Raw genomic sequence first — 104248 nt, forward strand, 5'->3', positions numbered from 1 at the left:
GCTCTGGTTTCCTCCCACAGTCCAAAGATGTGCAGGTCAGGTGAATTGGCCATGCTAAATTGCCCGTAGTGTTAGGTAAGGGGTAGATGTAGGGGTATGGGTGGGTTGCGCTTCGGCGGGGCGGTATGGACTTGTTGGGCCGAAGAGCCTGTTTCCACACTGTAAGTAATCTAATCTAATCTAATTAACAGAGAATGTCCAGGACTTGGTAAGGTGCAATGGCGATTGACCAGAATTATACCAGTGATGAGTGACTTCAACACTATAGACAAAATACAGAAGCAATTGCTATATTTAGATCAGAGGCTGAAGCAAGATTTGTGTTTAAAATTATGAATGTAAATACCAAGAATTGCTTCCGTTGACAGGTGGTGGAGCTCATACCAAATAAATTATAAAATGATTTCGATGAGAATATTGGCATGGTTAGTACATTTGCAGAAAACATCAAAATTGAAGATTTAGTGGACAGTGCAGAAGGTTATCTAAGAGTACGGTGGGATCTTGATCAATTGTGCTAGTGGGATGAGGAATGGCAGATGGAACTTAATGCACATAAATACAAGCTGTTACATTTTGGCAAGACAAACCAGAGCAGGACTTGCAGAAATAATCGTAGAGTCCTTGACAGTGTTGTCGAACTGAGAGACCTAGGGATGCAGGTACATAATTCCTTGAAAAAACATCACAGGAACACTGGATGGTGAAGGCTTTTGGCACACTTGCCTTTATTCATCAGGGCATTGAGTAAGGAGTTGCGATGTCATGATATAGCTGTTCAAGTCATTGGTAAGGCCACATTTGGATTACTGTGTATAATTCTGTCCTGCTATAGGAAGAATATTATTAAACTGGAAAGGTTGCAACAAAAGAATTGCAACGGTATTACTGAGACAGGTACGGTTTGAATTATAAGGAAGGCTGGATAGGCTGGGACCTTTTCCCCCTGAAGCATAGGAGGTTGAGGGGGTCATCTTAAAGATATTTATAAAATCATGAGGGGCATAGATAAGGTGAATAGCAAAAGTCTTTTCCAAAGGGTAAGGGACCCCAAAACTAGAGACCACAGGTTTAAGATGAGAGGGGAAAGATTTAAAAGGAACCTGAGGAGAAGTAAGTTGTTCACACATAGGGTAACGTGTAGATGGAACAAACTGCCAGAAGACGTGGTAGAGGTGGGTACAATTACAACATTTCACAAGACATTTGGACAGATATGTGCATAGGATAGGTTTAAAGGCAAACGGGATGAGTTCAGTTTAGGAAATCTGGTCAGAATGGAGGAGTTGGGCCAAAAGACCTGTTTCTGTACTGTAAATCTCTGACTCTTAACCCCATTAAAATTGTATCATTTCATTTACCTTGCCTCATTTCCCCCCAAATTGCATCACTTCATACTTTTATTGTATTGCTTTAAAGTCTGCTACTATCTGCTACAAATGGTTAGCATTGCCTCACTACATTAGAGACTCTGGTTTGATCTCAGCCTTGGGTGACTGTGCAAACTGTGCACAGACATTCTCCCTGTGTCCTGTGTGGGTTTCCTCTAGGTGCTCTGGTTTCCTCCCACAGTCCAAAGATGTGCAGGCTAAGTGGATTAACCTTGGGAAATGCGTGATTACAGGAATGGGGGTGGGTCTGAGTGGGATGCTCTCAGGGGGTTGCTTCCACACTCTGTAGGGATACTGTGATCTTCCATTACTATGTGTCAAGGGGAGTTCCAGTCCTAATGCTTTTGGGTATTTCATTGTATTTGTTTGCTTTTTATCAGATAAATGCGAGGTGCTGCATTTTGGGAAAGCAAATCTTAGCAGGACTTATACACTTAATGGAGACCTTGGAGTGCAGCTTCATAGCTCCTTGAAAGTGGAGTCACAGGTAGATAGGATAGTGAAGAAGGCATTTGGTATGCTTTCCTTTATGGGTCAGAGTATTGAGTACAGCAGTTGGGATATTGGTTAGGCCACTGTTGGAATATTGTGTGCAGTTCTAGTCTCCTTCCTATCGGAAAGATGTTGTGAAACTTGAAAGGGTTCAGAAAAGATTTACAAGGATGTTGCCAGGGTTGGAGGATCTGAGCTACAGGGAGAGGCTGAACAGGCTGGGGCTGTTTTCCCTGGAGCGTCGGAGGCTGAGGGGTGGCCTTTATAGAGGTTTACAAAATTATAAGGGGCATGGATAGGACAAATAGACAAAGTATTTTCCCTGGGGTCGGGGCGTCCAGAACTAGAGAGCATAGGTTTAGGGTGAGAGGGGAAAGATATAAAAGAGACCTAAGGCACAACTTTTTCATGCAGAGGGTGGTACGTGTATGGAATGAGCTGCCAGAGGATGTGGTGGAGGCTGGTACATTTGCAACATATATGAGGCATTTGGATAGGTATATGAATAGGAAGGGTTTGGAGGGATATGGGTCGGGTGCTGGCAGGTGGGACTAGATTGGGTTGTTTCCATGCTGTACCTCTCTATTACTCTATCTATTGGTTATTTTTGTATCCATGCTGCTATTTTACCTCTTTTAATCAACCCCATTCACTTCAAGTTTCCAAGCAAATCTGTTCACTAACACTTGATTTAATCCTTTTGAAATTCCATATCCTCAAACTGCAAATTCAGTAGTTGTTTTAACCCTTGCTGGTTATTAAACTCCAATTTCATTGGATATCAGTTTCCTTTAACAATCCTGGCTATGATTAACTCATCCATTTCTGAGTGAAAAGTAATTGTACTTTGGATCATAGTCTCTAGGAGTTTTCTCAATATGAAAGCTGGGCTGACCTACCTGCAATTACTGTGTGTTATCCCCCTCTCTTTTGAGGGGAGTCCAATCTTCAGGCCCCCATCTTTCACCTCCATGAATATTTAAAAGATTCAAACTAGAATCTCAAATACTTGTTCCCTCCTTCTCTTTGCATCTTGGGATACGGCCTATCTGGACTTGTAGGTTTTCTATTTTGACATTTAAGTGCTCTTCCCTCTTTCATTTTTATCTCACTCAATTTCTTTAGATTCTTGGCAGCAACCTACATTCAGTGAGGGTAGATGCCTTGTAATCATTCAGTACCTCATTCCATGTTCTAAGCCACCATAGATTCCTTGTTGGTCTGTGTTCAGCCCAATATTCTTTCTTCAGAATAATTCCATTATTATTTATAGACAAATTGTTTTGATCTTAACGTTTGTGGATATTTTCTCATGTACTCTTTGCTCTTATTTCCTTGGTTCTTTATTTCAGTTTCATCCTTTCTGTATTTTCTGTAATTTTGATTCTCTGCTGCATTTAGGTGTGTGTATAGATATACAGAGATAGATATAGATAGCTGTAACAGCTCCTTTAGTTAGCCAGGCTGTTCTAGCTTTGTATGCCCTTCTCCATCTCAGGGGAGTCTCGGGTAGTTGATGAATGCAACACCATGGATTAGCTGATTAAGGAAGCGCTAAATATGGTGATTAATCTCTGGGAATTTGTCAGGCAATGAAGTCAGAGATGTTAGAGAAGTATCCTATTATGCTAATATGCTTGAACATTAGATAAATCTGAAATTTTGATTTTTTTTTATGACCTAAGGTCTTAAGAAAGAAAGTATAAATTGTTATAAAGGTAAAGTTGCCATAGGCATACTAGACCATAGGACTGCTCTCTCATTAGGGATAGCTGGTGGTGATTTAACCAGAGGGTCACCATGCCTCAGGTGAGGGGAGAGATTGAGAAGAGCAGCTCTTCATGGTAACCTGGATTAGTGTGGGAATTGAACATTTTCTGTTGGCATTGTGCTACACCACAAACCAACCATCCATCCACCTGAGCTAACCATTGTCATAAATTATTATACAGGATATAGAAACAAAGTGAATTTCTGTATTCTGCCAAGTTGTGGCAGTCTTTACCTTGACCTAATGCAATTTAATGTGTGCATAGCCACACAGTGGGGTGGGACTGATCTGTTCATACATTTTCTTCATCTTTCTCTTTATTAAAGACATTGCATTACTTTTTTTTAAAACATCTTAAGTTTATTCTCCAGCTTAAAAATACACAGCTTTAAAAATATTACATTTCATCTAGTTCACTTAGTTATTCCCAACATTATTGAGGTACTTGTACAGACTTCTGCCAGATTACACACTGTGATATGGAGATACCTGTGTTGGACTAGATTGGATGAGTTCAAAAATCTCAACAGGTTATAGTCAACAGGTTTATTTGAAAACACAAGCTTTTGAAGCATCGCTCCTCCTCCAGCTGCTAGTACCTGACCAAGGAGCAAGGCTCCAAAAGCAAAAGTTTTCAAGTAAACCTGTTGGACAATAACTTTATGTTGAGTGATTTTTTGACCTAGATTACATGCTGAAATCTTTAGTATGTTTGTACTCATGATATTCTTACTGTCTCAGTAGTAGTAACACTTACATTTATTTGATTAATTAGTATCAGATTTCTACGGTTCTGTGTAACAGTCTGCTAGAGAACGTTTATTTACAGTTACTATATACTTTTAGTTAAATTGATATGTATTGAAAGGAAATTTATGATTTGAAATTATTGGGCTGTTTTTTTTTAAAACCTCTGGCTTGGAGAAACATAGACCTTGAATTTTTACTTCTGGGAGATTGGCTGGTAAGTTGAGCTGTCATGTCACGGCGTATCCTGGATTTTCTGTGGTCCCCTTACGTAATATTGTCAGCCTTGGATCAGTGATCATACTGATCCAAAGACTTGAGTACGTACACTCAAGTGCAGTCCTGGTGCTGCTGTATTTCTGATGACACATTAAACTAAGACCATAAGACACCGGAGGAGAAATTAGGCCATTCAGCCCATCGAGTCTGCTTTACCATTCAATCATGGCTGATAAGGTTCTCATCCCCATTCTCCCGCTTTCTTGACCCCCTTGCTATTCAACCTATCCATCTCAGTCTTAAATATACCCTTGTCAGTCTTCTTGGGTGGATGTTATTGATCCTATAGCACTTCTTTTGATGAAGAACTGAAATTGCCCATTAGTAAATATTAAATATAACTCATTTTGTTCCACACAGTTCCACAACAGGGTATTTGAGTGATCCAAATACAGCACTGCTATTTCATTATCTCTAATGTGTATTGTCATGTGCAGAGGCGTTGGATTCAAAATAGTTTATCCTGTGGTAGTTTAATCTTTTCTGGTTCTTGTATCCAAAAGGTACTATTAACTGACTTTTTAACTGTTGTATATTTGATCATCACCCTAAAAAATGACACACATGATTTAGCTTGCAACAATTTCAAACAACTAAAATATATGCAGTTTATAATAGAAGAAAGGCATGGTTTCCTTAACTTTTCTATGGATAGGCTGTTGAATATTCTCTGAGTTCACCAACTATCATAACTGTGCCTGCATCCTATTTCCTACACCTCTGCTGTCAACCCTTCCTCTTGAAGAACCATTATGGTGTTTCCTTTTTTCTTATCTTCCATCCCACTAGCTCCCATATTTAAAAGATATTAAATGATCTCTGCCATCACCACCAAACAAATCTTTCCACTCCCCTCCTCTTTTAGCATTCTGAATGCATTATTCCCTTTGTGACAACAATTATCCTCAGCAGTCCTTCCTCTTCCCATAGCACCTACCTCACAAGTACAGGAGATGCAACATATGTCCTTTTCTACCTCCTCACTCCCAATTTTGGAAACCTTGGGCAATTTGTTTTTCCAAGTGCAAGTGATTTATGTAAACTTCTTTCAGTTATATTCATTACTGTACTTGGAGAAACTAGAAGCAGATAGATGTTCTGCAAAACAATCACCCAAACTCTGATTTCTTGTTTTATTTCAGCATCCACAACATTTGCTTTTATACTGGGCATTTTTAACACTGTTCAGAGCAGAAGATCTTTAAGATTAGGAAAAGGCTTTTTGGTCCAGTGTTAATTATATATTTTTTTAAAAACTTGTCCATCTCTTCCGAATTTTCCCTTTTCAAAATTTCTCTATTATAATTATCAAGGATCATCTCTGAATTTTACTTAATGCCATTTTGAGTGTAGAATTTTTTTTCTGTACTTATGAACTTTTTGGCTTCTGAACCAATGAGTAAAGCCCCTCTATAGTTTGTTTCTTTTTGAACTATCCTGCAGATTGCACGATGGAACAATAGTGAAACTATCGACTAATCTTTGAGCAATGTAACTCATCTGTTAATTCCAGCCATGATGTGGTGAGAAGTTTGAGAATTGTAGGTCCAAAGTAACCTGGTTATTTCAAACATGCTAAACGTACAATTTAGGTTTCAAATTACTTGTACGGTTTCCCAAAATATTTTCTGAAATATGTTTCTTTTTGCATTTGAAGCAATTGATAAGAACTACTCCCACCCTCACTCTAAGCCTGGTCTATAAATTCATCACTTACTCGCTGAAATTTCTTTTTCAGATTAGTTTTGAATTTACTCCCTTTCCTGACAGGTTCTGGATAGGATGAAATGACTTTGTGTCATAGTCTATATTACCTGTTATTTTCAAAAAATTTTAAGGTAGCAATTTTATCACCTCTAACCCCTTTTCCCCACTAGGAACATGGTCAATTTACATACTCATTTCTTAATCTAATTCTTCCATTCCTTATTGTTTACTCTTGTATGTCTACCTTGTATTCTTTCAGTATCTACCCTATAAAAAAGATGTTGCAATGACCAGAATACACACTAAGTGTGATTTCACCAATGATTTCCAAATGGTAGGCTTGCACACCAGTTTTATTTTGGCTTCCCATGAATTGCTCTCCATAGTCATACAGCATGCAAACAGACCCTTCGGTCCAACCCATCCATGCTGAACATAATCCCAAACAAAACTAGTCCCACCTGCCCCATATCCCTCCAAACCTTTCCTATTCATGTATCTATCCAAATGTCTTTTAAGTGTGATAACTACCTGCATCCACCACTTTCTCAGGAAGTTCATTCCTTACGCGGACCACCCTCTTTTTTTTAGAAAAGTTGCCTCATGTATTTTTAAAATTTTCTCATCTTAAAAATGTGCTCTCTAGTCTTGAAATCCCTCATCCTAGGGAAAGACAACTACCTATACCTCTCATTTTGCTATCTGTACCTCTCATTTTCTAAAGTTCTATCAGATTGCCTCTCAACCTCCTATGCTCCACTGGAAAAAGTACCAGCCAATCAAGCCTTTCTTTATAACTCAAACCTTCCATACCCTGCAACATCCTGGTAAATCTCTTCTGAACCCTCTCCAGGTTTAATAATATCTTTTCTATAACTGGGGGACCAGAACTGGGCACAGAACTCTAGAAGAGGCCTCACCAATGACATGTACAATCTCAACTTGACTTTCCAACTCCTCTACTCCAAATGACTAAGCAATAAAAGCAAGAGTGCCAAATGCTTTTTTTAACCACCCTGAATATATGCGATGCAAATTTCAAAGAATTTATGTACTTGCTCTCCTTGGTCCTTCTGTTCTACATCACTCCCTAAGGCCCTACCATTAATTGTATGAACATTACCCTTGTTTGTTGTACCAAAATGCAATACCTCGCATTTATCCAAATTGAACTCCATTTGACATTTTTCAGCCCAGTTCTCTCTTTTGAACTCCATCTGCCAAATGTCTGTCAAATCTCAATGGCATATTCATAACTTTCTGTAGCTTATCTTATTTAACTTTATGCATTACCTTCAATGGCTAATTTGCAGATGCTATGATGTTATTATGTTTTGTCTTCTAACTCCAAGTAATTTATAAACATTATCATTAAACGAAACAGAACTCTGAGACCTCAGCATTCACCTAGGAGGATGATAACTACACTCAATATTGTCCTTGTTTCTGCTTTCACTGCTCTCTCCTTTTCTTTCTCTCTTGTTCTCTCTTCCCTCTCCTCTCCTCCTCCTCCTTTCACCTGCATCCTATCCCCAGTTCAATTTCCCTGGCATGTGAGCCATTTCTGATTGAACACGTGACTAATCTTATTTCCCACCACTATATTTGGCTTTATCATGTAAAGTAATGCAATAGCTATAGTAGTTTGTCCTCCCTGTACTCCAGAAATATCACAGAGATCGTAGGATAACCACAAACACTTTAGGAAATGGCTGCAGCAGTGCAGAGCAACTGAAAGATGGATTTTTATATTCAAGTAAATTTCACAATATCCTGAGCTGATTGAACACCCGCCTCCCCAATCAAAGGCAACAATTCCTTCTAGTTGATTTAGCAATAGTAATCACTCAATGGGCAGCATTTATTATATTCAGTATTACTACATTTATTATTACTAGAAATAAGTTTTAAGACATAATTCTGTTGAATTAAACCAAGGCCAATGTTCAGCTCTAATGACAAAGGAGAAAGTCAGGGAGCCAATGAAATTATAATGTAGTGACAGCCAGCAATGCTGCTTAATATCTAGTTTTGATTTTTTAGATCTCTCAGTCTGACTGGGGCAACATAGTGTGAAATTGGAAGATAGAGAGCATTCTCACGAGAGGAAAAAAAAAGATGCCTCCATAAGAGCTGTGCAATGTTTCCCTCACTGCTACTCCTCAAACCATATAGCATGAGATTTTCCCTGAACAAATATGGGAGCCAACTTAGACAGACAAGTCCATATTAAAGAATAGAAATAAATATGACACACCAATCTTTGAGGATAGTATTTGGCCTAGAACATTTGGAGAACACTGCTGCTCATCAAACCATACCCTGGGATCTTTCGTGGGCTCATGTCTCATTAGGCCAGGTGCCACCTCAAACTAGGCACTGCTGTATTTTAGACATGATTAGAGTGGTGATGGAAAAGCACAGCAGGTCTGGCAACATCGGAGGAGCAGGAAAATCGACATTTCGGGCAAAAGCCCTTCATCAGGGCCCAAAACGCCAGAAACATTGATTCTCCTGCTCCTCGGATACTGCCTGACCTGATGTGCTTTTCCAACACCCCGCTCTTATCTTGACTCGAATCTCGAGCATCTGCAGTATCCACTAACGCCACTGCTGTATTTCATTATATTCCCCTCAAAGTCATTCACCGTAAGCATATGCATTACAGCAGTGATAGATTGAACTTTCTGACCTGCTAACTCGGGTGCGCATCTGCTCTGACAGGTTTTTTGTTCTGCTTTTCTTCCCCCTACCCCCACCACCAGGCCTTTTTTTTTGAAAAATGGCCAGCATCCGCGGTCAGGAAATCTCGACGCCCGGTCTCAATGCCACCACCCGCATTGGTGGGCAAGGGGCTCGTTGATTTGGCGTGTATGTTGTGCGTGAGGTGGGGGTACGAACGGTGGAATTCTGAGCAGCTTCTGTCGGTCGGCGAGTTGAACGGATTGAGCAAGTTGGTGTGGGGTGGAGGGGGAGGGGCGAGGGGGGGTTTTAAAAAGCCCGCGTGCGCGCGCGCGCTGCGGCGGTTGGCCGTTGGCAGCTCGAGGGCGGCTGGCGCGTGCGGAGGACAAAAGGAGGCGTCCGTTTGAAGGGAGCGGGGCGGTTGGGAACGGCACAGCTCAGCAGGGCGGGCTGAGCGCGGGGAGGTAAAGGGCACAACCGCAAAGCGAAGGAAGGAGCTTTCAGAGGACTACGGCCGGGCGGGGGAAAGCAGACCGGAGTACCTGGTGGGTGACGGACGGGCGGGCAATCGGATAATGGAGGTTCAGAGGAAGAGGCCGAGGGAGAAATGGGGACGGAGCTGGAGAATCCGTCGGAGGAAGAGGAACCGGGAGAAAGGCTGCAAAATCCGGGGCAAGAAGAGGCAGCTCGGCGCGCACCTGGGCAGCCGAAGGGACAAGGAGAAGCACGTTAGGGTGGAGCTGGAAGAAAGGAAGGAGAAAGAAATGAGCTGCAGCAAGGCGCCCGGCGACCCCGAGGAGCACAGAGCCGGTGATGCACGAAGCGAGCCGGGTACTGTGTGTGGCAAGGAGACAGACCCACAAACAGGAGAATTGAAGACTCTACAAGAGGGCGACAGACCGAACCAAAACCCGGCAGAACTGGGTGGCTTGGCTGGCCAAGAGAGAGTACCACCGAGGGATAATGACTTAGATATACAGAAACACAGAGACACAGAACTAGACACCCCCGCTGACCAAGAGATAGAAAAACTCACAGGGATGAGCCTAAGAATTTTGAAGGAGCAGCAGAAAGAAAATCCAACCGCACCCGAGGTAGAGAAGAGTCAAGAGGACGAGATGCGGAGGAGAACTGAACTGGAGATTTCGCAGGATCAGGAAAGAACAAGTCGAGAAGAGGACACTTTACAGGAGGAGGAGAAAGAGAAGCAAAGGGAAGAGGCGGAGAATCCGAAAGAGAAAGGAATAGAAGATCGAATAGGGGTAGAGCTAGAGAATATGAAGGACAAAGATGCAGGAAAACATACCGCAACTTGTCGTGAGATTTTGAAGGACCAAGAGAACGATGAACAGAGAGGAGCGGAGCTGGAGTTTCTTCTGGTGGACCAAAAGACCGAGAAAGAAAACAGAGAAAAGACAGGGAATCTGAAGGATCAAGAGGAGGAGAAGCAAAGACCAGTCGAATTGGAGCTTCAGAAGGACCAAGAAGAAGTGAGCCAAGGAGAGAAGTTGAAGAATTACGACTCTGAGAAGAAGGGAGATGAGATAGAAATTTCTAAGGAACAGGATGAGGAGAAAGAAACACTAATGGGAGAAGAGCCTGAAATACTAAGAAAAATACAGTTAAATGAAAACAGAGCTGAAGAACCTGAGAGCAAGATATTGATAAATTAGACAGATTTAAAATTAGCCTGAAATAGACTTGTAGCAAAATACTAAAAGGGAAGAATATATATAACCGATAGGTTATTCTGTGTTCAAATTGCTTAAATGTATGATTTGTTCCAAGAATGCCACAATTAACCTTTTTTTTAAATAACTGTTCTATACATAGTAATTTATTTTAGTCCCAGTTGTAATTAATCTTTTGTTTCATTGGCTTGTATTTTAATATGAGCTCTTGGGGATAATTATTAATAAAGTTAATTTGTTTTGACATCTTGTATAGTTGGATTTTATCGTGGCAGCCTTAAGTAACTGCTTAAGAACTGAACAATTTTTACTATGATGGAAGTTATTACTAAGATATTTTACAGTTAGTCATGAAACAGCCATTGTCTAAAATAGTTGTACACCATGCAAGGTTAAGACACTGACAGTGACAATCTGCAAATGTACAGCTTATTAGCTTTTGGTAAACCATGAAAGAATGTGGGAAAAGATCCAACATCAGTAAATATTCACATTACGAAATCTTGAGTCTTTGAAATATTCAGCGAATAAGAAATTCTCATTTCAAGATCTTTAGCAGCATTTTTATGTTGAACTTAATTAAAACATTTCACAATTTGTCTTTTTTGGTTGATTTTTGGTAAACATCTTTTTTTTCTCAGCTGCTTCTTTAAATATTAATGATATTATTGATGAGTAGTTGAGAGTATCACCTACTTAAAACATAGGAAATTCAAGAATATAAAAATAATCTAAAGTCTAAACTTGTCTTTGCATTCCACGATAGCACCACAATGAAAATATTCAGATTATTTTTCTATTCATTTTGAAATATGACCTTTTTTGAAAAAGACATGCTTTCACTACTTGTATTTGCCCTTGAAAATGATGGCACACCCTTTACTGAACTCTACAGTTTATGCTGTGAAAGTGTTCCCATAATGCTGTTTTGATAGGGACTTCCAGGATTTTAGTCCAGTAATGAAGAAATGTTGACATCAGTCCAATTTGGGTTGCTGTGGGAGTTGAAGTTAAATTTGTGGATGACAGTGTTCCCATGCTTTTGTCCACTTTATTCTGCAAAGGTGTGGAGGCTATGAGTTTCAGAGGTAAAGATAAATTTGCGAATAAATACAAATCTATATGTCAATGTTTAGTCAGGATTTTTACAATATTATTACTATAGAGTCTAGGTGACATCAGATGCAGTTTCAGTAATAATTCTAAGGGAGAAAGGTGAGTCAGAGAAATTGAGAACCTTGGGGAAGGGAAGTTGGTATACAGATGGAGAAGAAGCTGAGGAGACGAAATGGTGGAGCTCTAACATGTAAATTGTTATTTAATTATTTCCTCAATGTGCTTAGAACATGGTAAATCTATGATAAATGTATTATTCTATCCCTTGCTTGCTTTCCATACTTCTGTCAGTCTAAGTTGCCAGATCCTTTCTGAAGCTTTTGCTAATACAAAATATAAAAAATTAATTTGACTAGAATACATGCTGCTGCATGGATAAGTGGGGATGATAATTGTCAATTCTATTTCGAATTAAGTAGTTCAACCTCAAATTACTTTGTAAATTAACTGGATTGTGGTATTTGAGTGGAGGGTCTGGAATAAATAATAAATATTTTCTGAAAAGTATTTGTAAGAGGAGAATGGTCCCAACTGTGAAGACTGACATCATCTATTTTATGAGGAGATAAATAAATGTGAAGAATTATATCAATTTTTCACAAATCATACATTATTATCAATGCCATTTTAAACATAGATTTAGCAAACCCACACACGTTTGACGAAAAAGCCAAAGAACATAAAAATTGAAATTTTTCGGGAAACAGCTTGAGATATTTCTCCTTGGCATATTGATATATAACATATGAGTTAGGAGCTTGATCAAGTCATTGAGTGTAATACCTATGCTGCCATTATGGATGAACATGGCTGACTCCACATTTCCATTATCACCAATAACCTTTTGTGTGCCTTGGTTAGTTGAGAATCTATCCATCTCTGCCTTACAAATATTTAACAATTCTGCCTCCACCACAGAGTAAATTAAAAAAAAACATAGCTGCAGAATATAATCCAAGTGACAACCCACACTTGCAATTCTAGCTATCTGAATGCCGCAGTAAATGTATTTACGCATGGACAATTTTGCTCTAATTGGTAATGCATTTCCTTAAATGGATAGTAAGCCATCTCAAAAGGAACTATTATAGCATTAATTGCTTCTATTGTAAGTTTATTCCACTCATCCACTATTCATAGGAGGGAAAAATTATTCTAAGCTTCAGTCTTACATGTCTGTAGTTTCGGCACTTGTTAGTCTTTATGCCTCTCATTATTCCAAGGACTACTGAATATTTTTCCTGGCATTAAATTAATCCAAATGTCATTTCAAAATTCTTTGGCAATCAAATCATTTTCACTATTATGTTGAAGACTACGTTCTGATATAAATATTGTAACATTATAACATAAAATTACAAGTTAAAGAAATTACGTATGTCCTTAACAGCATCTTCAAGATACTTACAATGTTCACATTAAATGAATGCCTCTCAAAAGAAGCCCCATAAAGTCATAAGATGATGCAGCACAGAAGGAAACCTTTTGGTTCAATGTGCCTGCAGTGGTATCCAAATAGCTATCCACTGAATGCACTAGGGATCTTTTCTAATGCCCTTGCTTGCAAACTCCACTTCCTGTATCGGCCTCAATATAGCAGAGGGGAGGGAGTAGGTGGTAATCATCTGACCCTGCACTATCAAAAATCTACCTAATTCAGCCTTGAATAAAATTAAAGAACCACTCTTTCCTTTCCAGCAAGAGAATTCCAGACTAATGAACCTCAAGAGAGAACTATTCTCCTTGCCTCTCTCAAAAAGGAGATGTCTTATTCTTAAACAATGCTCCTTAGCTTTTATCTCCGCACATGAGGAAACAACCTCCTGATGTGCTTCCAACACAATACCATTGAGATCTTGTGTTTCAATAAGATTTTAAGCCATTGATCTCAGGAATGAGCCAAGTAAATATTTTCTCAACTGTTTCAGAAGAAATTTTAATCTTTTTAAAATGAGGTGATCAAAACTTTACATGGGACTCCAGCTGAGACCTCTCCAACCCCTGTACAACAGTAATAAAACCTCAAATAAAACAAAGAACTGTAGGTGCTGAAGATTGGAAATAGATCTCCCTACTTGCGTAGCCCCTTATTGTATCTGCATATTAGATTTGTGATTTGTGCGGATTCATCTGTACCACTGAGCTCTGCTACCTCTCTCCATTTAAATAGCACATTGCTTGATGGACAAACTCCATCTCAGAAATTTTATCCCAGCATACATGGTAGGGAGGCAGTTTCTGGATTAGAAACCCATTTTCTGCATTTCTCAACCAACCCGAGAGACTGATAAAGTAATGTTCCAAATCTTTCAAAGGAAGGGTTTCTAACTAAAGCTTTTATAGAGTCATAGAGATGTACAGCATGGAAACAGACCCTTCAGTCCAACCCCTCCATGCCGACCAAGTATCCCAACCCAATCTAGTCTCACCTGCCAGCACCCGGCCCATATCCTTCCAAAACCTTCCTATTCATGTGCCCATCCAAATGCCTTTTAAATGTTGCAATTGTACCAGCCTCCACCACATCCTCTGGCAGCTCATTCCATACATGTACCACCCTCTGTGTGAAAACGTTGCCCCTTAGGTCCCGTTTATATCTTTCCCGTCTCACCCTAAACCTATACCCTCTAGTTCTGGACTCCCCTACCCCATGGAAAATACTTTGTCTATTTATCCTATCCATACCCCTTATAATTTTGTAAACCTCTATAAAGGTCACCCGTCAGCCTCTGACGCTCTAGGGAAAACAGCCCCAGCTTGTTCAGCCTTTCCCCATAGCTCAAATCCTCCAACCTTGGCAACATCCTTGTAAATCTTTTCTGAACCCTTTCAAGTTTCACAACATCTTTCCGATAGGAAGGAGACCAGGATTGCATGCAATATTCCAACAGTGGCCTAACCAATATCCTGTACAGCCGCAACATGACCTCCCAATTCCTGTACTCAATACTCTGACCAATAAAAGAAAGCATACCAAATGCCTTTTTCACTATCCTATTTCCCTGCGACTCCACTTTCAAGGAGCTGTGAACTTGCACTCCAAGGTCTCTTTGTTCAGCAACACTCCCTCGGAACTTACCATTAAGTGTATAAGTCCTGCTAAGATTTGCTTTCCCAAAATGCCGCACCTCGCATTTAACTGAATTAAACTCCATCTGCCACTTGGCCCATTGGCCCATCTGATCAAGATCCTGTTGTAATCTAAGGTAACCTTCTTCGCTGTCCACTACACCTCCAATCTTGGTGTCATCTGCAAACTTACTAACTATACCTCTTATGCTCGCATCCAACTCATTTATATAAATGACAAAAAGGAGAGCACCTAACACCAATCCTTGTGGCACTCCACTGGTCACAGGCCTCCAGTGTGAAAAACAACCCTCTATCACCACCCTCTGTCTTCTACCTTTGAGCCAATTCTGTATCCAAATGGCGAGATCTCCCTGTATTCCGTGAGATCTAACCTTGTTGTTGAGTTGTGTCTGACAATGGGGCTGCTGAAGATTTAACATTTACTACATTGAGTAAAGGGTAATATTAATCATGGTATAGGACAAGACTGCCCATGCTGCTTCTGGGATAACCATTTCCCAGTCATTGGTGCAGATTTGTATTTACATAAGCACATTACTTTACAGTATAAAAGTAACCCTGTTAAAATTGATGTCCATAGTTTCAACAGCAGAAGAAAGGTGACTGAGGAAGGCTGCACTCTGGTTGTGGACGATTACCTGTAGGTGCTACAGTGTAATTTGAAGGATTGAAGTGGGGTGATGTTTGTTAATGATGCAGAGAGTAAAAGAGAAGAGGTCATTCTCTCAAGCCAAGTCAGAATGCATGAAAGTTTCTGATGAAGTGAGCAGCAGAAGGGTGGTCCCTTGAACCTGGATACAGTGTCCAAGAAGTTTAATACACCGACTCCCCATATTCTGACCTTCTCAATATTCTGCAAAGCCTCCCCAGTCTAATGTAACCTGCAACTCGACTCATAACCTTGCCTGTAGGAACCTCCACACGTCACCATCTGAAGAACCAACATTCACACACTTGTATGTATATACTCTTTGCTTTCTCTCCTTATGGAGGTGCAACTGCCAGATTTTGGGAGGTGATCATATTCCTAGAGGCTGCAGATGACAGTTTTGATGTACAATGCCTGAATTTCCTAAAGTGCTGCTATTTACATGTTGAGATACTGAGTTGCTACCTTTTAAGCTTAACTTCAGAGTCTTCTCCTTCTGTCTAGTGGATTAGCATATGGCTGAAAGGGCTTAGCTTCTTCTACTCTTCTTGTTCCTCAGTTGTAGTTCAAGGTAGAGCTACTAAAATGGTACCCATGCAAAGAAGTACTGATCAAGTTAAATGAATTGAAAATGGCTTAAGATATTTTCTAAACAACCTGTTTAGAGATGATATTGCACAGTTCTGGATCAGGTGGGACTTCAACCCAGGCCTCCTGGCCCAGATATAGGGACTCTACCACTGCACCACAAGAGTCCTGGAAATCAGTTTAACTGATCACTAAGATGTTTTACTCACTGATTAAACAGGTGATTCTATTTCTTAAGTGCTGTGATCACAAGGCTCTAAGAAGTATTTAAAAGTCAAAGAGTTATTAGCATGGAAACTGTGCTTTCAATCCAACCAGTTCATGCCAACCATAATTCTAAACTAAACAAGTCTCACCTGGCTGTGTTTGGCTCATATCCCTCCAAACATTTCTTATCCATGTACTTATCTAAATATCTTTTAAACAGTTTAACTGTTCCCACATCCATTACTTCCTCTGGAAGTTTATACCACGCATGAACCACTCTCTGTGTAAAACAAATTGCCCCTCATTTAAATCTTTCTCGTCTCATCTTAAAAATGTGTCCCCTAGTCTTGAACTTCCCCAGCCGAGGGAAAAGACACCTTCCATTCTCATTATCTATACCCCTTGTATAAATTTTATAAATTCATACTGGCTTTTGTATATTTAACTTCTCTTCTTCCAATTTTTTTTTCTTGTTTAATTTCTTTAAAGGTTTGTCAACTATCAAAGTCATGCCAACTGGCCCGAACTCAACAGGTCTATACCTCTTCCCCTGCCCTGCAACCCCATCCCCTTTTCCTTGAACAAAGAAGTACCATTTACCACCCTACACTCTCTTTGTACCACTCAAGACCCCCTATTTGCAGGTGCACAATAACATCTCTGAACAGGTTGTTTAGAAAATATCCATACAAACTTTCAGAAGGCATTTAATGAAATACTATATAATAAACATGTTAGCAATGGATGCCTGAGCATGAAGTTGGAAAAGGATAAAAACATAGAGTAATGGAAAAACAGTTGTTTCTCACAGTGCAGGTAAATGCACAGTTGTGTAATGTCCTGATGTATCTAAAGAGGTTTGGAAAATTGGGCCTCCACCTTTTCACTTTACTTCCCTTAACAACTTAGAATACTTCTCATCTAGATTGGAAGGCTTTTCTATTTTGAGTGTTGTCAAACTTTCAAGTGGATGCTGTTTATCTATTTTTATCTTATACAATTCTTCTGCATTCTTCTTTACTGCAACATTTACAGCTGTCTCTTAAGACTGATGTCAGGATGAAGTGAATGAGACTTGAGGAAGAATGTGCCAGTATAAAATTAAAGGGACTGGGCAGACTACCACCCTGAACCTAATCAGTGGACTAAGGAATACAATATGCTGAAAGCTTGGGGGTAGAGAGAAAAGTGAATTGAAATTGAGAAAGCCAGAAAGACTATTAATAATATGAGTTATGAATGTCATCTTGAATGGTTGGGGCACAAAAGACTGGAGGAAAAAAAAGGATCAAAAACATGTGTGAAGAATTAGAACCTGGACTATTCTATGTGTGTTTAAGTGGTTACAGCACAACAATAATATCTTTCATTAATGTAGCCCGTTTTAACACTCAAGAAGCATCATGAGTGGAGAGGGCGTTTCCTCTGAAGACAAAATGTAGAACTAGTGGTCACTGTTTAAAAGTCAAGGGTCATTCATTAAAAACAGATGAGACAAAATATTTTCTGAGATTTGAAAGCATTTGGAACTCTTGCTGAAAAGATGGTGGAAACACAGCCTTTGAATATTTTTAATGAAGAGATAGATTCGACAAGCAAAGGGGGGGGGGGGGGGGAGAAAGGCTATTGGGTTAAGTAGAAATGCGGATTTGAGATTACAGTAAGGTTATCCATTATCTCATTGGAGGAGCTAAATGATTAATTTTGCTCCTATTTTGCATTTTCGTGTACATTTATGCAAGGTTTATAAGTTAGTGTTCATAGAATCCCTATTGTGTGGAAGCAGGCCATTCGATCCATCGAGTCTGCATCGACTTTCCAAAGAGCATCCCACCAACATTCAGACAGAGAACCTTATCCCATCTCTGCAATTCTACTGCATTAGTCACTCCGCCCAAACTGCACATCTTTGGACTGTGGGAGGAAACTGGAACACACGGCAGGAAACCCACACGGACATAGGATGAATGTGTAAACTCCGTACAGACAGTCAAGGGTGGGATCGAACCTGGGTCCCTGGTGCAGTTAGGCAGCAGTGCGAACCATTGAGCGAGCCCTAGTGTTCCGGTGTATAAAATGACATTGATTTTAGGAGGCATTATTGAATCGTTACGCGGAGAAAGTAATTGTGCAGGAGGCGATAAAGAAACATTGTAGCTGAGAACAAAATATCAGAAAATGCATGATTTATATTGTTCCCCACAACAATATAATGCGATATGAAGCATTGCGAGAAAACTAAGAGATATACTGGCAGTTCTAGGGAACCCCTCAGGATCCACCGAAGATTTGTACGAACCGGGAAAGTATAGACGCCGTTCTGATGTAGAAAAAAAGTTTTAAATTGATTGTGAACATTATTTAAGGAAAACTTATTAAATAATAAATAATTTATATGTGTTTTAAATAGCGGTCCTGGTGACCTGCGCCACAGAATACAATGGGATTTCTGCTTTTAAAAGCAGCAACTTAGAACGTCCTTGAGAAAGACAGTAGTCATGTTTATTATTTTCTGCTCACCGATCAGACACACCAGTTGTCCTGCTGATAACATTAAAAAAAACTGGTTGTTATAACATCACAAGTATCCAATTAATTTTGTTTAATATTGTTCTATGTCTTCCCTTTCTGTTGATTAACATTTGGAGGCTTTTTTTTGTTGAAAGCTACTTCCTCCTGACAGTACAGAGGCGTTTTGCTTGGGTGACATTTCATAATTGACAGCTCAAACGGCCTCTGCTAATCTCCCTGGGCCTGGCTCCGCCGTATGTACCAATCAGTTTGGTCCAGGCGGGTGAGCAAAACGTTTACAAATAAGCCAAACGATCGGAAAGACTCCAGCGAATTTGTGGAGAGCAGCCAGTGGGCACTGGGTTGAAATTCACTGCGATATCTCGTTCGAGAGCGTCAGACTGGGTCTCCTTGACAAAATAATTTGAAGATCAACGAGTACCTTGTCCAGGTAAACAAACTTGAGTTCAACCTGCTTCCTTCATAGGCGGTAAAGCCGTTCAGCATTTCTCCTTCTTTGCACAGCGTTATTCTTTCGAAGCGTCGTGAAAGAATCTTGCCTAGATTGTGATAATCTTATTCATTATTCTGGGAACGAAAGAAAATAAATCATAGGATATTAGAGTTGGGAGACAGTTTACTCTAGTCTGGCTTCTTGAATTAAAAATACCTTTTTTTGTAAACAATACGGATTTTATTTAAAGTTCCAATCTGATGGCTAGCTCCCCTGGCTCAGATTTATTTTGTTATACTGATAACAGAAAAAGTTTTTAAAAAAAGGCAACCGATGCCTTTCGCCCAGTGGAACAAAAGCGAATGGTCACAAGTGAACACACTAGACAAAGCCGGATTTGTTCCTGTTTTTGGAAGCCTGTGTATAGTCTGCAACGAAATGATAACGTGAAATATCATCAAAAGCTGCAACGTGCTAAAAGTAAACTTCCTTAAAACTATAAAAAGATGATTTCTCACGTCCTCATAAGTTTTTTGGATTTGAAACCCGTTCACCCAGGCCTTTCTCGTATTTTAGCATTTTCCTCTCTCCTGGAATCTTTTATTCCTTTCCTTGATGGGAATTGTTTGCTCAAGTGTCTATTTTAATAGGCGTAAGTTTTGAAAAGTTTTTTTTAAAAAAACATAGTATGAGAGATATTCAGAAACAAAGGTACAAAAGAGAGAATTTCAGAAAGAAACCCCAAAGCAGCCAAGGCATTGTTGCCAATGGTGAACCGAATAGGACAGAAAAGGGCTGCATCAGGAGAAGAGGATATAGGGCTGCAGCAGATAAAGAATGAGGTGGGAGTTGAATATTTTGGAAATTTGAGGTTTGTGTAGATGAGAAGGGAACAAGACAATAGTTGAGGAGGACTTACTGTGACTACCGATTAGTTTTGAAGAACATGAAGTAGTTAAGCTGAGGAGTGACAGACAAAGGTAAGGTTTCTGCAGTAAAGGAGCTGTGGTTGGGCCAGAAGCTAAGTTGCAGTGAGGAAGCAAATAGTTCTGCGCCATTGAAAAGTGTTCCATGTAATACTTAAAACTACAACTTTCCAAAATCTTTATTTACATAAAATGAAATCAGAAGTCACAAGCCATAGGTTATTAAGGTATTGTTTTATATCTCTTTTCATAAAAAAAACTATCTTTTGAGTTACTCAACATACAGAGTCCATCAAGAAAATAAGCATGAACATGAATGTATTCTTTTTTTCATGAGATCAAATTTTGTCTGTTCTTACACATGCATTGCAGAAAATCTTTAAAGCATTCAGGTCTGCTAATTGGTACATTTGAGTTGTGTTTGAGAATAGACTATTATCAGAATAATAATAGTCCACTTGTTGCTGAGTTCTCATTACCACGATGAGTGTTGTTGTCATTGTGTCTGGGTTAATGCATTTGTTGGTGAATGATTGACTGATAGTCATTTAGATCCAAGTTTAGTTGGAAAAATCTGCTTAAACAGTAGACCATAAGACCATAAGACATAGGAGTGGAAGGAAGGCCATTCGGCCCATCGAGTCCACTCCGCCATTCAATTATGGCTGATGGGCATTTCAACTCCACTTACCCGCATTCTCACCATAGCCCTTAATTCCTTGTGACGTCAAGAATTTATCAATCTCAGCCTTGATGACATTTAGCGTCCCGGCCTCCACTGCACGCCGCGGCAATGAATTCCACAGGCCGACCACTCTCTGGCTAAAGAAAGGTCTCCGCATTTCTGTTCTGAATTTACCCCCTCTAATTCTAAGGCTATGTCCACGGGTCTTAGTCTCCTCACCTAACGGAAACAATTTCCTAGCGTCCACCCTTTCCAAGCCATGTATTATCTTGTAAGTTTCTATTAGATCTCCCCTTAATCTTCTAAACTCCAATGAATATAATCCCAGGATCCTCAGCTGTTCCTCGTATGTTAGACCTACCATTCCAAGGATCCGTGTGAATCTCCGCTGGACATGCTCCAGTGCCAGCATGTCCTTCCTGAGGTGTGGGGACCAAAACTGGATGCAGTACTCCAAATGGGGCCTAACCAGAGCTTTATAAAGTCTCAGTAGCACAACGGTGCTTTTATATTCCAACCCCCTTGAGATAAATGACAACATTGCATTCGCTTTCTTAATCACAGACTCAACCTGCATGTTTACCTTTAGAGAATCCTCGACTAGCACTCCCAGATCCCTTTGTACTTTGGCTTTATGAATTTTCTCACCTTTTAGAAAGTAGTCCATGCCTGTATTCTTTTTTCCAAAGTGCAATACCTTGCATTTGCTCACATTGAGTTCCATCAGCCATTTCCTGGACCACTCTCCCAAACTGTCTAGATCCTTCTGCAGCCTCCCCACTTCCTCAGTACTACCTACCTGTCCACCTAACTTCGTATCATCGGCAAACTCCTCTAGAATGCCCCAGTCCCTTCATCCAAATCATTAATATGTAACGTGAACAGCTGCGGCCCCAACACTGAACCCTGTGGGACATCACTTGTCACCGGCTGCCATTCCGAAAAAGAACCTTTTATCCCAACTCTCTGCCTTCTGTCAGACAGCCAATCGTCAATCCATCCCAGTAGCTCACCTCGAACACCATGGGCCCTCACCTTGCTCAGCAGCCTCCTGTGTGGCTCCTTATCAAAGGCCTTTTGGAAGTCTAGATAGACCACATCCACTGGGTTTCCCTGGTCTAACCTACTTGTCACCTCTTCAAAGAATTCCAACAGGTTTGTCAGGCATGACCTCCCCTTACTAAATCCATGTTGACTTGTTCTAATCCGACCCTGCTCTTCCAAGAATTTAGAAACCTCATCCTTAATGATGGATTCTAGAATTTTACCAACAACCGTGGTTAGGCTAATTGGCCTATAATTTTCCATCCTTTGTCTTGATCCTTTCTTGAACAAGGGGGTTACAGCAGCGATCTTCCAATCATCTGGGACTTTCCCTAACTCCAGTGACTTTTGAAAGATCTCAACCAACGCCTCTGCTATTCCCTCAGCCACCTCCCTCAGAACTCTAGGATGTAGCCCATCGGGTCCAGGAGATTTAACAATTTTAAGACCTTATACCTTTTCTAGCACTTTCTCTTTTGTAATGGCAACCATACTCAACTCAGCCCTCTGACTCCCTTTAATTGTTCGGATATTACTCATGTCTTCCACTGTGAAGACTGACGCAAAGTACTTATTAAGTTCTCCAGCTATTTCCTTATCTCCCATCACTAGGCTTCCAGCATCAGTTTGTAGTGGCCCAATGTCTACTTTTGCCTGTCGTTTGTTTCTTATGTATTGAAAGAAACTTTTACTATCATTTCTAATATTACTGGCTAGCCTACCTTCATATTTGATCCTCTCCTTCATTATTTCTCTCTTTGTTATCCTCTGTTTGTTTTTGTAGCTTTCCCAATCTTCTGATTTCCCAGTGCTCTTGGCCACTTTATAGGATCTCTCTTTTTCTTTAATCCATTTCCTGACTTCCTTTGTCAGCCATGGCTGTCTAATCCCTCCCCGGATAATCTGTATTTTCTTGGGGATGAACCTCTGTACAGTGTCCTCAATTATACCCACAAACTCCTGCCATTTTTGCTCTACTGTCTTCTCCGCTAGGCTCTGCTTCCAGTCTATTTTTGTCAGTTCCTCTCTCATGCCCTCATAATTACCTTTATTTAAGTGTAACACCATTGCATCCGATTTTGCCTTCTCTCTTTCAAACTGCAGACTGAACTCTACCATATTATGATCGCTGCTTCCTAAGTGTTCCCTTACTTTAAGATTTTTTATTAAGTCTGGGTCATTACATAGCTCTAGGTCCAAAATAGCCTGCTCCCCTTGTGGGGTCCATGACAAGCTGTTCCAAAAAGCCATCCTGTAAGCATTCCATGAATTCCCTTTCTTTGGATCCACTGGCAACATTATTTACCCAGTCCACCTGCATATTGAAGTCTCCCATGATCACCGTGACCTTGCCTTTCTGACATGCCTTTTCTATTTCCTGGTACATGTTGCACCTCTGGTCCTGACCACTGTTAGGAGGTCTGTACCATAACTCCCATTATGGTTTTTTTGCCTTTGTGGTTCCTCAATTCCACCCACACAATCTCCACATCATCCGACGCTATGTCATTCAGTGCCATAGATTTAATTTTGTTCTTAACTAACAAGGCCACCCCGCCCCCTCTGCCCACCTCCCTGTCTCTTCAATAAGTTGAAAATCCTTGGATGTTTAACTGCCAGTCCTGACCCCCCTGCAACCACGTCTCTGTGATGCCTACCACAGCACAATCATTCACGATGATCTGTGCCATTAGTTCATCTGCTTTGTTACGAATGCTACGAGCATTCAGGTAAAGTGCCTTAATGCTGACTTTCTTATCATTAGAGATATTGGAAGTCATAAGATGTCCTAAGTTATGCTTCCTTTTTGCTGCATTCCCAGTCTGCCTCAAGGTTAAATCCGCCTGCATACATGCTATCCTCCTGCTTATCTTTCCATTTAACTCCATAATCCCTGTCGCTTTTACTTTCCCTTCCCCCCAACTCAGAAGTTTAAAGTCCTACTGACCACCCTATTTATCCTCTTCGCTCGAACATTGGTACCTGATCGGTTCAGGTGGAGACCATCCCAATGGTACAGATCCCCCCAGTTCCAAAACTGATGCCAATGCCCCATGAAGTGGAATCCCTCTTTCCCACACCAATCCCTTAGCCACGTGTTTACTTGCCTAATTTTCTTATCCCTGTGCCAATTGGCACGTGGCTCGGACAGTAATATGGAGATTATGACCCTTGAGGACCTGTACTTCAATTTCCTTCCTTCCAGTAACACTTTCCCCAGTTGAATGTGGAACATCTACAGATCTAACAATAGATCTGGTTGTTCACTTTCTCCTCGTATGATTTGACAACTGATCTACACAGGTTACAGATTGCCAAGTGGACTGCCATTTATTGATTGTTTTGAACGCCTGGCTCTCCAACTCTCAGCTCTAGCCATGATCTGGTAAGTTTATTTTTCAAAGTTATTTATCTTGGATCTGATCACTTACTCCTTCTGCTACTTCTGGCTTCATTTTTTTTGTACGCTGTTGAAAGAATAGTCTGATGTGGTGCAACATTGGTTCCTGGACTTGGACTACTTTCCATACTTTCAGGTGATGTATTTCTGAATTGTTTAGATTGAAGTGCACAAGTCAATCTTATCTTTGGATTAGATTGAAATGTACAAATTTGGATCTATTCTTTTGCATCTTTACTTTTGATTATCCCATTGGCAATTTTCACCACTGCCTCAACATTTTCATTTGGTTTGGAGATGATGGGAAATTCAGAAACATACACAATTATTTAGGAGTGTCTGAAGTATTCACCTGTGCATTAAGGGACTTGTAATTCATCATAACCTTAAGGATATCATGACAATTGGAGTGTGCTTTCAGGCACTCTGCAGTTGAATTGATAAAAGAGAGGTTGAAAAACATCCATGAGAATCATCAACGAATTAAGTCCAAACAAAGACAAGAGAAGTGATCTACTGGCCAAACATAACCAATGAGATTTAAGGACTACATCAGCCAATGCAGTGCTTATAATGAGCATCAAGCTAAGCAAGTTAAAGAGCCCATCATGACTTATCACATTCCAGATATAGCATGAATGAATCTTGGAGTAGAACTTTTTACTCTCTCTGGAACAGTACCGTTCACTGAATACATACCTTGTGAAAGATGGCAGGGCCAGCAAGATAGGTAGTGTTTGGACTCCTGGGCCCATCCACTCCAAACAGATCACTTGCTGTCTTCTCTCATTACACTTCCTGTCTTTTGTTTTCTTCATCTTCAGAATGTGACATTTTGGGGAGAGCAGCTGGTGAGTTGGCTCAGGGCTCAGGGCTCAGGACCTGTGGCAGAACGAAGATAGACCCTCTTTCAGCTATATGTTTTTATTCTTAAGCTATTAAAAATGGCACCAGATTGTGGCAACAGTTGAAGCTTTTCATTGTATTTTACTGTGCTGTCATTGTGGAGTACAAGCGAGAGTAAATCATCATCATTCATCAGCATCATTCACTACTGCTCAGACCACTGGAAGTCTCTTCTGGTAGTGCGGCACTACTAATCCAAGCTAGTTTCAGCTGAAATATTGGAATTTTTCTGTGTCCATTATCTGGAGTTGCATATCTTCTTTCTTTTTGTTGTATGAACTCTTAACTCAGTTTTCCTCGTGAGATAAGTGTCACTCCATTATTCAGCTTGACTTTCTCTTCAATGGTTTCATTGTCAGATTTCCATCTTGAGCATCTTCAGACAGGCCTGTAGGTGTTGAATGTTGCACGTAGCACTCGTGTTTCTCTAATGCTGCACATTCAGTTGAAGCTTTCATTGTGCAGTTATTATTCTAAAAGGTACAAACCATTTGTTTTGGTCTTGAAACTTTGTGGGGCACAATCATTGGCCAACGTCTCTGCAACAGCCATTGTTATAGTTTTGCTTTTCTTCTTTCTAGCAAAATACTCACGTGCAGAGTTGTTTCAGATTCTTGTAAAATATTATGCTCCCCATGTTGGACATGATTTTTCTTTTGGGTAGAGTCCTCCACAGTACTAACATCCATTGAATGCTGTGTGATGCAGAACTGCCATGGAGTTTCTGAATCTGTTAGATCATGAAGACACTGCTTCTCCAAACGCCTCAAGCATTATACAATCTGGAATTGATTTCCCAAGCAATCAGTGCTTATCTGTTTTGCTATGTGAACTTAGTTAAAAATCAAACAAAACTAGGTTATAGTCCAACAGGTTTATTTGGAAGTACTAACTTTTGGAGCGCTGCTCCTTTGTAAGGTAGCTAGTGAACTTAAACCAACCCCTGGGTCTTTCATTTCTGTGGATGTCTTTAAAGCCATTTTTATTTTCTTGCATTATTTTTGGTGAAACTTAAGTTTGGTGGTTAACTGCAAAATTCTCATAACGCTCAGATGTCCAACTGAGTTTAAAGTCTTTGAAATTCCAATACCAAGAGGACTTTTTACTTCACCTTATATTTACTTCTTTCATTCCAATTACTTCCCTTAAGATTATATATAATCTTTCAACATTATGGTCATGACTGTTGATGCTCAAAATTCTACAAAGATTGATTATCCTACCTTGGCATTACTCAGCAGACTTATGGATGCATAAAACTTGTTATCGGAAAGATTCAGATAAAATTATTACTGTACTGCATTATTGAATGGAACATTCTAAAACTACTCAACAATGCTTAATAGTTTTGCAAATATTCATTACATTGTAAGGGATGAAAACTTGCTGATGATATTAATGGATGCACACTTAACCCTAAAGCATTGGTGAGATCCTCAATCCATTACATAACATAAATATCTAATTAAATATCTATCAGGAAATAAAAGCACTTATTTTATAAACTACATTAGTACATAATTTAAAATTTAATGTTAATTTGAATCTTGGTCACCATTCACTGCACATGCTTAAAAAAACTTGAAATTAGCAGATAAGAAAATATCAGTTGACCAGTCAAACCTGCCCTATATTCAGGATGCCCAGACATAATGGCTACATGCTTCCTATCCTCTCCACCATGGCCTTGTGATCTAGTGGCATAAAACTTTATATAAGTATATAAATGCTGATAATGGAAAAGCTAGCATTAACTATTGTTCTCCAAACACCTCAAGCAATTGAAATCAGTCTAGGAATTACAGTAACCACATGCACATTATCTTCTGCTTTGTCTGATATCATCTCTGTTCCAGGGAGTATAGTTCCAGGGAGTGTATGTCCAGGTCCCAGATGAGGACATGCAGAGTCAGCATACATTGGACAAATCAACAATGCATTCCAGAGGTTTATCTCTTTTCAAAATGATTCATATGATCATTTATTAGGAAAAGAAGAACGGTGTATGATCTAACCTAGTGCAACAATAACTGCATTTATAATTGTTTGGTAGTACAGAACTTGAGTATTGCTGAAAAAGTCACACATTCTGTTGAAACTTTTTGCCTTGCATGTATTGGGACAGTTCATGAGAAATACCAAAATAAAGGGAAAATAAATTATGCTGTATGCGAGGAGAATGCTGATTGGCTGGCTAGTGGATTCAGATGAGAGAGGTGATGCCATGTAGAATGTATCAGTTAGTGATGACTGAAGGTCGACTGCCAATCTGTTTAAACTTAAATAAAGTGTGGCAGTTAGCTGCCAGTCATCATTGATTGGTGCATTCACAACGCACCACCATTATCCATAAAAGTACACTTTCTAGCCAATAAGCACTTTTCTTTTATTATCTGTAGTGTTTTTCTTTACTTTGATATATTTTGCAATTCACCCTGATGAATGCTTGACACACTGCATTAGTATGTGATCATGATACAATAGAATATTCCAATGTGTTTCACAAGTGTTAGCAAACAACATTCATGTAATTTTATATAACAACAAAGTTTGTTACTAGGCTTTTTAAAGAGAAATTAAGCCAAATGACCAAAATTTGATCAAATAAATGGGTTTTAAGGAGTATCATTTAGGAAGGAGGATAAGTAGAGAGGTGTACACACTTAGGGAGGGAATTTTGCAGCTTAGTGCATTGATGGCTGAAGGCACAATTCTGCTGTGTTTAAAATCAAGAATGTTTAAGAAATCATAATTTGCACAGAAAGTGATATCAGAGGGTTATAAGGTTGGATGAGGTTAGGGATGAGGACAAGGACGAGCAAATTCATGGAGGATTTTGGAAGGAAGGATACAAATTTTAAAATTGAGACATTTTAATTGGGAGTCAGTATAGATAGATGAATGGAACTTGATGTGAGTTAAGGTATGGGCTTGAGTTTAGAATGACTTAAAGTTTGCAAAGGTTCCAACTAGTGAGGTTAATCTGAACCATATTCCATATTCAAATATGGTATAGATGAATGTTTCCGTGACAGAAAAGCTGAGGTAAGGGCTGAGTTTGTCAAAGAATTGGAAATAGGTTGTCCAATGATGGTATGGCTGTATACAAATAATGATTAATTTAGATGCACGTCCTCTGATCTTCACATATTTGTCAAATTGAAATAATTTACAAAGGTGCGCAATATAAAGCCCTTCCATAATTTTATGTACCTTTATGACTTTGCCTCTAAATTTAAGCTGTTTTAAAACATATAAATCCAGGTCTTTAAGCTTATCTGAGTACTATGCATTCTTTGAGCTGAGAATAAATTTCATATCTCTCCTTTTGAACTTTTTCAAGGCCAACACATAATTACCTGGGAGGAATAAACTGGGTGGAGAACTGCAGAATGTTCACAACAGTGGCTGTTGTTCAATGGCGGGCTGCAATTATCCTTGCCAAACTAGTTTTGTGTTCAGCATTCAATAGTCACTAGTTGGTTAATAATTTTGTGACAAAGGTAACTCTACAACATGGTTTGCATAGGACACAGTAGATTCTTGTTTCAAAATGTTATTGAATACTTATGGCAAAAGTAGGGAACTAAAGGCACATTTGCTGCATAGTAAACTTAGTCTAAACTACTTTTCTCTTTGTAATTAGTGTATATGTTTTAGACTGTAATTTACTCATGCAGACTGAATGGCACCCTGCAGCCAATGGAAATTTAATTCCTATCTCTGTGGCAATTACTGTCTGAAACAGGAAGTCAACTCCAAACATATTTCTATTACACAACTTAACTGCAGTAATTAAAAAGCTACCAAGACTCTGTCATTTATTCTGTGGTCTGGAAAATATTGGACTAATTGTACCATTAAGTATTTTTTTCGAGAATTTCAGGGTGGCTCTTATTTTGCAATGTGAAATTGGGCTGAGATTGTCCTGGCTGAGAATTGGAGTAACTGAATGGTAACAGCAAAAGTAAAGAAAACGTGGAAAGAAAAAAATGACAACAAAACAACTTGTTTTTGCTTAAAACAGTATGATGTTTGATAAAGTCATTCTTTGTCTGCATACAGTGACTTTAAATATTTGGAAATAGGAGAAATCAGTCATGATCTAACATGAGGGAACAAATAGATAGACAAACTGAGATTTTCCTAATTTATCACTGATGATTGAACAATAATTAAAAAGGAGAATTCCAAAAAGAGATTGTATGTGATTATGAGAACAAGTGTGTTGATGGTCTAACACATCTCAGGACTTACAGAAACTAATGGAAGATGTGATGCCTGTGATAAGGAATAAAGTGGAGCTTGGAAAGGAGGTTTGATTATGAGAGGAAGGGAACAGTAGCTGAGGCAGCTGAACTGGACTCCATCTTAAACCCCAATGCTAACCTGGCTTACTTATTGGAAATAAGGCAGAGTTGAGTCTATTGCCAGTGTTAGACATTATCTAGTTTTATGTTCCAGTTAAGTCATTAGAGAATAAAATTGATGGGATCGACCCAAACCCCTCCCATTCACTGGATAGATCAGGTGAAAGTTCAGGCTTTCTTGACAATGTCTCTGAGCTGCTCAGACTTGTTGAAGGTAAGTTTTGTAGACAGGAGTGGAGGAAAGTGTTTTCAAGAAAAAGTGATCAGTAGGATAATTATTATAGGGGCAATCCTCATTCTCAGGATGATCCTGGAGTTTTGAGCAAATTTGGCAGAAGACATCAAGGCCCAATAGCACTGATGAGAATGACCAGGATAGGATAAAGAAAATAATCTATTGGACAAGGATATTTGTGCGACCTTGTCTGTAATTAAGCACAAAGAAGTGGAGAGATTGTATCACACAGTGCACGGATGGTTTGACAGAATATGAGCAGCAGAGTTTCTATGAAGGGAGAGATTTAGCATGAAAAGGTCAACCATAAGAGCAGAGTAGAATGGGCAAAGTGAGTTGAAATAATGATTAAAAGAGCAGATAAATGATATTTGCTCAACATAGAGGCTGAAGGAGCAATGGTAAGAGGTTGGCTTGGTAAGAGATTTGACTTAGGATTTTGCAGAAAATAAGGATTGGAAAGAGGACAGAAGAAGAAAAGGATAGCGAGGGGACATATGCTGAAAGGAGAAGGTGCTAAAAGAGTAGGGTGAGAGATCACAGGGTAGCTTTGGTAATGTAGACCTTATCACCACTATGATGGTTTCAGTGAGACAAATGATGGGTGTATACCCAAATGAAAGGATTGAGCCTGTTGTGAGATAATACTACCTATCAGCCATGAGATTATAGGGCCTTGTGGTATTATCGCTGGACTCCTAATCCAGAGACTGAGGTAATATTCTGGCGACCTGGGTTTGAATCTTCCAATGGCAGACGGTTGAATTTGAATTCAATAAAAATCTAGAATCAAGAGCCTGTGATAACCAGGAATCCATTGTCAATTGTTGGAAAAAAAACATCTGGTTCACTAATGTCCAGTATGGAAGGAAACTGCTGTCCTTACCTGGTCTGGCCTACATGCGACTCCGGACCCACAGCAATGTGGCTGACTGTTAGCTGCCCAGGCAATAAATGCTGGTTATCCAGCAACGCCCTCATCCTGTGAATGTGTAAAAAACATTTGATGCTACCAGTAACACAACAGTAAAGGATGGCAGGATCTGTACTCATCAATCAGTGACTATTCTGGAGGGTAATTTTGAGAAGGGCAGTGATAGCTGGAAGTGCCTGCATTATCAGTTGTGGATGGAGCATTTGAGGCAGGAAGGAGATTCAGAACATTAGTTCTGCCCCACAGTAGACAAACTGAATGGGGCAGCCGGCAAGAGATGTTAATGTAGCAAGCAGCTAAGAAGGTGATTGAAGTCAATCAATTAATTAATTGACTGGGTAGGTGGAAAGGGGGTCCATGGAAGTAGCTGCAAGACTGAGTACGTTTATTTAAAAAAACGCTTTCCACAAAGAAAGTTGTCTTGACTTTTATCTCACTGACAGGCCTGGATCAGATAAACATTTGTAGTGAAGATGGTTGGGCGAATGAAAAGATTGGAAATGAAAAACTCCTTTCAGACAGAAGATTGCATTTTGAGTTACCTTGGAGGCAAATGGCTGAAACCAAGTGCAAAGTGTTTGGATATAATTTCCCACCAATGTTTTGTGAAACTGAACGTTACAACCATTGAAAAATGAAGTTTACATGTGGACGTGGGTTAGGTATTTACTGAGGTAGAAGCAATGGATGTCCTTGGCACTGTCACTTTTTACTAAAAGCAAGATCAATTGTAAAGCACTTGCCAAGCTAATGGCTCAACGTGAGCAAAGTTTGGAAATTCTGTAAAATTCTAAGAAAAATGACGGATTAAACGTGGTCAGGTTTTGATAAATTTAGTAAGCAGAATGGATATTTTATAGACTTTAACAGTTTATATGCAAGATTGCAACAATTCTACTTGTAGATCACTGACATCTACTCTGAATTGTTGGACTGTGTTAAGGTGTCAAATATAAAAACATGCTTTTGGAACAGATGTCAAAGACCTTCAAAAATGTCCTGTGAAAACATTCATGGCTCAAATGGGGCATTCACTAGCAACACACAGAATGGAGGATTTGATGGGTGCAGCAATGAAAGACAATCCAGTTAGAGGCCTGTAGCATCAATACAAAAAGAGAATCATTGCTAAAACAGCTGAGGTTAGAGATACCTCTGGCAATTATGACCAAAAACAGAAAATGTAACAGAAGAATAATCCCCAGGAATACCCAGGGTCTGGTCAACTGTTTTTTTCAGCTGTGAAGAAAAATGCCATGATGCAATGAATGGTCTTAAATGGAATAAAATGGTTTTTGAAATTACACAAAACATGAAAGGTTTGAGAAGATAGTGAGACTGATCAGACATTGGGAATTGTACTTATCACAAGAATCTTCAACCTAGTGCTGAATGTTTTTGTTGCAGAATCATCTAATTGCACTACACTGGAGTATGGATATACGTGGAGTGAATTGGTTAAAATGTTTCCTAGCTTACATAAAAAATGAAAACTGAAGTAAGTTTAAGAAATTTGAGAGTTCCAATTGCTTCAGGTTTGGGGATGACAGTATGCCGACACCCTGAAAAAAAGAGTGGTGATTCCCTGAAACATAGCTGGGGATTAACCATTTTATCAGCGAGGCATGATGTCAAGTGAAATACCCTTATTGTTGAGCAGTCTGTCAATGAAAAAGGCTTTCACAAACTGGAGCTGGAATACAACTAGGCAATTGTCTTTGGGAAATCAGTGGATTTATTGTGTATACAATCCAGCCATTATTTCATTTCTTTAATAGGATCTAACTTGGCAAGTGAAAATATTAAGCAGGTGTTGTTAGCATTAGGAGATAGGAATTTAATGGGAAAAAAAAATTATTTTCAAACTCTGCTGCAGTTTGGCCATCGACCTCCTTACAAATTAAAAATCCTATTAAACACTGGTGGAGTAAGCAATGATGATTACAATGAATTTAAAGAAGAGATCAGCAATACATGTAACAGATTTTTTAAAAATAAATAGGAAAATATCGAATGGAATGGTTGGAGCGACAGTTAGAGACAATGAGGAATTCACAAGGGCAAGGGATGTGATGGATGGCAGGTATAGGAAGGGAGAAAAGTCGCAGATACAGTCACATAGATGGGTTAACTCCAGGAAAGGTAAGAGAGGTGGCAGGTAGTGCAGGAGTCTTCTGTGCCATCCCCATTTCAAACAAGTATGCTGTAATGGAAAATGTAGGGGGTGATGGATTCTCAGGGGAATGTAGCACAAGCAGCCAAGTTTCTGGTATTGAGACTGGCTCTAATGTAATCAGGGGTACGTCGGGTTCCAAGAGATCGATTGTGTTAGGGGACTCTCTAGTCCAATGTACATACAGATGTTTCTGTGGCCAGCAGCGAAAAATCAGAATGGTCTGTTGGCTTCCTGAAGAAGGACTTATGCCCGAAATGTCGATTCTCCTGCTCCTTGGATGCTGCCTGACCTGCTGCGCTTTTCCAGCAACACATTTTTCATCTCTGATCTCCAGCATCTGCAGTCCTCACTTTCTCCTCCCTGGTGCCAGGGTCAAGGATGTCTCAGAGAAGGTGCAGAATGTTCTTAAAGGGGAGAGGGCCCATCAGGATGTAATTGTACACATTTGAACCGACATAGGAAGAGAAAAGGTTGAGATTCTGAAGGGAGAATACACAGAGTTAGGCAGGAATTTAAAAAGGAGATCCTCGGAAGTAGTAATATCTGGATTACTCCCAGTGCTCTGAGCTAGTGAGGGCAGTAATAGGAGGATAGAGCGGATGAATACATGGCTGAGGAGCTGGTGTATGGGAGAAGGATTCACATTTTTGGATCATTGGAATCTCTTCTGGGGTAGAAGTGATTTGTACAAGAAGGACAGATTGCACCTAAATTGGAAGGGGACTAATATACTGGCAGGGAGATTTGCTGGAGCTGCTTGGGAGGATTTAAACTAGTAAGGTGGGGGCGCTGGGGAACGTTCAAGGGAATAGTGAAGAAAGAGATCAATCTGAGATTGGTACAGTTGATAAAAGAAGCAAGTTAAACAATCAGGGCAGGCAGAGACAAAGCAGAGAACAAGGTAGGAATGATAAAGTAAACTGCATTTATTTCAATGCAAGGGGCCCAACAGGGAAGGCAGATGAATTCAGGGCATGGTTAGGAACATGGGACTGGGATATCATAGCAATTACAGAAACATGGCTCAGGGATGGGCAGGACTGCCAGCTTAATGTTCCAGGATACAAATGCTACAGGAAGGATAGAAAGGGAGGAAACAGAGGAGGGGGAGTGGCCTTTTTGATAAGAGATAGCCTTACAAGCTGTGCTGGTGGAGGATATTCCCAGAAATACATCCAGGGATGTTATATGTGTGGAACTGGGAAATAAGAAAGGGATGATCACCTTATTAGGATTGTACTATAGACCCCTTAATAGTCAGAAGGAAATTGAGAAACAAATTTTTAAGGAGATCTCAGTTATCTGTAAGAATAATAGGGTGGTTATGGTAGGGGATTTTAACTTTCCAAACATAGACTGGGACTGCCATAGTGTTAAGGGTTTAGATGGAGAGGAATTTGTTAAGCATGCACAAGAAAACTTTCTGATTCAGTAAATGGATGTAACTACGAGAGAAGGTGCAAAACATGACCTACTCTTGGGAAATAACGCAGGGCAGGTGACTGAGGTGTCAGTGGGGGAGCACTTTGGGGCCAGTGACCATAATTCTATTCACTTTAAAATCATGATGGAAAAGGATAGACCAGATCTAAAAGTTAAAGTTTTAAATTGGAGAAATGCCAATTTTGATGATATTGGGTAAGAACTTTCAAAAACTGAGTGGGGGCAAATGTTCACAGGTAAAGGGACGGCTGGAAAATGGGAAGCCTTCAGGAATGAGATAACGAGAGTCCAGAGAAAGTATATTCCTGTCAGGGTGAAAGGAAAGGCTGGTAGGTATAGGGAATGCTGGATGACTAAAGAAATTGAAGGTTTGGTTAAGAGAAAGAAGAAAGCATATGTCAGGTATAGACAGGATAGATCAAGTGAATCCTTATAAGAACATAAAGGCAGTAGGGGTATATTTAAGAGGGAAATCAGGAGGGCAAAAAGGGAACATTTGCTTTGGCAAATAGAGTTAAGGAGAATCCAAAGGGTTTTAACAAATACATTAGGGACAAAAGGGTAACTAGGGAGAGAAGAGGGCCCCTCAAAGATCAGCAAGGCAGCCTTTGTGTGGAGCCGCGAAAGATGGGGGAGATACTAAACAAGTATTTTGCATCAGTGTTTACTGTGGAGAAGGACATGGAAGATATAGAATGTGGGGAAATAGATGGTGAAATCTTGAAAAATGTCCATATTACAGAGGAGGAAGTGCTGGATGTCTTGAAACACATGAAAGTGGATGACTGCCAGGGCCTGATCAGGTGTATTCTGTGGGAAGCTACGGAAGTGATTGCTGGTCCCCTTGCTGAGATATTTGTATCATCGATAGTCACAGATGAGGTGTCGGAAGACAGGAGGTTAACTAACATGGTGCCACTATTTAAGAAAGGTTGTAAGGACAAGCCAGGGAACTATGGACCAGTGAGTCTGATGTCAGTGGTGGGCAAGTTGTTGGAGGGAATCCTGACAGACAGGATATGTATGTATTTGAAAAGGCAAGGACTGATTAGGGATAGTCAACATGACTTTGTGCATGTGAAATCATGTCTCACAAGCTTGATTGACGAAGTAACAAAGAGGATTGATGAGGGCAGAATGGTAGACGTGATCTATATGGACTTCAGTAAGGTATTCGACAAGGTTGCCCATGGGAGATTGGTTAGCAAGGTTAGATTTCATGGAATACAGGGAGAACTAGCCATTTGGATACAGAACTGGCTCAAAGTTAGAAGACAGAGGGTGGTGGTGGAGGGTTGTTTTTCAGATTGGACGCGTGTGACCAATGGAGTGCCACAAGAATTGGTGCTGGGCCCAGCATTTTTCATCATTTATATAAATGATTTGGATGTGAGCTTAAGAGATATAGTTAGTAAGTTTGCAGATGACACCAAAATTGGAGGTGTAGTAGACAGCGACGAAAGTTACCTCATGTTACAAAGGGATCTTGATCAGATGGACCAATGGGCTGAGGACTGGCAAGTGGAGTTTAATTTAGATAAATGCGAGGTGCTGCGTTTTGAGAAAGCAAATCTTAGCAGGACTTATATACTTAATGGTAAGGTCCTAGAGAGTGTTGCTGAACAAAGAGACCTTGGATTGCAGGTTCATTGTTCCTTGAAAGTAGAGTCACAGATAGATAGGATAGTGAAGAAGACATTTGGTATGTTTTCCTGTATTGGTCAGAGTATTGAGTACAGAAGTTGGGAGATCATGGTGTGGCTTTATAGGACATTGGTTAGGCCACCTTTGGAATATTGCATGCAATTCTGGTCTCCTTCCTATTGGAAGGATGTTGTGAAACCTGAAAGGGTTCAGAAATGATTTACAAGGATGTTGCTAGGGTTGGAGGATTTGAGCTATAGGAAGTGATTGATTAGGCTGGGGCTGTTTTCCCTGGAGTGTCGGAGGCCAAGGGGTGACCTTATAGATGTTTATAAAATCATGAGGGGCATGGATAGGGTAAATAGACAAGGTCTTTTTCCTGGGGTGGGAGTGTCCAGAAGTAGACGGCATATGTTTAGTGTGAGACGGGAAAGATATAAAAGAGACATAGGGGCAACTGTTTCATGCCGAGGATGGTGTGCGTGTGGAATGAGCTGCCAGAGGAAGTGGTGGAGGATGGTATAATTGCAACATTTAAAAGGCATCTGGATGGATATATGAACAAGAAGGGTTTGAAGGGATATGGGCCAGGTGCTGGCTGGTGGGACTAGATTGGGTTGGGATATCTGGTCAGCATGGACGAATTGGACTGAAGGGTCTGTTTCCGTGCTGTACATCTCTATGACTCTATAACTCTGTACCATCATGGTCCATAGTTATTCTCCCGTTAGCTAAAGAACAGCCCGATGGTCTGATAAGACTATCGTGACTTCACCTTACGTTTATTACAAAGTAAGATAGAATACGTGCTATCCCTTTACCCCTCTAATCCCATCTCTCTCCTTGTCTTCTAAACATGTTTGAGGTATATAAAGTTAAGAGGAACATAGATAGGGAAATTGGAAGGAACCTTTCCCCGTGATGGAGGGATCACAGACCATGGGACCCAGATTTAAGATAAGGAGCAGGAGGTTTAGACGGGATGTGAGGGAAAATATTTTCATTCAGAGTGGTGTGAATCTAGAACTCACGTGACATCAAGGTATACAAAGGAAATAGACCACAAGTGTAGGAGAATGGGATTAGAACAGTTAGGTAATTGTTAATGACTGGTGTGAATTTGATTGGCCAATAGGTCTTTTTCTACACTGTCAACCTCTATGATCTCATGACATCCAAAAATATATTATTTTGTTTCACTTTTAGATTTTTTCAAACATTGTTTGCATATCTTTAGCACTTTTATTTAAAGGTATGGGGAGTCTGTAAATAGCAAATAGTTAACTAGGTTATTGGGGTTATTTGATTAAATAATTGACTGTAGATGTAAAGGGGAAGCAGGTGGGATTGGTGTATGTAAGAAGGTATAAGTCTGTATAGTGATGAGCTCTACCCAGAAAGAAAGTTGTCTTGATTTCTGTATCACTGACGAGTTTGGATCGAAATTGATGAGAGAAAATGGGATATTTGGGATTGCTATTTGTAGAGAGGCTGTGATGAGTGCTGAACTGGACCTTCTGAGGAAGGCTGAAATGCATAGTAGGAACTTTGTATTTATTCAAGTGGATTTCATGCCAATTGCATGGAAGACTAGGGAGGTGAGGATTAATAATAAGTTTAGACAGCAATCAGGATGAATAAATTGTTAGAAAAGAAAGGAATGAATGTTGACATTGCTTAATTTGTGAAGCGCTCCATATTTTTTGGGTGGCACTTTGGCTCAGTGGTTAGCACTGCTGCCTCACAGCACCAGGGACCCGGTTCGAATTCCAACCTTGGGTGACTGTCTGTGTGGAACTTGCACATTCTCCCTGTGTCTGCATGGGTTTCCTCCGAATGCTCCGGTTTACTCCCACAGTCCAAAGCTCTGCAGGTGAATTGGCCATGCAAAATTGCCCATAATGTTAGGTACTTTTTTCAAAGGGAAATGGGCCTGGGCGGGTTACTTTTCGGAGGTTCGGTGTGGACCTGTTGGGCTGAAGGGCCTGTTTCCACACTGTAGGGAATATAATCTAAGCTTAATGACAGGAAGTGGGAAGGGGGAGAGACTGGAGAGAATGTAAGTGGGAATAGAAGGTCAAAAAAAGAATGAGATGGGAGTGATGGATCTTGGATCCAGACTGGTGTGAATATGAGAGAATGCAGCTGACACAGAAATAGTACAAATTTGGAAAGACATTTCCTGGTAGTAATTATTGGATGTGGAAGAGACGCTGTGAGAGGATCAAAAGAAACAGATGGGAATGGGCAAAGATACCAGAAAGCCAACTCATCATAGAGTGAATATCTTCAGCACAATATGCAGGAAACTGAGCCTGTAGAAATAGACCAAGTATGGAATAGAGGTAGTCTCAGTAAACAGTAAGATTTTGCATGACAGAAACAGTTCAGTTTAGAGAATATACCTTGGTGGGATACTTCACTGGAACTGTTCTCCATGTGATGTTGCAACTTTGCTTTTAGGTTTCCAGTGGACTTGCATTGAATTACTGCAGCATATTTGCAGCTGCTTCACCAACGCCCCTCTCCATAGTCAATGTAAAATGCTACTTTAAGTTGTAAATGTAAATTGGCTCTTATTCAGAAAAAAATAAGTAAACGTTTGTTAGATGCTTCATTTGCTAGATTTTTTAAAAAATTGTTTAGCTGTGAATATAATCTGCAATGAAGTGCGTTGGAGTATAAGCTCCAGTCAAGGGAAATATGTCAATAAGTACTACCCACTTAGTTGGCAAGCATGTCTATAAATTAAGTTAATATGTATTCATGTTTAAATTAGTGTATCTACATCATTAAAAGGAATTTTAGCAACATCTTTTGAAGCTTGGATTATTTTAAGAATTGGTTTTAATAGTCAAAATGTTGGTGCACTGAAGTTATAAGAGGCCTGGTGGCTGAAAATTACATCAAAGATGCTGCTGTGAACAGCTTCACAATTGCAAACTTATACTTGCCTGATTGTTCCAGTTGAAGTAAACAGTGGCTCTAAAGATCAAGTTATTTCTAATTTGCTTACAACACAGGAATCTCAAATGGAAACAGTGACAGAAAGACAATTGCAATGAAGATTATAACAACATTTAGAGACTGATTAGGATTAGTCAACATAGCTTTGTGCATGGGAAATAGTGTCTCACGAACTTGACTGAGTTTTTTGAAGAAGTAATGAAGAGGATTGATGAGGGCAGAGCGATGGGCATGATCTATTTGGACATCAGTAAGGCATTTGACAGGTTCCTCATGGTAGACTGCTTAGCAAGGTTAGATCACATGGAATTCAGGGAGAACTAGCCATTTGGATATAGAACTGGCTGAAAGGGGGAAATAGAGGGTGGTGGTGGAGGGTTGCTTTTCAGACTGAAGGCCTGTGACCAGCGGTGTGCCACAAGGATCGGTGCTGGCTCAATTGCTTCTTGTCATTTACAAAATTGATTTGGATGTGGACAAAGGAGGTTTGATTAGTAAGTTTCTAGATGACATCCAAATTGGAGGTGTAATGGACAACAAAGAAGGTTACCTGAGTGTCTACCAGGATGTTGATCAGATAGGTCAATGGGCCAACGAGTGGCAGATGGAGTTTCGTTTCAATAAATGTGAAGTGCTGCATTTTGGAAAAGCAAATTAGGGCAGGACTTATACACTTAATGGTAAGGTCCTGAGAAGTGTTGCTGAACCAAGACACCTTGGAATACAGGTTCATAGTTCCTTGAAAATGGAATCTCAGGTAGGTAGGATTGTGAAGAAAGCATTTGGTACGCTTGCCTTTATTGGTCAGAGCATTGAGTGTAGGAGGTGGGAGGTCATATTGCAGCTGTACAACACATTGGGTAGACCATTTTTGGAATACTGTGAACAATTCTTGTCTCCCTGCTCTAGGAAAGATGTTGTCAAATTTGAACGGGTTCAGAAAAGATTTGCAAGGATGTCACCAGGGTTGAAGAGTTTGAACTATAAGGAGAGGTTGAATAGGCTGGGGCTATTTACCCTGGAGCATCGAAGGCTGAGGGGTGACCTTATAGAGGTTTATAAAACTATGAGGGGCATGGAAAGGATAAATAGACAAGGTCTTATCCCTGGTTTGAGGGAGTCCAAAAATAGAGGGTATAGGTTTAGTTAGGGTGAGAGGGGAATAATTTAAAATGGACCTAAGTATACATGCAGAGGGTGGTGCATGTATACAATGAGCCACCAGAGGAAGTGGTGGAGGCTAGTACAATGACAACATTTAAAGGCATCTAGATGAGAATATGAATAGGAAAGGTTTAGAGGAATATGGGCCAAATGCTGGCAAATGGAACTAGATTAGTTTAGGATATCTGGTTGGCATGGACATGTTGGACCAAAAGGTCTGTTCCTGTTCTGTACATCTCCATGACTCTATGACATTGCATAATGATCATCTTGCCCATGACTTTTGAAGTTTAAAACTTAGCATAATAATGAGTGGAATAATTTAAATTGGATTTTTTAAACTCGATTTGACTCTGGCATCACTCTGTTTTACTGATGCACTGTAGAGATGTACAGGGCCATTCCTAAAAGTTAACATTGAACATAGAACAATACAGCAGAGGACAGGCTCTTCGTCCCTCAAAGTTGTACCAACCTATGACACCAGTCTGAAGCCCATCTAACCTACACTATTCCATTATCATCGATATATTTATCCAATTATCATTTAAATGCCCTTAAAGTTGGCGAGTCTATTACTGTTGCAGGCAGGGCATTCCATGCCCTTACTACTCTCAGTAAAGAACCTACCTCTGACATCTGTCCTATATCTATCACCTCTCAGTTTAAAGCTATGTCCCCTCATGCGAGTCATCATCCTGTCTAATCCTCTGATCATCTTGCATGCCTCTATTAAGTCACCACTTAACCTTCTTCTCTCTAACAAAAACAACCTCAAATACCTCAGTCTTTCCTCATAACACCTTCCCTCCATACCAGGCAACATCCTGGTAAATCACCTCTGCACCCTTTCCAATGCTTCCACGTCCTTCCTATAATGTGGTGACCAGAACTATGCTCAATACTTCAAATGCGGCCACACCAGAGTTTTGTACAGTTGCAACATTACCTCATGGCTCCGAAACTCAATAAAAGCTAAAGCATGCAAGGTTTGTGAAGATTTGTAGCTCAGCTTGAGATTTAGGGTGTAGGTTTGCTCGCTGAGCTGTAGGTTTGATATCCAGACGTTTCATTACCTGGCTAGGTAACATCATCAGTGGCGAGACCTCCAAGTGAAGCGAAGCTGTTGTCTCCTGCTTTCTATTTATATCTTTCTCCTGGATGGGGTTCCTGGGGTTTGTGGTGATGTCATTTCCTGTTTGTTTTCTGAGGGGTTGATAGATGGCATCTAGATCTATGTATTTGTTTCTGGCGTTGTGGTTGGAGTGCCAGGCCTCTAGGAATTCTCTGGCATGTCTTTGCTTAGCCTGTCCCAGGATAGATGTGTTGTCCCATTTGAAATGGTGGTTTTTTTCATCCGTGTGTAGGGCTACAAGGGAGAGAGGGTCGTGGCTAGCTGGTGCTCATGTATCCTGGTGGCTAACTTTCTTCCTGTTTGTCCTACGTAGTGTTTGTGGCAGTCCTTGCATAGAATTTTGTAGATGACGTTGGTTTTGTCCATGGGTTGTACTGGGTCTTTTAAGTTTGTTAGTTTTTGTTTGAGAGTGTTGGTGGGTTTGTGTGCTACCAGGATTTCGAGGGGTCTCAGTAGTCTGGCTGTCATTTCTGAAGGTAAAAACAATGACTGCAGATGCTGGAAACCAGATTCTGGATTAGTGGTGCTGGAAGAGCACTGCAGTTCAGGCAGCATCCAAGTAGCTTCGAAATCGACGTTTCGGGCAAAAGCCCTTCATCAGGAATAAAAGGGCTTTTGCCCGAAACGTCGATTTCGAAGCTACTTGGATGCTGCCTGAACTGCTGTGCTCTTCCAGCACCACTAATCCAGAATGTAATTTCTGAAACTTCTTTGATGTATGGTAAGTTGGTTAGGGTTTCTGGCTGTGTTTGGTCTGCTTATTATGGTTTGTTCTTGAGAAATCTGCGCACTGTATTTTTTGAGTATCCATTCTTCTTGAATACGTTGTATAGGTGGTTCTCCTCTGTTTTCTGAAGTTCGTCTGTGCCACAGTGTGTGGTGGCTCGTTGGAATAGTGTTCTGATCCAGCTTTGTTTGTGTGTGTTGGGATAGTTGCTGGTGTAGTTAAGTATTTGGTCAGTGCTACCAACCATCAAACCAAAAATCTGGGTCCACTACGTAGATGACACCTTTGTCATCACAAAACGAAACAAGATAGAAGAGACATTTAACATCATCAACAACACCCTCACAGGCATAAAGTTCACCAAGGAGGAAGAAACCGACAATAAACTTGCATTCCTGGACGTCACAGTTGAAAGAACGGACAACGGAGAACTACAAACCTGCGTATACAGAAAACCGACAAACACTGACCAAATACGTAACTACACCAGCAACCATCCCAACACACACAAACAAAGCTGGATCAGAACACTATTCCAATGAGCCATCACACATTGCAGCACAGACGAACTTCAGAAAACAGAGGAGAACCACCTATACGACTTATTCAAGAAGAACGGATATTCAAAAAATACAGTGCGCAGATTCCTCAAGAACAAACCACGACAAGCAGACCAAACACAGCCAGAAACCCTAACCACCTTACCATACATCAAAGAAGTTTCAGGAATGACAGCCAGACCACTAAGACCCCTCGGAATCCTAGTAGCACACAAACCCACCAATTGATGCCATCTATCAACTCCTCAGAAAACAAACAGGAAATGACATCACCACAAACCCTAGGAACCCCATCCAGGAGAAAGATATAAATAGAAAGCAGGAGACAACAGCTTCGCTTCACTTGGAGGTTGCCACTGATGTTACCTAGCCAGGTAATGAAACGTCTGGATATCAAACCTACAGCTCAGCGAGCAAACCTACACCCTAAGCTAAAGCATGTTTTTTAAATATCACGTTTCTTCAGTCATTTATAACTTTTGAAGATCAATGAGGGAACATATTCAATCTTGTAATTTTACAGGAAAGGGGAGACAAGAAAGAGAGATGCCATCTTTGACCATAAAGTAATAGAGTGATTTCATTAATCTTGGGATGTGGGCATTGCTGGCAAGGTCAACATTTATTGCCTGTTTCTAGCTACCCGAGATGGTGGGAGTCTGTGGGACTTGTCTTTGTAATTAGTTGTCATGTAGTGAATGTTTTGAGAAGTGAACAGGTTTGATCCAGTACCTGTAATTCTGAAAGTCATCTATAAATATTGAGCCCCCTGTATTAATATAATGCATGAATTATTTCTATAGAATATCAGATTTCCAAAATATTTGCAAAGATTGCAGAAATGATAGAAAGTTAGAACACTATATTGCTAATTCCAGTCATCATTGTGAAATGATACCTAAGAAAGGTACAATTAACGAAAAAGCTAATCGAGCCAATTGCTTGAATTTCAAGAGGGATGTGACTAAAGTGCTGATCTTAGTGAAAGAGAGAAAGTGTTACACAATTCTTTAAGATTATAAGAACAGGGAGCAGGAATAAACAATTCAGCCCCTCAAGCCTGCTCCACCATTTAATACAATCATGGCTAATCTTGCCTCAGCCTTAACTCCACTTACCTGTCCACTCTCCTTCAACAAGATAATACTTGGTCACCTGGGTTTGAATCCTGCCATGGCAGATGGTGGGATTTGAACTCAATTTTTTAAAATGTCTGGAATTAAGAGTTTAATGATAACAATGAAACTGCTGCCAATTGTCCTTACTTAGTCTGGCCTATATGTGACCCACTGCAATCTGGTTGACTCTTAACTGTGGGCAGTGAGGGATAGGAATAAATACTGGCATAGCCAGTGATACCCTTGTCCTATGAATGAATTTTATAAAAGCTTCATAACCCTTCAACACATTATTAATTAAAAATCTGACTGTCTCTGAAGATCTGAACCCTGGAGGGGGTCTCTCGGTTCTGCGATCGGTCAATAAATGCACCTGTAAATGACTCTTTGTCAATCACACAAGCAATTGTTTATCCTTTGATATGGCTGGGTCGGGAGACTCTGATCAGCCCAGAAGTATGAGTACTCCTAGACCACCAAAAGAATCCGCCGACTTACAGAGCTTGCATAGGGTTTATATACATTGTTCATAGTTAGACATGGAGCATGATCGCATAGTAACAACCAATCTAATTGCGTGAGGTCCTTGTGCATTTTTGCCTTAGCCTATCATGATTTCTTGTAAACCTGTTCTTAGAATCATATTTGTCCTGCCTTGTGGTTAGGGTTGAACAGGTTACTTCTGCAGTTAATCAGATCTACATCAGTCTGCGGTTTCTTGTTTCAGTCTGGTTCAGTGCAAGTTAACAATGCAGAAGCCATTTTGTGCAGCTCCTTCAGTATTCTGACCTACCTCCCAGATGCCCACATCCTCATCTCCTTCTTAAATTTACTAGTGTACTGGCAATCTACCACACTCTGGGGTAATGAATTCCACAGATTCATGACTCTTTCAGAGAAGTAATTCCTCCTCATTTCTGTTTTAAATCTGCTATTCTTTATGTTAAAACCACATCCCCACAAAGGGAAACATTCACTCTATGTCTACTTTGTCAATCCCTTTCTGTATCTAATATACCCCAATTACATCTCCCCTCATTCTTCTAAACTGTTCAATCTCTTCTTAGAAGACAAACCCCTCAGCTCTGGAATCAATCTAATGAACCTCCTCTGAACTTCCTCCAATGCAACCACATCCCTCCCAAGGAATGAGATCAAAACTGAACACAATAGTCCTGATGTGGTCTCACTAATTCCTTGTGTAGGTGCAGCAACACTTCCCTGTTTTTCTACTCAGTTCCTTTAGCAATAAATGCCAATATTCAAGTAAAATTAGGATCAGATTTTGTAATATTACAAAACATAATCTAACTGTAAGTTGTGCACATACAAAATGTTGTTTAAAGAATGAAGGGGAGTACAAAATGAAATCCAAACTTCACAATGTTGTATCATACTTCACTTCTAAATGAACTTCCAGGATGAAGAGACATTAGTCTTTTAAAATATATCGAAATGCTAAATAGCGAGAGCAATTAAAAAAAAATCAGTTGTACAGTAATTGAAACCATATACTGAATTAATGTTAGGGGTCAGTCTCACTTCCTTTCATTTAATAGAGCCCAAGTAACTAAATGGATTGGTGAAAACCTAGTGAGGAAATCAAATGTGCTTATCAGGGATGAATTTATATCCTGAACAAACTGTTTCCAATAACATATATCATGTTGACCTTTCTCTGTTTATTGTGTCTGTCTGTATTTCAGCGGTCACAGTGTCTTCCAACAGGAAGTGAAGGGGAACCATCAGTTTACAAACTTGCAACTGAGCACAGCAGCAACTTTATTAACTGGAGAAGCAAACTGTGAATGCAGTTTTTACATTTACCTCATTTAGTAGTAAAATACTTAGTGGAATTAATGCAATCCTGGGTGACCTCCCATATCCTCCACTCTTGAGGTCATCCAAAAACCTATTGCCCATGTCCTTACTCTCTCATCCCTGCTGACTTATTGTAACTCCTGGTTAAGCAATGTTACCAAGTTTTACGAATTTCCCTCCTTGTTTTCAAATCCCTCCTTGGCCTTACTTGTCCTAATCTATATAATTGCTTCCAGCCCTACAATCTTTTAAGGTATCTGCATTCTGACAATTCAGTCCTTTTGAGCACACCAGATTTTAATTACTTCACTATTGATGACCGGACCTTCAACTTCATTTCTCATTCACTAATCTGCTCCTTAAAATCTACCTCCCTGACCAAACATTTGATCACTTGCCTTAATATCTCCTGTGTGGCACAGCCACCAAAATTTGCTATTTTGATGCTTCTTGTGAAGTTGCTTGGGATATTTTATTGCACTAAAGGTGCAACCAAAGTTTTCTTTCCTCTTGTGCACATCAATAAATTCACAGGGCCTGCAAATGATAAGCGATGTGTATGCTTTGTTCTGCAATAATATCAATTTTGAGTTTTTACTGATCAGTCTCCATCTGATAGTGTACACAAGCTAACAAGACCTTGTTACTTAAATATCAGTATATGGTTTCAATTACTGTACAACTGATTTTTTTTAAATTGCTCTCGCTATTTAGCATTTCGATATATTTTAAAAGACTAATGTCTCTTCATCCTGGAAGTTCATTTAGAAGTGAAGTATGATACAACATTGTGAAGTTTGTTTCCAAAATGTATTTAAGACTGTCACAGAAGTGTTGTCACAGCACTGAGCCTGGCTCTGTGGCTCAGAAAGGAAGCAGGCAGAATAGGAGAGTGATAGTGATCGGACATTCAGTGGTTAGAGGAACAGACAGGAGATTCTGTGATCGCAAATGAGACTCCCAGATGGTTTATTGCCTCTTTGGTGCCAGGGTCAGGGATGTCTCAGATCAAGTCAACTGGATTCTTAAGAGCGAGGGTGAGCAGCCAGAAGTTGTGGTACACATCGGAATCAATGACATAGCTAGGAAAAGGAATGAGGACCGGAAAACTGAATATAGGGAGTTAGGTTGGAAGCTAAAAGGCAGGACGAGCAGAGTAGTGATCTCTGGATTGCTACCAGTGCTACATGTTAATGAGACTCGGAACAGACAGCGAGTGCAGCTGAACACGTGGCAGCAGAGCTGGTGTAGGGGGGAGGGTTTCAGATACGTGGATCATTGGGATACATTCTGGGGAAGGTGGCAACTGTACAAGGAGCTTGCGTTCGCACCTGAACTGGAGGGGCACCAATATCTTGGGCAGGATGTTTGCTAGAGCTCTTTGGGAGGGTTTTAACTAGTTGGCAGGGAGATAGGAACTGGAGCTATGGATCAGAGGATGGGGTAGCTGGTGAACAGGCAGATACAGTGTGCAGAGTCTGTGAGGAAGGATAGACAGTTGATAGGGCAAAGTTGCAGTCAGTGTGATGGGTTGAAATGTGTCTATTTTAATGTAGGAAGTGTCAGAAATAAGGAGGATGAACTTAGAGCATGAGGTTTAGATGTTTCAAAAGGAATGGGGGGAGGTAAAAGAGATGGGGGAGTGGCATTGCTAATCAGGGATAGTATCACAGCTGCAGAAAGGGAAGTCTTCCAGGAGGGTTTATCTACTGAGTCAGTATGGGTCGAAGTCAGAAACAAGGAAGGAGCAGTCATGTCATCTGGAGATTTCTACAGACCCCTCAATAGCGACAGAGACACAGAGGAGTAGGTTGAGAGGCAGGTTTTGGAAAGGTGCAGAAGTAACAGGGTGATTTTCACTTTCCTAAAATTAATTGGAGCCTCCTCAGTGCAAAGTTTGGATGGAGCAGATTTTGTCAGTGTGTCCTGGAAAGATTCCTGACTCAATATGTAGATAGGCAGATTAGAGGGGAGGTAAAAACAATGACTGCAGATGCTGAAAATCAAATACTGGATTAGTGGTGCTGGAAGAGCACAGCAGTTCAGGCAGCATCCAACGAGCAGCGAAATCAACGTTTCGGGCAAAAGCCCTTCATCAGGAATAAAGGCAGTGAGCCTGAAGCATGGAGAGATAAGCTAGAGGAGGGTGGGGGTGGGGAGAGAGTAGCATAGAATACAATGGGTGAGTGGGGGAGAAGATGAAGGTGATAGGTCAAGGAGGAGAGGGTGGAGTGGATAGGTGGAAAAGAAGATAGGCAGGTCGGACAAGTCAAGGAGACAGTAACTGAGCTGGAAGTTTGAAACTAGGATGAGGTGGGGGAAGGGGAAATGAGGAAGCTGTTGAAGTCCACATTGATGCCCTGGGGTTGAAGTGTTCTGAGGCGGAAGATGAGGCGTTCTTCCTCCAGGCGTCTGGTGGTGAGGGAGCGGCGGTGAAGGAGGCCCAGGACCTCCATGTCCTCGGCAGAGTGGGAGGGGGAGTTGAAATGTTGGGCCACGGGGCGGTTTGGTTGATTGGTGTGGGTGTCTCGGAGATGTTCCCTAAAGCGCTCTGCTAGGAGGCGCCCAGTCTCCCCAATGTAGAGGAGACCACATCGGGAGCAACGGATACAATAAGTGATATTGGTGGATGTGCAGGTGAAACTTTGATGGATGTGGAAGGCTCCTTTAGGGCCTTGGATAGAGGTGAGGGAGGAGGTGTGGGCACAGGTTTTACAGTTCCTGCGGTGGCAGGGGAAAGTGCCAGAATGGGAGGGTGGGTTGTAGGGGGGTGTGGACCTGACCAGGTAGTCACGGAGGGAATGGTCTTTGCGGAAGGCGGAAAGGGGTGGGGAGGGAAATATATCCCTGGTGGTGGGGTCTTTTTGGAGGTGGCGGAAATGTCGGTGGATGATTTGGTTGATGCGAAGGTTTGTAGGGTGGAAGGTGAGCACCAGGGGCGTTCTGTCCTTGTTACAGTTGGAGGGGTGGGGTCTGAGGGCGGAGGTGCGGGATGTAGACGAGATGCGTTGGAGGGCATCTTTAACCACGTGGGAAGGGAAATTGCGGTCTCTAAAGAAGGAGGCCATCTGGTGTGTCCTATGGTGGAACTGGTCCTCTTGGGAGCAGATACGACGGAGGCGGAGAAATTGGGAATTCGGGATGGCATTTTTGCAAGAGATAGGGTGGGAAGAGGTGTAATCCAGGTAGCTATGGGAGTCAGTGGGTTTGTAAAAAATGTCAGTGTCAAGTCGGTCGTCACTAATGGAGATGGAGAGGTCCAGGAAGGGGAGCGAGGTGTCAGAGATAGTCCAGGTAAATTTAAGGTCAGGGTGGAATGTGTTGGTGAAGTTGATGAATTGCTCAACCTCCTTGCGGGAGCACGAGGTGGCGCCAATGCAGTCATCAATGTAGCGGAGGAAGAGGTGGGGAGTGGTGCCGGTGTAATTACGGAAGATCAACTGTTCTACATAGTCAACAAAGAGACAGGCATAGCTGGGGCCCATATGTGTGCCCATGGCTACCCCTTTGGTCTGGAGGAAGTGGGAGGATTCAAAGGAGAAATTGTTAAGGGTGAGGACCAGTTCGGCCAAACGAATGAGAGTGTCAGTGGAAGGGTACTGTTGGGGACGTCTGGAGAGGAAAAAACGGAGGGCTTGGAGGCCCTGGTCATAGCGAATGGAGGTGTAGAGGGATTGGATATCCATGGTGAAGATAAAGCGTTGGGGGCCAGGGAAACGGAAGTCTTGGAGGAGGTGGAGGGCGTGGGTGGTGTCTCGAACGTATGTGGGGAGTTCCTGGACTAGGGGGGATAGGACAGTGTCGAGGTAGGTAGAGATGAGTTAAGTAGGGCAGGAGTATGCTGAGACAATGGGTCGGCCAGGGTGGTCAGGCTTGTGGATCTTGGGAAGGAGGTAGAACCGGGCAGTGCGGGGTTCCCGGACTATGAGGTTGGAAGCTGTGGGTGGGAGATCTCCTGAGGTGATGAGGTTCTGTAGGTCTGGGAGATGATGGTTTGGTGATGGGGGGTGGGGTTATGGTAGGCCATATTGGATTTGGTGCTTGGCAACAAACCAGGCTGAGTGTTAGCATTTCAGTGATGGTGATCATAACTCCCTGACCTTTACTATAGTCATGAAGAGGGATAGGAACAGATGGTATGGGAAAATATTTAATTGGAGAAGGGGGAATTACCATGCTATTAGGTAGGAACTGTAGAGCATAAATTGGGAATTTATGGAGTAGTACTGGAGGACTGGAGAGTGGCAAATGTTATTCCTTTGTTCAAGAAAGACAATAGGGATAACCTTGGGAATTACAGACCAGTCAGTCTTACGTTGGTGGTGGACAAATTATTGGAGAGGATTCTGAGGGATAGGGTTTATGATTACTTGGAAAAGCATAGTTTGATTAGAGATAGTCAGCATGGCTTTGTGAGGGGTAGACCATGCTTCACAAGCCTTATTAAATAATTTCAGGATGTTATACATTGATGAAGCTAGAGCAGTGGATATGGTGTATATGGATTTTAGCAAGATGTTTAATAAGGTTCCCCATGGTATGCTCATTCAGGAAGTAAGGAAGTACAGGATTCAGGGAAATTTGGCAGTCTGGATGCAGAATTGGCTGGCCCATAGAAGACAGATGGTGGTAGTCGATGGAAAGTATTCAGCTTGAAGCTCGGTGGCCAGTGGTGTTGCGCAGGGTTCTATTCTGGAACCTCTGCTCTTTGTGCTTTTATAAATGACTTGGATGAGGAAGTGAAAGAATGGGTAAGTAAGTTTGCAGATGATACAAAGGTTGGTGGAGTTGTGTATAATGTGGAGGGCTACTGTAAGTTTCATTGGGACATTGACAAGATACAGAGCTGGGCTGAGAAGTGGCTGATGTGATTCATTTTGGAAGGTTGAATTTGAATGCAGTTTACAGTGTAAAAGGCAGGATTCTTGGTAGTGTGGAGGAATAGAGGGATCTTGGGGTTCATGTCCATAGATCCCTCAAAGTTGCCCCAAGTTGATAGGGGAGTTAAGAAGGTGTATGGTGTGTTGGCTTTCATTAGCAGGGGGCTTGTGTTTAAGAGCCATTAGGTTATGTTGTAGACATAGTTCGACCACACTTGGAATATTGTGTTCAGTTCTGGTTGCCTCATTCTAGGACAGATGTGGAAGCTTTAAAGAGAGTGCAGAGGAGAGGAGATTTGCCAGGATGCTGCCTGGACTAGAGGGCATGTCTTATGAAAAACAGTTGAGGGATCTAGGGCTTTTCTTATTGGAGCGAACAAGGATGAGAGGTGATTTGGTAGAGGTGTACAAGATGATGAGAGGCATAGATAGATTGGATAACCAGAGACTTTTTCCCAGGGTGGAAATGACTATTACAAGGGGGCATAATTTTATGGTGACTGGAGGAAGGTTTAAGGGAGTTGTCAGAGGTAGGTTCTTTACAGAGAGTGGTGGGTGCATGGAATGTACTGCCAGTGATGGTGGTAGAGTCAGATACATTAGGGACATTTAAGTGACTCTTGGATAGGCATATGGATGATAGTAAAATGAAGGATATGTAGGTTAGTTTGATATTAAAGTAGAATAAAAGATTGGCACAACATTGGGGGCTGAAGGGCCTGTATTGTGCTGTACCATTCTATGTTTTATGAAGAAGGAGGTTATTCGCCCCGCTGTGTCTGCAGCAAATGAGCATGTTTACCTCCTGCCAATATCCTGCATTTTTCCCATACCCTTGCACATTATTGCTATTTAAATAATCATCCAAAGTCCTCTTGAATGCCTCAATTGAACTTGCGTCCACCTCACTTCCAGGCAGGGGATTCCAGACACCCCAACTACTTGCTGAGTGAAAGAAAATGGTCTCACATCACATTTACTCCTTTTGCAAATCACTTTAAATCTGTGCACTCTCATTCTTGATCCTTTTACAAGAGGGAACAGTTTCTCCCTACTTACTCTGTCAAGCTCATATCTGATTTTAAAAAGCTCTATCAAATCTCCTCTCAGCTGCTCCTCTCCAAGGAGAACAGTCACAACTTTTTCAATCTACCGTCAACAATGCAATTTCTCATCCCTAGAACCAGTTTTGGTAAATCACTTCTGCATTCTCTTCAATGAGTTCATATCCTTCCTGTAATGTGGCAGCTAAATCTCTATCTGAGATCTAACAAGTGTGTAAAACCAGTAGCAAATCTCAGACCTGGAGAGAGGGCATAGACTGTAGGTACAGGGAAGGATATATGAAAGTATAGAGTGTGAAGCATTCAGCGATTACCTTGACAAAGACTGGTTTCTACAACTGATTAACAGCAAACACACCCATGCACCTCTCACCAGTCCCATTTCTGACAAAGGGTTTTGTAAACTCACATTTACAGCCTTGTATACATAAATCAGGCTATTGCCAGATCACTAGTGCCATGATTTTATGCTTTAGTAGTATCTATCTTTGATAACAAGGGGCAAAGCTAATTAACTTCTCATATAATGGAGTGCTGTAACTACTGGTATAAATCAGTCCTTTTTTTCACATCTTTATCATTCTTCAGGGGTCCCTGTATCAGAAATGCACCATCAGAATGACACAAATTACCATGAAAACAAGGGCTTTTGTTTATATGTGAGGATAACAGAGACATACTCATTCGATTGGTTTTGCAGACCTGATAATTAGAAGAGTTTGTGTGTCATCCTAGCTCAAACAGTACCCAGTCTGTGAATCAGAGGGTTTTTGAGATCTAGTTCAACTGCATGATTGTATAATACTGAAGCAGTTGATGTGAAATGATTTGGGGTGTCTTTTGGACTTTGTACTACAGGTGTAGATTTTCTAATTTATGAAACGTGCCTCAAGCTAAATGTATGTGTTTTCCAGCTGTCTTTTGTTGTTTAAATAGAGTTTCAGACACAGGAAGTAATTATGACCCAAAAATACTTGCATAAGAGTTTTTAGTGTGTCGATATATACGCTCAAACTGGATGAATACATTTTAAAATATGGTTCTATTCTGTTTAAGAAAATAGGGTTACACTTGGATTGTACCACATCAAGGCTTCACAATGAACAACTCTGAAAGTTTCATGTTAATGTTTGTAATATTGCATGTTATTAAACTGGTGTGCGTAACTTCCTGTCTAAACAGGATTTCCATTTATAAACAAACATCTTGGCATTCTTGTTGCTGGTAAAATAACAGATGCGATATGTAGTTGTTAGAGTCTCTAAATATAGCTTGAGAGTTGGCTATAATAATTGCATTCTGTACTATCCCTACTTCAAGCTACTCTCTTTGAAATTAATTTGTGACAAGAAAGCTTAGAGAAAAACCTCTAGAATGGGGAGAGAGGAATGCACCATCTTGAAGTATCTGTTTAACGTTTGGATGCTGTATCGTGAAGTACAGGTTGAATCAGCTTTACTAGAGTCATAGAGATGGACATCACAGAAACAGACCCTTCGGTCCAACCAGGTATCCCAAGCCAGTCTAGTCCCATCTGCGAGCATTGGCCCATATCCCTCCAAACCCTTCCTATTCATATACCCATCCAAATGCCTTTTAAATGTTGCAATCGTACAAGCGTCCACCATTTCCTCTGGCAGCTCATTCTATACACATACCACCCTCTGCATGAAAAAGTTGCCCTTTAGGTCTCTTTTATATCTTTCCCCTCTCACCCTAAACCTATGCCCTCTAGTTCTGAACTCCCCAACCCAAGGGAAAAGACTTTGTCTATTTATCCTATCCATGCCCTTCATGATTTTATAAACCTCTATAAGGTCACCCCTCAGCTTCTGATGCTAAAGGGAAAACAGTCCCAGTCTATTCAATCTCTCCCTATAGCACAAATCCTCCAACCCTGACAACAACCTTGTACATCTTTTCTGAACCCTTTCAGGTTTCACAACATCTTTCTAATATGAAGGAGACCAGAAATGCATGCAACATTCTAAAAGTGGCCTAACCCATGTCCTGCAGTCGCAACATGACCTCCCAACTCAATACTCTGACGAATAAAAGAAAGCATACCAAAAGAAAGCATACGCCTTCTTCACTATCCTATCTATCTGCAACTCCACCTTCAAGGAGCTACGAACCTGCACTCCAAGGTCTCTTTGTTCAGCAACACACCCTAGGACCTTACCATTAAGTGTATAAGTCCTGCTAAGATTTGCTTTCCCAAAATGCAGAACCTCGCATTTATCTAAATTAAATTCCATCTGCCAGTTCCCAGTCTATTGGCCTATCTGATCAAGATCGCGTTGTCATCTGAGGTAACCTTCTTCGCTGTCCACTACATTTCCAATTTTGGTGTCATCTGCAAACTTACTAAATGTACCTCTTATGCTCACATCCAAATCATTTATGTAAATGACAAAAAGTACTGGATCCAGCACCGATCCTTGTGGCATTCCACTGGTCACAGGCCTCCAGTCTGAAAAACAACCCTCTACCACCACCCTCTGTCTTCGACCTTTGAACCAGTTCTGTGTCCAAATGGCTAGTTCTCCCTGTATTCCATGAGATCTAACCTTGCTAACCAGTCTCCCAGGAGGAACCTTGTCAAACGCCTTACTGAAGTCCATATAGATCACATCTACTGCTCTGCCCTCACCAATCCTCTTTGTCACTTCTTCAACATACTCAATCAAGTTTATGAGACATGACTTCCCACGCACAAAGCCATGTTGACTATTCTTAATCAGTCCTTGCCTTTCCAAATACATGTACATCCTGTCCCTCAGGGTTCCCTCCAACAACTTGCCCACCACTTGCCCACCCTGGCTTGTCCTTTCCACCTTTCTTAAACAGTGGCACCATGTTAGACAACCTCCAGTCTTCCGGCATCTCACCTGTGACTATCGGTGATACAAATATCTCGGTAAGGGACCCAGCAATCACTTCCCTAGCTTCCCACAGAGTTCTTGGGTACACCTGATAAGGTCCTGGGGATTTATCCACTTTTATGTACTTCAAGACATCTTCCTCTGTAATATGGACATTTTTCAAGATGTCACCATCTATTTCCTTACATTCTATATCTTCCATGTCCTTTTCCACAGTAAACACTGATGCAAAATACTTGTTTAGTATCTCCCCCATCTCCTGCGTTTCCACACAAAGGCCGCCTTGCTGATCTTTGAGGGGCCCTATTCTCTCCTTAGCTGCCCTTTTGTCCTTAATGTTTTTGTAAAAACGCTTTGGATTCTCCTTAACTCTATTTACCAAAGCTATCTCATGTCCCCTTTTTGCCCTCCTGATTTCCCGCTTAAGTATACTCCTACAGCCTTTATACTCTTCTAAGGATTCACTTGATCTATCTTGTCTATACCTGACATATGCTTTCTTCTTTTTATTAACCAAATCAGCCTTTCCGTTCACCAAACAGGAATACACTGATTCTGGACTCTCATTATCTCATTTCTGAAGGCTCCCAATTTTCCAACCATCCCTTTACCTGCGGACATCTGCACCCAATCAGCTTTTGAAAGTTCTTGTCTAATATTGTCAAAGTTAGCCTTCCTCCAATTTAGAACTTCAACTTTTTGATCTGGTCTATCCTTTTCCATCACTATTTTGAAACTAATTGAATTATGGTCACTGGCCCCAAAGTGCTTTCTCACTGCCACCTCAGTCACCTGCCCTGCCTTATTTCCCAAAGAGTAGGTCAAGTTTTGCACCTTATCTAGTAGGTACATCCACATTTTGAATTAGAAGATTTTTGTGTACACACTTAACAAATTCCTCTCCATCTAACCCCTTAACACTATGGCAGCCCCAGTCTATTCAATTTCCTACAGTGTGCAAACAGGCCCTTCAACCCAACAAGCCCACACCGACCGTCCAAAGAGCAACCTACCCAGACCTATCTCCCTCTGACTAACACACCTAACACTATGGACAGTTTAGCATGGCCAATCCACCTGACCTGCACATCTTTGGATTGTCGGGAGGAAACCAGAGCACCCGGAGGAAACCCACGCAGACACGGGAAGAATGTGCAAACTCTACACAGACACTCACCCAAGTCTGGAATCAAACCCAGGTCCCTGGCACTGTGAAACTGCAGTGTTAGTCACTGAACCACCTTGCTGCCCCAATGTTTGGAAAGTTAAAATCCCCTACCATAACCATCATATTATTCTTACATTTAACTGAGATCTCCTTACAAATTTGTTTCTCAATTTCCCTCTGAGTATTAGAGGGTCTATAATACAATCCCAATAAGGTAATCATCCCTTTCTTATTTCTCAGTTCAACCTAAATAACTTCCCTGGATAGATTTCCAGGAATATCCTCCCTCAGTACAGCTGTAATGCTATCTCTTATCAAAAATGCCACTCCCCCTCCTCTCTTGCCTCCCTCTCTGTCTTTTCTTGTACCATTTATATCCTGGAACATTAAGTTGGCAGTCCTTTCCAACCCTGAGCCACATTTCTGTAATTGCTATGATATCCCAGTCCCATGTTCCTAACCATGCACTGAGTTCATCTGACTTCCTTGTTAGTCCTTTTGCATTGAAATAAATGTAGTTTAATTTATCAATCCTACCTTGTTCTCTGCTTTGTATCTGCCTACCCTGACTGTTTGATTCACTTCTTGTATCATCTGTACCAGTCTCAGATTGATCTCTTTCCTCACTATCTCCCTAGGTCCCACCACCTCCCACCCGCTCCCCCGCCCACCAAACCTACTAGTTTAAATCCTCCTGAGCAGCTCAAGCTGCCAGTATATTAGTCCCCTTCCAATTTAGGTGCAATCCATCCTTCTTATACAGATCACTTTTATCCCAGAAGAGATACCAATGATCGAAAAATGTGAATCCTTCTCCCATACACCTGCTCCTCAGCCTTGCATTCACCTACTCTATCCTCCTATTCCTACCCTCACTAGCTCGTCGCACCGGGAGTAATCCAGATATTATTACTCTTGAGGACTTCCTTTTTAAATTCCTGCCTAACTCTCTATATTCTCCCTTCAGAATCTCATCCTTTTCCCTTTCTATGTCATTAGTTCCAATGTGTACAATGACCTCCTGCGTGTTCCTCTCCTCCTTGAAAACAAATGTACCCTCTCTGAGACTTCCTTGATCCTGGCACCAGGTAGGCAACATGCCATTCTAATTTTTAACTGCTGGCCACAGAAACGTCTGTCTGTACCTCGGACTAGAGAGTCCACTAACACAGTTGATCTCTTAGAACCCGATGCACCCCTCATTGCCTTAGAGCCAGTCTCGATACCAGAAACTTGGATGTTTGTGCTACATTCCCCTGAGAACCCATCACCCCCAATGTTTTCCAAAATAGCATATTTGAAATGGGGATAGCCACAGAAGACTCCTGCACTACCTGCCTACCTCTCTTACCTTTCTAACCCATCTATGTGACTAAATCTGCAACTTTTCTTCTTTCTGTAACTGCCATCCATTACACCCCTTGCTCTTGTAAATTCCTCATTTCTTCTAACTGTCGCTCTAACCAATCCATTCAATCTGATAGAATTTGCAACCAACGACATTTATTGCAGATATAATCCTCAGTAACATGTAAACTCTCTCTAAACTCCCATATCAGACAAGAAGAGCATATCATTCTACTAAAAGCCATTTTTGCTTCATTCAATCTACAGACCCAGAAAGTAGCGCTGTCTTATTCCTCTACAAAACACTGCTCCAGGCTAACTTAATACTTATGGCTTCTATTTTGAAGTTTAATCAAGAGACATATTTCAATAAAACATACAGTCAAGAAAGAACCCACTCGACTCACTACTGCAGACTTACTGAAATGCCACGCATAAAAATATTCACTTATTTGTTTATGTGCTGTGACCTCTCCCAAAGAAGTTCCTCCAAGATTAGTTGTGATCACCTTACCCTCCATGCTCCATTGTTCAATCAAGTCATCGAGTTTTGCATCATGAAAGCAGGCCCATTGTTTCCATGTTGATCATCACACTCCTACCTATTCCGACCCATTCTCCAGCATTTGGCCTGTATCTACGGCACTTCAAGTGATTGTCTAAACACTTCTTAAATGTTGTGATGGTTCCCATCTCTACCATCCTTTAATGCATTGAGTTCCAAATACGTACCACCCTCTGCGGGAAAAACCCTTCCTTAAAACTCCAGTGAATTTCCTGCCCATCTATGCCCACTAGTTATTGATGCCTCTAAGGGGAAATATTTATTTTTATCTATGCGCCTCATATTTTTGTGGACCCTAATCAGGTTTCCCCTCAGCCTTCTCTGCTCTAAGGAAAACAGTTCTAGCCGACTCAGCCTCTTACCATAGCTGAAGCACTCCAATCCAGGCAACATCCTGGTGAATTTTCTTTACACCCCCTCTAGTGCAATTGCATCCTTGCTCTCATATGGTGACCAAAACTACACACAGTACTCCAGCTGTGGCCTAACTAACATCTTGCGTAGCTCTGTCATAAGCACCCCCTCTGTCATAAGCATTCAACGTCCCGGTTAATAAAGGCAAATATCTCATATGCAGCAGTTTCTTTTGAGCACCTCACTTTTTTCCATCCATTATATCTCTCTTTTTAACCCTTGCTAGTTATCCATTGCCTTAAATTAATTTCATTATTGAAGTGTACTCCTTTCTTATTTCTCACCTTCCTTGGGCTTTCCCTTCTCATTTTGAACTGAGCTGTCTTCTTTCTTCCTTTCTTGTAACTTGCCCAGCTCACAGCTTTGGCTCATACATTGACCTCATCTTCTCCCATGATCTTGACTAATTCCAACCCTTCCCCTTTCATGCTACATCCTCTATCCTCTTCCAACCCTAACTTTTTGCTGCACTTATAAACTCAGTGAAATTGGGGAGGGGATGATGCCGCAGTAATATTAGTCACAAGTAATCCAGCGATGCAGGGAGCATTATGTAAGAAAATTGGGACTCAACGTTGAGGTCTCCAATTTCAAATAACGTCCCTTCCCATTCCCTGACTCCTTTCCAAGCCCTCCCACTCCCTTCCACTCCTCCCTTCCACAACTGGATTAATTCCTCCCATTGATCAACCAGGTCATACCCTCTGCGTGCCTTCACCTATCCCCACTCCACCACCCTGCCCCCACTAGCCCCTTTATTTGCAGCTCCCTTACACTCACCCTTAGTCCTGAAGAAGGGTTACACCCAAAACTTTGAAGTCTCCACCTCCTGGTTCAGCCTGGCTTGCTGTGTTCTTCCAGCCTCCTGCCGGTCTACTCCAGCCAAATAACATTAGCAGCATGCAATAGACAGAGCTTAGTGACATCATGAAGTTCTAGAAAAGCTGGAATCGGTGGCTATCAAAGGGAAACATCTCCACTGTTTGAAGTTATACCTAACACAAAGGTGGTTGTCAAGTCTGATAAAATTCAGTCAACTTTAGTATTTTTAACAGTCAACACCTATCTGGTTTGATGACATTTTGGAACATAAATGAAACAATATGACACAAAATGTATTTACTAATTTCTGTTGATCAGCCAAGAATAGTAGTTTTCTGATCATGGCCAATGTAATTCTGAACTGTTGGATTTTGGTATCTTTGTAACTGTTGATTTTGTGACCTTTCTTAATAAAAACACAGATAACCCTGAATTGGGATTTACTGAGCTGTTAATAATGGAGATGAATCCAACAGAAGAAGAAAATGAAAATCTGAATGAAGAGAGGAACAGGGAATCACAAAAATGCTCTGCGTGGTGTCAGAAGGTACACACTACGGTGTCTAATTGGATGCTCCCTGAAGACATGAGAAGTCGCTATTTGGAAAGGGCGAATTGCTTGCCTCCACCGATCTTCATTATCTCTATAAGTTTGGCTGAGGTACAGTTTACATTTCTGCAAAAATAATATAACCTTTCATGCACAACTTAAATGGATAAATTCTTCATTTTGCAAATAAGGTGTTTTTCTAAGAGTTCACATTTTGGCCATGAATTGGGGCTGGCCAGATGGACTAAAATATAATTTGCACAGTCCTTTATGTTCCTGTGTTTGTATATCTGAGATATACAACATCACAACATTATATCCAGTGATATCCTTTGTTATACACCAGTAATCCGGATTATTAAAAGGAGCAGCTAACATCAAAATATGTCCATTCGAAGATAAATGGACAAATGGTAGTAATCCAGCTTTAGTATTTAGCTGATTAACAAGCATTTCCAGTAATACTTAAAACAAGAAATGCTAGAAATATTCAGCAGGTCTGGCAGCATCTGGGGAGAAAGAAGCAGAGTTAATTTTTTTTAGTCAATGACCTTTCATCAAAAGTGGAGGTATGGCTCAAAATGAGTCTTGATGGGTAGCTGATTACACATGAGAAGAGAAATAGGAACCAGTGAGGATTAAGAAAATAAAAGAGACATGAGGAGACATGATGGAGAGAAGAGCAGCAATTCTAAAAGCTGGGAATAGCTAGAAATGACAGTGAATTAATTATCTAATACAACAGCAAAATACTGCAGGTACTGGGAATAAGAAATTAAAACAAAAAAATGTTGTCCAGGGGAAAACAAGAAATGCTGGAGATCACAGCAGGTCAGACAGCATCCATGGAGAGACAGCAAGCTAACATTTCAAGCCAAAATGACTAGGCGAACAGTGGAGGGGACAACATTTATACAGTAATTAGGGCGGGGGAAGGTGTCGGGGTAGTGGGTGGAGAGTGCTGGGGGAGAAAAGATGTTGATAGTTCAGATTAAATTATTGAAATGTGAGAATGGCAGAACAATGGTGTATCTCTGCCAGACTTGAAAGGACAGACAGTTCCCCTGGGATGGGGGGAGGGGAGCGAGGACATGATAACAAGCTAAAAGGTGATTCATAAGGTGTTGAACTGAAGTCCAGAAAGCTGCAAGTCCCGAGTTTGAAGATGAGATGCTGTTTCTCCAGTGATTCACTGGAGCACTGCAACATTCAGAGGATACACATATGGGCATGTGAGCAGTACGCTGTGTTAAAATGACCGGCTATGGGAAAGTCATGGTCACACTTGCACGCAGACAGGAGATGCTCTGCGAAGTGGTCACCCACTCTGTGTTTGGTTTCTCCAATGCAGAGTAAGCCATATAGGGTGCATTGAATACCACGTGCGAGATTGGAGGAGGCACAGGTGAAATGCTGCTTCACCTGGAAGACTGTATAGGTTTGAGGATGGTGAGCAGGAAGGAGGTAAAGGGGCAGATGTTGTACTTTCCACAGTTCCATGGGAAGGTGCCGTGCAAAGGGGGGTTATTGTTGGTGGTTGTGGATTGGATTAAGGTGTCCCAGAGGGAACGAACCCTGTGAAATGCAGAGGGAGTCAGACACACTATTGTTCTGCGATTCTCACATTTCAATCACTTAATCTGAACTATGAAAATCTTTCCCCCAACAGCAACCTCCAAACTATAGTATGAATGTCGTCCCTTCCACATTTCATTTCAGCTCTGATGAGCTGCCAGAGGAAACTCATTTGCAACATTTCAAAGGAATCTGGATGGGTATATGAATAGGAAGGGTTTGGAGGGACATGGGGCAGATGCTGGCAGTGGGACTAGATTGGGTTGGAATATCTGGTCGGCATGGATGAGTTGGACCGAAGGATCTGTTTCCGTGCTGTACTTCTCTATGACTCTATAAGAGTCATCCAGATTCATAATGTTAGCTTGCTCTTTCTCCGTGGATGCTGTCTGACCCGCTGTGATCGCCACCATTTGTTGTTTTCAGTACAGGTTCCAGCATCCACAATAATTTGCTCCTAAATGTCATTCAGGTCATCTGGCAGGATGAGTGGAGAGGAACAGTGTTGTCATTTTAAGTAATTGACCTTGCATCTGTTTCAATTTCTGATTTATCGATTCTACAATATTTTGTGTTTTTATTCTGGTGATAAATCTTTTAATTTACATTAATTTATACTGAATATAGAACCTTTTATATTGACAAGCAAAAGGACTTAAAAATAGAAAATATTGCCTTACCAACATGAATCTTCAGTTGCCAACTCTGAACAAGGCTTTGGTCATTCCTCCAAACCTCTCTAATTGGCATCTTATTTTATATGTCAGTCAGCCAAAATAGTTTGAATATTGTTTATGTGATGGATGTTAAGTAAATGCATACATTTGATTTTTTGCTTCTTTCATTTGATCTGCAAAGTCAGTACCCTAGACATGTTGATATAATGGCCAAAGATGACAAAGACCATCTCTCTCATGGTGAAACTAGTGAAAGTGACCTGAAATCACACGTCCCAGCCCCAGACATGGCACTTCTGATTTTGAAAGTGTGGGTGTGAAGTCAGTTTGGGTTTTGCATGTGTCTTTAATAGAGGCAGCTGACCATATAAATCACTCAGCTGCCTCCATTAAAGTGGGACTTTGGCATCCCTGTAGTGTGGAACCTGAAGAGTAGAGCAAATCTAAACTTTATAGATTAATTTGGATAGCCAGAGTACACCAATGGATGTGATATTTGCCCAGCTTTGGAAATGTTTGTTTTGGGGTGCAGGTGGTTTGTGAAGGAGCCTTAGGAGAGTCTCAGGTATCCTTTGGGATTATTGGACTGTTAACTGTAGAGGAAGACGGCTGAGCAGGTGTATAAACTCCTTTGAACTGTAGAGTTTCAAAGACTATCAAGAAGCATTTATATGAATGAGAGTGCTTTCTTCAGTACGATGGGCTCTACAACATAGAACTTTAACTCATAGAATTTCACTTTTTCTCCTGTGCACATAGTTATTAATGCATAGTAGGTGGTTTAACATGCTGGGTTGTAAAGGAAGGGTGTAACAATGAGATATCATCAGCTGGCACTAAGTGGCAGAAAGTGGGAAATGGTTACAGAGGCATAAGTTGGTATAGGTGGCACTGGGGAATGGGTAAATGGCATTGGATGACATAGATTGGCATGGGTGAGGCATGGGGTGTGCCTAGGGGTGAGGGATGAGGACTAGAGGAATGTTTTAATGATTTTTTTCTTTTAAGTTTTGGACATCTCACTGGATCCTTGAGGCAGGCTTTCTACCCTCCCCCCTCAGAAACTGGCACCTTCCTGTGCTCTTCCTGGGTTGCCCAGTCTGACTCTATGTACTTGACCTGTGAAAATAAGTCGGAGCCAGTAACTCCTATTCATTTCAAATTACTTTTTCCAACTTTTCTATTGTGCAGTACAACTTTGTCAAATGATTTATAAAAGCTTGTATGTAGTCTGCAGTATGATTTTCATTTTGGCTTTGTGCTTTAATGTTCATGCTGTTCTATATAGGGAGCCCCTGTAAAAGTTAAGGCACCTCAGTGGGACCTATGCCTCAACTTCTGAAAGACAGTACCCAATATCCAACATTCAGAATTATTGTGTCAGTAAATTCACCAATGTAGAAAAGTATAGCAACCGATCAGCAGGACCTTAAGACCTTTGGATACCCACATAGAATCCTAGGATCTGGAGAACCATTGTTCAAAAATGTATGCTATAGAGATTGCGATATTCAGACAATTGGTCCTTTGAAACTGTCTTTCCTATTACTGTTGCAAAGATCAAGAGGCTGACATCGCTATAGAAAGTTCTTAGTCAAGGAACAATATGCAAAACGCAAATGCCTTTTGCGTGGTGTAAAAGATATTTTAGAAATATATAATAAAAAGCATTTTGAGAAATGAGAACACTTTGCAAAGAAATTTTAAATATGAGAATTTATTTGAGTTATGCAGAACAATACTGTGGGTCAACATTTTGCCTTCAACTTCTGAACTTGCTGAAAGGAATGCGAAGAGTCAGAGCATTTTGGCTATTGTTGTTTATGGTAGCCTGATTTGGTTGAGATATTTCACAATTATTAACACTATTTTTACCAACAATGCACTTACAACTGCATATATTTCAGTGACAGTTGTATTTCCTTGCATAAAACTGGTATAGCAGTACAGTTTATTGCTGAGCATATCCTCCAATGATATTATATAAAATAAGGTTGATTTAACATGATTTAAGAAATCTATATCTCACCTATGGTGAGATATGTGGCAGAATCGTATGAGAAGTTCAGCAAGGTCCACCTCTACATCAGGATCATCTCATGTCTTTTTTTAATGCAATTGCCAGGCATTTCAGGCGGGCTTCTCACTGGACAGCAGCGAGTTGCCAATTAGGGGGATCATTGCTTGTCTAATACCTTGTTAACAGCCCAAGTCGCCTCACTAATAAAAAGCTTTCTAAGTTACCAAATGCACCAAACAAGCTTGGTATTGAGTAACTTCAACATGGGAATCTGAGTGAGTTTGTGGCGACTGTAGCTCACCACTTGCTTCAAAGGACCTCAATATTGGACTCAAGGCACCAACATCTCAGGGCACGCTCAGTGGACACTGGCCACACTCACCTCATATTCATGGACATTAGCACCAAACTCAATGAATCCACATTGCACATCTTTAATCCATGTACAGGATGATTCCTCACTTTGTGCTGCAATGGCAGTATCATTGTAAAGCTGCTGCAAAGAACACTGTGCACTCAGGAACACGAGCCAGCTCACAGATTGGACAAGGTGCATCTCTGGGTTTGTTGCTCACTGTCATAGTGCTCACTCACTCTGAGCCTAGCTGGATGCTTGCAGCATCACTGCTTTGCTTTAGCATACATTGCCTACACAGCCAGGGCTATCAGGCTTACATTATTAGTATCTTACCTTGCCATTTAGTGCAGACACAAAGACAAGAAGTTTGTCATGACTGTCAGCAGGCCTCAGTCAAGACAAAGGAATGCAACCTCCAATACCAATCCAGGGGCTTTGAGATGGTCAGTCAGTCACATGAGTTTGTCATAGTTAGGATACTGTCCACATAATGGGTGAGAAGCCAAATGACAGGAAGCCCACCACCTATCTTGACTCTTTCTGTCCTGTTACGGCCTATGTGCCTTCGGAAATGAGGGAGAGGGAGGAAATATTGGAGACGAAGTGTGTAGTGGCACAGCCATCCAGATGGAGAAATGTGAGTGAGTAGGCATGTGGGATGGTGGCATCGTTGGATTTGGGAGTGGGTGACAGCAAGTGAGGAAGATGTTGCAGGCAACAAGCCTTCATAAGTGGTGGGTAAAGTAGCAGAGATAAAGTGAATGGGAGGGATCAGGGAGAAGATGAGCAGGCTGAGCAGATGTTGAGCACTTAGGAGTGTAGAAGAAAACTGACCTCCTTCCTACTAGTGCTGACCATTTCTCCAGATGACTGAGACTGCTCTAATATGTGTGACAACCTCAGATTAGATTGGCATGGTCTGGTGGCATGGGAAGGAGGAAATCCGACCTCTGCACCCTCCTATCTAGGAAGACCCTGTGTCCCTGCCTGCAAAGTAGGCTGCAAATTATCCCGGTGTTCCCTGTGGAAGTGTCAAGATTTGCACAACGGCTCCGGAATGATAGTGCTTGTATGAGTGCTCATTTGGCTTTAAAAGACCATGTGGGTGTGAGGAATGACAGTGTGCTCAGGGATATCCTGTCAGTGGCAGGCATTCTGGGAATAGGGTGTGTTAAAGAGAGATTGGAATCAGATAAGAGGGACACTGTAGGGTTGGGGTAGGTATTTAATGTGCCACATTTGGTAAGATATGGCGAGAAACATTCCAAAAGACTTGATGCAAATCACTTAGCCAATAAATGTACAATTCCGCCCACAGACTAGTGAATTGACAAAGAAGCCAAATTTAGTTCAAATTATCTCACAAATAATTGCATGTTGCCAAAGTTGGGTAATCGTAGAGAGGTGTATTGTTTCCAAATTCATTGAGCTTGAAATGCAAGAGGAAAACTTGAGCATGAATTCCAGTTATATTGTTGCCCAATTTCTCCTTTGACCTGTTGTGGCAGGAGCAGTGTGAAGACAGGAAGGTGTTTGAGCTTCTTCCTAATTATCCCCCTCATTTACCAAGTGGGCAATTGTCAGAAAGTGATTACTTTTGTGGTTGGCTGGATGTATTAAGTTTGGTCATGTTAAGGAACGGCAGGTCAGTTTTCCACCATTGGCACACACTGTTCAAAATGAAAATTAAAAAAAAATGAAGCTGCATTAAAAGAAAACTACCTGTAAGTTTCCTTAGTGACCTAGAATGCCTCTTGGTGTCATGTGAGATCTGATTCTTGGATTCGGTGTACAGATATACAAACTCTGGATCTCCGACTGATACAAGAAGTCAAATCATGCTGCCCATCACTTCGTAGGAAATCATTATTCCTTCAAAGTGTAGCAACTTTACCTTGACATTGATTAAATTACTTACCTCATTGTATTTTCCAGCTGGCTGTTTTTATTTACTATGCAGTCTGGAAGCCTCAGAAACAATGGATTACCTTGGACACCGGGGTGTTGGACAGTCCATTCATTTACAGGCCAGACAGGAGACAAGAAGCTTGGAGATTTATCTCGTACATGCTAGTGCATGCTGGGTAAGTGTTTCTTACACAAAAAAATGCAGGAAATATCTGGAATTGGACCTCAATAGTAATTAGCTTTAGTGTATCCTTTTAAAACTAAGTGGCCATCACAATGACAAGTACCATATGACACACTGAGCTATTACTGATGAAATTAGCTGGCTACTGTCATCTGTGGAAATGAAAGAGTATTACAAATTACTTCCCTGTCAACAGCTAGGGAGAGAAGATAAGATATTCAATATTTTATTCAGGTGGAAGTAAATTTGAGGGTGACAACACTTCTTTAAATAGTTGTATAACTTGTACATGTCTGCAGCAAAATACTGTACTGTTGTGAAAAAATATATAAGTAACATTGGGTTTTAATGGTTGTTGAATTATTATAACTTATGATATTGTATTTCTACCAACAATAATCTACCAATTTGTACACTTGGTAACCAAGCTGCATATCCTGTGCATAATTGCTGTGGAATAATTTAACTTGCTGTTCGATTGCACTAAACATTATGAGCTAACATTTATGTGGGTTTTGATTATCAAAATAAAACTGTTCACTCTGATCTCACCTTTATTGGGCATGACCTTTGTCTTGCATTGCACAGTCCTTTACAATTGCTACGTACCTCATATGTATACATCTCAAATGCTTGCATCTACCCGTTAATCCCTGCATGGTAAGTTCCATTGCACACCTAGGCAGCTTAGAGAGAATGTTGAGCCTGACTCAAAGTTAAAAATGACATAACAGCAGGCTATAGTCCAACAGGTTTATTTGGAAGCACTAGCTTTCGGAATGCTGCTCCTTCATCAGGTGGTTGACAACCTAGTGCTGGAAGCTCGTGCTCCCAAATAAACCTGTTGCACTATAACCTGGTGTTGTGTGATTTTTAACTGTGTACACTCTAGTCCAACACCGGCATCCCCGATTCGAGTCTGAATCGTTTTCTGATATAACTGGGCTTGAATTTGAGGCCATTTGGTCAGCTGTTAAAAATTTAGAAAAGATGTTATAACTTTCAATGTTGACCCGTGTAGAATTTCCTGCTCATTAGGATATAATTGGCCCAATAGGCTTACAGAGCCTCTTTGGAGTTACCAAGATGTGGTACCATTCTTAATCCCATTCCCACACAGTTCTGAGTTTCACTCCTTTCAATGGTGCCTTAACATTGGCTGATTGGTTTGCTGTCACAAGGCTTTTTACATTTAGAGAACAGTGAAATAATACATAGAAAGCTTTCATTTCAACATATCACCATCTTTTTCAGATTGGATTATTGGAAGTATGTTAAACATAAATTTGATTGAGAAAAATATTCTTTTGGTTTAAAGCTCCTGCACCACCAAACTCAGTTTTTCACCAATTCACAGAAATGGAGCAAAAAATAGCAGAAACCAAGAGCCTCCAGCAATGCCACTGACTTTTTGAATTTGAACATATGAAAAGGCATGCATGTTTAATCAAATCATTTCATAGAGTGAGGTAAACATCCTGAACATCTATGAAATCTAGCCAAACAGGTCCTTATCTAGAAAAGTACTCTGCAACTAAAATATAAAATGCATGAAATCCACTGTAATGAAGGATGACTTTGCTGTTTGGAATCATGAATGGCTAGTGGTTTGCCTGAATCAAAACATGTTTGTAATGGCAAAGACATTTTCCTCTGGATATGAGCATAACTAGGATAACAACAATGTTGTTTCCACCATACATTAATCATTGTCAAGTTGGTGAAAGGCATATTGACAAATATCTGGAAATAATCTGTTCACTTTTGTGTCTGCAGTGTCCAGCACATTATAGGGAATCTGGTTATGCAACTTATTTTGGGAATTCCATTAGAGTTGGTTCACAAAGGTCATCGGGTTGGGCTGGTCTATCTTGCAGGGGTAATTGGAGGTAAGTTAATTTTATGGTTTCATGATCCTTTTAGATGCCATTTCCAAACAATGGGATTAACATTGAGGAATTGTTTTGCTTTAGGAGGGAGGGTAAAATTAGCCTATCAAAGGACATCAGGTTGAAGTTTTCACACACTAATTCATGGTGTGTCTGTGTGAGTAATGTTGTGTGCTATCCTTTTGCAATGTTTTTTGTATGTAGGTCTCTCCGCATCATTCCAAACGTGTTTGAACATTTCCAAATCTAACTTGGAATAGCTACTTTTAGAGAAACTTACACTTGCTGCTACAGTGTAACTGTCCACATTGCAGGAGGCAATTCATGTTACAAATTGAAAGACTCTCCTCTACTTCTTGGAAATAATTGATTTCTGTCTCAAGGACATATGAAGACCGTACCTTCAATATTAACCGTCTGATACCACACAATGGATGGAAAAGGGTTGCACTAAACCATCAAAAATATAAGATGTGACCGTGACCTACCCTATATGCATTGCTGTTTGAAGCAGAGACAGATATTGGGTGTCTTGATTATGCCCTCATGGGGAGGGCATTCCATCATTAAAATATCAGACTTTCATAATGCAATTGCAAGCCTAATTTAGAATCAACTGCTGCTTAACAGGCTTCCAAGGCAGTAGGAAAACTCAGCAGTGAAACTGTGCTGAGAATGATAGACACTTGCACAGGGTGCACCAAGGTCAGGAATTCTAATCTCAATGCAGGTTCAATGTGCAAACTGTTTTCTCAATTTGCTATGGGTAATAGTATGCAGGAGCACTTGTTGTGAAAGATGTATTTGTACAATGTGAAGATGATTTTTCCACCAAAAGTATACTTTCTTTATATAGTTTTGGTAAGTATATTAATAACAGTTCAAATTTGACACATCGTAACAGTGCAGAAGGAGGCCCTTCAACCCATCAAGGCTGCACCAACTCTCCAAATGAGTATTCATTTGTAACCCTGCATTCCTCCTTCTCAGATAACAATCTAATGTCCTTTTGAATATTTGAATGCCTCCAGTAGAGCATCAGACAGTGCAGACCTTAAGTGTAATGTGATTGAATAACTTGCAATAAAGTACGAGAAGCTTGATCTCACTAACAGGTTTATGATATGTACTTCTCGTATGGAAGTATTTGCAAAGAACATTATGGTGGATGGTGCTGTAGCTGCTTTAGACTGGACTTTCAATGAGGAAGAGAACGACCCTCATCAAGTCACGCTGTGGAGAGAAGTGTAGGTGAACAGGAGAGAAGGAAACAATAGGGAGAGTTAAAATTTTCAGGAGGGAATTAATTACTAAACCCACCTAACATGATCTACAGGATAGAGGCTTAGCTTCTTTGACCTCTTAGAGGCACAATGCTGTCAATGTTTGAGGTCTTATCTCAGGTAGAAGCAGACTCCATCCTTTCTTGGCAAAAGTGAGGACTGCAGATGCTGGAGATCAGAGTCAGGAGTGTGGTGCTGGAAAAGCACAGCAGGTCAGGCAGCATCCAAGGAGCTGAAGAGCTTTTGCCTGAAATGTTGATTTTCCTGCTCCTTGGATGCTTCCAGACCTGCTGTGCTTTTCCAGCGCCACACTCTCGACTCCATCTTTGTTTAACCTGGTATTTGTGTGTGGTTGTGAAAGTCGTCACAATCCTCAACTTTAATTTGCCTCTGATTCCGTCTGGGGCACCATCAGAACCATAGCAGAAGTCTTGCATTCAAAAGTCATATAACCTTCCCCTGTGGTGACAATGGCCAAAATGTGTGGACATTTGGAATCAGGTTTCTGGTTGATCTCCCACAAGTGCAGGATGTGGGATTTGCTGTAACAAACACAGAGAATGCTGGAGAAACTCAGTAAGTCTGGCAGCATTTGTGGCGAGAGAGAGTGAACATTCCAAGTCCAGTATGACTTATTCAGAATTCTGCTTGACCAGCTGGTTTTCTCCAACATTTTCTGTGTTTGTTTCAGATTTCCAGCAATCACAAGTCTTTTGATTTCATTTCAGCATGCAACTTGCTTTGTTAAACCTATCATTCCGAGCTGGTGTGTGTGACTTGTACACCTGACATCTCAGAGGTTGTACAAGGGGCTATAATTATTTTATTAAACCAGGTTTCTGTAAGCTACTAACAACTACATATTAAATAAAAATAGGCCTTATACCTGTACCTAAAATAGATGCTTTTGAGTTGTGCATTGCAGCAAAAGACTGGATATGATAAGATTAATCATTTAGAATTTATGGTTTAGATTCTCAGCAGAAATGAAAGAGATGGGACCACATGAAATATGCCTGCCTATATATATAATCTCATTCAAACATTATCTATAAATCTTGATGTTTATCCAGACATTTAAACAATTGCAAGCTGGAACATACCTGTGCCTGGTGTATAGCTTTGTGCTGGATTATGGCATGATTCAGTGACCCTTTTAAAGTGGTTAAGGAATCAATGCAATCTATAGGTTTGGGTGCCACTTCTTAAAAATTAAGACATGGCTGAGTGTACAAACCTGTAACAAGCCACTAGTATTTGTTAAAGACTGTCTCCAGATGTCTCTCCTCACAAGGTGATGCTGAATGATTCTCAGGCCAGAAGATTAGCTTGGTTTAAGTGGACATCTCTGCAACTATCCAGTTTTGACCACAATACATACCCAGTGGTTTAACATTTAAGTGGAGAATTAAAGCACATATGTACTTTCATCAATTGGCAATTGTGATTCATATTCTTTTATGTGCACTGTGTATTTATGTACATGAGAACAGGATCAGGGTGGTAAAGGGGAAATTAAATTAACTAAGGGTATGTTTGCTTTGTGATCAGAGCAGAACTTTTGTAACTGAGAACTATTAGATCTGGTAAATTATGTTGTGCTGAGCTGGAATGGTTCATGTTCTACACTTGATGTTGGACAAGGGAGCTTACATCCGGTTTCCTGTTTTCCTTTTGTTGCAGGCTCATTGGCTAGCTCAATATTTGATCCAATGCTTCGCCTAGTTGGAGCTTCAGGTGGAGGATATGCTTTAATGGGAGGCTACTTTATGAATGTCTTAGTGGTAAGTGGTTAGAATTAATTAATATTTTATTTATGTCGTGTGTGGGGGCTTTGGGGAGTCAGGAGGCAATCAGTAGAAAAACGTTTTAACCAATTCATGTGTTTTATTTACTTAAAGTGTCATTTTTTTAAAAAAACATTTTTACCCAGATTACATTTTAGCAAAGATGTAGGGACCAGGGTGTAACACCAGAGAATGATATCAAGATGCACACAGTAGGGAAGACACATGGTATTAAACAGGAAATAGTATGTTATTAGATCGTGTCAGAGTAAGAGGGAAAGTAATAATATTAAGTTAGGACTGCATTTTATGTAAATGTTATTGAGCTATAGGTAGCTACATGGAAGTATAATGTTATAGTAATGACGGATGATGGCCTCATATGGTGCAGCAGGATATTAAATAATCCCGAATACAATTTGTTCAGAAATTATATAGAAGAAGGAAAAGAGGAGGAGCAGCAGTATTTATTAATATTAATATTAAGTGCTAATTATTGAGAGAATGTCCCAGAGGAATCTTGAGCTAAGTAACAAAAAGGGTATAATTGTATTGCTTGATTTGATCTATAGACCATCAACCTTGGGAATGATGTAGAGGAGCAAATTTGTGAACAAATTAGAGAGAAGTGTAAGAATTATAGGACAGTTTTCGTGGATGACTTTAATTATCAGAATGTAGAACAGGAGCACAGTGAGATAATATCCAGAAAATTGAGCCTGCTCCATCTTTCTCTATGATGATGCCTGCTCTTGAGCTTTGACAGTACTTTCCCACCCACTCCCCACTTCCGCGTTGCTTTATATGATCTGCAAACTTTGATACTTTATTCTTTGACTCTTCATCTATCTCATATGTATTGTAAAAACACAGGCCTCAGCTCTGCCATTGTGGCACTACACTAGTCACAGCTATGCCAACTAGAAAATGATACATTCATGCCTGCTATTTGCTTTCTGTTCTTTAACCAATCCTCTATCCATTTAAATTCACAAGACCTTATTTTGCCAGTTAATCTTGTGTGCTGCCTTATCAAATGTTTTTGGAAATCCTAGTATATTACATCTATTGTTCTCCGTTATCTACCATACTAGTTACATATTCAAAGAATTTTGAAACATTAATCATACATGATTTCTCAATTGTGAAACTGGTTAATTTGAATCATACAGTGATTTTCTAAAAATGTTGTTGAGACTTGTTTAATAGCAGATTTCAGTACTGTCAATCCAAGTGTATTTCTCTTTTTTATTTCTCTCCTTTCATGAATAAATGTGTTACCTTGGCTAATGTCCTATTTGCTGGATTCATTCCAGAATCTAAGAAATGTAGGAAATACAGCCATAGATTCCATGATCCACTAGGTCTGCAGTTATCTCTCTTTCAGAATTTGAGAATGTTAGCCATCAGGCCCTGGCCATTTATTGGATTGGAATCCAATTAGTTTGTCTAGTAGTTTTTTCTCTTCTGGTATGACTTTCCTTAATTTTCTCCTTTTTATTGTCTAACCTTCTATTACTTATATTCAATGCCCACTCCTGCACAAAAGATATTTGTTCAACATCTTTGCCATTTACTCATTCCCCATAATAATTGCTCCACTCTCTGTCCAATGGACCAGCATTGACTTTGGCTGCTCTCTTGCTGTTTGTACACTTATAAAAGTTCTTAGAATCAGTCCTAGTAATTTTATATTATTTAAACTAATTTTTGGACTGGGGTTATGGTAATATAAAGGATGAAATGTATTCATATGCAGGAACTCATTCTCTGTGGAAAAAAGGTGTCAGCCTTGTGCCCTCTTTAAATTACACAGAACTTGGGAAGCCTGCAGTTTCCTGTTGCTTTCTCCATGACACTGCCAACCAATGAAGACTCTTCTTCTGTAGTATAAATTGTTCTTATCATTTGAAATTTGGCATTCTTGCACAGATTGGGAGCTAGGATTAGATGTATTCCATTACAATTATCTTTACCGCCTAGTTTGGCTTATTCAGTGGACTTGACGATCAATAATCTTTATTGATAACATTGAAAAAATTAACATATCAGTTCAGTTTTGACACAATTATTCAAGTTGGACCAGATTAATGAAATATTCAGATGGCCTCGATACATATTTTGTATTCTAAACATGTTTGGATATCGCAAAGGACAAAGAAAGCTAAACATCCATGGAGAAATAAACACTCGTACATTCCTTTGCTTAAATGTTATTGTAGGAAATTTAAATGTGCCCATCTGCCTTCATGAGTGTGAATTCCTGAGTGATTTGTGAATTCCTGAAAGCTAAGCAGGGTGATAAGCAAAGCGATCTCTTGCCTTTTAAGGGAAAACAACACCAACATTAGGAGCTATTTTCATTTTATTTCCTGCATTAGTACCAAATCTCTCCTCCTCAAGAAACTATTTGCATTTTGTGGCACTTCAGCTATTTTCTCGTTTGCTATATTAAATGATTGTTTACTCCATTGAAGGAAGTCTGGAGGGGGAGCAGTTCTCATGAACTAAGCAGTCAGTTGTAACATTTTAGCAACAGACTGCACAGATCAGTTCACCAACATCAAGTACAAGAGGAGCATTACACCATCGAATCTCCATGAGATTTTTGCCATTCATCCAAATCTTAGACATCAAATGGACCTTATTTGTGTGCAAGAGCTCGAGATAATTCCAAAAATAACTGCAGCTCCATAATATTTATATTTGTTTGCTTGCAGAACTTCCGACAAATGGTGCCACTATTCGGTGTTTTCAGATTAGCTTTTATTTTGATCATAGGTAAGTATTCTTCACATTTTGTAGTACAATTTTGCAATTCTCTCTAGTTTCCTCTGTTGATCATTTATCATCACATAGAAGTCATGATGTGGTATGACAGGGAATCTCTGATTGTAGAGATGTATCTAACAGCTACTCCATAGAGAAACAATATTAGAGGTGAACTACTTTGGAGCTTTTAATAACATTACACAATCATCATTGCCTTGAATGAGAGGAGATTCACTGAGATTGTAGCCTTGGGTTTTGCAGAGTCAGGATACTGTTAAGTTAACATGCTTTTAATAATGATGGGTGGGTCCCAATGTCCCAATTTCAGGGTTCTGAACCCTTTCTGAGACTTTTGTATTTTTAGCAGCATATTTTAAGAATTTTGACTGATTTGATTGGCGTACTCACATCCTCCATTCCTGACTTGACATGTCTCCTTCTCTGAAATTGTCAAGGAATTAGACTAATTTTTTAAAAAACTTGTGGTTTTGGACACAACTATTGTCTACATTAGGGAACCTTTTGTGGCACATTAATGCCGATTGATTCAACATAGATTGCATAAAACCAATTAATCTTACAGTGACAATAAGAAATATTAAATAGAAAGTTTTAAAAATGAGCCGACATTCATAAATTTTCACCATTCTAAAAACCTTACTTTGCTACTGGGCAATAAAAGTGACAATCATATTGACCCTTCAAGCATCAACAGCAGAAGTAGCAAGCATTTAAAATCTGTAATCTTGTGTAAATAAACAGTGTGCAATTGAAAGCAGAAATTAGACAGCCAAAGTAATACTCTTCTTGAAGCCGAGCTGTTTTACCAAACTAATGGATTCTCAGGAACTTCGGCCATCTGGCAGCCTATGTATCTACCTCCACTCTCTTTTTTTGGGTCAGCTGGATCAACACCAGTCTTCATCTGGATCCCAGATAGGAAGATCCCACATTTCCAGGACCTTCCTCCTTAGACAGGCTCACATGGTTCAGAAATGTTCCGTGTACTGTTAGGTGTGTCAAAGATAAAAATCCAGGCCCATATCAAATTTGGAATACCAAATAAAATATTCTTGCTCATGAATAAATAAGTAGCATTCACTTTTAACAACATAATCTCCCCTCGCATGTAAGTTCCTTGATAGTTTGTTTAATTAAAGAGTTTGAAGTAGACAATTCCACTGCACTTGACTAGGACACTTTAGTTAAATCTTCTGTCATGAGTGATTTCAGTCCATGCTTCTGTATTGACCATGTTTGGGAAAGCCGACATTTGACATATTTTAAATTTAGTCTTTTGGTGCCATCCATTTGTATTTTCTGGTTATTCAATTATATGGTTTAAATTAATCATTTGAATATACCTATTTACAGTTGGTACTGATGTGGGGTTTGCCCTATATAGAAGGTTCCTTGTTGGAGGAGATGGTTTGCGTGTAAGTATTCCAGATATCTATCTTAACCTCTCACTACTAAGACATTCTTGCACATAACCTTTAATATGATAATCTAACAAATTAACAAAGTGTTTAACAGACAGCAAACTAATGCTTGATAATGATGACTTATGACAGCCTTGGATTATTGGTAACACTTCCAGCTTAGAATTCAGATTTTGCTCCAAAGGCTTGAATTCATAGAACCTTAGAGATATACAGCACAGAAAGAGACCATTTGGTCCAACTTGTCCATGCCAACTAGATATCCTAAACTGATCTAGTCCCATCTGATTAAATTAGATTCCCTACAGTATGGAAACAGGCCCTTCGGCCCAACAAGTCCACACCAACCATCCAAAGAGCAACCCACCCAGACCCATTCCCCTACATTTACCCCTGACTAATGCACCTAACACTACGGGCAATATAACGTGGCCAATTCACCTAACCTGCACATCTTTGGACTGTGGGAGGAAACCGGAGCACCCGGAGGAAACCCGGGGAGAATGTGCAAACTCCACACAGACTGTTGCCTGAGGCAGGAATTGAACCCAGGTCCCTGGCGCTGTGAGGCAGCAGTGCTAACCACTGAGCCACTGTGCCACCTGCCATGGTGCCAACATTTGACCCATATCCCTCTAAACCCTTCTGATTCATGTACCCATCGAGATGCCTTTTAAATGTGGTAATTACAGCCACCTCCACCACCTCCTCTGGCAGCACGTTCCATAAAGGCACCACCCTTTGCTTGAAAAAGTTGCCCCATATAAATCTTTCCCCTCTCACCTTAAATCTAGGCTCTCTAGTTTTGGATTTCCCCTCCCCTGGCAAAAAGATCTTGGTTATTCACCCTATCCATGCCCCTCTTGATTTTATAAACTACAATAAGGTCACTCCTCAGGAGATAAAAGCCTGAGATTCAGCCTCTCCATGTAGCTCAAATCCTCCAATCCTGTCAACTTCCTTGTAAATCTTTTCTGAACCCTTTCAAGTTTAACAACAGCTTTCTACAGCATGGAGACCAGAATTGAATGTAGTTCTCTGAAAGTGGCCTCACCAACATCCTGTACTGTACAGCCATAGCATGACGTCCCAACACCTATACTCAATGCATGACCAATGAAGGCAAGCGTGCTAAATGTCTTCACTACCCTGTTTACCTGTGACTCTATTTTCAAGGAACTATACACTTGTACCCTTAGGTCTGTTTGGCAACACTGCGCAGGGCCCTACCATGGATTGTCTAAATCCTGCTCTGCTTTGCCTTACCAAAATGCAACACCTCACATTTATCTAAATTAAATAGCATCTGCCATTCCCTGGTCCATTGGTCAACTGAGATATAATGAAAAGGGAGAATTTGACATGTGTGAGAAAACAGCAAGAGGTATATTACAAGTGGCGAAAGCCTCTACATGTATATAAGAAGCAAAGGCAGCAACGGTCCCTTAATGAATGAAATTGGGGAATTAATCAGAACAATGTATATGAATAATGAATAAAAATTAATTTATCTTTGAACAAATATTTTGTATCTGTTTTAAAACTAAAAGGCACACAAGTACCCCAAGGACGTAGAAAATCATGAGACAACACCGAGAGAAACATTCAGATGAAGTAGTAGAAAATGAATGTGATGAAATGCTGGCTAGTCCTTCACACAGATTGTCCTCATCCTAAGGTACTGAAAAAAGAGGGCATTAGAGAGCAGGCAGTGATGCAGTGGTCATGTCACAGGACGAGCAGTCCAGAATCCTAGGCTAATGTTCTAGGGACATAGTTCAAAGCCCATCAGGGCAAGTAAAATTTAATAGTATCTGGAAGTAAGGAATGACAACCATATAACCACTATCAAATTCCATCAAGTTCATTAATGTCTTTTAGGAAGAGAAATTTGCCATTCTTATCTGACCTAGACTACATGTGACTCCAGACTCACAGAAGCGTGGTTAACTATACCCTGAAATACTGCAGCAAGTCACTTTGCTCTATTAAACCACAAAGTCTACAGAAAGGAACTAAACTGAATGGAGTACCTATCATTGACCTAGGTATCTGAAATGACAACAGAAAATATAGCTTGTTGACCCTGTACAGTATTCCTTACAAACCGTTTGGGGCTGTCCAGTGAAGCAATAGCCTGACATATTTCTGAAATCCTGGCCTGCCCCTGCTCCTAATTCTTATTATCTTGCAATTATAGAACGTTACTCATGGTTGACAAGCTGATAAGGCCAGTTTTACAATATCATCCAAAATCAATTTTTTCCTTATCTCATTGCTAACATACAGTAGCTCCTCATCCCCAAGCTGACCTTTCTATTCTTTATGCTTGATAATGACCAATGCACACTGGCTGATACAGTGAGAGGCAATAAAACCAATGGCATTTGACTTGAGTAATCAGTTATGGCACCTGCAAGGTTCATAGTTCAGATTGTTACAAGAAATAAATAGTTATGATTTGATAACTGGCCTTATTTGCTTGGAAACATTCTGATGATTGCAGCAGCATTTCTATTTATTTATACCCCTCACCAGTCCATACCCTATTCTGCCTTTCTTCTTTTCTGCTTTTATAGAAATTAATATTTTTCTGGCTTTACTTCCTTACTGCTGTGATTTCCTTCTGCTGAGAGTTTATTTAACTCCTACTTTGAAAGAAATTGAACGACAGATACACACACAAGGTAAGAGCAAATCTATTCATGTGTTTGTGGTGATATGGAACTGCTGTGAATCAATGGGAGTTCATGCAGTTTTATGACTCATAGGTGCTTAAAGGTCATATTGCTTTTGAATACTTAAAGGCTTTTGAATAATAGGCATAACCCAAAGTAATAAATCTGTCTTTGTTTGCTTTCAAGCTACAGCACGTATGAGTCACCTGGGTGTACAAATTGAAATACCAATGGGGAATCTATTGCGTTGCCATGTGACAATATTAAACCACACATCTTTCGTACTGTGAAACCATATTCATTAAGAGATTAACACGAGAAAGAATTGTACACTACCTCATGATACGTGGTGAAAGAAGATATGGAACTAAATGGTTCAATTTAGAAATAATCTGAAAAGGATCTAATTCTGAAGTCATTAAGGCCCTGGAAGATTTAGCAAAAACATTGAAATAAGAAAACAGCATAGAATTCTTTTTGGGCTTCTAGTCATAACATTGCAAAAAGTGCATAACAGTTCATAGCTATCACTGTCAGTTTTTTCTAATTATATATTTTTTGAAATCACATCCAGTATAAGTGTGTAATATTTGCTAATAACTACAAATGATAACTGAAATTACTCTACAGAAGCCAGTGTCCTGTCACCAAGTTACCATTTATATACATGGTCAGAAGTCACATGACACTAGGTTATAGTCCAACAGGCTTATTTGAAATCACAAGCTTTTGGAGCACTGCTCCTTCAGCAGATGGGGTGAGATGCTACTGGATTTACTTACGTGTGTATAGTACTTGACACTGGTCCGGCTTCCTCAGAGCCAGCTCTCAGGGTGAACAGAACGTCTGACACTCATGTTTTGTTTTTCCAATATTGAACAGTTTATTTTTCCATTGGTGACAATTCCATTTCACAATTAATAGCCTAGCTGACACTCGTGTTTATATCTGTCACCCACGGCTCCCTGATTGGACCAGGTTAACAGACCCAATCAGGGAACTCATATTCTATGAGGTCCATCTGGCTGACCTCGTTCCAAACACTACAAGTCTCCCACACTAGGTCTGGGGACGTAGGCCTGTACCTTTTCTTGTAGCCTCTCCTCAGACATTTTTGCACTGGGTCTGGTTCCTCTGACTCAGCTATGGATACAGTGGTGTATACTGGACTGTAGCCCGCCTCTTGAGCCCGGAGTTTCTCAGAAGAAATTCATCCTCTTCTTCAGGTGATAATTATGTGGAGGCTACGAATTTCACTATTTTGACCTCAGACTCTGAGATTTTCTCGACACTCCAGAACAGTTGGAAAAGTTGTTGAGGAGCTTAGTATATTTTGCTCCCATAATGTTTAGAAGTTTGCAGCTTTCATGTGGTCCACATGCTTGTTCAAGACCACCTCAGCTATCCACACTTTGTGTGTCACGGGACCTGCCCTTGCATTGATTATGCCTTTTATCACACGGGGCTGAAATTGCATTGTTGCCAATACAGGTAAGGAAAGTTCGTGTTCTACAAGTAACGGTCTAAACTCTTCAATCGTGTTTGAGCCAATTTGCATTGAAGAAACACACGTTATAGCAGAACCGACTGTACCTAATCCCATGCATACAGGATTTATACACAAAGCTGGTAGGAGAGCTGTCTTTCACGAACCTGGACATGAGTCAGTCATACCTACAAATGTGGTTAGATGAGGATTCCCAGAAGTATGCTACAATTAATACCCATCAGGGTTTGTACCAATATACAAGACTGCTTTTTGGGGCATCATCAGCCTATGCCATTTTTCAGCGGATGACAAAGAACATTTTACAAGGTCTATCCTGGGTCGCTATTTATCTAGATGCTGTCTGAATAACAGGGAAGACTAATAAAGAGCACTGAGAGAACTTGACATAATCCTTAGACATTTCTCCAAGGTGGGCGTATGCCTTAGAAGGGAAAAACGTTTGTTCCTGGCATCCCAAGTGACTTACTTGGGCTACAGAGTCAACAAAACTGGGTTATACAAGTTGGAGAAAAACCTGACAGCGATGAAAGGTGCCCCGGCTCACACAGCTGTACCTGAGCTTAGGTCTTTCATTGGATTGGTGAATTATTTTGGAAACTTCATACATAACCTGGCCTGCACCTTGGCACCTTTACATCAGTTATTGAAAAAGGGTCAGCATTGGAAATGGTCTCATAGTCAAGACATAACTTTTAGGGAAGTGAAGAAGCAGCTATCCTCCTCCAAAGTGTTGGCTCACTTTGATACCAAGTAAGATCTGGTGCTGATATGTGACACCTCCCCATATGTTACTAGGGTATTGTTGGCTCATAGATGGCCCAATGGAGAGGAACGCCCAATAGCAAATGTTTCCCATACTTTGGCTGATGCAGAGTGCAAATATACTGAGATAAAGAAGGAAGGTTCAGCAGTCACCTTTGGTGAGAAAGTTCTACCAATAACTTGACAGACATAAAGTTGTGATAGTAACAGACCACAAGCTCTTACTGGGGCTACTCAAAGAGGCCAAGACCATCCGGCCCAAAGCATACAGTTGAATTGAACAGTGAGCTCTCACTCTAAGTGGGCAAAATTACAAGTTGGAACACAGTCCGAGAAGTCAAATAACAAATGCAGATATCTTGAGCCCCCTCCCGCTAGTGGATACATCACTGTTGATGCTGACATTGGAAGAGTTCCTTCTCATTTTAAACCTTCTGGACACCTTCTGGTCACCACTAAAAATATCAGCATGGACACAGGAGATCCAGTTCTGGAGAAACTAAAACAGCTGGTGGTGGTGGTGGGAGAAACAAAAGGGCCATCATAACCAGGATTGAAAGCTTTTCTGACCCAGTGAGACCACATCACTGTAGAGAATGACATTGCATTACGGAGAGCAAGAGTGATTGTCCTGAACAAAGGTTGCTGCCAGATACTGGCTGCACTCCACCAGGGTCATCCAGGGGTGTCCAAAATGAAGATCTTGGTGGGAGGTTATGTCTGTTGACTAAACAGTCTCACAGCATCTCATTTAGGGTTAAACCAAAGTCACAGGCCTCTGCAAATGATCTTAAACCTGGTCAAAATCCTGACATGGACCCCTCATATTTTGAACTGCCAAGTAAAACTGATAGCATCTCAGAATTAGAGGAGGCTTGGTGTTGTATTATTCCTTAACTAAATCCATCAACTCTTGAAAGGTTTTAATATCTGGTACCTCAGGAAACATAAGGCTCCTAATAACCAATAAAGCTGGGGGTCCACAAACTGTCAGCAGAATTACGTGTTGTTTTTCATCTGTCCCAATATCATTTGCCCAGAAAAAATAATGCATTCTTTTCACGCACTAGACCCAGTCTTCGACGGCAGGATTGAATGAGTCAAGCTTCCCAAATAACAGCATGAGGCCAGAAATGCTTATCCCAACTCAAAGATGACTATTGTGACCAAATTTCTTCAGGAGCAAATTTTTTTCTTTCGTCACCAGTATAATATCTCCACTGAAACTGGTACCCTGTCACTAAGTCACCCTTTATTAACACATGTATAGTACTTGACACTGGTCCATCTTCCTCAGAGTGAACAGAATCTCTGAAAGTCCTGTTTCCATCTATCAGCCAGGGCTCCCTAATTGAACCAGGTGGGCAGCCCTAATCAGGGAACTCATATTTCATCATGTCCACCTGGCTGACCTCATTATAATCACAACGTTAATCACATTCATTGGCTTAAGGAATTAAATATTTTGGCAAATGCCAATGCTAAATGTCTATTTTTTTTTGTGTGGGGCAGAATAATTCAGAGAACTTTTTTTCTTCATTCATCAATGTGTAAAAGAAATGAAAGACTACTTAGACACTTCAACTATTTCAATCATGGTGAATGGATAAAAATATCGCTTAAGCTTTCTATGAGTCATTCTCATGAACCGTTTCTGCCTGGAAACTGCAGACACCATGTCTGAAAGTGGATCAGCACATTAGTCTTGTTTTTGCAGAGTGAATTTAATGTTCATGCTGCCAGCTAGGAATGATGACTCAAAATATTGGGTTACTGGAATTAAATTAAATTACCACATGATTTTATTTGTTCTGCAATATTATTGTAACATTAAAATTTATCATTTAGATTATTTATTCTAACATCATGCTTCTATTCCCTCTAGGTATCATTTGTGGCTCACATTGCAGGTGGTCTAGCTGGAATGACCATCGGTTATGTGGTTTTCAGCTGTTATAATCAGAAACTCTTAAAGGATGTCAGATTTTGGGTTTCAATTTTAGCATATGTTTCATGTGTGGTGTTTGCTATCATATTCAACATCTTCCTGTCTCCTGCTGCTTAAACAATAGAGCCGGAATGCTTTTTAAAATGTACAGTAACGCAGACAGATTATTCATCCAACACTCATGCCAAGAAACAACTTGCAGCTCCTTGAAGGGCAGTGGAACAAACACTTCCACAAACATTGCATAATGTAGAGATTTCCTTTTCACCCTTTGACACTGGCAGTGTTTGTAATGTTGACTTTAATGAATCATCATCTCTTACCAACTTGTGCTTTTTCTTGAATTTAAAGAAAAAAGAATATACAATATAGAGAATTGATAAGTTACATGGTGCAATGTTACAAATGTAACCTTCCTACAACTTGTCCTTCTTTTTGTTGTGTTGAAGTGTTTAAAATTTTATTGATCCCAGTGCTGAAATTACAATTTCTAATGTTATACAGATTCACACTTTTGAATGGATGAGCAGCAGACTGAATAATACACCCAGGCCTGATTCTCATGCCCACTTTAGGTATACAGAAGCGAAAGATAATTCAGCTCTGCAAACGCCACTTTTCAAAATGGCCCCCTACAATTCTGATGGTATGGATTTGGAGTTGTGCTGAGTGACCCAGGAGAGTCTAAGAGGCTCTGTCACCTTGTGTCCATCTCCTCATCCTCATGGCTCGTCATACCCCTCCTGCCATGTCATGCCTATCCATCTCTCAAAGCTCCCCACACATCCTGTAGAACTCTTAATGTTCATTTACATAGTCCCCTTTTGACACTATATTGCCCCCAAGCCACCCTATGCTCCTCTACCCATCTGCCATAGTCTCTTAAACTCCATTTGCCCCTATGCCTCCAATCATTCCAATGGCTATTAAATCCCCTCTTCCAACTTACGCCAACTCATAGCTCTCAACGTCACCTTTTATCCTTCCTTCTCTGAAAACTTTAAACCAAATGATCTTGTACAGTAATCTCAATGGCATGCATTTGTGAGATGTGAGCTGCTAGCTGTGGATAAAAATACACGGACATAAAACTGCAGGTTGTCAGTTCCCAAGAAGGGACACCACAGCTTTAGGCCTCAGAGACTTTAAACAATAAATGGGAAGACAGGTGGGAGCAACACACCAGCTGCTGTCAGAGCTAACCTGTCTGCAAGATGACAAAGGAAAGTTAATGCTCACGACTCCACAGAGGGGTTGTTATTCATTGAACCTCTATGCCTTGAGAGAAGTTGTGAAGACACCAGGGACATCAGACAGGGAGGATGATTGATATTCAAAAACCATCATGTTAGGAACAAATTGTAGCCTGTAGTACAATTTGACCTGATGGTGTGTACATGTCTTCACACTAATTGTATATTACAATTAGATAGGCATACCTAAATAGTGATTGGTCAGTTGTACTCATATGCTATGCATGATGTAAACCTAATCAATAGTAATGACTGAATTTAGATAATTTTACACCTCTTAATTGCTAAATGTTAAATTCTCATAAGTGAATTTAAAAATATAACTGACTCTAATCCTATATTCTGGGTCTCCATTGTGTTAGGTTTAGTTACTGTGGAGTACTTTGTTATAGCAAGCAATAAAGGCTGTTTTAAAAACTTCGAAGATCTCAGTCTGGTCAGTCTCTGCAGATGAGGGTCAGGGGATAGCAGGGCGACTATTAATTCCTGGAAATACCCACAGCATTCCCCATGGCAAAAATAAGTACTGCAGATGCTGGAAACCAGAGTCTAGATTAGAGTGGTGCTGGAAAAGCACAGCAGGTCAGGCAGCATCCGAGGAACAGGAAAATCGACGTTTTGGGCATTCCTGATGACATTCCTGATGAAGGGCTTTTGCCTGAAACGTCGATTTTCTTGCTCCTTGAATGCTGCCTGATTTCTGTGCTTTTCCAGCACCAGTCTAATCTAGACACAACATTCCCCATGCCAAGTAACCTGCTGTCCAGCATGGGTAAAACTCAGGAGCTAGGAAGATAGTGTCTATTAATGAACTCACTATTGGAATAAAAACTTTCACTTTTTAAAAATGTCAATATATTGAAATTCCTTCAACTAATCTCTATGTTAACAAACCTTTCCATTCAATAAGCAGTTAGAACTGTCCATCAAACTGTTCACTTGATAGGCACCCCATTGTAAAAGCATTGAGAAAGTATTCATGCAGGACAAAATTGTAATAGCCTTGTGTTAACAAGCACACTAAAATAATTGCAGCTTTTGTTTTTCACTCCATGCTTCGTTTTTATACAGTTCCTTGAGAACCTTGGCAATCCCAATTAATTTATGATCTTTTCATGCATAAGTATACCTTTTCAAAATCTTGAAAGATGCCTTACCCTCTTCAATGGATGGCTCGCCTCCAACAAAGGAACCTTACCAGATCCAAAGGTGTATCTCACCTCTCAAAAAGGAAATAGATATAAAATTTTCTGTTTGTCCTCACCCTGCTCCCTTTAACATTCATACTCCCATGCACCACGCAAGACAAAAATGAAAACCACACTCTATCCAGCAAAGCACTTTCATTCACAAGAACACATTTTGATACTTCTTGATAAGGGAATCAGGATTTATCTCCACACTCAAGCCTCTACATTCTAGGGTCTCCAAAATCCAATGGAGGCAACTGATAATTTAAATAGCCAGTTGAATGACTGATCAGCCCCAAAACTGAACCTGTGAAAATAAACACTGAGTTCAAGGAAAGGACTTGAGATTCCTGATGTCTTCTAGTATTTTAGTCACAATAGAGGCACATTGCATCAGAATGAAAATCAGGGCCCAGTATGACCAGATTGGACTAATTGAATTGAATAAAGTAAATATCGCAAATGTATTCACATTTTGATTTAAAACTATCAGTCACTTTATTCAGAACAGATTGCATCCCTATATAGTTTTACAGCACTATTTCCTGAACTACCATTGTTGTTCAATCTTTTTTCCTCTTAATGCTCTTCCAGTATTATGTTTATTTGAATTATCTCAGTGCACACTATAGGAATTGGTAGCTTGAACCCCAGGTTTCAATACATACACTCATCACGCTTTTGCAGATATTGGTTTTACTAAATTTTATTTGTCTAATTCATTTTATTTGTCTAATTTTTAGCTGTTTAAAATTTGATGTGTAATAAGTTAGGATTTTTAAAAATCATTCTTATAGAGTTGTGAACTTGAATTTAAAGTCTGTTGTTTAATTTAAAAAGGTTTTTGTATAGTTTTGTTGTTAAATGTTTAATGGAAAAAAGTTCTGATCAGCCACTTAGGACCTGTATTTTAATCTGTCTTGACTTGCCTCTTTGTGACATCATAGTTTCTTCAATTGACCTGTGTTCCTAGCAATCATTTGGTCCAAATTTGTGACACAATTTTCCTTTTGACACTTTTATTCATGTTAGACTGGACAGAGTCATTTTATTTTGCTTTCAAACTAAATCTGCTCCAGTCCACATTCTCTTCTAACAGTCTGAATACTACTGCATACATTTCATTTGTATTGTAACCATTTTAATGCAATTTGTTTGTACATTGTAATATGAGTTAATATTAAAATAATTGATTTACATGTACATATTTTGTTAGTAAATAAATATAATTATAGTGGGACAATGTTCCCAGAATGTTAAATGATTGGTGTATTTTGTAATGTTGGAAATATATTATACTCTGGATTCACTCAGTGTTTCCAGATAAAAGGGTAACAAGCCATTCTCAAGAGCAATTATGCAGAACTAATAAATGTTCATAAAAGGGCAGGTAATTGCCAATGACACCTACTAAATAAAAAATGTTATCAGACACTACGCATTTGTCAGTGGCAAAGTGAAGGGTGGTGCACATGAAACAGTAAATTCTTACAATGGGTTGCATTAGTGCAAAGCACGTGGTATACAGTTATTTTTAGGTTTTATTGTTTGATCACTATTCTAATTGGCACCTCACCTTCAGTGGTTTAAAATAGAATCATAGAGATGTACAGCTTGGAAACAGATCCTTCGGTCCAACCCGACCATGCCGACCAGATATCCCAACCCAATCTAGTCCCACCTGCCAGCACCTGGCCCATACCCCTCCAAACCCTTCCTATTCATATACCCATCCAAATGCTTTTTAAATGTTGCAATTGTACCAGCCTCCACCACATCCTCTGGCAGCTCATTCCACCCTCTGCGTGAAAAGGTTGCCCCTTAGGTCTCTTTTATATATTTCCCCTCTCACCCTAAACTTATGCCCTCTAGTTCTGGACTCCCCGATCCCAGGGAAAAGACTTTGTCTATTTATCCTATCCATACCCCTCATAATTTTGTAAACCTCTATAAGGTCACCCCTCAGTCTCTGACACTCCAGGGAAAACAGCCCCAGCCTGTTTAGCCTCTCCCTGTAGCTCAGATCCTCCAACACTGGTAACGTCCTTGTAAATCTTTTCTGAACCCTTTCAAGTTTCACATCTTTCCAATAAGAAGGAGACCAGAATTGCACACAATATTCCGACAGTGGCCTAACCAATGTCCTGTACAGCCGCAACATGACCTTCCAACTCCTGTACTCAATACTCTGACCAATATAGGAAAGCATTCCAAATGCCTTCTTCACTATCCTATCTCCCTGTGACTCCACTTTCAAGGAGCTATGAACCTGCACTCCAAGGTCTCTTTGTTCAGCAACACTCCCTAGGACCTTACCATTAAGTGTATAAGTCATGCTAAGATTTGCTTTCCCAAAATGCAGCACCTCGCATTTATCTGAATTAAACTCCATCTGCCACTTCCCAGCTCATTGGCCCATCTGGTCAAGATCCTGTTGTAATCTGAGGTAACCCTCTTCGCTGTCCACGACACCTCCAATTTTGGTGTCATCTGCAAACTTACTAACTGTACCTCTTATGCTCACATCCAAATCATTTATATAAATGACAAAAAGTAGAGGGCCCAGCACCGATCCTTGTGGCACTCCACTGGTCATAGACCTCCAGTCTGAAAAACAACCCTCCACCACCACCCTCTGTCTTCTACCTTTGAGCCAGTTTTGTATCCAAATGTCTAGTTCTCCCTGTATTCCGTGAGATCTAACCTTGCTAATCAGTCTTCCATGGGGAACCTTGTCGAATGCCTTACTGAAGTCCATATAGATCACATCTACTGCTCTGCCCTCATCAATCTTCTTTGTCACTTCTTCAAAAAACTCAATCAAGTTTGTGAGACATGATTTGCCACGCACTATCCCAAGTCAGTCCTTGCCTTTCCAAATACATGTACATCCTGTCCCTCAGGATTCCCTCCAACAACTTGCCCACCACCGAGGTCAGGCTCACCAGTCTATAGTTCCCTGGCTTGTCTTTACCACCCTTCTTAAACAGTGGCACTACACTTGCCAACCTCCAGTCTTCCGGCACCTCACCCGTGACTACAAATATCTCAGCAAGATGCCCAGCAATCACTTCTCTAGCTTCCCACAGAGTTCTCGGGTACACCTTATCAGGTCCTGGGGATTTATCCACTTTTAACCATTTCAAGGCATCCAGCACTTCCTCCTCTGTAATCTTTTGATGGATATTACTGATCTTGCATGTTCCACTTAACCAGAAAATTCAGATCTGATTCTTTTGTGACTCAAGAATTTGTCTTCTCTGCCTTTTGATTTCATTTATAATCCATAAGTGTTTATCAACTTGTTTACGTCTGGTAAGAAGCTTTTCTTACTCAGTAGCCCTTGTGAAATGAACTTATATTTTAATACCACGTCATTCCTCTTATCCTTTGCAACATTTTTACAGCTTTATATTTATGGCAAAATTACCAACTAATTTAAGTACAAATTTATTTTGAAAAGTAAGCAAGCCTACTTCTTGAAAATAATAAACAATGTTGGCAACATTTGTAAGGATTTTGGTATTAATATTCAATCATCTTACAATATTGCTGGCTAAGTAACGAGGACAATACTCTGAAATGTTGTTCCAATCTACATTTTACAAATCCTGATGATCCCTTCCATGATGAAGAGAAGGAGAGGAAGGAAGTGAAATCTTTAGCAAAGAAATGAGAGGAAAAATATGTGAGTTTCATGTGTGTGAGGGTGTATGATTTTACATGGATTACTGAGTCCAGTTCTGGCCACCCAGTTATCAACCTGGAGAGGGTTCAGAAGAGATTTATCAGGATGTTGCAGGGTATGGAAGGTTTAAGTTATAAAGAAAGGCTTGATAGGCTGGGACTTTTTTGACTGGACCGTAAGAGGTTGAGAGGTGATCTGCTGGAAGTTCATAACATAATGAGAGGTACAGATAGAGTTAATGGTAGTTGTCTTTATCCTAGGGTGTAGGATTTCAAGACTGGGGACACATTTTTTAGATGAGAGGAGAGAGATTTAAAAAAGACTTAAGAGGCAAGTCTTTCACACTGAGAGTGGTTGGATGTGGAATGAACTTCCTGAGCAAGTGGTGGATGGCAGGGACAACTACAACAATTAGATGCTTGGATAAGTACATGAATAAGAAAGGTTTGATATGGACCAGGAGCAGGCAGTGGTACTAGTTTAGTTTGGGATTTTGTTCAGCATGAACTGGTTGGAGCGAAGGGTCTGTTTCCAAGCTCTCTGATTCTAACTGTACAGAATAAGCCCAAAGATATTCCTGTCACTAACCCTGTGTCCGGCTTCCAGTTCAGTTATAGTATTCGGGATGGATGCTCTACAGCACCACAGTGTGGGTTAATATGGCATTTATCCTGTCATGTGGATAGGCAGATAATCCATTCCCAGGCATTGACCGATAATACTCCTGGAAAAAGCTAAAAGGGCAGATAGTACTACATTGCACTATTTTCACATTTTCGTAGTAATTATGAAGCACCTGATGAGACATTCCACTGATCGTGCTAGCAATATGGCAAGTTGAATTCTCCTTTAAATGTATGTGACTGTAATGATTAGCCTAATTTAGTCCATGATGCAAACATCGATGACATACGGTTCAAACCAGCAAGATTGATTCTTTTTCCCCTTTACACGGGACAATTTTCCATTACTTTGAGGACACAGTTTGGGTTGTTTGTGTAATTGGGCAAGATGTTAATGTTTCAGAATCAGAACATTTTAAAATAAAGATGGGATAACTGTGTCTGCATATAATTAAATGGCTTTGGTATGCTTTCTTTTATTGGTTAGAGTATTGAGTACAGGGGTTGGGAGGTCATGTTGTGGCTGTACAGGATATTGGTTAGGCCACTGTTGGAATATTGTGTGCAATTCTGGTCTCCTTCCTATCGGAAAGATGTTGTGAAACTTGAAAGCGTTGAGAAAAGATTGACAAAGATGTTGCCAGGGTTGGAGGATTTGAACTATAGGGAGAGGCTGAACAGGCTGGGGCTGTTTCCCTGGAGCGTCAGAGGTTGAGGGGTGACCTTATAGAGGTTTACATATGAGAGGCATGGATAGGGTAAATAGACAAAGTATTTTCCCTGGGGTCAGGGAGTCCAGAGCTAGAGGACGTAGCTTTAGGGTGAGAGGGGAAAGATGTAAAAGAGACCTAAGGGGCAACTTTTCACACAGAGGGTGGTACGTGTATGGAATGAGCTGCCAGAGGATTTGGTGGAGGCTGATACAATCGCAACATTTAAAATGTATTTGGATGTGTATATGAATAGGAAGAGTTTGGAGAGATATGGACCAGGTGCTGGCAGGTGGGACTAGATTGGATTGGGATATCTGGTCGGCATGGACGGGTTGGACCGAAGGGTCTGTTTCCATGCTGTACATCTCTATGATTCTATAATTCAGAATGTTGAAATTACTCTAATGTTTTTCTTCTATTGTTTTTGAAATGGAAACAAAGGGCAGCTAACAGACTGTTTTTAATGTACAAAGTCTATTCCAATTTAGGTGCCTTTGATCCAAGTACCTCTCTTCCAAGCTTTACTCGTAACCAGCTTTAGCCAGCATCATTCTACTGTGATAACAAATAAAAATGAATATGCTGGAGAACTCAATAGGTCTGGTAGGGTCTGTGGAGCCAGGAACAGAATTAACATTTCTCGTTCAGAGCAAGAGTCATATTGACTTAAAACATAACTCTGTCTCTGAGAGAGCTGCTGAGTTTCCTGTTTTTATTTCAGATCTCAAGCACCTGCAATATTTTATTTTGGCGTCATTCTTGCTCTGGCTATTTTAATGGCACCATACTGTAGCTACATTCAATTGCAACTAAACCACATTATGGCAAATTTACAATTGTTCATGTAATTTATCACTGATGGTTAGTAATCGATCACTGGATGAAAGTTGGTTATTTATGTAAATAAAAGGGTTTTGATTTAAATCACCCACAGGTGTGCTGTAAATGCAAGACAATTAAATAGAAAATCATTATCTATTGTATAGAATACTGCACAGCCTGGCTAATCAGTCTATCAAAAGTTAAGGAGAAATTATCACCTCCACAAACAAAATTGCTGTTAGCTACCAGGCATCAATATCTGGCCTGACCTAGCCCCAAAATAAAATTACAAAAATTCGTTAATTAAAACATCTCTGGGACAAATGGACATTCTATAAAATGATGGATTATTTAGAGATAATCCAAAAAGATCTACAAAAGGAGGACAACCATAAAGACTGTAAACAAGAGATAACACTAATTTTATACTGAGAAAATAAACAACATCCTTGAGAAGTGGAAGTTTCCATTCACCAAGCCCCACGATTATGGTAAATTAAATTTGGACAATATAACTAATTTCACAAGATGAACAACATGTTGAGGTTGTACAGGTGTTATGGACTAGGCCAGACCCCCTCAAAATATTTTAAGAAGGTAGCCTAGACCCGAACATTTCCTTATTTTAAAGGCAGGTGTGATGGTGGAATTCCAGGTGCAATGCAACTGGTGAAGCCACTCAGCTTTAAGCAAAACAGAACTTATTTAAACGCGACAGTTGAACAAAAGAACACAGAATTTAAAATAACAACTATTAGAAAATTAACTGAGTTAGTAAATGCTTCCCGTGTCTGCGTGGGTTTCCTCCGGGTGCTCCGGTTTCCTCCCACAGTCCAAAGATGTGCAGGTTAGTGAATTGGCCATGCTAAATTGCCCATCGTGTTCAGGGATGTGTAGGTTAGATAGATTAATCAGGGGAAATGTAGAGTAATTAGGGTAGGGGAATGGGTCTGGTGTGGTGGGTGTGGACTTGTTGGGCCAAAGGGCCTGTTTCCACACTAGGGATTCTATGATACACAAACTTAATTAAGGAACTGTTCCAAACCATTAACGTCCCATAAATAAAAATGCCTTGGCAAAAAGGTAAATTGAAACTCAGATTCTAACAGGCAGGAGGGAATAGCATCCGAAGAGACACAGAGAGAAAAGTCAGTCAGGAATCATTTTCTGAAGCTTGCAATCTTCCTGGACTCCTGCGTCTTGTGACTGCCATAACTAAACCAAACTAAAATAAACCTGACCTGGGAGAACTGGCCACTCCCCTGCCATTGTTAAACTACGCTCTTCTGAGACCCCTCAGCACCTCTACCTTTACGATCTCTCTTAAAAAAAACAAGAAGAAAATAATCTTGTTAAAGTGATGCATTCTCACACAGGATATTGGTTAGGCCTCTTCTGGAGTACTGTGTCCAGTTCTGGTCACCCTGCTATAGGAAAGGATATTATTAAATAAAAGAGGGTTCAGAAGCGATTTATCAAGATATCGCTGGGTATGGAAGGTTTGAGTCATAAAGAAGAATGGATAGGCTGGGACTTTTTTCACTGGAGCATAGGAGTTTGAGAGGTGACCTTATAGACGTTCATAAAATCATGAGGGGTTTAGATAGAATTAATGGTAGTTGTCTTTTCCCTAGGATGGGGGATTTCAAGACTAGGGGGCACATTTTTAAGGTAAATGGAGAGAAGTTTAAAAAAGACATGAGGGCACATTTTTTACACAGAGGATGGTTCAGATGTGGAATGAACTTTCTGAGGAAATGGTGAAGGTGGGCATAATGACAATGTTTAAAAGATATTTGGATAATTACGTGAATATGAAAGATTTGGAGGGATATGGGCCAAGCACAGACAGATGGGACTAGTTTAGTTTGGGATTATATTCAACATGGACTGGTTAGATCGAAGGGTCTGTTTCCAAGCTGTATGACTCAATAGATGAAGCTCATTTTCCAACTTTAGTTTCTATATCTGATCAAACTTATGAGGGTAGGATTTCTGCTAAGGACAGCTAGGGGGAAACACCTGTTTTTATTTTTCCTCTTTCAATCTATTTGCATAGTCCACAGAAACACTTAGCACAGGCCACATGCCTTGAATTATCTGCTTCAAAATTACGAGAAAAGTCAATTCACATCCACAGACTTATCATCCTCTAATCTGAATCAGTCAGCAGAAGGCTGTCTGACTGGCACTTTCACCTCCTATTTGGCACTGCAAGAAGAATCTTTCGAATCGGAAGTGATATGGTCTGTGAGCTTATACCAAGAGGACGAGGTTGTGAACATGCAGCATTTGCTTTGTACATGTTATGTATTTGCTGGTGTGCTGTGTCTTATATATCGAATTTGCCTCAGAGCAATACAGGGATGACATCATTTTCACAATTTGGGCAGAGTTTTGAGGTATATGTTTGTGATGGGGCTGTGTTGATCGGATTGCTGAGGTCTCTGTCTGTATTCCTTGGTCTTGAACCGGATGGGAAAACTATGTCAGTAACCCTGAATCCAAGACGTACTGCTTTGAAACCTCTTCAAATTTCACAGATAGATTCAATCTGAACTACCAAACTTGTGACCCTTTTCAAACTTAAGTCATAATTTTCTATGAGAAAATATTTCCTAGTTCATGGACTTGAAGTCTTTTCAGTTAATTGATCGTTAATTTTTTAATGAGCTGTTGTGGCAATTTTAGATGCAGAAACTTCACCATCCAGCCCTGTCCAGCTGCCACGCTGTTTGGAGCTTCCCAGAGCTGGGAGATTCTATATGATCAAGGTCTACATCCAGGGAAGTTACCTGAGTTGAACTGAGAAATAAGAAAGGGATGAGCACCTTATTGGATGTGTACTATAGAACATGCCACCTCCTCCTCCCCCTCCCCCCCCCCCCCCCCCCCCAATTATCAACAGGAAATTGAGAAACAAATTTGTAAAGAGATCTTACTTATCTATAAGAAATATAGAGTGATTATGATAGTGGATTTTAATTTTCTAAACACTGGCTGGGGACTGTCATAGTGTTAAGTGCTGGGATGGAGAGGAATCTGTTAAGTGTGTACAAAAACATGTTCTGATTCAGTATGTGGATGTACTGACTAGAGAAGATGCAAAACTTGACCTCCTCTTGGGAAATAAGGCAGGGCAAGTGCCTGAGGTGTCGATGGGGGAGCACTTTGGGGCCAGCAACCATAATTCTATTATTTTTAAAACAGTGATGCAAAAGGATAGACTGGATCTAAAAGTTAAAGTTCTGAATTGGAGGAAGACCAATTTTGACAGTATTAAGCAAATGTTGATAAGGGGCAGATGTTCACAGGTAAAGTGATGGCTTGAAAATGGGAAGCCTTCAGAAATTAGGTCATGGGAGTCCAGAGACAGTATGTTCTTGTGAGGGTGAAAGGAAAAGCTGGTAGGTGCAAGGAATGCTGGATGATTAGAGAAATTGAAGTTTTAGTCAAAAATAAGAAGGAAGCATATGTGAGATACAGAGAGCAAGCACCGAGTGAATCCCCAGAGTACAAAGGCAGTAGGAGTATACTTAAGAGGGAAATCAGGAGGGCAAAAGATAGTTTGGTGAAATAGGGCTAAGGAGAATCCAAAGAGAATACATTATGGACAAAAGGGAGAGAATAGAGCCCTTTACAGATCAACAAGGCAACCTATGTGTGGAATCTCAGGAGAAGGGGGGAGATACTAACGAGTATTTTGCATCAGTGTTTACTGTGGACGAGGATATAGAAGCCAGGGACCATGGGGAAATAAATAGCGACATCTTGAAAAATGTCCATATTACAGAGGAGGAGGTGCTCGATGGCTTAAAACACATAAAGGTGGATAATTCCACAGGATCTGATTAGGTGTACCCGAGAACTCTATGGGAAGTTAGGGTAGCTTGGCTGATGGGCCCCTTGCTAAGATATTTGTATCATCGATAGCCATAGCTGAGATGTCAGAAGACTGGAGATTGGCTAATCTGGTGCCACTATTTAATAAAGGTGGTAAGAAAAAGCCAGAGAATTATAGACCAGTGAGCCTGACATCAATGCTGGGCAAGTTGTTGAAGGTACAGGATTACATGTATTTGGAAAGGCAAGGATTGATTAGGGTTAGACAACATGGCGTTGTGCGTGGGAAATTGTGTCTCACTGGCTTGATTGAGATTTTTGAGTAGGGAACAAAGAGGATTGATGAGGGCAGGCGTGATCTATATGGACTTCAGTAAGGCATTTGACAAGGTTCCTCATAGTAGATTGGTTAGTAAGGTTAGATCACATGGAATACATTGAGAACTAGCCATTTCTGGCTTGAAGGTGGAAGATGGTGGTGGTGGAGGGTTGTTTTTCAGACTGGAGGCCTGTGACCAGTGGTGTTCCACAAGGATTGGTGCTGGGTCCTCTACTTTTCATCATTTATATAAATGATTTGGATGTGAACATAGGAGGTATAGTTAGTAAGTTTGCAGATGACACCAAAATTGGAGGCGTAGTGGTCAGCGAAGAAGGTTACTTCAGATTACAACAGGATCTTGATCAGTTGGGCCAATGGGCTGAGTGAGGAGTGGCAGTTGGAGTTTAATTTAGACAAAAGTGAGGTGCTGCATTTTAGAAAAGCAAATCAGAGCAGGACTTGTACACTTAATGGTAAGGTCCTAGGGAGTGTTGCTGAACAAAAAGACAATGGAGTGCAGGTTAATATTTCCTTGAAAGTGAAGTCACAAGTAGACAGGATAGTGAAGAAGGCATTTGGTATGCTTGCCATCATTGGTCAGTGCATCGATAATAAGAGTTCAAAAGTCATATTGCAGCTGTACAGGACATTGGTGAGGCCACTTTTGGAATACTGGTTGTAATTCTGATCTCCCTGCTGTAGGAAAGATGTTGCAAAACTTGAAAGGGGTCAGAAAAGATTTACAAGGATTTTGCCAGGATTGGAGGGTTTGAGCTATAGGGAGAGGCTAAATAGACTGGGATTATTTTCCCTGGAATGTCAGAGACTGAGGGATGATCTTATAGAGGTTCATAAAATCATGAGGGGCATGGATAGGGTAAACAGACAAAGTATTTTCCCTGGGGTGGGGAGTCCAAGGGCATAGGTTTAGGTTGAGAAGGGAAAGAGAAAAAGAGACATAAGGGGCAACTTTTTCAGGCAGACAGTCATGTGGTGTATGGAGTAAGCTGCCAGAGGAAGTGGTCGAGGCTGGTACAATTACAGCACTTAAAAGGCATCTGGATGGATATATGAATAGGAAGGGTTTAGAGGGATATGGGCCAAGTGCTGGCAAATGGGACTAGATCAGTTTAGGATATTTGGTCAGCATGGACAAGATGGACCAAAGTGTCAGTTTCCATGCTCTACAGTTCAGTGACTCAGTAATTTGAATCATATCCTACATGGAACGTGAGAGACGAGAGTCAGATATGATTCTTTTGAAGGGCAGCTGCAGCAATGAGACACCAGATCCAGCACTGTTCCACGGGCTGTCCATGGATAGCTTGGGAGTTCAACAAGGACTAGGGAGGGGAACTGGGGTTGGGGAGGAACTGGTTCAGCAGTAGCACCATCATTTGAGCACTACGTCCCAGCTTCAGGAAGGGTCCCTCCCCAGACAGTGCAGCAGTTGGACAGGGCTGGATGGTGAAGCAGCAACAGCTGGCAAGCGTGGTGAAGCAGCAAATGTCAAGGAGACCTACCCTGCAGTCACTGGCAGGGAGCAGAAACTCTGCTTCGTCAGTGATGCGTGTGCAGACACTTCCTGCAGCTTGATGTGGCCAGCTAGTATCACAGGTCACATCTGCACATGTACTGGCAGCTATGTTTGCTGTTCTGTTTCTGTACTCTCAGACCGATTCCAGGTTTGCTTCCAGAATCTTCTCAACAGTATCACTTACTTACGCTTGCTATAACACCAACCATTAGCTAAAACAATCAGACACAGACCTGATGTTGCTTCAAATATATAAAAAGGAAGGGAGAAGCAATAGTGAACATAAGCTTCTCAGATAAATAAAAATGGAGAACAAGGAGATGGCATAATCACAGAATCACAGAAATATAGAAAATAGGAGTAGGATTAGGCCATTCAGCCCTTCAAGCTGCTCTGCTATTCAATATGATCATGGCTGATCATCCAACTCAGTATCCTGTTCCTGCTTTCTCCCCATACGTTTTGATGCCTTTAGCCCTGAGAACTATCTGTAACTTCTTCTTTAAAATATTCAATGTTTTGGTCTCAACTGCTTTGTATGGCAGCAAAATTCATAGGCTTACCATTCTCTGGGTGAAGAAATTTCTTCTCATCTCACTCCTTATTTGCAGACTGCATACCAGCAGGATGTGATCTGTGATTCCAGACTTCCCAGTCATCCAAACACCCTTCCTGCATTTACCCATGTCTAGTCTTGTAAAATTCTATTGGTTTTTACGAGAACCACCTTCACTCTTCCATGAAAACAATCCAAGTCAATCCAATTGCTCTTTATAGTCTGCCCTGCCATCTAGAAATCAGTCTGGTTGAATAAGTTATACAAATTCTTATGGTTGAGAACAATATTAACATTCTACAATACTAAACAATGAAATGCCTAAATGGGGTGAGGAGGGGTAGGGGTGATAAAAACAATGGCTATGACTTGAGAAAATGTATCAGGGAAACTAATGGGGCTAAAAACCAAAAGGTTTTCTGATCTGATGGGTTGCTTCCTAGGGTTTTAAAGGAAGTTGCTGCAGAGATAGTGGATGAACTGGTAGTAATCTTTCAAGAATCCTTAAATTCTGGTAAAGTTCCAGAAGATTGGAAAAGTGCCTTTTATTGAAAAGGGAGAGAAACAAAACAGGTAACTACAGGCCAGTTAGCTAAACATCTGTTGTTGGGTAAATGTCAGTCATAAAGAACATAACAGCAAAGCAGTTAAAAACACATAATATAACCAGGTAAAGTCAGCAATGCTTTATGCAGGGGAAATCATGCCTGATAAATTTACTAGAATTCTTTGTGAAGGTAGCAAGCAGGGTAGACAGAGTGGAACCAGTCAATTTAATGTATACAGATTTCCAAAAGACATTTTATAAGGTACTATAAATAAGGTTACTTTCAAAAATAAGAGCTCATTGAGTTGGGGATAGTATATTAGCAAGGATTAGTGCATTGGCTGTCGAACAGAAGATGGAGAGTCGGGATAAAGGATGACAACCCGTAACTGGTGGAGTGCCACAGGGATCAGTGCTGCAGCCACAAATATTCACAATATATATTTACGACTTGGATGATAAAAATGAATGCATTATAGTCACACTTGGAGATGTCACAGAAATAGATGGGAAGAATTATTGAAGATAATGCAAGGAGTCTACTGAGGGATATAGTTAAGTGAATGGGCAAAGCACTCACAAGCATCCACTCCCTCCACCACTGACGCTGAGTAGCACCAGTGTATACTATCTACAAGATGCACTGTAGAAATTCACCAAAGATCCTCAGACAGCACCTTCCAAATCTACAACCAGTTCCATTTAGAAGGACAAGGGCAACAGATATATGGGAACACTACCACCTTCAAGTTCCCCTCCAAGTCTTGGAAATATATCACTGTTCTTTCACTGCTGCTGGGTCAAGATCCTGGAATTCCCTCCTTAAAGGAATTGGAGGTCAACTCATTGCAGGTGGGCTGCAGTGGTTCAAGAAAGTAGCTCACTATCAACTTCTCAAGGTTAATTAGGGACGGGCAATAAATGCTCGACTCCCACGGTAAATGAATTTTAAAAAAGACTGGGCAGACGGAATGTAATGTGGGAAAATGTGAGATTTCGCACTTTAGCAGGAAGAATGGAAGAACTGAGTACCGTTTACATGGGAAAAAGATTTCAGAAAGCTGCAGCATAGTTGGATTTGGAGGTCCTGGTACATGAATCACAAAAACCTAGTATTCAGGTCCAAGGAAGACAAATGGAATGTTGATCATTATTTCAAGAGGAATTGAATGTAAATAAGGGAGATCCTGCTGAAACTATACAAGGCATTGGTCAGATTGCAGCTGGAACACCGTGAACAGTTTTGGTCCCCATATCTAAAGAAACATTTAGTGGCATTAGAAGCAGTCCAGAGAAACTTCACGAGTTGGATCCTGAGTATGGAGGGACTTTCTTATGAGGAGAATGAGTAGGTTGTTCAAGGATTCATTGGAGCTTAGAAGAATAAGATGTGATGTTATTGAAACATAGCAGATTACTAAGAAGGTTCACAGTGTAAATATGGAGAGGTTGCTTCCCCTTGTGGGAGAGACTGGGATTGCAGAGTAAAGGGGCCCCTATTTAACACATAGATGAGAAGGACATTTTTCTCTCTGATAGTGACTCTGGAATTCTTTACTGCAGAAGGCTGTCAAGGCTGTTGTGCTGTACATCTCCATGACTCTATAATATTCAAGATTGGGGCAGACAGATTTCTAATCATTAATGAAATCAAGGGTTGTATGGAGAAGGCAGGATAGAGCTGAGGATTATCAGATTGGCCATGATCTCGTGGAATGGCAGAGCAGACTCGATGGGACAAATGGCCTACTTCTGCTCCTTGTCCTACAATCTTAGTAGAAGCAGGCCTAAAGAGGTAGGAGGTGGTGAGGCTGAATTAAGCAAGAGGGGGAAGGGGGATGCGGGAAGTAGAATAGATGAGTGCAGTGGCTGGATAGTGAGGGGATAGTGAGGCTGGTGTCCTGGAGGCAAGGAGTAAGCCCAGAGTCCTGGTACTGTGGATTAAGTAGATTGCAAAGTGTGAGGAGTGTTGCAAAGGGGAGTGATAGGGTGCAAAGGGGATGGGAACTATAGAGCGGAGAGGGGTCTTACAAAGAGGAAAGGGATTGAAAAGTATGGAAAGGGACTATAAAGGAGGGATCTGACTTCAAAAGGGTAAGACAGCAGCTGTACAGTGGAAGATGGATTGCAAAGTAGGGAGACAGTGGCTGCAAAGTAAGAGGACTGAAAGGGGGAGACAGCTTTAAGCATTTCAACAAAGGCAAGGCAATGAAATCCTTGTAAATTAATGTTGAATCTCTTGTTTTAGTCTGCAAATGTTCAGGAGTTACAATATGAGGGAACTTCAGTCGACACAAATGTACTGAATACTGTTGATTGAATAATTGAATACTGAATGGTTTTATTTTATAAGGATTTGCTTTATGTGTTACTGCAACTTCATGTATCTTACAGATTGTGAATTATATGAGGTGTAGTGACTGTGTTAAAGACAAATATGCAATTGTTTACCTGTGACCTCACCACTCTGTGGCAAGTATGGTAAGAGAGATCATTTTTTGTGCATGGTACTTTCTCTCAGTAAGTTTATTTTTAAAACTTTTTTTGCTAACTTTTGACTGTTCTCTAGTGGAAATTTAAATATTGCAGTTTGGAGGAGATGAATATTTTCCTCGAGTGTTGTGGCATTTAGTTTAATGGAGGTTTGATCGTTATTGAGGTTATTTATGAATCCTTCTAATTTGGCTTCTGTGTGGGTCCACATATACCAAGACAAGTACAGAAGGTCACTTCACTATGTCATTATGTAACCTAATAAATTAGTTAATGAGATCCAAAACCTTGAAAACCAAAATGTAGCTCCCAAAAATCAAAAAGTATCCTTTAAATAAAACTTTTAAGATGAACCATCAAAAAAAAATGATTCCTGCTCTATTGAAAGCTTTGATTATGAACCATGCAGTATTTGCAATGTGAGACCGTGGGTCATGGACAGTGCAACATTTTGTGGTTATGAGGCATATAGCATTTGCACAATGAGGAGTAAGTTGTGAGCAATGCATGTTTTCACTATGAGCTGTGGTTTATAAGCCATGCAGTGTTACTGTGTGAGTGCGTTGGCTTTGAACCTTGCAATGTTTGCACTGGAGCCCATCTTCTGGTGATGAATGGATTGTGCACTCCATTAGAACACATACAATGCAGCATTTGGATGGTTAATGTTACAGTTTTGATTGCAACACAAAATACAGCCCCCCAATGTGGGAGGAGGGTGGAGCAAGTCAGCAGCAATAACAAAGTAGACTGGGCCTAAGGGAGGAGGGCAGCCGGCTAGAAATCAGGTAATTGTTGGCTCTTCCTTCTGTGTTTATTTTCATTTGAATCAGAAGATGTTAATAGACTGGAAGAGTATTGTTCAGAAATTAATTTTTAAAATATTTAGCATCCAAATTAATTCATTAAATAGAAAAGAAAGATAGCTGGCTAGATGCTGTGTTGCAGCTGTGGTTTGTGGGAGCTAGGAGAAAGTGAGGACTGCAGATGCTGGAGATCAGAGCTGAAAATGTGTTGCTGGAAAAGCGCAGCAGGTCAGGCAGCATCCAAGGAGCAGGAGAATCGATGTTTCGGGCATAAGCCCTTCTTCAGGAGTGTGGTTTGTGGGAGCTAGTGACGCCAGTGTGATCCACAGTGACTATACCTGGAGCAAATATTGGCTACTAAGGGAACTTTAGCTCAGAGGAGATGGGCTGGAGTCCGAGCTGTGAATACATACATCAGGAAGGGGAGGGAGGGAGGGACCTGGGCACTTTTTCAGTAGGCAGTCCTACGCCTTGGATTGATGCCATCAAATTTGAGCTGTGGTCAGGGACAGGAGGGTGTGACTATGAGAGAGGAAGTCTGGAGATCTTGATTTAACTTTGAAGAAGCCTTAGGTCTGTTCCCTTATCCAGTAAGTCAAGGGTTCTTGCTTCCAGTGTGGATGTGAGCACAGACCATCACAGGGATGAGTGGACTGACCAAAATATCATGGTACAGAATTCCATTCAAGTAAGGATGGAGGCTGGAGGGGGAGGGGAATATAGTAATGATAAGGGATCATGCAAAGATTGTTGAGGGAGAAAAGAGTTCTGACTCATGGGGCACTGGCACCAGCACTGGGGAAAAAAGAGACATTTTCTGGTGAGACAGGCTTCATCTGAACCATGGTGGGACTAGTCTCCTGGCAAATCACAAAACTCAAATTGTAGATAGAATTTTAAGCTAATTCATTAGGGGGGAAGAATCAATTAAGAGAAGTTTAAAATTCAAAAAGAAGTGGGAGTGGAAATGTGCGGGGAAGTGAAGAGGTGAACAATAATCAAACAGGAAGGACTATAAAGAGGTAAGTGAAGCAAACTGGAACTAGATTAAGGGTTTGGAACCAGCTGGATCTTGTTGTCTATGAGATCTTTGATTAGGGTTGTTAACCTAGGCCAGTCAGGAAGGCCCTGCTGACCAGCATTACCAGGAGACGGGTTTGGAGTTCGACCACTTTTCCCTGTAAATTGATTGTATGGTTGGGTTTGGGGTCTAGGTTTGCCATCGCCATTTATCTGTAAATTGTTGTTTACTGTTAATTGTTTTGCATTTTGTACAGTTTTAATAAAAAAGACCTAAGGGGCAACCTTTTCATGCAGAGGGTGGTACGTGTATGGAATGAGCTGCCCGAGGATGTGGTGGAGGCTGGTACAATTGCAACATTTAAGAGGCATTTGGATGGGTATATGAATAGGAAGGGTTTGGATGGATATGGGCCAGTTGCTGGCAGGTGGGACTAGATTGGGTTGGGATATCTGGTCGGCATGGACATGTTGGACCGAAGGGTCTGTTTCAATGCTGTACATTTCTATGATTATGACTCTATAACCAGTAGATTTAGAATCTCCTCAGTTCAGGGGATTGACTCCGATTTGGCTGGCTACAGCCAGTGTACTGTGCACAAGTAAACAAAGCCTCTGTGTAGTTCTTTCAGGAATAATGATTAAAAAGTCAAAGCTTAAATAGAAATAAATGAATACGACTTGAGAGCTATAACAAAGATGTGATTGCAGAATGACCAGGACTGAGAACTCAGTATTCAAAAGTATTCAACATTTCAGGTGAATAGACAAAAGTGAAACAAACGTGAGGTAACTTTGTTAACAAATAAAGCTGTTGGTGCAGTGGTGAGGAGTGATATCGGTCCAATAAAGTGTGTTGTGTAAATTGTTTGGGTGAAAATAAGAAATAACAAGAGAATTGGGTGGGAGTCATCCACAGGCACCCCCTTTGCAGAACAAATCATCAACGGAAAATAATGGAGGCATGCAGGAAGGACATTACATTTGTTATGGATGATTTTAATTTGCATATTGACTGGACAAATCAGATAGTCAAAGGTGACATGGACGATCAATTTGTAAAGTACATCAGTGATTGTTTCTTAGAGAAGTAGATTGCAGAAGTTAACTGGGAACAGACTGTTTGAGATGGAACAATGTATAACAAAGTAGGACTAATAAGATATCTCATAGCTGAACATTTCTCTAGATTGTAGCAATCACAACATGGTAGAATTTCAAGTGCAGTTTTATCGAAAACAACTGGGAGGAGGGGGTGTTCAACCAGTGCCTTCAACTTAATTAAGAGCACTTGCAGAGGTATGAAAGAATAGCCTAAAGCAAACTGGCAAAGTAGATTGGGAAAATAGTCTGGAAATGTCAATGGATTCGCAGTGGCAAACATTGCCATGTTGCTTGGCAAAAAAATATTCTGATTAAAGAAGGACTCAGTGGGAAGGATGAACCACCCATGATTAATAAAGGTGGTCAAGAGGAGGATCCAATCAAAAGCTAAGGCACCTTGTATGGTATGAACTGCCTGCTCTGCATGCCAAAAGTCTTCACTGTACATGTGACAATAATAACTCAAAACAAAAATAGGGGCAAAAATTAATGATAGGGAATTATTTAGGAACTAGAAGAAGAAGACTAAAAAGCTAATAAAAGGGAAAAAATGATTATGAAGCTAAATTGGCAAGAAATATAAAAATAAACAGCAAGTGCTGCTATAGGTATATAAGCGTAACTAAATTGAATATGGGATACTTGGAGGATACAAGTGAAACATTAATAACAGGGTACAAGGCAGTTAGTTTAAACCAATGTTTTCATGGTGGATAACACTGTAAATATCCCAAAATATCTCAAAATGAATACGATTAAGCCTGGAAAGAGAGTACGTGGGGTAGATGTTTCTACTAGTAAGAGAGACTAGGACCTGAGGCTAGAGCATCCAATTGAAGGGACGACACTTTAGACCTGAGATGAGGAGGACTTTCTTCAGCCAGAGGGTGATCGATCTATGGAACTCATTGCCAGAGAAGGTGGTGGAGGTCAAGTCACTGAATATTTAAGACAGAGATAGCTAGGTTCTTGTTTGGTAAGGGAATCAAAGGTTACAGGGAAAAGGCAGGAAAATGGGGTTTGATGTTTGAATGGAAGGCTAGATTTGATGGGCTGAATGGCCTAATTCTGCTCCTATATCTTATAGCTCTAAGGTCTTCAGCAGCTGAATTACCACTGCTCTTCTATTTCTTACTTTTTATGAATGCAGTAGTAGAAGATTCAATTGCTGTCATGCAAATTCAGATTGTTGCCATCAGTGGTTGTGGATTAAAGATTGCAAAGTCGCTTCAGTGTCACAGCAACCCAGCAATCTGAGCTCCAAACGATTATTGGGATTACCGAGATATCACAGAGGAGTGGCAGTGTCTCCTTTGAGCATAAACTTAACTGTAGTCTCTCAGAAAGAGGATCTTCATCCTCCTCCCTCCTTATTGCCCTTTTGTTGCTCATCCAGCATCCAAAACCAGCTGAGAAAGTGCCATTCACAATCAGGCCTTAAAGCTGCTCAAGGTCACCCATCGAACCCTTTTATGATCTGTTTTACTGAAAATCAGCAGCTTTCCACCAGTGATGTTATAATCACTAGGGTCACATTACATTGAGGCACTCAGACTGGAATAGACAAACAAAACAGATCCTACAGAAAAGTATAAGAATCATTAACGAA

At 40.5% G+C, this 104248-nt stretch overlaps 1 protein-coding gene across 3 annotated transcripts; it reads left to right on the forward strand.

The window, feature by feature from the left end:
- Positions 1–19248: 19248 nt before the first annotated feature.
- rhbdl2 (rhomboid, veinlet-like 2 (Drosophila)) lies at positions 19249–85927 on the forward strand. 3 transcript variants are annotated; one of them, XM_072548480.1, is made up of 8 exons: positions 19249–19375; positions 59202–59440; positions 65895–66043; positions 67828–67940; positions 70907–71007; positions 73731–73791; positions 75157–75218; positions 82060–85927. In XM_072548480.1, the coding sequence occupies exons 2-8, from the start codon at positions 59237–59239 to the stop codon at positions 82237–82239; spliced, it is 870 nt and encodes a 289-aa protein (XP_072404581.1). In that variant the 5' UTR covers positions 19249–19375; positions 59202–59236; the 3' UTR covers positions 82240–85927. The 3 variants fall into 3 exon arrangements, with proteins under 3 accessions (XP_072404581.1, XP_072404583.1, XP_072404582.1); XM_072548482.1 differs by lacking the exon at positions 82060–85927 and adding an exon at positions 77804–82053; XM_072548481.1 differs by lacking the exon at positions 82060–85927 and adding an exon at positions 76775–77775.
- Positions 85928–104248: the final 18321 nt, after the last annotated feature.

Source organism: Chiloscyllium punctatum, chromosome 27, assembly GCF_047496795.1.
Source record: "Chiloscyllium punctatum isolate Juve2018m chromosome 27, sChiPun1.3, whole genome shotgun sequence".
Lineage (NCBI taxonomy): Eukaryota > Metazoa > Chordata > Chondrichthyes > Orectolobiformes > Hemiscylliidae > Chiloscyllium > Chiloscyllium punctatum.

What these genes read in the sequence shown, in the direction of transcription:
- rhbdl2 (XM_072548480.1), top strand. Translation starts at nt 59,237, where the DNA reads ATGGAGATGAATCCAACAGAAGAAGAAAATGAAAATCTGAATGAAGAG. An exon ending in TCTCTATAAGTTTGGCTGAG is followed by an intron (nt 59,441 to 65,894) that starts GTACAGTTTACA and finishes TGTATTTTCCAG; the next exon opens with CTGGCTGTTTTTATTTACTA. An exon ending in TTGGAGGAGATGGTTTGCGT is followed by an intron (nt 75,219 to 82,059) that starts GTAAGTATTCCA and finishes TATTCCCTCTAG; the next exon opens with GTATCATTTGTGGCTCACAT.